This window comes from Carassius gibelio, chromosome A4 (assembly GCF_023724105.1).
Source record: "Carassius gibelio isolate Cgi1373 ecotype wild population from Czech Republic chromosome A4, carGib1.2-hapl.c, whole genome shotgun sequence".
In the NCBI taxonomy this organism is placed as follows: domain Eukaryota; kingdom Metazoa; phylum Chordata; class Actinopteri; order Cypriniformes; family Cyprinidae; genus Carassius; species Carassius gibelio.
Window position 1 is genome coordinate 19506330 of NC_068374.1, and position 136847 is coordinate 19643176.

The 136847-nt window shown below is 39.9% G+C and overlaps 2 protein-coding genes across 3 annotated transcripts in view; both read right to left on the reverse strand.

Moving 5' to 3' along the window:
* The window catches only part of LOC127972598 (ATP-binding cassette sub-family D member 2), a 12728-nt gene extending 12086 nt beyond the window's left edge, over positions 1-642 (reverse strand). The window contains exons 1-2 of one of the 2 annotated variants that reach the window (XM_052576227.1): positions 178-378; positions 1-94 (exon numbers count right to left, since the gene is read on the reverse strand). The exon at positions 1-94 is cut by the window's left edge and continues 469 nt beyond it. In XM_052576227.1, coding sequence (XP_052432187.1) covers positions 1-94; positions 178-229 — 146 coding nt within the window. In that variant the 5' untranslated portion in view covers positions 230-378. The other variant, XM_052576218.1, reaches the window with a different exon arrangement.
* A 5897-nt stretch (positions 643-6539) lies between these two features.
* On the reverse strand, positions 6540-105467 carry LOC127972615 (proton myo-inositol cotransporter-like). The gene is made up of 10 exons (XM_052576254.1): positions 104734-105467; positions 91750-91909; positions 88010-88218; positions 57514-57622; positions 15048-15211; positions 14700-14820; positions 10280-10405; positions 9799-9917; positions 9355-9507; positions 6540-8876 (listed from the first exon to the last, which is right to left on the reverse strand). Exons 1-10 carry the CDS (start codon positions 105266-105268, stop codon positions 8650-8652), a joined length of 1923 nt encoding a protein of 640 aa, XP_052432214.1. The 5' UTR covers positions 105269-105467; the 3' UTR covers positions 6540-8649.
* Positions 105468-136847: the final 31380 nt, after the last annotated feature.

Genomic DNA, 136847 nt, shown 5'->3' on the forward strand with positions numbered 1-136847 from the left:
GCCGGGATGGCGATCAAAAGCCATTTCATCAGTTTGATCATGAAGCTCCGCGGCTGCTTCTCTACGATCGTTTTCACTATCTTACCATCCAAACCTGCCACATAAATAGACAGAAACGTCCGTGAAACTAGGGCTATTGAATGTAAACATAGTAAACCCAGTTCTTTGGTTACAAACCTCGGGAACACGATTTTAACCAGATCAAGAATCTGCTTGAAGAATTCCGCATTGATACCGGGTGATTTACTAAGGCTAGAGGCAGTCTCTGGTGTAGCTTTATGAGGAGATATCAATCCATTCTCATGTCCCGGTTCAGACGTGTTGTTCTTCGGTGGTTTCCGTTGTTTTATTTGTTCGCAGATGATGGGGTAAAGCGTTTTCACCCCGTATGCGGCGGCCGCCAGGAACACCGCTCTTTTCGCCGCAGTGCTCTGATTCCACCTCACTTTTGATGCTGCATGGAGGATGTTGCTCATTTTTATCCTGCTTTTACAAAAATAAGTAGTATGCAATCTTCAGTTTGTTCCAAATCACATCCATAGGGTCACTCAATGCCCTAAACAGAGAATATAAACATTAAATTAATGGTACCGTAAGGTTGAATCTGCACCGCTAGGTAAGACGTTTCCGTCATTTGGGTTTTCCTTGCTGGTTACGCCCCCACACCACGCTGATTGGCTGCTGCACTTGACGTATTTAAATATAACAGAATGGTCTGATCCACAGAGTTTAAAAAGTGTCACTGTCAAAATGAACAATTGTTTATCTTGGTTTTACAAATAAATCATGTTTTTCAAATAAAAACATTTTATTTTATTACCACCATTATTTGATTTTCTTGTTTTTATTATGTGTTTTGTCAATAATATTATTATTTAGATATAAAATATGAAACATACAGGGATACATACTTTCTTCACTTATGGTGATTATAATATATTCAATTTTTGAAGGCAGTTCTAAAAGTATGAAAAAAAGGGGGGAAATGAATCGTTGTGGGTCACTAGGCATGCTCACACAACAGTTATCGCTAATAACCATATCTTATCGGTTGCTGCTCTTAACTTTGACCTAATAGCCTCATAACCTGAACAGTTAAAATTTTTACGCTGACAGTATTTTGTTGACTGTAGAGAAAAGTCGGTGGGTGAATTTAAAACCGCCTAAACTGAGGGCAACATGAACTGGGTCGGAGGATCTAGGTTAGTGCTAAACTGCTAACTTCATTGAAAGTCACTATAACTGACTTTATACTTGACTGTACAATTAACATTTCAAAGCGGAGGTCAAAATTACTTTATATAAAATCCTTACGTATCGCATTATTTTACTAACTACACATTCTTAATAATATATTTGAACAATATTTGTTATTGTAAATACAAAAAAAAAATACATATAAAAATAAATAAATAAATAACTACAGTTTAGTTTGCATTTAGTTGCATGAATTGGTACGGATTGAACTGGGGTTGCAGGTGGTTTAGTTTTTTGTGTGTTATTTTATCTGAAACCTCTGTTTTAATTATTTTTTCCAATGCAAGGCATTTTTTTTTTCAAACACAAAGGATGAAAAGTAAGTCTAATAATATGGACTCATCCAAAGGACACAGCCCTGACAATATGGATCTGCTGACAACCAGACTGCATCAAAGAAAGCGCAAACAGGTACAGTGATGGTGCACTTATAAATAAATACAATGCAAACATTATTTTATGGCCTTGAAATGAAGCTGATTTGTAAAGTCATATGTTATCCTTTGTTTCAAACCAGAAAGAAAAAAAAAAAAAAACATCTTACTGGTGTGAAAAGATTGGTTGAAAGAACCAATGAGTTACCAATAAGCCCTTGCACACCTTCAAACCTGTACCTAGTTACCAGTCAGTCAAAATACAGGTATGTTTCAGTAGATTTGTGGTATTCCTTCTATATTTCAACTTTAATTCAGCTACAGAAATTGAGTGTTTGTTTCAACAGTATTGAAACCACAACCATCCTCAACATCTGCTGGCTCCTCACAATCCAACCCAAACTCACACCACACATACCCTCTTCCCTGCCAACTCTGGGAAATCCTAACAATATGAAAAATACTCCTCAGGTTTATTTATTTAAAATCAACAACTTTTGCAACATACCCAAGTAACCCAAATTGCCACAGTATATGTCTCTTTTCAGTTTGTGTCATTCTCTCAACCTAAAAAGCTGGCTAATCCATGGCCAGATGAAGCTCCCATGCAAGATGTGTCACACAATACACAATAGCTCAGTGGCTATCAGTTTAAGAGCACAGTACCAAAGTGAGCACAATAATATATGTTCAGTATATTCAGGTGCAATATGCCAATAAAAGAGAACAGACATAGGAAAGTGCATTTATCACAATCTGTTGTAGCCCAGAGAAAGGAGACTATTCAGAGACCTCTGTTTTATATCCATTTAACCCTTTAAAAAACTGTGAACAAAAAACTTTTAAATTGGATAATGTATAAAAATAGAAATGAAAAAAAAAAAAAAACATAGAAAAAGTCACAACTTTGTGAACGCTTAAAAATTATTCAAGTGTTAAAAAATGTAAATAAAACATTATTTGTGTAAATGAGGATTTTAAGAAAAACAAACAAACAAAAAATATATATAATACAATATATTAAGAAAAAAAACACTAAATGAGCAATATTTGAATTTGCCAGTTTCTTTAATAAAGCACTTTATTTACTGTATGAGACAAATGCTCTTTCAAACACTTTCTAACATATATTACAGTGCATGTGTCCAGTGTTTGTTCTTTATACTTTTAATTTCTTACAGTGCTCGCATCAATGAATTCTTCTGACAGGTCACAAAACATGGACAGTGATGGCCACCGCTCAACACAGGTATGAAAAACCAAACTTGTGCGCTCTCTGAAGTCTCAAAAATGAAACACCCACACAAAATCATTGAAATTGCTGACAAACTTGCAATTAATTGTAAATAAATACTACCCCCTTGTGGTTCAAAGCAACATGCCAACTTGGCTTGTGTTTTAAACGAATTGTATGCATTGACATTCAACACATGCAAGTGCTCTGGTTGTTATTTGTAAAGTATCAGTTTAACGGTGCTCACTCAGAACCACAAGTTGTATAATGTTTCTGCAGTTTCTGATGGTAGTAGTGTCTTTGTGCATGTTGTTAAATCTCCTAGAGGAGTTCATCTCAGCTCAGATGACGTAAAACAAAAACTGTCCTTTAATTTGAATAATCCTAATCACCATGATAATGAAATTGCTTTCTGTAATCTCTCCTAGTCTACAGTGCGTGAAAAACTGAACACATTTAACATAATGAAAATGCTTGGCTTTGTTTTTAAAAGTATCTCAATGGATTTATAATTTACTTCATTGTGAATTGTCTTAACTGTGGTTTTCAAAGTGAGGTAAAATCAAGAATTTCAGACACTTAGAAACAAGTGAATTATAGACAAAAGCACAAGGAAAATCAGTTTATTTTTTTTCTCACCTGCAGACAGAAACGCAGAGGCGTGATGGGAATCTCCCAATAACTTTGACACAAACAGGAGCTGTTTCTCACCGAAATGTCTCAATTCAGTGCTCACTTATTCATCACAGCAACTCTGTCCCTTTCCCCACTGCTGACCAGAAAACCTGCGTCTTTACCACAAGGTGGCAGTGCTTTAATTTGAATCAGTTGCTCAATCCAACTAGCCATACTTCTCCAAAAAAATAGGTATCAAAGAACAGGAAATATGCCCTCAGGGGCATCAGCGACGAATCAGCTGGTACAGAGACATTCAAAATCACAAATAGGCCTATCCTTCTGCAAACTGTATAGTCAGAAGAGCATGGAAAGAGATCTGACGTCAATTTTGAGACATTCTTTCTGCAAAGCCCCAGGTATAAATAACTAACCCATTGTGAAACCTCACAGAACAAATGTTTCTGATCAAAATGGACCATCTTAAAGGACTAGTTCACCCAAAATGAACACTATCATTATTTTCACACCTTCAAGTGGCTTCCCAAACTTGCTTTTACTGTTCTTTTCAATACAAACACTTAGTCATGTACCATAGGTCTTCTGAAGCTTAACAATGGATTTTAGTAGAAATCACACTTGTGTATATTTCAGCATGGCACATTGTTCAAAATTAGTATTTGTTATCACTGACTATGATGTAGAGCATCTTGATGCTAGCAAATATGTAGTTTGGGTCCAGTAACAGTTTAATATTTTTGAAAGAAATTAATACTTGATTTCATTAAGGACATAATAAAAGGATCAAAATTGACAGTAAATAATGTAACAATAAATGCAGTTTTAATGGTTAAAACAGAAAACAGTTATTTAAAAGGATTGTGTTTACAGGATTTTTGATTGAATAAAAACTTCTTCTGAGCATTAGTTACTTCTTTCAAAAACATGAAAAAAATCTTCATTTTCCCAGAATGTTTCCCCCTGTTAAAGGTGAACTATTCGCACTTCATGTGATGATTCTTAAGTTCGAATATACTGGTTTAAAATCAGAAATAGTATGTTTATGTCCTTTGATTACTCCAGAACAGAAAAAAAAAAACAGCAAGGGTGGGAAAGCAGGGTGAAAATAGAAAAGTGTGAATACCCTCAGCTGGGAAGTGTGACGCGAAACCCTGTCAAGGACATCAGGCGTGCAGGAGATAAAGAAATGAAGAACCTCACAGCAAAGAAAGGTGTGACCTGGGTCTCTACCGAGGGGGGGGGGGGGGATGGTTTCAAGAAATTGCTAAGGTTGAAGCAGAGAAAGGATTAGACCGTTAGCAGAATTACATTAAAAATAAAATTATGGATTGTTAGCTCAGTTCAGATTTGTCGAATGTGGGATTGAAAACCTGAATCTTGAAAACAATACTGTGTTATATATCTTTATTATTACCTCCAAGTACATATTCAAGTTTTCAAAGTTCATATATTTAGTTTTTATAGAATATAAATCTAGCAAAACATATAAAGCAACAGTAATCAGATACTGTACAACACAACATTTGTTTTCCATCAACCGTATAAACACTGCGTTTTGTTCCACATACAATAAATAAATAAAAATGACATCCATACACTTAAAACAGATGTGTTAATTGGTAATAACACAAACAGCTGTGCATGTTGGAGCACCTCCCAAGTACAAACTAAAATTCTAATTCGTCTGGTACACATGAAACCACTCAATAAACCTCTAAATGACATCATACATGTTGACTCAAACTCACTGACTTTTCTCATGGATCTATTCAGACTCTAGTTAAATCAAGGTTTTTTTTTTTTTTTTTTTTTTTTTTTTTTATACAATTGGGGTCTTGAAGGAATAGTAAATCCAAAAATGTATGTGTTGTCCTTTATGGTGATTGGCTTCCCCTAGTTACTGTATGCTATCATTATATGTAAAAGAGAAGCTTGAATATTCTTTAAAACCTCTCCTTTTAGATTCCACAGAGTAAAAAAAATCTTTTAGGTTTGGAATGATTCGATGGTGAGTAAATGATGACTGAGGTTCATTTGTGGGTGAACTATTCCTTTAAAATCAAAATTGATATAATGCCAAACATTGTGCCAATTTAATTTGTGCTTTTCTCAACCAAATTAAGTCTTAGCCAATGGAAAATGGAAAATGTCAAATTACACATAAGCATGTCTATAAATAATACATACAATACAAAAGGCCTGATGTGCACACTTATTTATCACTGAACAGAGTGAAACCTTTAAACAGGAACTTGAGTTGACATTGTAGGAGCCATCAACTTGGTTTTGATAAAGCTACAACCACAACAGAGATTTTCAGGTTGGTTTGGGACATCTTGACGTGTATTTGTCTGTTTGTATACATACAAAGTAGCACAGCAGAATATTGGATATTACGATGTATTTGTCAAAATGGTTATCCTACACTTTTCCATGGACAAGACCAATGCAGTGACATTTGTACACTAGGCAATAAGGAAGACAAATTAAAATTATATATATATATATATATATATATATATATATATATATATATATATATATATATATATATATATATATATATATATATATATAATGTAAACATTTAAATTACATTTAAAAGCAAATGATAAAATGTGTCTTAACAACACAATAATGACAAAAGCTGTCAAAACATAAGTACAAATTATGAAATATTTTTTAAGGCCACACTACACTATCACAGGGAACTGCAGAAAGCTACATAACATTTTGTGTCAATAATCTTTAACTCTACAAACATGAAGATTACAAAATAAACTACTGTACTTCAAAAACTAGACAGTGAAAGGCAGATCACATATTACAAACAGGCAATGTGTTATGCTACACAATTTCAAAGCCTTGAAAATTTTAATGAGGAGGCCAGAGGGACATAAAAAGAATTCACTTTATTCACTTCAGTAGTTTTATACACATATACACACACACATACGGTGTGTATATATATATATATATATATATATATATATATATATATATATATATATATATATATATATATATATTTAGGGAGTTGATATTTAGGGAGATATCACTTAAAGGGATAGTTTACCCAAAGATGTGAAATTTGATGTTTATCTGCTTACCAACAGGGCATCCAAGATGTAGGTGACTTTGTTTCTTCAGTAGAACACAAATGATCATTTTTAGCTTCAGTCGCTGCAGTCTTTCAGTCATACAATGCATGGCAAATGGAAACAGAATCTATGAGAATAAAAAAAAACATGCACAGATAAATCCAAATTAAACCCTGCTGTTCGTGACGATACATTGATGTGTAAAGACACAAAATGATCAGTCTATGCAAGAAACTGAACAGTATTTATATAGTTTTCTTTATTTATTTTTTTTACTTCTGATTCACGCAATGTCAGAACTCTTAGAACTCTTGTGAACGCGCAGGTGTGTGAGGCTTCTGTATGAAGGTAATTTTGAGTCAAAACGACTGAACACCTGTGGCAGTGCGAATTGTAGTTGTAGAGAAAAGCCACACAAGTGTATCAGTAAATTTGAAGTCACAGAGAGAAATGTTTTAAGAGTTGCAAACCTGTAGACTTTTTTTTTTCTCTCCCATAAACACAACACAACAGTTACACCTTCTCAAATTCTTCATTGCAGGTGCACAAATTCTATTCTACAAATAACAAATTAAGAAACTTGTACGCTCACATTTTTGTATGTTGCACATCCGCAAATCAGTACGTGAATTCATCCAATTAGAGCTGCACACATGTAGAATATTTTCTCAGAAATGTCTTGTATGTTTTTCTAACACAAACACAAAGTACATTACTACAGCTGCTTGAATCTGCTGCTTTCAAACTCAAACTCAGTTTTTCGCTTTCAAGTGACAAGTTTCACGCTCTACCCTTTTCCACCGAGATATTTGGTTCAAAAGTGATTTGTGCATCTGTAGAGGTAGTGGGCGAGACTGTTTAGAGATTAGAGAATTTCAGCCAATCAGAAGAGCTACTTTGGGTCGTTGCTGAAGAAAGTTCTAGAAGAAGTTCTACTGAAGAAACAAAGTCGCCTACATCTTGGATGCCCTGGAGTTAAGCATATATACATAAAATTTTCATTTTTTGGGTGAACTATCCCAATAAAGCAATTGGTTTGGAATATTTGTAGACTACTAATGAAAAATTTAGACACACTTGAATGCCGAGAAAGTGCAGATTAATTTACTGTGAAAAATACTATTAAAGCTGCAGTAGGTAACTTTTGTAAAAATATATTTTTTACATATTTGTTAAACCTGTCATTATGTCCTGACAGTAGAATATGAGACAGATAATCTGTGAAAAAAATCAAGCTCCTCTGACTCCTCCCAGTGGTCCTATTGCCATTTGCAGAAATTCATCCTCTCCCGGTAAGAAAACAACCAATCAGAGCTGCGGTCCGTAACTTTGTTTGTGTTCAAAATGTAGAAAAATGTATATAATAAGCGAGTACACCATGAATCCATTTTCCAAACCGTGTTTTTGGCTTGTCCTGAATCACTAGGGTACACCTATAATAAGCGTTTATATTTGGACTATTTTAGATTGCTTCGGGGGTACTGCGGCGGAGTAACCCAGTACCTTTGTGATTCTTCATAAACAGAGAGAAGTAGTTCCGGCTACGATGTTCTTCCGCAAGACACAAGCAGTTCTGTTTATTAACTGCTAGAGTGTCAAAAGTTACCTACCGCAGCTTTAAATGATGAGTAACTTCAAAACTTTTAACTGCTAATGTAGCTTATATTTTTCTTTGTGTGTATAAGTGTTATTTTCAAATATAAAATTTGCGTGGAGTTCACACTCAAAATTATATCCTTCTGCATATGTATTACTGAATTTACAGCTAATTTCTAATTTTACATAAATAAGCAGAGGATACTCATCTGACAGTGAAGGAATGAGCCAGTAGATCTGCATGTACTGTGACTCAAAAACATACTGACAATATTATAAAGGCTGATCTGGCACTGCACTTTTTTTTTTAGCCCTACAACCCTGTTCTTGCCGTCGCGGTGAAGAGAGACTCAACCTGACTGTTACAGTGGGCGGACCTGGCATCAGGGTTGAATGAGGCTCAGTCCATACCTTATTATCCCCGTTTACCAAACCAGTGGTTTCATACAAGTTATTCGATATCTGATGCGTCATTGTCCGACAGGTGGTAGTTCGACCCTTTAACCCGGATGTATTCCACCTGCCGATCCTCATCAGAATCCGAGATCCCGCATGAGCAGAGCCGGTTTTCAAACAAAGACTCAATCTCTTCTAGCCGCCTTCCCTTAGTCTCAGGCAGACAACCATAAATGAAAAATAAACCAGTTAGAGCCAAACTGGAATACAGGAAAAATACACCTTGAAAATGACAAAGAGATATTGGTTAATAAATGTGAATAATTTAAATAATAACAATACTATACAAGACAAAAATATATGATTTTGTTCTACCCGCCTTGTCAGAATTGTAGTAGCTATGCCAACATTTTCATTGGCCTCAACATATATATTTTTTTATTAATAGAGATTTCTAATCTTTATTATTTTCCCTACCTTACATATATAATATAAGTAGCATTTAAAAGATGAAAAAACATACTCTTTTCAGAAAAATGTGCTGCTGAATCATCAACAGCAAATCCAGTAACGTTTGTTAAGAATATTAATTTGCACATGTTGACTTTCAGAGGAAATTAATAATGAGTCATAGACATAATTAGTTCTACAATGCCTTTATGCTTAGTATACTCTTGATGTTTCGAGATCAAATACCGTATTGATGCTGTCAAAAAGGTCATGTTCATGACTGCTGTTGCTCCACTAATTAATGCATTACCATAGTAAGTCAGGTACTGGGCCATGTGGAGGAACGTTAGAGACACCAGGACATTGAAGGTCCAGTTCACCCCAGCCGAACAAGCATTGCCTGTGCTTCTGGCCCAAAGAGGGTAGATTTCAGAATTAACTGTCCATGGCATCGGTCCCATTCCTGTCAAGAGGTCAAAGTGTTTTAAATTACATTAATGCATTGTTACACATATAATTCCTTCAGAGCAACCTGTTGTTTTATGTCTTGCTGAATGGCATAATGGTGATGCATGGCAGGTGCCTTCTGGCACTGCAGTGTTATATATTTTTTAACAATAATATTCAAAAAAATAATAAAAACCCTGTTTTTGTAATTGTAAATATGCTTTATTGCTGCAAAATAAATACTACTACTACTACTACTACTAATAATAATAATGTGAATAACTGCAAACAGTCATGCTCATATTACCTGGGGCAAAACATGCGAGATAGAGCACTAGTCCCAGGAGCACCACCCATGAATAAGATGTTGGGCAAAAATTATAAGCCCATATACCACTATCTGGCAGATGTGTGGAGTTGAAGCACCTGAAACAAACACACAATTAATTTTTTAAGTTATAGGAATAAATATAAAAATGTTTAAATATTTCATTTTTCAAAAATTTAAAATAAAATAAAAAGCATAGCAGGGTTCAAACAAATACAATATTATACAGTAATGACACAATAAACAAATTAAAATGTAAAAAAAAAAAAAAAAAAAAGTCACAAAGAAGGGTAAATATATATTTTGTAAGGGACATGACAACAAATTTTATTTTAGATTTTACATCTGGTGAGAATTGGATAACATTGTTATGTACTTAATGAATAAAAAACACATAATATGCTCAAACATACACAGACGAGCTCAAGTACGTGCACACACAGAGTCTCTGGTGACTCACTTGCCCCATGCTGCTCTCTCAGTGGAGGCCGGATTGACAGGCACACAGGAGGAGTCAAACACAGCAGTGCTGTTTTCCTGATAACAGTACCCACAACTAGGGTCCAACATACAGGGCTCGCATGACCTGAAACACAAAGTAATGTAAGAGCCAGGCAATTTACTTAAAAACTAAAACCCAACCAACTGATCTTGAATTTGTCTCATCTGAAGTCAACATAAATCAAAATGGACCCTATGTAGTGTCTTAATGCCACAGTATATCTTAGTTTGGACTAAGTTTTCCATTTTCCTGAAGGTTGTGTTTGGGCTGTTGCTCTGTATTTGGATTGTTGTAAATTACTGCGTGGATTAATAAAGATTTGGGAGCCCTATCTTAATTATCTAAGTGCATGGTCTAAAGCATAGGGTGCTGGTACACTCAGAGCCTGTCCGAATCCACTGTTGCTAGTTTAATGAAGGAAAAATGGTTGGCGTGCCCAGGTGCATGGTCTATATGGCTTGTCCCTATTATTGATGTCCGACTCGTGAATGAATCGTTCAATTTAACCGGTTCTTCTTAGTGAACCGGTTGAACCAGTTCACCAAATCGAACTGAATCCTTTAAAACGGTTCGCATCTCCAATAAGCATTAATCCACAAATAACTTTAGCTGTTAACTTTTTTAACGTGACTGACACTCCCTCTGAGTCAGAATAAACCAATATCCCGGAGTAATTCATGCACGCAAACAGTACACTGACTGCACTGCTGTGAAGACCGAACTGAAGATGAACACCGAGCCGAGCCAGATGACGAACGAACACGCCCACTGCTGGAGCAGTTCTCGTTCTCGAGTCAAGAACCGGTTGCATCGGTTTTCGGATCTTCAGTACACTGAACTGAAAACCATTTCTTTCGGATGCGTTCGATTCGAGAACCAAGGAGCTGATGATACTGCGCATGCGTAATTCAGCGTGAAGCAGACCGACACAGAGCGTCTGAACCGAACTGATTCTTTTGGTGATTGATTCTGAACTGATTCTGTGCTAATGTTATGAGCGCGGGTAAACCGAGGGCTTGAATGAAGGGCAATCTGGCGAAACGTAAGTTAATTTAATAACAAATACATCGCAATGGATTATGTATAGTAAGTGGATCATGGTTTCTGCGCTGATGACACCTAATTTATTTACTTTATATCTTCAAGACTTAAATCCTTGTATGCACATTATTGCTGTTACTGTATTTAGGTGCATTGTTGCAAAACTTAATTGTAAACGTTTTATGATTATGAGGTTTTTAACTGACTAAAGTTGATTACTGACTTTATATATTTGAATGTTTGATAGCCGTGACGCCATAACGTCATCGCCAATGACGTCATTACGTCGAGCGTAAAAGAACCGTTGAACCGTTTTTTCAACCGGTTTATTGAATCGAACCGTCCGATAGAACCGGTTCACGGAAAATAATCGAACTTCCCATCACTAGTCCCTATTCTCTTAATTGGAAATGATGTTTTTAGGCGTAACATTAGTTTAGAAACATTAGCAGTAAACCAATCAGAGTCTCCTCTCCCTTCCCCTTTAAAAGCCAATTGCGCTCGCACCATGGCAGGTTTGCTATTTATATGGCAGAATTTTTTTTTTAAATGTTTGCGTGCTGCTTCACATCCCTGTGTGTTTAATAAGCAAAGTGTATGGGTGTTGTGCACCCGCCTATATGTGTATATTACTATGGTTCTTTCTAAATAACAAAGAAAAAAATATTACGCCAGACTTTAGACCAGGTTTGAGTTGGTCTATGGCGCAGTCTATTTTTCTATTTAAAAACAAACGATCCAACAATGCGCCTGAACACACATCTTTTTTGACAAGCATGCACATGGGCGCGCAAAAGGATTTGCTATTTAAACAACGTGGCACAGGCCGGGAAAAAGTGAACTGCATCAGGCTAAATCTAGCAAGAACTCTTGCACGCTTAGTGTATATTTACACAACACAGGCTACAAAAGTGTAGCACGTGGAGATCTGTGCATCCCTCCAAAGATATTCCTCCCCAGAGCACCACTGGCCCACTACCAAAACATGTTGCAGGTAGCATAATGTTTCTCACAACATCTGCAGACACTTTCATATCAGTCACATGTGCCCAGTGTGAACCTGCTGTCATTCATAAAGACAATAAGGGCAGACCTACAAATTCATGTGTTCTCGGTTAAATGCCAATCAAGATGCACGGTGCTGGGCTATGAGCATAGGTCACACTGGACGTTAGGTCCTCATGCCATCCTCATGGAGTCTGTTTCTGACAGTTTGGTCAGATGCATGCACAACAGTATCCTGCTGGAGGTCATTCTGTAGGGCTCAGGTAGTGCTCCTCCTGTTCCTCCTTGCACAAAGAATCAGACATTAGTCCTACTGCAGGGTTGTTGCCCTTCTACGATCCTGTCCAGCTTTCCTTGTGTAACGGCCTGTCTCTCGGTATATGCTTTTGAAACTGTACAGATTTACACACCAAACTTCCTATTGATGGCACGTATGGATGTACCATCCTGGAGGAGTTGGACTACCTGAGCCAAATCAGAGCTGCAAAACAATTACCATTTTGGGGGTTGTCTTCTTGTTGCCTCCTTAGTGCACGTGTTGTCACTTTCATTTGAACCAAAGCAGGTAAAACTGATTTAAAATCACTTATGGTTCTTAACTAGTCCTTCAGAAATAATTCTAATATGATCATACACAACTGCTTATTTATGTTAACTTTAAATTGCATGAATGCCTTGCTTAGAGATATGCAAGAAAATTATTCCCATTAATATATATCAACACATATTCAATATTCATCTCTAGAAGGCTTCTCAATGGGTCTTGTGTGGCAGTTACAGTGAGTCCATTAAACACAGTATTCCATTATGTAAGTTATGAGGACAGGGCTTTTGAGAGTCGGTCTGTGAACAAATTGGTTTGCTGCTGTGATGACAGTGCAGCTATTCCGCATCCATTAGCAGGAAAATAAACATGCTTTGTTTTTGGCGGTGTGTATGGTGACCTGGATGACAGTGTAAGAGTAAATTAGGATGGAGAGAAAGGCCATACTCGGTCAGTCTCAGGGGGCAGGGGTGTCATTGTTATGAGGTTACACTTCAGACACTCTATTACTGTGACATTAGGGAACAACAAGCAGCTTGGACCCTCTAACACACGCAGTTATTTCTGCAGCGTACACACCAACAGAGTCTAACATAAAATTGATTTTCATTCAAGTTGGAGAGCGGTAAGTTGTTTGTTGACTGAGGAATGAAGAACCTTTTAGAGTCGGTATAATTGCATGTGTTGATATAGACACTAGTATAACAATAGTCTTCCACTGGACTCAACTTCAACTAGACATAGATTAAACTGAAATGGCATATGCAAACCATTTTACTTCTAGAAAGTGACATATTAATGAGTTAAATAATTAAAATGGTAACAGTATTTTTTTTATTTACATTCCTTTACATATAACTTTACATTTCAACAAAATTGCTTCAATGCTATTAAAATATTTTTTTATACCAAATTAAAGTCATGTAGGGTTACCAGAATTGTACTGTAACCAACGTGCATGAAAACATAAAACAGACCTTCACAACTATATGTCAAAGTCAACAAATGTCAGATTTTACCTTTGCATTACAAGGCTAGGTTAGTTCAGGTTGTACAATATCATGTGTTGAGACTCTCCAAAAATGTATTTCATACATAATTCATAAAATACATTAATATTAAGAATTATATAGGACTACTCACTTCTTGAAACTGTCACTTTTAAAGAGAATTGTAATTATTATTATTTTTTTATTTATTTATTTTTTAACCAGAACAAAGAGCTGTTTATATGTATACATATTGGGGGTCCCTAGATTGGCCTGGAGTATTTGGTGTGTCGGTCTGTGAAACGTTAAAACCTTTGTTTGACAACATTTAGTCTCGGGTGCTTCTATCAGGGAGCCTAGGTCCATGATAGGTTCTTCTCTTTTTTTAAGATGAGTCTCAATATTTTCAGCAAAGATGAAAGATGTCGATGGCATTGCCCCTGAAATCCACCTGGGGACAATGATACTAGCAGGTGGTGCTGATGATTTGGAGACTGATAGTATTCAGTAGTGATTCAGTACCAATTGAATTCCACAGTGTTTACTGTATATAACCTCTTAGCTGTCCATGCTGTGCAAGAGACTCCATCAATTGGCTGACAGATGAAGTCTTGCACATATAGGAACTGATGCATGATCTGTCTTTTCAGTCACATTTGATACGTGCTAAATGACAAGACACCAAATAACAAGACAGCTGTCATTATATTGCGACTGAGTGTACTATATCCTATATAGTGTACTTATGAATTATTTATATTGCCATTGGCAAGAAGCTCTAGAAGGTAAACATACTCACAGATGTGTTGTGCAGCTGGAGTTGGGTGTCGTGGGGTCTGTCAGATGTAGTGTAACAGGAGGAGAATGCTGGGCTGACAGGAGGAATCCAACAGACAGGATACCAAGACTTAAAACAGTACCTGTATAGATAGAATTAATCAAAATTTACATATGTGTAAATACATATATACTTCAGCATTATCTCAAAATGTTCAAAATAGCATTTCAAATAACTAAATCTAGTGGAAACTTGGGCAAGTTGTAATACAGGGAAGTTGTAACAAGGACTATATTTTTGGAACTTGTAGATCTTTCACACACACACATGCGCTGGAATATATTCTGTTTAAGTATATCAGAATCTTACCAGATATGCTTCCCAAAGTAAGTCTGCGCCTGCCCACCCTTTCAACCAACCAAACGCCCAGCAGAGTAAAAAGGAAATTTGTGAACGCTGTTACAGTCACTAGCCAAATGGCCAACTTGTCATCTTGTACCCCCGACATCTGCAGAATGGTGGCGCTGTAGTACCTAAAAACAGAGTGCAAAGGAAATATAAACTTCCTGGTGCTTTTCAAGACATGTCAGATTACTTTTTATAGATAGATTCAGTTCTGTTTAAAAAAAGCAAGTATACAACTGCATTGCATTCTGGGTATTATTCCTTACAAATAGTAATAGTATGTTAGTATGCATTTGTGAACATAGCCAGACATTTTAGTTATTGCTTCACCTCTGACTGAACAAGGCATTATGTGCCACTTCACCCACATATCATCCAATGAGATTGGCTGATGTCATCTCAACTTTTTCAATTAAAACAACCTCCTTTTTGTATCAAGCATACTTACAACTAATTGCAGCTCATTATGATTTACAGTGCTTTGAATACATTAAATATGCTGTTCATCAAAGTGAGCAGGGGGCAAAATGTTTTTTTTTGTTGTTTTTTTTACTCTAGCTATTAAACCTAAATCAACAGGAGTTGTGCATTAATGCGTACCAATCCTTCTTTACAATTAAAAAACATACAATATACAGTCATTCTATAGAGTAATTAAGCATGTACTCAGAAACGCAGACTCACACTCATCTGTGACATCAGCACTTGAACAACCTCATAATGGATGTGGGGTTAAGCGAGAGAGCAACACTCGAGCAAAAGTGTTTTTCTCCACATAAAGGAGGGAAGCAGGAAAACATTCATTAACTCAAAGTAAAATGCCATCTTCCAACTTCCTGCTCTCTCTCTCTCTCTCTCTCAAATTCATAAAGGATTTGCATTATTTTATGATGCCATAGTCTTGCATGCAGGCTTATACAGAATTAACTCATCCAAAAAGTTGTATTCTTTACTTACTCACCTTCATGTCATTCCAAACATTTATGCATTTCTTTCTTCCATTAAAAACTACACTGACTGATCAAGCTCCAGAAAACTAGTCAGTGATTGCAAACTGGATTTGGTCTCAATCAATTATGCCAAATTTCAATATGTACATATTCAAATCAATTTAATGAGATATGACAGCAAAGGTGGAAGGGAAATTTGTAAGTGAATATCAAATTCATATATACAGGTGCGTCTCAATAAATTAGAATGTCGTGGAAAAGTTCATTTCAGTAATTCAACTCAAATTGTGAAACTCGTGTATTAAATAAATTCAATGCACACAGACTAAAGTAGTTTAAGTCTTTGGTTCTTTTAATTGTGATGATTTTGGCTCACATTTAACAAAAACATGTTAACAGAAAGTTGAGTGGAAGGAAAAAGTTTGGAAGAAAAAGATGCACAACCAACCGAGAGAAACGCAGCCTTTATGAGGATTGTCAAGCAAAATCGATTCAAGAATTTGAGTGGACTTCACAAGGAATTGACTGAGGCTGGGGTCAAGGCATCAAGAACCACCACATACAGACATGTCAAGGAATTTGGCTACAGTTGTCGTATTCCTTTTGTTAAGCCACTCCTGAGGCGTCTTACCTGGGCTAAGGAGAAGAAGAACTGAACTGTTGCCCTGTGGTCCAAAGTCCTCTTTTCAGATGAGAGCAAGTTTTGTATTACATTTGGAAACCAATGACCTAGAGTCTGGAGGAAGGGTGGAGAAGCTCATAGCCCAAGTTGCTTGAAGTCCAGTGTTAAGCTTCTACTGTCTGTGACGATTTGAAGTGCAATGTCATCTGCTGGTGTTGGTCCATTGTGTTTTTTTGAACCCCATAGAGAATCTATAGGGTATTGTCAAGAAGAAAATGAAAAACAAGACCAAAAAATGCAGATGGCTGAAGGCCACTGTCAAAAAAACCTGGGCTTCCATACCACCTCAGCAGTGACACAAACTGATAACCTCCATGCCACACCAAATTAAGACAGTAATTAAAGTAAAAGGAGTCCCTACCAAGTATTGAGTACATGTACAATAAATGAACATACTTTCCAGAAAGCCAACAATTCACACACAAAAAAAAATTATAAAAATAATAAAAAACAAAATTATCACAACTAAAAGAACCAAAGACTTAAACTACTTCAGTCTGTGTGCATTGAGTTTATTTGAGTTTCACAATTTTAATTGAATTACTGAAATAAATTAACTTTTTCACGACATTGAAATTTATTGAGATGCACCTGTATATGGGCTACTTTTATTTTGTTCTGCATTGTTCAGCTCAATGTAATCTCAATGGAAAGTCTGAATGTCCAGTGTTATTTCTATTACTAAAGAGAATTTAACAAGATAAAGAGATTTTGTGATAAAAAAGGAAAAGAAACAATGCTTTCAGTCTACCCGCTGAGACACTCTCTCAGTGTGTAGAAAGTACACACTCTGCTCAGAGAGTGCTGATAAGAAAAGCTTCTGTGAAACCACACATTTGGGGTCTCTATTGTTTGGTCTACTGTGTCAGTTTTAAATTAGAAACAATGTTTAATTAGGCAGAGATGCAGGACAGACTGTGTCTGTTTTCAAATTCAATAAAGAGACTTAAAAACCAGCATATTACTGTTGCAATGGTTTCCTGAAGGAATTGTTTACTTATTTTGTGACAGCTGAAATCTGGCATAAGTGTGTATGAGTAACAGTCACAAATAGAGTACATCAAAGTTATTCTGTTACTCATGTAACAGGTTCTTATACATTTTTGTACTGTAAAAAAATTATATAATTTAAATAATTTCCCCCAGATTGTAAGGAAAAATAAGGTTCTCAGCTGTGGGACACTGAACATTTAACAGACATTTAACAGAAAAAGGTCATTTTTGCAGCTAATGCAGATTTAAAGTGAATTAATTTCCAATTTTTGTGAAGACTGGACTACTGTTGAGCTTTTCAATTACTTTCACACAACCATCGTGTGTGCCTGCAGACCCAGGCCTCTTAGATGAGATGTATCATGTTCGCCTAGTTCTCTGTTCACAGTATTCCCTTGTGTGTAGTGCTCTGTCTTGATCTTTAAAAGCATCCTGGCTCCATCCCATTGGATTGATGAAAATTGGATGCCTTTGTTTGCTCTTATCAAAAGTCTTCTTGAATAGAAGAAGAACAAAAACAATTCCTTAATTTTCTCTTCTATTGGTCACAAACATCCTGGATAAAAACCCTGATAAAAGAAGACACGTGGGAACAGTACCGTAGTACAATGATAGACAGATGAGGTATTGTTTGTGGTAAAAATGGTGTCAAAGGTCAGTAAATAAGAAGAATGGAGCCTGAGCCACTGATGAGTGTTCACAACAGGGGCAGAAAATAGATGTGTCTTATTCTCTGCACACCACTGAAAGTGCTTTCTTCCCTTGTTTCATAATACAATGATTCTGGCAGTGGGTGAGCGACCCCTGTGGATTTGTTCAGATAATCTCAGCCACAGATCTACAGGTCTTCAAGTGGTTAATATCACCTTCTGCCCTTCAATAATGTTAGTATTGATAAATGCAAGATAAGGGCACCAAATATCATATGTCTTTGTAACCTGTCTTTATACTACAAACTACATTATATAAATTTACGAAATGTGTTTGATGTGCGAAATTGGTTAAATACTTTAATATGCATACAACTTTAAGTAAGCCATCTGATTCCACCAATCAGAGTTGCACCAGGCAAAGTGTTCCAAAAAATATCTTTAGCTCCACCCATTCACATAAAGCATCAAGTTAGTCTACTTACTATTAAAACATAAATTTTTATCATGAAGCATGACCATCTCAACAAGATCAGTCCATAACGACCAGCTAAATTACCAGCTCTATAGTTCATCAACCAAAATAGAAGCCTATTTCTTGGTTTATGTAAGCTGGATTGTTGATGCCGATAGTTAAAAGATTCTCACTGAAGCTGAAAAATAGAAAAACAAGACAGATTGACCTTCAGAATTATGAAATGCTAATGCAGTCATGGCTTTGAGTTATCTAAGTGCTGTTAACCTCCTTATACATGAATACAAATGAAAGATTCCATTAAACAGAATGCCAAAAGCCGTGGACTCATGCCAAGGTGTGAGATGGGTTCCTGTCTGAAAATAGAAACAGTTTGAAGAGCACTCGGACATAACCCTGCATGGCAAATTCACCACTGATTTCTCGATGTGAGTCAAGGAATCAACATAAATGTAAGATGGCGAGTGAGGGATGGAGGGAGGGCTCTGGTGAAGAGGTATTTGAGTGTTTTGATGAGAAAAAGACTGGTGTGGTCAACGTCTAAACTGGATCTCATTTGAAATGGGCATGTAGGGGATTCACAATTTGTTTGATGCTTTGAAAATTTATTTTTAATTTTTGTTTGCTGACTAGGAAAGCCTACAGTCACTTTTAGAATCAAGACTTGTTTTCTTTGCAAATCTGAAACTTAGCTGCAACATGGACATCTTTTCTGTCAGAAAGATGAATACATTGAACAGATATGGATATGAAACATTGTACTAGTACTAGTACTAGTAAAGTAATCTGAAAGAGTCCTTAATTTGAGTCTGATTCCTGATTAATGACACCTATGAGCCACTTCTTTTCAGATTTAGCATATTTTTTAATTTAGCAGATGCTGGTACCCAAAGTGACTTACAATATTTTAGTTAATGAAAAACTTTTTAAAATCCTTCAATATCATTAATTTCACGCTGTCTGCCTCAGTGAACCAAAAACTGATTATGATGTTTGATTTTGATCTAAAAGCAAATAAGACCTAAATGCCTGTAAGTCTAAAGTGGAATGTTAAGAAACATAAATCATTTAGAAGTTTCGCAAATAAGGAAAATCAATAAATGTCTTGCAATGTGCATCCTTATTAGTGAGATAAAAATTCCAAGTTAGGAGGGAGTGGATGTAATTAATAGACAATCAATAAATAAATAGCTAAAGTGACTATAACCTTTTTATTGTACAAAACTGTGATATATATATATATATATATATATATATATATATATATATATATACATATATATATATATATAACATTTTTTTTTTACTTTTGTTAAAATAAAGTTTCCAATAAAGACCAACACCATTATTCATACACATACTGGAATAATAAAGACGCTCTTAAGACCAATCTGATTGCTTGGACTTAGTTGACTGGCCTGTTTCTAATTGAAGTGGATCATTTCATAAATCGTTCACTTTGAAAACAAGAAGTTGTTAATGGATAGAAAGTATGGACTATACTGCAAATATAGAAGTAAATGTTGTACAAACAGCAATCCTATGAGTAAATGGTGTACAAAGATGTTAGCCAGTCATATCAGAGGTAATTTACATAAATCTTAAATGTACAGTAGCAAAAAAGTCAATTTAACTCAGATTCAGAGAGACTAAATATGACTGTTAGCACAGAACTATGAAATATGGCACAGAACAAAACCTTCAAAGAAAAAATGTATGACTCATTTCAGAAGATTTGTTGATAAGAGAATGTCTTACAATGTACATTCTCGTCATTGAGAAAAAAAAAAATCCATTACACAAAACTGTTAATTATTATAAATGACTCTTTTAAGTCGTTTAAGTTACTAGAATGCATTTTATATGAAGTCATCAGTGTTAAAACCCCCTATTATTCCAGAAATATGAAAGTGTACACAGGTGCCAGAAACCAGACACTCTCAAATACACAATGTCCCGCTGGTCGGCAGACTGCCTCATTCAATATAGCCGAAGGTACACACACCTCACTTTGACATTTAAGTTATGAGGCTTTCTCAAAGGTCTTACTGCTGCCACACTCCACCGAGAGAAAAGTGAGAGTTATTCATATACCATTTGTCTTCCTCATACATGCTAAGCCCTCAAAGGCATGATTTTAATGACTGAAAGCTCAAAAACACCACACTGGGTTGTGATTTCACAGAATGTCAAGATGTCAAGCCTTTGTGTGTGTGTGTGATTAATTACGCAGTGGGTATAATCACACATCACCAGAATGTTGGTGTCAGTCCTGTTTTAGAGCAACAACTATATACACATATACACTACATACTATATAAAACCATAACCTAACTGACTTCATAAATATTCAGGGATGATACCCCTAGTCTTGTGTGAAAGGAACTGCAGCAGACAGCTTGTTCCCTTTGGGTAGGTCACATTCGACATTACGTCAGAAAGAGACTGACGAATGGGGTCTAGCCCAAGAGCCCAATCACTTTCGAGTGGTAACAAAATGACCCAGGTACACAGTGTCCCTTGGTCTGCGGGATTTGCATCGCGAGCTCCACCCTGCTGTGTGGGTATATAAGGAGCAGCGCAAGCAACTCGCATTCAAGCTTTCGCTTCCTGCCTGTGTGTTTCTGGGTGCGTTCGATATATGGCTCGTGTGGCACGTGTCTGGTCTTTCAGCACGCTGAGACTGCGTTCGTGGATGACTCATGTTCTCAATAACAGGCAAAGCAGTCCAAAAACAAGAAACATGAAAAACATAAGGGAACTCGAGAAAGCCAGAAAACAAGGACTCCATCAAACAGATAGAAACAGACGGGTTTATATAGACAGGTGAAAACAATGCAAGTGGAGACAGCTGAGTGCAATTAAGAGGTATGCAATTAACGGTGATGAAAGGGACAAAGGCTTTGTGGGGAATGTAGTGCCTGCAGTGGGGTGACTATGGGGAAGTGAGACCACTAGTGGACACCCAGGGAAACACAGACCAGACACTGTGACAAGGGCTACTTCGGCTGGTGGCCCAGGTGATCTGAGGGTTACCGTGTGGGCTTCCCCGACGAGCCAGCCTCCTCTGGCCACACCACCCTCACAAATGCCATAGCTGGTTGAGTATCTTTATGAGTTCGCTGGACCCTCTCATCAGGATCCTAGCATCTCATAATGGGCTCACAAGGAAAATCGAATGTCAATCACTTCATCACAAGGCAGGCTTGAGTCCTTGGGAAGTGAGGATTCGGTTGCGTTGACTCCCTAGGGAGCACCAGCGTTGCCCAAGTCTGAACACAAACTGACAGGTGTGCTTTAGGTATAAAGCAGGTGTAGCTACAGGTGTAGCTGAGAGCATCAGGCTCGAGTCGAATCCTCCACTTTGTCCCGAGCGCTCGAGGTTGGATGATTGATTCCTGGGGGCTGCACACGCTGATCATCAGTGCCCCCCTTCGGTTCCTTTCTTCCCGGAGGTGCATCAGGAAGTGTCCAGTTCATAGAAGGCACCCTAACCCTAAACCTAACTGCCCGAAACTGTTCTGGTGCTTCCCCCATCTTCACTTCCCTAAATGGCGGAGTGGCCAAAGAGTATGCTGGGATATCCCCAGTGGAGCATTCTGTTGTGGTTAGAGAGCCAGACTAGTTACCAGAAGGTCACCGGTTCTAATCTCGGTGCTGGCAGGAGTTGTAGGTGGGAGGGAGTGAATGAACAGTGCTCTCTTCCACCCTCAATACCCATGGCTGAAGTGCCCTTGAGCAAGACATTGTACCCCCAGTTGCTCCCAGGGCACTGGATATATAGCTGCACACTGCTCCGGGTGTATGTTCATGGTATGTTCACTACTCATTGCTGTGTGTGTGCACTAGGATGGGTTGAATGCAAAGCACCAATTCCAAGTATGGGTTACCATACTTGGCAAATGTCACAACTTTCACTTTCACTGCGCACTCCTTGGGTCAGGTGATGTCCACTTTATTGGTCCAGGAGCACCACCTATGGCTGAACCTGGCAGACATGGCTAGCCTCTTTGGCAACGTGGTGGAGAATTTTGCCCAGCAGTTCTCTGCCGCCCAGAAGCAGTCTGAGGCCATAAAGCATGTTCTGCTCTGGTGGCCCGCTGCTTTGAGACTGCTGCCGGCTCAGTTACCTCAGCCTGCTCATCACAGAGGGCACCCCCCTGTGGTCTCCTCCACTCCTGCTTGGCCACAGCAGCAGCCTCCACTATGGCCGCAGCGAGGGGATGGCCGCAGAAGGGTGGCGCAGCCGGTCTCTGCCCCCAAACCTGCCAAGCTTTAGGCCATGTGGCATTCCTGAGACAGGCGGCCCAGAGTTCGGGGATGTCAGCTCTTCAGAACATGGTAGCAGGACCACTCCTTCTCCCGGAGGAGGACCGGGAGAGAATCATTTGTTTTTGCTTTCTTTTTGTTCTGCCACCTGCTCCACTGTGGGTACGCCTGTAGTTCCTTTGACCCCGCTGGATCGGTTTCTGGGAGCCTGGCTAGAGCTTCCCAGCCCGTCCCAGTGGCTCATCCAAACAATTAGGCTTGGCTATGTGATTCAGTTTGCATGGCTTTCCTCCAGGTTTCGGGGTGTTCACGCGCTGATGGTGGGCAACAATGCTCCTGTCATGCGCGCAGAGGTTGTGTGCATGGTTGTGTGAGCACATGGATCTTGTACTCAAACACCTCACCCTTCTGGGTCTTTGGGTAAACTGGGAAAAGAGCAAACTCGCCCATGTTAGAGGATCTCTTTTATTGGTATGGGAATAGACTCAATTGCCATGTTTGCACAGCTTACGACTGAGCGTGTGCAGTTACTGCCTTAGTCAATTCAAAGGCAAGAGAGTGGTTCCACTTAAACTATTTCAGAGGCTCCTGGGGCATATGGCATCTGCAGTGGCAGTCATACAGTGGCAGTCTCCACCCCCAGTAAGTTCAGCTGATTTGGAAACTCTTCAAAGATGCTCAAGTAGACCTGTTTGCCTCTCCAGAGAATCCCCACTGCCAGTTCTTTTACTGAGGGTACCCTTGGCAAAGACACTCTAGCGCACAGCTGGCTGCTGGGCATGCGCAAGTATGCATTTCCCCCAGTGAGCCTTCTTGCACAGACAATGTGCAAGATCAAGGAGGACTAGGAGCAGGTCCTCATGGTTGCGCCTTATTGGCCTGGCCGGACCTGGTCTCCCGAGAACTCCTCACCACAGCCCTACCCTGGCCAATTCCTCTGAGGAAGGACCTTTCCCACCCTCTGGCACCCACCTCCCGATCTTTGGAACCCACATGTGTGGGCTCTGGACGGGTCACGGAAGGTTTAGGTACCTTGCCACTTCAGGTGATAGCTACCATCACTTCGGCTAGGGCTTTGTCTACCAGACACGCCGATGCTTTGAAGTGGAACCTCTTCGGCACTTGGTGTTCTTCACGTCGTGAAGATCCCTGGAGATGCCAGATTGGGTCAGTTCATTCCTTTCTTCAAGAAGGGTTGAAATGAAATCTGTCGCCTTCCACCCTTCCACTTGTGGCTGCCATTTTGGCTCACCATGACCCTGTTGATGGTAAGTCTCTTGGGAAGCATGATTTGATCAACAGGTTCTTGAGAGGGGCCAGGAGGCTCAATCCGCCACGCCCTCATCAAGTTCCCTCTTGGAACCTTGCAGTGGTTCTATCCGCACTGCAGAGGGCTCCTTTCAAACCCTTGCTTTTTGAAAGTTTTAACTTTTTTTATCATTGAAAACGGCACTCCTGATGGAGTTGGCTTCTTTTAAGAGGGTCGTGGACCTGCAGACATTTTCAGTTGATGAAACACGCCTGGAATTCGGGCCAGTCAACTCTCATATTATCTTGAGACCCCGGCCTGGATACGTTCCCAAAGTTCCCACCACTCCTTTTAGAGATCAGGTGGTAAACTTGCAAGCGCTGCCCCTGTAGGAGGCAGACCCAGGCCTGGCACTGTTCTGTCCAGTATGTGTGCCCTAACGTAGACAGAACTCAGTGCTTCAGAACCTCTGATCAGCTCTTTGTTTGTTACGGAGGCTAACAGAAGAGAAAGGCTGTCTACAAGCAGAGGTTATCCCGCTAGATAGTGGATGCAGTTGTCTTGGCTTATCAGACTCAAGACCTGCCATGCCCCCTAGGGGTAAAGGCCCACTCAACTAGGAGTGTGGCTTCCTCCTGGGCGCTGGTGCATGGCCCGTCGCTAACAGACATCTGTAGAGCTGCTGGCTGGGCGACACCTTACACATCTGCAAGATTTTATTATCTACGTGTAGAGCTGTGTCGTCCCGGGTACTCATGCCTTCGGGCCTGTAACAGGACCTTGCTGCGCCATTCCACTCTACAGATGGGATGCGTGAGCTATTCTCAACAGTTCAACAGTTCCCTGGGTTCCTCCAGCACTGTTGATGTTCAGCACTTGAGTGCATGCCCTGTGGTGAGACCCTTTGTTGGACTAGGTGCCTCCATGTGTTGTATTTCCCCTTTTTTGGGCAATCCCACACGTGTACTTCCACAGTAAGTACAGTATCTTGATAGCATGTGTCTTTCCCTTGGCAAGCCACCTTGCTGTCTCTGTTGTTGAAACATTCCACCCTGCGGGCTAGGTACCTTAGAGATTCATGTGTATCACTGCCACGCGGATGGTACCTGCCCTTGTAAGCCTTCCTACGAGCAGGCAGACTGGCCCTCACTCATGCTGCCTCATGACAGGGTTCTATCATTCACATGGGTCACAGGAAGACAGCCATGTGGTGTTTTGTAAAGGACCCCATGTGTCAGTGTCTTTCTGACATAATGTCGAATGTGACCGACTGAAAAGGAATGTCTAGGTTATGTATGTAACCCTCATTCCCTAAAGGAGGGAAAGAAGATGTTACGTCCTATGCCACATCGCTGTTCTGCTGAACGGCCAGGTCACTTGGCACTGCTCCTCAGCAAATACTTGAATGTGAGTAGCATGTGCTGCTCCTTATATACCCATATACAGCGGAGCGGGGCGAAGCTCGCGTTGCAAATCCCGCAGACAAAGGTACACTGTGTACCATTGGCTAATTTTGTTACCACTCAAAGGTGATTAGGCTCTTGGGTGAGAACCCACTGGTCAGTCTCTTTCTGACGTAACGTCTCCAATCCCTCCTTCAGGGAACGAGTGTTACATATGTGTAACAGATATGCAGATCATCGATTCATGGGTTAAATTCAGGCATAAAAAAATGAAACCCATTTTGCACTAATTGCCTGGCATGGCGCCAGCCTGGCGGGACTTAAATTAATTTACGATGCCCGGGGGAGCCTCAAAGGAGACACTGAACCAACCACATTCCAACATACACAAAAAGAAACCTTTCATAAAGTTCCTTACTTTTGTAAGTCCTTATTAATATGTATTTTAAATATGTTTATGGATTGCATAAAATGGTTAATTCTTGTTATGTGAAGAGTATAAGTTGCTAGCTTATACTTTAGGAAATGTCTCTCCTCACTTCAACTTTCTCAAAGAGAGCCATGTTCCTGCAACCCCCACCCCTGCAGGTCGTAAAACTTTACGACCACACAGGACAGGAAACCTAATCCTTACAAAAGAATGGTAAAATGTACTCAAATGTAGTCTTAATGTGTATGTTATTGATTTTGCGGTGCATTAGAAATTTCCCATATAAATTGGGACTATCTGCAGTGTTATCATGTGTTAATCAAATCTTTAAATATGTGTAATTCTGCATTTGAATGTTTCATGTTTTGATCATTTATATATTATGTTTAGTATTGTTCTATTCGTCATGCTCTGACAGACCCATTTATCTAGAGCAAAGTAATGAAAAATGTATGTAATCTGAATTACAAACTTGCTAGAATAATCCCTGGAATTTGGACAAGCCCTAGATCTCCAGGGGGTTGTCTCCACAGAGACAAAGGAACTTTTCCCTCCGCTTCAGATCGTGTACTTTCATTGGCTGTTGACGCGAAAAAGGGGCATGAACCATTTCAAGCCATAAGAACGACCATACAAGGTCCGCCCTCCTTCTCTTCTTCTCCTTCTCCGTTCTCGGACACGCTGCTCTCCTGTGCGACCAACGTTGCTTCCGCTCAAAGCACAAACCCCCTCAGCACAGGGGCTGAGAGAAAAAGCCATTTTAATGGCTCCTTTGGAAGCTTTCGTTTTTGTTGTTTCTTTTCTCTACTAAGTTTATTAAACTATTCGCCTCTCCACGCAAGGAAGACAAATTCTGGAACATTGTTTGTTGAACCTTTCAAATACCGCGCGAGGACAGAACAAAAGACCACGTGCTCCAGCGTGCGCCGGTCTCCAGCACGCGCACGCCGGTTTCAAAAGATCCAGCGCGCCCCAATGTCCAGCTCATGCACATTGGACACTTTGCAAGTATCACTTTCTCTATGGAGATTTAAATGCCGCTTTAAATTATTGCTGTGATCTGATCGTTGTTGGCTTCCAAAAGTTACTGACTATGATTTCCATACCTGAGCTCCTTATGTGATCTCATTCTATTTTTTTTTCTCTCTCTCTCTCTCTCTCTCTCTCTCTCTCTCTTTTATTTGGATTCAGTTATTTCTTGTAAAGCTTACTGTTTGTATTGTCGTACGCATATTTACTCTGTGTGATTTGTAGTTTGATGTATTACTAGTTTAATTATTAAAAACCCATATACTGACGATTGGCTTGGACTCCACCCCACTCACATTATGAGTCACTGAGATGTCTGATCTATAGCTACAAGCTTTAAATTTAGAAACTAAATTTATCATAAGGATAGGATAATGTTTTCATGGCCAGAGAATATTTTTCCTTGAATTATAAGGCGTGATAACCTTATTGAAAATTGATAGGTCAACAGTGGTTTGCTGGACATACCACTGTTTGATTTGCAGTAATTTACAGTAAGAGATCACAATAATTGATATGAAGAATGTAATATTGACATATTAATGAGTAAGTTACAGTGCCCTGTGATTATTTATTGGTATAGGCAATTGAGCTATTTTTCATAATCAATCAAATTTAATGTAACTGTCATCTGAGATATAAATTAATCATATTCCTGATTAATTATTCTAATTCCCTATATATCATTTGAGTTAATTATTCTGTAAAACTCATTGTTGTTACATTTTATGGTGGAGGAAACGCGGGCATTTCAAACTTCGTTTTGTGAGCAATCAATCTGTGTATATGGTTTTTAATAATTTCTGCACGTGCGCTATGATATTATGTAACGTTACTTGTGAGATAAGTCGCAAGACGCGAACTCACTCAACTGACTGAGGCAAAAAGCTGGTCAGTCAGCGCGCTAGATATTTGTAGAAACTTAACAGTATAGTCACTGTTATTTTTAATGAAAGTAAACTGCAGTATAATGTTAAAAGTATCCTGTTAAGAAAGACCAAAATCTTTTTACAGTGAGAACATTTTAATATGGATAATTAAAAGATAAAGAAATCTTTTATTAGTTGCAATATGTAAATCTGAACATGAGCGATGTTCCTCTGATTCAGTTAAAAAGGCCTTGCTTATTAAATATCGTTGCTGAATTTGTGGTAAACCACATGATATTCAAAAATATAAACGATAAAAACTCCTGCTCTAAAATTGGCTTAGCTACCCGATTTTTAAACCTAAAACATTTAAATCATAAGTGCTATTTTGATAAATGTTTATTGGAGTCAACAGATGGAAAATTCCTGTTTTTGTTCTTAAAATTTGTGTTGTGGAAGTGAACGGGTCCTTCCTTCAACCTATGTTAATATAGCACCTCAGAGATTAAAACCTTTGGTTTGTTACTTGTGATTTTTGATGCAGAATAGTGTCACAGGTCAGGAGGGCCAAGCTGGACTGCGCCCACCCCTAAACCAGGACCACTTCGAGGAGCGTATCAGAGGGAAGAGTCGGAGACAGAGAATAAATTTAACAAGTTTTATTTTGAAGTAAAAGCAAATTGGGAATCCTAACCTAAAATCTTCTTTGTTACCCTCAGGGATTGAAGGTGAACAGTGCAGCGACCGGGGACTCTCCCGCCCTCTTCCTCTGTGCGGGCCCCGCAATAGATGGACAGATGGGTGGTCAAGTAGGTATTTCACAGGTGGGAATACGATCGGCAAGCCAGCAGTCTGGTAAGTCTCCTCTGGTAATTAAATACTTCCAAACTTCCTTCCCTTTTTCACAGATGCAGAATTTGGGACGGATGGATATCGGTCAGGTCCGTACACGGCAGATACACAGCCTTGAGGTGGAGATTTGTTTGGCAAGTGAGGGGTCCGGTAAGTCTCCTCCGGTAAGTATGTAATTCCAGCCTTCCTTCCTTCTTCCACAGGTACGGAATTTGAGGTGAATGATATCAGTCGAGTACGTATACGGCAGGTGTACGGTCTTACAGTAAGGTGGCTTCTCTTGACACCGTCAGAGTGGATATTCCAGACAAAGCGTGCCCATCTCACGTTCGTGACAAAGGACAGTCACCTCTCTCAGCACAGGTGGGCCACAAGGATGCAACAAACTCTAAGTCAACAGGCTGTGCAGGATTTCTACTGAAACAGACAGAATGAATGCTTCAGACAAAGTATACACAGTAAAATTACCAGTGTAAAAAATGCAGTGTTAAATGTTAATAACTCCCAAAAAGTTGAATTAACAATCTACAGTGTTGATGAGTACACCCTGTCTTTGTAGTTGCAGGGTGCAACATTATGTGATTTTATTTTTACACTAAAAGTGCAAAAAGACGCGCCAAATTGTCTTGACTCCACCCTCAACGACTGCCTTGTGGGGCAATTACGCCATTTTGTCTGCACGCAAAGGAGAAGGCAAGTCTGTTTCTGCGCTTTTCTTGTGTTAACATTATTTAAATAAAAAATACACATTATGTCGAATATGTTTAGAAATAACTGTTCTGCTGATGTTACTTTTAGGATTAAGGATGCTCATTAAAGTGAAGTTCAACCATGAACAAAAGTTTGTTAAAGTTTCTGGCGCCGACCTGAAACTCTCTGATTTTCTGGATGAAGGTAACGTTAACTTGTTAATTTACTTGTAAAATGAGTTGTGTTTGTAGCTGCTATTGACTTTAAGAATTTTTCATTTTAAACTGAAACTCGTTTTGGTTTGTTCACAGCCTTTGTGAAATTCGGAATTCCCTCCTCCAAACGCGCAGAGACCAGGCTCTATGATTCGTCTTACACAGAAGTTGATGAGGATGTTTTCGAGGAGGTTATAAAGCAGCCAAATTTAGGCGTTTTTATTCTTCTATTCGAAAACTCGTCACACGGTAATTTATCTTTGTGTGTGTGTGTGTGTGTGTGTGTGTGACTGTAAATGCTATTGAGCTTTAAATAATGTTGTTTGAGCCCTTTCAGTATTAAAACAAATGGCCCTTTACACACGATTTGACCATATTTTTTTCTAAATGTTAAAAATATAAAAGATGCGCATCAAATTTGACACCTATATGAACAGTTTTAAAGTTGGATTTATGAGTTTAAGTCGTTATCTTCAAAGGCTATTTAAGTTAGAAACGTTGTGTGTAATTTTAGAAACGTCCCTAAATTGGCGAATATCAAACGACAAGTTACGTTTAAACCCGTTTTTATTGCTAAACCAATAAGTGTGAAACTCCTTTTGCTAATGAATGTACATTACTGAAAACGCGTTAATGCGACGGTTTACGCATTTATCGAGTCACACCCTGGCCGTTTCTCAATACCAAGAACGCAAAGTTCGGACTTGGCAAGATCTACTCGGGAGTGCAAACTCCTAAGAATGGGAGGACGCAAGGCCTGTAAAAGGAACAGCTGCGTACTTGATAACGTCACTCAGCCCGCCTTAGCTACTCCGGTTATCCTTACTGTATTTACAATAAGATGAAATCAAACACCACTGCTTCTTCGTTTTCATGTAAACAATAATAGCCACAAAAATGTAGTTCAGGTAAGGCAGATATATTTAGATTATCTTCACTCACTGTATGTATACTTATAACAAAATGAAATATAAAACACAACCACATATAAAATATAAAATACACACACAAATACAAAAAACGTTAATATGGGGTTCAGGCAATATTTGCATATATATATATATATATATATATATATATATATATATATATATATATATATATATACACTCTGATTATCTTTACTGTATGTATTAATGTATGACTACGCTGCCTCTTTTGGTTATGTCAGTTTTAATGAAAAAATAATAGCCATTAATTATGTATAAAAGTATAAGTATGAAATATAAGAGGCTTATATAATAGGAAATAAAGACAAAAGCAAACAATTCAGGCAAATGTATGCTACATCAGCGCTGTAATATAAAAGTTAATATAAACTAAAATTTGTGTTCCGCCCAAACGATATGACCAGGAACAAATAATAGATTTATGAAGATTGTCTGTTAGATACACCTAAAACAAATGATATTTCACTGATAAGGCTGCCTGATGCACACCTAAAATTCAAATGCAGATTTTTTAAATTCGATAAGTAAAAAAAAAAAAAAACAGCCCTACATCCTTATATTCATGCCAAGATGTAGGTGTTTTTTTTTTTTATATAGAAAAACAATAAAGAATATTTTTAGCAGATACTGTGGTCCTTGGAGGTTTAGATAATGCAAGTCAATGCTTAGCATTCCTTTGAGAGTCAAAAAAATCATATCGGGTTACACTAAATTAATACCCATGGCTCATGATGATACACTGAGGTCTTATGAAGTTAAAAAATCAGTCTGTGTAAGAAACTGAACATTAACTAGGGCGGCTTGATTATGGCAAAAATCATCACAATTATTTTGGCCAATATTGTAATCTCAATATTATTTAACACGATTATGAGTGGGCCAGTTGACCAAAACTTTATATGACTGATTTATTTAAAGATTTCTCAATTCTTAATACCACAGCAGAATACTAGGGTCACTAATTAACAGACATACTTGCAGACATACTTAAATTTCATTGTTTTATTTTGACAGCACATCTCCACCCAGAAATATTAGGGAAATGTATGCCCAAGGAATCGTTGCCCTGTTTCCATATCTTTGTGATCCCTACACAAAGAATGGATATGTAAGTGCAAATAATTTTTGTTAAAATCTAGTTATGGGGTAGTTGGTCACCTTTGTATTTATTAAGATGTGTTTGTTTTTAAAGGAACATTATTATGACCCTCAAAGTGGACAAGGTTACCTGACTTGGAAAATAAAGAACATTCAGAGGAACAGTGCATCATCAGAGAACTGTAGACGTTCCTCACAGTCTTTCAGTGGTGGCCCAACTTCGGAAAGAGAGGCTGCATCCAGCACAGATGTTATTCTCACTGAAGAACAGTGTAGAGAAGCAGTTTCTCTAATGAAACACACCTCAGAAGTGGACACCATCAAGATCAAAATGAAGGAGACATTTCAGTACCGTCGCAAGATGATTCAAGACCCAAACAGAAGCACTGATGTGTTGACGGAATTTCCACGCTTCTTGGATGTTCAAGGCCTGGTGAGAGAACATGTCTATGTGGTGATAAGAGAATTTCTTTAACCCGGTCATTGGGTTGGGGTAAAACAAATATTATAGGTATAATGCAAGTTCAGCTCAATTGACAACATTTGTGGAATTTAGTTCGTTACCATTTACAAAGAAATATAAAACTACAATGTATGTGCATAGTCACACATTTTTGAGCTTTATGTTAAAACACGTTATTTGAGCTGTGAAGTTGTTTGAAACATTTTTATTGTGTTTGTATTAATGAATGTTTATGATGTTTTTGCAGATTGAACAGGATTTTGTTTTGCTCTTTGGTGAAAAGACGACTTCTAAGCTTTTAGAAAGGTGGCCAACTACATTCATGCACAAAGTTATTCAGCAAAGCAAAAGTCTTAACTCCTCCCAAGCTCTTCAGGACTTGATTGACTGTGCCGAAATGACTGTGAAGGAGAATGAAATGGGGGATGCACGTTAGACTGTCAGAGTTCAGTATAAGATTGTTTAGACTTCTCCATGTATTTTTTTTTTCTGATGTCATTTATTTTATTTTTTCAGGATGGAACAGTGACATTGCTTCTATTCTTCTTTTACTTCATTTGATCCCACCTTCACCACAAGGCAGAAAGAGACCTGGAAAGATGTCCGCATCTCAAGCAGAAAAACACCTCGTCATCTTCAAAAAGGTAAATTTGGTCTGTACTGTCATTTCCTGTAGTCTGCCGAAAATCAGTGTCTGTTGGGCTAATTGTATTGTGAAAAATTAATGTAGAGAGAGTCAATTGGAGATCTGATTTAATTATTATTATCATTTTTTTTATTTTTTTATCTTTAGGCCGGTACTAACATACAAGAGCACCTGGACTCAATTGAAGAAAGCACACAGCCATACCTGCTTGCCATGGGTCCAAAAGAAGAACAGCATTCATGTATACTACATCATTCTCGACAAGAAAGCCATACCGTGCAAATCAGTGAGTGGTCTCAGTGCCTTTGATGAACTTTTCAAAGCGCACTTTGTGTTTGGTGCATCTTACAGCAAAGTCCTGCACAACATGTACACCTTTGTACAAACAACAGTTTTTCAGATTGACATTGGCAAAGTCAAAGAGTGCCCAAGAGTTGCTGAACTCAGAGCTAGATTCCTGCGTTAGATTTGATTGCTGGGAAAAATGATTTGTTTTGTTTGTTTTTGTTGTCTGAAAAACACAAATGTTCTTGTACATGGAGAGGAGAAATCGGCCTCCTTCTGTAAAACTGGATGACGAGAGCAATGATTTGGGCATAAATGCAATACATTGTTGGTGTCTACTTCGAAATGTGCCGCTGATATTTGGTGACATTGTGCCCCAAGATGATAAATACTGGCAATTACTACTACTTTTACTACAAATAGTGAACATTGTATTTTCTCCCATTTTAACTGAAGGACTTACTGTTTATTTGAAACACTTAATTACTGAGCATCACAGGCTGTTCAAGTGCTTATTCCCAGGAAAGAATCTGCTGCCTAAACATCATTTAATGTGTCACTACCCTCGGTGTATACAAAATATTGGGCCTATTGTTCACATGTGGTCAGTAGCCGCATTTCCACTGTCGGGCCAGTGCGAGCCAGGGCTTAAAGTGGGCCGGGTGGGGCTCATAGCCCCGGGCCAGTAGCACGAGGCCAGAATAGCGCAGGGTTTCCACAGTGGAGCTTGAAGCACTGCTGCACGTCACTAAAACACGCCCTTTACACGCCTCTCAGAACAACGTCATGCAACCTCAAAATTTCACCATCAAAGAGAAGTAATCAGAAAACTAAGAAATAAGTCACTGGAACATGCGCGATCACAAAACGAAGATGATAAAAGCGGCCGTTTGTTTGCATGCTTTGTTATATATTCAAATTCAAAAGCATCCATGTTTTAACTATAGAATAAGTGATACATTGATCATATTGTTTTAATTTATTAGGACTCAAAATTATTCACACATAAATACACTTATTTCTATTTTATTTAATTATTTTTAACGCTCATGAAAATAGCCAGCTTATTCAGTCGAGTCTGTTTCTGTTTATTAGCCACAGTAGCCGTCATATTTACAATGAATGATAATATCTCTATTTTTATAAAAGCTCCCGAACAAAAAACATTATTAGGCTATATTCTTTTATGATGGGCAACGTGAGCTAAACTCTCGACACGAGGCTTGTGACAGATAATATTAAGTTACTTAATAAATACACGACTGTGATAGAGAATAAGGAGCTGATGTCTGATTTCTTCAAGCGGTCATATTTTACCATGTTTACTATGGTAACAAGTTTAGCGTGCATATATTTTTCATCGCTTATAAATAGTTCTGCCTTGTTTAGTGATTATAATCCACATCAGATCAAGTTATTTCAAACACTCGCTGCTGACTGAAAGAGAGTTTTGAGCTCGACTTATTTAAAAAAATAAAATTGTTTAATGCTGGTGTTAAAGCTGTTATCTTTCTGAAATGATCCTCAGCGCAGACTCTCTATTTTTACAAAAGCTCCCAAACAAAAATAATTATTATATTTTGATGATATGCAACGTGGAGCTAAACTCAAGAAATGAGACGACAGATAAAATGTTACTTAATAAATACACAATTATAATAGAGAATAAGAAGCTGACGTCTGATTTATCCAAGCGGTCATATTTAGGATGTTTACTATAGTAACGTTAATGTTTAGCGTGCATAGTCTTTTACATCACTTATAAATATTTCTGCCTTGTTTAATGATTATAATCCACATCGGATCAAGTTATTTCAAACACTTGCTGCTAACTAAGAGTGAGTTTTGAGCTCAACTTATTTTAAAACGTCTTTAATGCTGCTGTTAAAGCTGTTATCTTTCTGAAATGATCCGCGCTGACGCTCTCCAGACACGGAGAAACTCCGCCTTTGTTCGTAACCCCTCCTCTAGCCCCAACTGGCCCGCTGGCCCAAGGATTTAGTCGGGCCGAAAAAACCTGGCCGTTGGCCCCGAGGAAGCCCCAGCGAGGCACGATCAAGCCCCGGAAGTGACAGTGGAAACGCGACTGGCCCTGGCACGCACTAGCATGCCCGGTCCTAGCTCGATAGTGGAAACACGGCTAATGCGATACGAGTCCAAACACAATTTCTTCAAGACTCAACCAAAATGTTTCAAGAACATAACTAAGATGCTTGCCAAAAAACATCAGAATTTCATGGCATATAACTGGGAAGCCTTTAACCATGACAGAATTGTACTTGGACCAGGAAAGAATGTCTGTGTCAGTGACTTGAATGAAAGTGTTCAGATTGTATCTAAGTTGAACATTCCTACAGAAACAAATGTTCTCTCAGTGAAATGGGTGAAGTATAATGGAACTGAATATCGTTCTACCTTAGTTATTTGTGGTCAGGTAGACCTTGATTTGCCAGTGTTTTAATAAAATCAGGGATATTATTGTCAGAAATGAATGCGTGTTACTGGTTACATCGCAGCTCAAACTGTTTGTTTTGATGAACATCTTTTTGCCTACAGAATTGATCACAGACCCAGCGCATCTCTGAAAGTGTTTACTGTCAGTGAACTCACTTATTACAAACCTTTTGATGTGCAGATGTCCTATGGGTCTGATAATTTCTTTTGTTTTGTTGTACCCTACTGTAATCTTATTCAAATTTGTTTGTTTTATCCATTTTGTATTTCTGTGCAACCCCTCATGAATTTGACTGAACTGTTGAATGTTGTTTTAAAGTAGCCACTTTGCCCAGTTTTTAAATAAAAATTAGTTGTTATATCTGTCTGAAGACTCTTGATTTTAGATTTGATAATGTACATTGACACCATAGAACAAAGTAAAAATACATTTTGCACTCAAAGGAATACTTTCTTGATAACACTTTGACTAATCCATAGGAATAACAACAACATCAAAAGGTGTTAAATGCCCCGTAGTGTAAAATTTTAAGGTGTTAAATGACCCCAGTGTAAAATTGTAAGGTGTTAAATGACCCCAGTGTAAAACTTTAATAACAATAGTAAGTGTAACAATCTACACTCTCAGTGTTATTTTTCAGCACTATAAGGTGCCATTTTAACACTGTAAATTCAACACTACAAACAGTGTACATTTAACTCTGGACAGATTGGGACCATATATGATCTTTAGTAGTGTTAAAATTAACAATTTAAGTGTTAAATTGACACTGCTGATTTTACTGTGTACAGTTCACATGCGTTGGAAGGAACGGACACTTCTCACAATACAGATGAATAGCAGGGATACAGCAGACTCTAAGTCAACAGGCTGAATGGGGCTTCTTCTGAGACAGACAGAATGGATGTTTCAGGCAAGTATACAGTTCACAGGCATTGGAAGGAACGAACACTTCTCACCATACAGTTGAATGGCAGGGATACAGCAGACTCGAAGTCAACAGGCTGAATGGGGCTTCTTCTGAGACAGACAGAATGGATGTTTCAGGCAAGTATACAGTTCACATGCGTTGGAAGGAGCAAACACTTCTCACCATACAGTTGAATGGCAGGGACACAGAAGACTCGAAGTCAACAGGCTGAATGGGGCTTCTTCTGAGACAGACAGAATGGATGTTTCAGGCAAGTATACAGTTTACATGCATTGGAAGGAGCGAACACTTCTCACAATACAGTTGAATGGCAGGGATACAGCAGACTCGAAGTCAACAGGCTGAATGGGGCTTCTTCTGAGACAGATAGTAAATATTTCAACAGGGCATCTCTTCTCATTCGGGTTTCTGTCCGAGGGGAAGGACCAGGGGGGGGGGGGGGGGGGGCGCAATCCTCGCTGCCACTGAGGATGTTCTGAGATGTTTTTCTTCACAGTCACAGGCAGAGTTCACATCACCATTTATAGAGGAGGGAGAGGTAAGAGATCGGTAATCAATCAGTACAATCCACTCAGTGATATTTATGATCGTGATCCAAACACTCCAAACCACATCCAATTCAGTGTCAAACGTGTGCAATTACAAGACTCAGTTCTCAGTTACTCAGCTCCTCTCCAATGCAAACAGGGTAATTCACTCTCCTTCTGTTGTCCTCGAATCCCTCATCAAGCAACACTGTCCTCTTCATTCACCCATCCTCCAGTAACTATTACCACCCAATAAAACCACCTCTCTCTCTTGCTTTTTATCCTCTCCACTGTTGATGAGGCCTCACACAAAACTCTGAGTAAATCCCCCACACCTGTTGCCAATCCGTCATTTGGGGTTGTCACAGCAACAAACGCACACACAGGCCTGGGAACAGGGTTACACTCAAAGCGTTCCCCCGGGAACACTGCTTCAGCGGGAATAAGTTCCACATGCCATTTGTCACACTGTGACATACCCCCCCGCCAAACCGTTCTAGTCCCGAGAACGGCCTCCAGACACCCAGTCTCCAAACCTAGCTGGAGGCTGACCTCGATTCTCTCGCTGGGACCGTCGAGGTGGGGAAATGGGTGCTTCAGGTCGTAGCCCTAGGCCCAGGCCTCCTGGAATCACCGCCCATCCTACCAGCGGGGGCATCCCGGACGTTTCAACCGGTGGATTCTCTACAACACGTTTTGGGTAGTTTGGGCAAGGGCGGATCAAATTTCGATGTAACACCCGTTCGGGGCCCGCCTTTCCTTCTGGCCGCAATGCATATACGGGTTGGTCTGGGTGTGGCTGTCGCAGAACGACAAACGGCTGAGCCTCCCACTGGTCACTCAATTTTCCCTTCCCTTGTCGGCGCTTATCCCGCACCAGCACCCTCTCCCCTGGTAGTAACGGTGCCTCTCGAGCCGTCCGGTCATACAACCTCTTGTTCTTCAACGCTGCTCGGTTAATCCGGCCCGAGACTCGTTCGTATGCTGACTGGAGGCGTTGATGATGTCCCGTCACCCAATCTGTCAAACTACCTCCCTCTTCCCCTGCAGTGGTCCCCAGAAGCATATCCATCGGAAGTCTCACATGTCTGCCGAACATCAGGTAGGTGGGGGCGTAACCAGTGGTACTGTGCACACTGTTGTTATAGGCCTGTACCATCGCCGGGAGCCTGTCGACCCAATGGCCTTGCTGTTCCTCCTCTAAGGTTCCTAATAAACTCAGCAAGGTCTGATTAAACCTCTCACACACCCCGTTCCCTTGGGGGTGATAGGGAGTCGTATGGGTCTTCTTGCATCCGTACAGTTGGCACAGCTCATGGATCACCCTGGACTCAAAGTTGGTTCCTTGGTCTGAGTGGAAAATTTCAGGGCATCCAAATGGTTGGATCACATACCTCCAAAGGGCGTTGGCAGTCGTAATGGCGGTTTGGTCCACAGTTGGAATGGCCCAAGCATACTTAGTAAACAGATCGGTTACCACAAGGATGTTCTGGATCCGATCCACTGGCCGTCCCAAAGTCAGATAATCCATGGCCACCATATGCAGCGGTGCCTTGGCCTGCATCGGAACCAGCGGTGCCCGTACGTCCTTCTTGGTCTTAAACAACGTGCAGCGTGGGCACCTCTGAAGGTAAGTCCTCGTGGTACCCTCCATTCCGGGCCAGTAGAAGTGTCGCCTCACCAGTGCCAATGTCCTCTCCTGCCCCTGATGTCCCATCTTGGCGTGATATGCCTCCAATAAAGACTGACAACGCCCTTCAGGGACCACGATTTGACAGACCTCATCGCCCCGACCTGGGTCCTGGAGGGCCCTACAGAGCACACCTTCCTTCAAATAAAGTCTCCCCCTCTGTCCCAGCAGGCCCCGCACAATCCGAGTCTGAGTCCGGCGTCCCACACCCTCAGGCCAGGCCTTCTGTTCTAGCCACGTTCGAACCAACGCTACATCTCCGTCTTCGCCCTGCCACCGCCTCCATCGCTGTGGGTCCCACCCCCAACAAGGGGGGGGGGTTCCTCCGATACTTGCCCTGGTGCCTCTACAACTCCCACCATCAGTCCCTCATCGGACCCCGCTTCTGGTGCTGGTACCTGACCTGCCGATCCTTCGCCGGGTAACCTTGATAGTACATCGGCATTAGTGTGTTCTCTTCCTGGCCGGTACTGGAGCTGATAGTCAAAATTGGCCAGTTGTGCCACCCAGCGTTGTTCCACCGCCCCCAGTTTAGCAGTCTGCAAATGAACCAACGGGTTATTGTCCGTGACGACCCGTACCTTGGCTCCCCACAAGTAATCCTTGAACTTTTCACACAACGCCCACTTCACTGCCAGCAACTCAAGCTTAAAAGAACTGTAATTGGCGTCGTTCTTCTCCGTTAGATGTAAACTTCGGCTTGCATAGGCAATTACCTTTTCCTCTCCCTGTTGCTTCTGTGCCAAGACAGCCCCCAAGCCCAGGTGGCTAGCATCGGTATACAGGATGAAGGGTTGTGTGAAGTCAGCGTAGGCTAGGATCGGGGCCGGTAGTAGTTCCTGCTTGAGTTTCTGGAAGGCAGCTTCACAGGCCGGATCCCATTGGATCGAAGGGGACCCTCGGCCACGAATTCGTCCCATACCTCCCAGCAACTGGTTGATCGGCCTAGCGATTTTAGAGAAATCTTTAATGAATCGCCTATAGTAACCCACGAAGCCCAGGAATGAACGAACCTGGCGCACCGTCTTGGGCGCAGCCCACTCCTGCACTGCCACCACCTTCTCGGGATTAACTGAAATCCCCGCTGCACTCACCACATGCCCCAAGAATTTAACCTCTTTGCGGAAGAGCTGGCACTTGTCTGGCTGGAGCTTCAACCCATATCGCTCTAGGGAACGGAAGACTTGCTCTAGGTGCTCGAGATGGGACTTGAAATCTGGGGAGTAGACAATGACGTCGTCTAGATAGACGAGGGTGGAATCCATCAGTTGGTTGCCTAGACAACGCTGCATCAGCCGTTGGAACGTGGCTGGGGCATTGCAAAGGCCAAACGGCATCCGGTCCCATTCATATAGGCCAAAGGGGGTAGTGAATGCAGTCTTCTCCCGGTCATGCTCGTCCATCTGCACCTGCCAGTAACCGCTGGCCAAGTCAAGGGTGGAATACCAGGTGGCTTGTGTGAGGCTCGTGAGAGAGTCTTCAACTCGAGGCAACGGGAAAGCATCCCTTTTGGTGACTTGATTCAGCCTTCGGTAATCCACACAAAACCTCCAGGAACCAGTTTTCTTTCGAACCAGTACTATCGGGGCAGCCCAAGGGCTGCTGCTCTCTCGAATGATCCCCTTGTCAAGCATCCCTCGCAAAAGGGTGCGGACCTCTGAATACAAGGTCGGGGGCACGGGTTGATAGCGCTCTCTAGGTGCAGCGTCCCCAGTTGGGATTTGATGTCGTACCACATCCGTGCGGCCGTAATCCTCATCGTGAGTGGAAAACAAGTGCTGCCATTCCATCAAGAACTCTTGGAGTTGTCCCAATTGCTCTTCTCCTAGTCCTTCACCCCGTATAGACTCCCCCATCAGGTGGGTAGGCAATCCTTCTCCTATCTCTCTCGCCCCCGAACCCGCTCGTGTCAGGGCCACCTCTACCACTGTCGGGCCCACCCGATTGAAGTTGACTTCACCCTGTTCACGAACCTGCTGGGGCCTCACTGAGGTCACCCGGGCCAAACGCTGGTGACGATACAAGTGAACAGGGAAGGGATTCATGTTCCTGACTCGCACTGAGACCCGGCCCCCCTGAACAGTCGCTAATCCTCGAGCAACTTCCACCTTGGGACCATCTTCATGGGGTTCCACCATGACCCAATCTTCCGGACTATAAAGTCGAGGAGGCAACCTGACTCTGACCAAAGCCTCACTCTGAGCTGGAATGGACAAGGCGTAACGGCAGGCTACTCTTCCCGTGCTTTCCCGATCCCCCTGTTGTTCGGCCAGACATACTCGACGGCAGTCGGCCCTGATGTGGTCCCACTCCTGCCCGGCTGATGTTGCAGCTGTTCAAGCCGGTCTACTTCGGAACAGCTCCTCCCAACAGTCCGAAATGACGTTCATCCCAATCAGGGCACGATGAGACCCCAGGCATGTGTCTCGTACGACCACCACTCCTTTCTGTGGCACCACTACTCCCTGAATCTTTAGATCAGTCACAAGGTATCCCACATATGGAATGTTGAGACCATTCGCCCCACGTAGCGTCAACCAGGGGGCTTCCGCAGGTGGACGACCTTCGGTGCCAAACAACTCATGGGCCAAGCTTTCAGTGAATAGGGTCACTTGGGAGCCTGTATCCAAGAGGCACTGTACTTTCTGGTCATTGACCTGAACCACCACCACTGGGCAACAGCCCACCAGGCGGCTCCTAGAAGTTGTAGGCAGAGAGGGGTCTGATAAGGGGGTCCCGACCACTTGACCCACAGTGGCCGGAAACTCTAAAAACCCCCTTGCGATGCACGTCGAGCAGGACACTGACGGAAGTAATGTCCCGGCTCTCCACAGCCGTTGCAGAAGCACATCTCTCTTCAACTCTTCCCGGAGGGCCTGCTTCCAGTCAGATGTCGTAGTAGTCGAAGGGGTGCTAACAACATTTGTGGCTAGGCAGCTGGGAGGATCTACATTCTCCATGTGATCACACTCAAGGGCCAGTGCTTCATGTCGAAGCTCTTCAAAGGTCAGGTTCGGGGTTCGTCGAAATTGCACCCGCAGACTCTGACGCACAGGGCCTTCCCGCAACCCCACTAAAAACTGATCTCGTAGTAAAACCTCTTCGCCCCCCAGGCCATGATCCTGTCTCCCTGTAAGTCTAGAAAACTGCTCCCGTAATTGTAGGGTAAATGCCCGAACAGATTGCCGAGGGCCTTGCCGAGAATTGAAAAACTGCGTCCTCAGAACAGCTACTGGGGTGGTGTCTCCATATTGTCCCATGAGGAAGTCAAAAATGGCCTGGACAGTCGCCCGAGTTGCTGCCGGTGCTGCCTGAACTTCTCTCCTCGCTTCCCCTTCCAAGGAGTTTAAAACAAACTGAACCTGCTGCGGGGCACTCAGACCTTGGAGCCCTGCCAGGTACTCCACCTGTACCTTCCACATCGACAAGCTCATTTCGGATCCCGGGCCTCCATACTTCAGAGCCCACGGAGCCCCCATAAAGATTGGCACGACGGGTTGCCGTGCCCCAAGCACTTCCTCTTCTGCCATCTCGACCTCTGGTCGCTCAACTCGAGGTAGTACCCTGCCGACTACGCCAATCTGTCACAGGTCAGGAGGGCCAAGCTGGACTGCGCCCACCCCTAAACCAGGACCACCTCGAGGAGCGTATCAGAGGGAAGAGTCGGAGACAGAGAATAAATTTAACAAGTTTTATTTTGAAGTAAAAGCAAATTGGGAATCCTAACCTAAAATCTTCTTTGTTACCCTCAGGGATTGAAGGTGAACAGTGCAGCGACCGGGGACTCTCCCGCCCTCTTCCTCTGTGCGGGCCCCACAATAGATGGACAGATGGGTGGTCAAGTAGGTATTTCACAGGTGGGAATACGATCGGCAAGCCAGCAGTCTGGTAAGTCTCCTCTGGTAATTAAATACTTCCAAACTTCCTTCCCTTTTTCACAGATGCAGAATTTGGGACGGATGGATATCGGTCAGGTCCGTACACGGAAGATACACAGCCTTGAGGTGGAGATTTGTTTGGCAAGTGAGGGGTCCGGTAATTCCAGCCTTCCTTCCTTCTTCCACAGGTACGGAATTTGAGGTGAATGATATCAGTCGAGTACGTATACGGCAGGTGCACGGTCTTACAGTAAGGTGGCTTCTCTTGACACCGTCAGAGTGGATATTCCAGACAAAGCGTGCCCATCTCACGTTCGTGACAAAGGACAGTCACCTCTCTCAGCACAGGTGGGCCACAAGGATGCAACAAACTCTAAGTCAACAGGCTGTGCAGGATTTCTACTGAAACAGACAGAATGAATGCTTCAGACAGTAGTCGAAGGGGTGCAGACTCGAAGTCAACAGGCTCAATGGGGCTTCTTCTGAGACAGACAGAATGGATGTTTCAGGCAAGTATACAGTTTACATGCATTGGAAGGAGCGAACACTTCTCACCATACAGTTGAATGGCAGGGATACAGCAGACTCGAAATCAACAGGCTGAATGGGGCTTCTTTTGAGACAGACAGAATGGATGTTTCAGGCAAGTATACAATTCACATGCATTGGAAGGAGCGAACACTTCTCACCATACAGTTGAATGGCAGGGACACAGCAGACTCGAAGTCAACAGGCTGAATGGGGCTTCTTCTGAGACAGACAGAATGGATGTTTCAGGCAAGTATACAATTCACATGCATTGGAAGGAGCGAACACTTCTCACCATACAGTTGAATGGCCGGGATACAGCAGACTCGAAGTCAACAGGCTGAATGGGGCTTCTTCTGAGACGGACAGAATGGATGTTTCAGGCAGGTATACAGCTCACATGCATTGGACGGGACGAACACTTCTCACAATACAGTTGAATGGCAGGGATACAGCAGACTTGAAGTCAACAGGTTGCACAGAGCTTTTCTGAGGCAGATAGTAAATATTTCAACAGGGCATCTCTTCTCATTCGGGTTTCTGTCCGAGGGGAAGGACCAGGGGGGGCGCAATCCTCGCTGCCACTGAGGATGTTCTGAGATGTTTTTCTTCACAGTCACAGGCAGAGTTCACATCACCATTTATAGAGGAGGGAGAGGTAAGAGATCGGTAATCAATCAGTACAATCCACTCAGTGATATTTATGATCGTGATCCAAACACTCCAAACCACATCCAATTCAGTGTCAAACGTGTGCAATTACAAGACTCAGTTCTCAGTTACTCAGCTCCTCTCCAATGCAAACAGGGTAATTCACTCTCCTTCTGTTGTCCTCGAATCCCTCATCAAGCAACACTGTCCTCTTCATTCACCCGTCCTCCAGTAACTATTACCACCCAATAAAACGACTTTTCACAAGGGAGAAAAACCACCCCAACCACCTCTCTCTCTTGCTTTTTATCCTCTCCACTGTTGATGAGGCCTCACGCAAAACTCTGAGTAAATCCCCCACACCTGTTGCGAATCCGTCATTTGGGGTTGTCACAGCAACAAACGCACACACAGGCCTGGGAACAGGGTTACACTCAAAGCGTTCCCCCGGGAACACTGCTTCAGCGGGAATAAGTTCCACATGCCATTTGTCACACTGTGACAATAGTATTACAGGGAAACAAAAGAATGTTCCCTGCCTTTGACTGTTTACATTTACTTTGAGTTTGGTTCAAACATGTTTGAATTAAAATGTAATTGTTAATAGTGGAAATCTAGATGTGTCAGGTCAACTACGGTTTGACCCACTTAGAAGGTAAGCCATCTAGTGGCAGTCTCCTGTTAAATCGACTAACAGACCTCTGTCTTTTCCATTCTGTTTGAATTGCATGTCCACTTTTACCCTTTGTGATTAATCTCACCCTATTTGATTAATTTCCTAATTATTAATGATAACTTACAAGCTATCATGGGTTATTATAGGATATTATTCAGATTTTCCTTTTAATTCTTACATGCTTATTTTAAATTTTGATTTAAACCAGTTTTGAATTTTTAATTTGAATTAAGTTTTCTGCTCAGCAGGTTAAAGACAGAGAAGCAGTACTTCCCCCCCTTGTGGTGAAAACCAGCTACTCCTTCTCCCTTGTTTCATTCCTGTCTTTTAATTTGATGTTTATTATTTTTCTTCTCTCTTTTGACTTAGGTTATTTTGATAATTACCATAATTATCATAATTCCTTTGTTTTGTTTTATTATTATTAGGTAAAGCTGTTACCTTTCCTCTCTACATATATAGTTACTCAACTGATGTTAAACAAACCAAACCTTAATTAACTTTAAGTTTCCTTTGTTCATCCTTTGTGTATTTGATTGTAGAACTCCCTTGGTGATTGGACAGTCATCTCAGGTTTCCAGTGAGCAAGGCTGCCCGACCGGTGTCACCGATACTGGCTGCGAGTGAAACTCGGTTCCTCTTGTCTCAAGAGACATCAGCAATTTTGACACTCCAAAGGTTGTGCTAAAAGTCACAATCCGTTCGAGACGGCACCACACCAGAGTAACGGAGGACCGGGGACACTGCGGTTGAGTGTTTGGGGAGCACCGGAGAGGTTGACCAAGCCACTGGTTTCCACCTGAATGACTTCAATTCACCCAGGTGAACCAAATGTGATACAACCCATCCACTTATTATAAGCCACAGAATATAATTATAAGCCCCGGATATATTTTAAGTGTTTAACCCTTTTGCTTCTATAAGCCACACCATATTTCTAGGTTTCCTACCCAGATAGCCCACTCACCTGTTGGCCCTATCTTAAAACCTAGCAGTAGGCTTAGGCCTCCTCATTCTCACTAACACATTGTGTTTCTATTGTTTTCATCTCATTTCAAGTGTTGTGTTTCACTTTGATCTTTTTCTACCCTCTGTTCTGTTGTGATTTGTTTCTTTCATTTCACATAGAGACAGTAACCTGGGAGCCACCAACGAAGTTAAATAGTAGAGCGACCACCAGCAGCCGGTGTCATCACACGACCCGCTAGGCTACTGCCTGTCAAATCTCCATTTCAGGTCCTTCGTTGACCCAAGTTAATTGGCTACTTAACTGTCTGACTGTTTGCATCAGTTAGCCCCAAAATTCTCATAAACGGCGCAGCCCGTATGAATATAGCTCGTTAAACGTAGAACGAACTTGCATTGGTCTTTTTGTGTGTGTGTGCTGTGCTTCTCTCACCGACAGAGAATCAGGATGTTCCAGGCATCCAGTCCAGCAGTCCACGGGGGCAACCTCTCGACATGGTTGAAAGCAGTGACGACCCCCTTCCTGCCCAAGGACGCCAGTAACCTGCAGCACCCAGAGCAACTAGACACCGAGCTAGATGAACTGATGGCACGCGATCCAAACCAAAGCGACTACTACGGAGAACTCGCCAGGATCTTCGGAAGCCTAGTTCACATTCTCGTCGCCCAGGCACGGCTCAGTAAACGGAGCAACATCGCGGAGGAGGCCTGGAAGGACCAGGCCCCAACCCAGAGTCATCTGGATCAGCTCCTCCTCGAGACCCAGAACCAGCGCGAGAAAGAGGACGACACAGATCCAGAGCTACAGAAAGGAGTTGAAAGACTTCACAAGGCCCTGCAAGATCTTCGCCTCGACACAGATCAAAGAGAACAGCTGGAGAGAGAAGCCCGAAAAGACCTCAACAAAAAACTCCAGCAAGGTGGCGCTCTCCTAAAAAGAGCAGAGACTGAACTGAAAGAAAGAGACTATACAACCTGGGCCTGCAAAACACACTTGCAAGCGGCCCGAGCTAAATTCAACAAGCTTACTCTGCAGAAAGATGAGCTCCAAGATGAACTTGACACTGTTCACACAGAACTGAGACAATCTCACAGATTACAGAGTGGCTGGATCGGAGAAACGCACACCACAAAGCTTCTCCTGGCCCGCCACTCCAACCCTTTCAGCCAAGAACCCAGAGCTGAAAAAGGGGGTGTAAGCTCACGGCTCAAGACATCACCAGCCAGCTTACAAGAACACCTGTCAACAACGGAGGGAAGAGAACCCTTCCAGAGAACGCATGTCACTAAACCCTGCACTGCTCACAGAGAACTTCACAAGCTAGCCAGAAGCATCTCTACATTCAATCCAGATCCTGCAGGAGGACATGACGTTCATGCTTCTTTATAAGCCATTGACTTTCATTTGCAAACTGTCGCCATCGTGACAGATGTGAACACATTGTACCTGTTAAAAATCACGTCCAGCCGTGATGTGCATTGCTTTCTGGATCGTCAACCAGAGACTGTCAAAGCGTACTACCAGCAACTGCTACAGACTTTGATTCTTGAATTCTCTGATCCAAACTCAGACCATGGGCTCCTTATTGCTATGGACCTCAAACAGGGCCGATTTGAAAACCCACAGACTTTCTGTAGTCAGCTACGAAACACCTACTTCGGAGCATGCAACGAACCAGGTATGGAACAGGATTTCAACTTAAAAACTCTGTTCCTCCTAAACCTACATGCCAGTTGGAGTTTTCATCTCAGAGTCCCAGCGTGTCCATGTAACAGGACTACACAAGAGTTACGGAACCTAGCCCACAAAGCTTGCACCAAGCAAAAGACTATTGGTGAAGAGACTGTAAAAAACCCCAAAGTCTCTGTCTCTGAGCACTGCTTGGAGTTAACCCTAGATGGCGCCCTACAACGCCACAGTCACAGACATTTTTACAGAGAGTCAATACCGTTCCAAGCCAGCAGAGGGCAACACAATCGTAATGGTGCTCATCCAACGCACCGGAGCGAGCGATTCCTACCATCCAGGACACAAAGCCCCAACATCCGGCAGTGGAACCACTCTCGACTCGACACTGGTAAGCTCAGTCCTGAGCCCACGTCAGAAAAACACAGTGCAGCCACGTCTGAGACAGCAGAGATCCTGAGGGTGCTGAAAGATCTTCTTCACATGAAAACTCGCAAGGAAGATGAGCCAAGCACCCAGAACACTGCCCGTCATCTATAGACCACAGAGCTAACTGTCACAGCACAAGGTGACAACAACACCCAAGCTCCACAGTCAACAGCTGCACACCCTGAATGAGACCGCACGGGTCCTCACACCAGGTACCACAAACACAAGGTACCAGAAAATGCTGTTTTGACTACCTGCCTTCGCAGCGAGCTACACAAGACCGGTCCTCACCACCCACCAATCGTCACACCTGCCCTGATGCCAACATTCCTGGGCAGCCTTGTCAAAAAGGGGGTGGGCCGAAAAGGAGTCAACAGGGAAGACCTGATCGACACAGGATTAAACCTGACGGTGATCTCATCTCACCTTTTCAAAAGACTCCAATTTGAAGCTAAGAGACAAGATCGAACTCTTACACCTCAAACTTATGAACTGAATGTACAGGTGTACAGACAGGATGACATCCAGTTTGAACAGGTTGTTTCCATTCACCTGACAATCGGTCCGATGAGTCTAATACATCCCATGTATGTCCCACCAATGAACACTCATACATTGCTCATCGACAAAGACCTGCTAGAACACTTTGACCCTTTTCTGAACTTCAAACAGCTAAAAGACTTTGCTCAAGTGCAAGAACCTTTTTCTCTCCAGCCACACAGGTTGCTAGAGCCAGACTGTCAGGTCGCAGAGGTCACGGGAACCCCAGCAGCCAGCCATGAGTACAACGCCCTAACGACAGGCTCAAGTTCATGCCTCTGTACCTTAGTCAACAAACAGGGTACGGTGGTACCAGCTTACACCAAAGGGGTCGCTGTTCGGCTCAACCTGCAATGTGATCAAACCTTCCAAATCTTCCAATCCTCACCTGAATGTGTGGAACTCGGACTCACACTTGCAAACAAGCATGTCAAACACCAACACCTGTTCCAGCAATGTGATAACATCACAAAAACACACAATGCGATCGTGTACTGGAAGAAGGTAAAAGGACACTCGAAGTTACCAAGTCTAGACAAGGACTTTAAAGATCCCACTGACACCCTTGCCAAAACTGTCACACTAAACAACATTCTGTGGTCACTCCCAACCCACCCACCCACATTCAAGGTTGAAGTGATTACACACGGCATAAGAACTTTACTAGCTAAACTGTCTACCTCAGAATCACTTACGCTGGCTCCGTTGTCTACACAGACCAACATAGCGGACATGCGTGCTTCTGAAAACTCGATAATGACTTTGCTTTACCCCCTCTCAGACCCCTCCATCCACCCTGGCAACCAGTCTACTGTCACTGGCAACCAAAGCCCCAGACCACTACATGATACACAAACCATGCTGCGTGCACAGAACAATATTGTGGGTTGTGCACCGTCTGACATCACAATGCCAGGGCTTGTAATGCCACGGAGCAAAAGGGGGATAATGCCAATATATTTCCATGACGCAGCATGTGCTGCACCACGCAGCACCAGAGCCACTGACAAAACACTGAAGCAAGCGTCATGCCAGCAGCAAGATGTGGCAAAACATGGACGAGGGCGAGCTAAACCGTAAGACGTAAAGGGGGAGGTGTAACAGATATGCAGATCATCGATTCATGGGTTAAATTCAGGCATAAAAAAATGAAACCCATTTTGCACTAATTGCCTGGCCTGGCGCCAGCCTGGCGGGACTTAAATTAATTTACGATGCCCGGGGGAGCCTCAAAGGAGACACTAAACCAACCACATTCCAACATACACAAAAAGAAACCTTTCGTAAAGTTCCTTACTTTTGTAAGTCCTTATTAATATGTATTTTAAATATGTTTATGGATTGCATAAAATGGTTAATTCTTGTTATGTGAAGAGTATAAGTTGCTAGCTTATACTTTAGGAAATGTCTCTCCTCACTTCAACTTTCTCAAAGAGAGCCATGTTCCTGCAACCCCCACCCCTGCAGGTCGTAAAACTTTACGACCACACAGGACAGGAAACCTAATCCTTACAAAAGAATGGTAAAATGTACTCAAATGTAGTCTTAATGTGTATGTTATTGATTTTGCGGTGCATTAGAAATTTCCCATATAAATTGGGACTATCTGCAGTGTTATCATGTGTTAATCAAATCTTTAAATATGTGTAATTCTGCATTTGAATGTAACTTCATGTTTTGATCATTTATATATTATGTTTAGTATTGTTCTAATCGTCATGCTCTGACAGACCCATTTATCTAGAGCAAAGTAATGAAAAATGTATGTAATCTGAATTACAAACTTGCTAGAATAATCCCTGGAATTTGGACAAGCCCTAGATCTCCAGGGGATTGTCTCCACAGAGACAAAGGAACTTTTCCCTCCGCTTCAGATCGTGGACTTTCATTGGCTGTTGACGCGAAAAAGGGGCGTGAACCATTTCAAGCCATAAGAACGACCGAACAAGGTCCGACCTCCTTCTCTTCTTCTCCTTCTCCGTTCTCGGACACGCTGCTCTCCTGTGCGACCAACGTTGCTTCCGCGCGGCCTTAGGCCGTGCTCATAGCGCAAACCCCCTCAGCACAGGGGCTGAGAGAAAAAGCCATTTTAATGGCTCCTTTGGAAGCTTTCGTTTTTGTTGTTTCTTTTCTTTTCTCTACTAAGTTTATTCAACTATTCGCCTCTCCACGCAAGGAAGACGAATTCTGGAACATTGTTTGTTGAACCTTTCAAATACCGCGCGAGGACAGAACAAAAGACCACGTGCTCCAGCGTGCGCCGGTCTCCAGCACGCGCACGCCGGTTTCAAAAGATCCAGCGCGCCCCGATGTCCAGCTCATGCACATTGGACACTTTGCAAGTATCACTTTCTCTATGGAGATTTAAATGCTGCTTTAAATTATTGCTGTGATCTGATCGTTGTTGGCTTCCAAAAGTTACTGACTATAATTTCCATACCTGAGCTCCTTATGTGATCTCATTCTATTCTCTCTCTCTCTCTCTCTCTCTCTCTCTTTTATTTGGATTCAGTTATGTCTTGTAAAGCTTACTGTTTGTATTGTCGTACGCATATTTACTCTGTGTGATTTGTAGTTTGATGTATTACTAGTTTAATTATTAAAAACCCATATACTGACGATTGGCTTGGACTCCACCCCACTCACATTATGAGTCACTGAGATGTCTGATCTATAGCTACAAGCTTTAAATTTAGAAACTAAATTTATCATAAGGATAGGATAATGTTTTCATGGCCAGAGAATATTTTTCCTTGAATTATAAGGCGTGATAACCTTATTGAAAATTGATAGGTCAACAGTGGTTTGCTGGACATACCACTGTTTGATTTGCAGTAATTTACAGTAAGAGATCACAATAATTGATATGAAGAATGTAATATTGACATATTAATGAATAAGTTACAGTGCCCTGTGATTATTTATTGGTATAGGCAATTGAGCTATTTTTCATAATCAATCAAATTTAATTTAACTGTCATCTGAGATATAAATTAATCATATTCCTGATTAATTATTCTAATTCCCTATATATCATTTGAGTTAATTATTCTGTAAAACTCATTGTTGTTACATATGTAACCTATATGTTATCTGTCAAAGATCTTGGCTCCACTCACTGACTTTTTGCTCCCATTAATTTTGCTGTCTGGGTGTTTCCTACATGCTGTGCTCTAAACCAGTTTCATCAACAAGACCGGCTCTTTCAAGTTTGAGTCCAGGCCATGATCTGAGTAGGAGTCAGAGTTAAGACCATGACCAGCAGAGGGTAGAGTCTGAGTCAAGACAGAGACCTGAAGGGGGTCAAGTTTGAGCCAAAGTGAGTCAATAAAAATATGGATTTGAACTCAAGCTCAAGAAAGAATCCAGTGAGTATGGTTTTGAGTTCTACAACACTGCTATACACTCAATCAAAACAAACGTTTGCATCTGAAGCTTCTTTCGGTAATAAGAGTTTGCTAAACAATGTTTTGTGATAAAACTGGCTGGCATTTTGCATGTAACTTCCTTTGACGTTGTATTTGACTTTCGGCATTATTTAGAAAAGAAAGGAACTATAGTCGTTAATCATAAATCTTTGACTAATAATGTTGCCATTTCCTGGGGGACTCATCTTAATATGGATTTACTAGCATACAAAATAAAATAAGACAATAAATGATTTTATTTTTTATTTATTTAATTTAATTTTTTGCAGTTAGTGATGGACTGTATAGAAACCAGATTTTAAGAGGTTTCTATACATTCTGATTATTTTTCTTTATCCCAAATGGCAGAAAAATTGGCAGATATATTTTTAAACCTTAAGAACCATTTTCAATTTAAATTGATATTCTATTTTTTATTAAAAAATGACTAAAAGTTTCAGGCTTTCATAAGATCTTATGTCTTCCTGAAATAGCGACCCTGAATATAAATTAGCATTTTAAAAGGAGTTTGCATACGGACTGACTGTTCGATAGAGCAACAGATTGCTTGTGCTGTGTTTGGTTGAATCTCAGACACAATCCATCTTCATGATAAACATGATTTAACAGGACTGAAGGGACGTAATGGAGAGCAGGCTGAGAGCGTTGAGGGTACTGTGGATTTGCTCTCAGCACTGAAGCCAGTGAAAAATTAGTCTGTGAGAGAGAAAAACAGACACGATAAGAGAGAGACGGACAAAGAGGTAGAGAGAGAAACACTCACATGGGGACTAACCTATTTCACTAATGAAAGGAATGAACATTGTTTTGTACTCAGATGGTATATGGTTTTATATAGACACTGATCTGCACCCAGCAGCACGCACAAAAGACAGACATAACCAAAAATGAAAGACATTCATCTGACCAAAGTATTATGGATGTTGACATAGACAGCAGCTAAATTGTCACATAATGGGAATAAAAATGGCTCGCAGTTCCTAAAAATTATATTATATATCGGTAAAGTCTGGTCCACATTGCATCTAATGCTGACTTTAAATCATGTTGAACTAATTTTATGAATTTTAAATAGACAAGATAAGTGCACATGAATGCCACAATGAGGGTTTGCGAATATTTAAAGGGGGGGTGAAATGCTCGTTTTCCCTCAATATCCTGTTAATCTTGAGTACCTATAGAGTAGTACTGCATCCTTCATAACTCCAAAAAGTCTTTAGTTGTATTATATTTATAAGAGAAAGATAGTCTGTACTGATTTTTCCCGGAAAAACAAGAGCGCCTGGAGGCGTGATGTGTGGGCGGAGCTAAAGAATCACGAGCGTGAGTAAGCTTTTGCGTTGAGAGTGTTTGGAAGCTGTGACATTACCGTGAGGAAAAAAACATCATCCAAAACAAACCATGGCTAACAGTCAGATTCAGCGTATATTTATGATCCAGAATCAGATCCCGAAGCTGAAATTTTACAAGAGCAGCATCAGCAAAGACATCTCTATGTGGTATGTATTGAAACTGTATATATTTGCTTAGCGGTTTTGGAAAATGACTAAGTTCCAGTTTATGTCGTTTTATTTTTTTTAAAGCTGTACATGTGGAAAGTGCAGTTTGATGACAACATCGCATGTTGTTTACTTGATGTGCTTACGCGCTGATAGCTAAGTTAACAACACAGATATTTGAAGCAGTTTTACTTACCGCCTGTGGTTCCAACACACGATCGTGAACCTTTTTCGTTGGGATTGCATCATCCTTAAGAAATAAACGATGTGCAAATCCGGCGTCAAACTGTGCCTTGTTTGTAAAACAAGCATCTTCGAGATGCAGGGAACAAACAAAAACACTTGCACAACTCCGTTGATGCTCTGTAAAAATAAACTCCATCCACTGGTCCCTTAATGCTGTTTTTTTTTTTTTGGTAATCTGTGCAGGGTTGTCTTGCCCTGGCAACCAAAAAACACTTCTTTTGTGACATTTCGGTCTCTCGCTCTGATCAGTGAATGTCTGTGCTCTGCTCTACGGGAGCGCGCGCTCTTCCGGGAGAAGTGCCCTTAGGACCCATATAAGGAAATTCCGCTCCAACTAACAGACCCATACTCGAAAAAAAACTTTCCAAAACTTGTGACAAGCCGGAAGAGGTATTTTTGGAACAAAAATACTCCTTCAAATGTAAAACTTAATTTTTGAAACTTTGTCCATGTTTAGCATGGGAATCCAACTCTTTAACAGTGTAAAAAAAACTCAGTATGCATGAAAAAGCATTTCACCCCCCCCCCCCCCCCCCCTTTAATGGAACTATTCAGGAACTGCAGACTTGTTGAATTATGTTGGTAATTATAGAATTTGCAACAAACAATGCTTTTGGGATACGCACACCAGGTCAGAAATGATCATTTTTCAGAAAGTTCTTGACAATTTTGTTTGCATATGCATCAGACAGTCAGTGAACAGACAGTAGTAGGTCCATGGGCTTGTAAGCATTAATCATGAACATACTCCATACGGATCGAAAATCACAGAATGCCAAAGACCGTTTGGCCAGAACTGTCACAAAGCCAATGAACAAGTTATAGTGTGCCAGAAAGAACAATAACAGGCCAAAAATGTATCACTCGAAGCAATCAGTATTGCTGATGACCGCTAATGCCTCTAATTAGCATCAATCTTTATTAAAAAACAGAGATTCCGGTTGTTTTTGCCAGTTTTGGCAACAGGGATTAATCTAATCATTTTATCCATGCACAGATGAGGCTCAGTTGCTATGCACGCATACAAATTCAGGATGTCATCTCAGAAACCCATAACCACCCAACATCAGCTATTCTGATCACTCCACAACCCTTGAGACTTGTTTAAATGCTAGCATTTTTCCTAGCATGTAAAGACAATGTTTTATACTAAATAATACATTAATTAGCAATTAAGGCATGTGAATGGCTTTGGAGTGGAGTGAAAGCTGTTTGCAGGAAAGCAGGCAGCATTAGCACAAGCTAATTACATCAGTGCTTCAGCCTACACAGGGGTCTCGTCCATCAGGAGGGGCTGCTGATCACTGATAAAACAAATCTATTGTCCTTGTGTCCAGATATAATAAGCCGGTGAAGACACCGACTTCAGAAATTAGCAATTCATTTATGGTGTTATATAAAATGCTGTGCCATATAAATAAATAAATAAATAAATATACACAGTGCTTAACACATTAATAAAACCACAAATGTATTTATTTTATTTATCTAGTTACAGTCAATAAATACAGTATTGTTCAAAATAATAGCAGTACAATGTGACTAACCAGAATAATCAAGGTTTTTCGTATATTTTTTTATTGCTACGCGGCAAACAAGTTACCAGTAGGTTCAGTAGATTCTCAGAAAACAAATGAGACCCAGCATTCATGATATGCACGCTCTTAAGGCTGTGCAATTGGGCAATTAGTTGAATTAGTTGAAAGGGGTGTGTTCAAAAAAATAGCAGTGTGGCATTCAATCACTGAGGTCATCAATTTTGTGAAGAAACAGGTGTGAATCAGGTGGCCCCTATTTAAGGATGAAGCCAACACTTGTTGAACATGCATTTGAAAGCTGAGGAAAATGGGTCGTTCAAGACATTGTTCAGAAGAACAGCGTACTTTGATTAAAAAGTTGATTAGAGAGGGGAAAACCTATAAAGAGGTGCAAAAAATGATAGGCTGTTCAGCTAAAATGATCTCCAATGCCTTAAAATGGAGAGCAAAACCAGAGAGACGTGGAAGAAAACGGAAGACAACCATCAAAATGGATAGAAGAATAACCAGAATGGCAAAGGCTCAGCCAATGATCACCTCCAGGATGATCAAAGACAGTCTGGAGTTACCTGTAAGTACTGTGACAGTTAGAAGACGTCTGTGTGAAGCTAATCTATTTTCAAGAATCCCCCGCAAAGTCCCTCTGGTAAAAAAAAGGCATGTGCAGAAGAGGTTACAATTTGCCAAAGAACACATCAACTGGCCTAAAGAGAAATGGAGGAACATTTTGTGGACTGATGAGAGTAAAATTGTTCTTTTTGGGTCCAAGGGCCACAGGCAGTTTGTGAGACGACCCCCAAACTCTGAATTCAAGCCACAGTACACAGTGAAGACAGTGAAGCATGGAGGTGCAAGCATCATGATATGGACATGTTTCTCCTACTATGGTGTTGGGCCTATTTATTGCATAACAGGGATCATGGATCAGTTTGCATATGTTAAAATACTTGAAGAGGTCATGTTGCCCTATGCTGAAGAGGACATGCCCTTGAAATGGTTGTTTCAACAAGACAATGACCCAAAACACACTAGTAAACGGGCAAAGTCTTGCTTCCAAACCAACAAAATTACTGTTATGGAGTGGCCAGCCCAATCTCCAGACCTTAATCCAATTGAGAACTTGTGGGGTGATATCAAAAATGCTGTTTCTGAAGCAAAACCAAGAAATGTGAATGAATTGTGGAATGTTGTTAAAGAATCATGGAGTGGAATAACAGCTGAGAAGTGCCACAAGTTGGTTGACTCCATGCCACACAGATGTCAAGCAGTTTTAAAAAACTGTGGTCATACAACTAAATATTAGTTTAGTGATTCACAGGATTGCTAAATCCCAGAAAAAAAAAATGTTTGTACAAAATAGTTTTGAGTTTGTACAGTCAAAGGTAGACACTGCTATTTTTTTGAACACACCCCTTTCAACTAATTGCCCAATTACACAGCCTTAAGAGCGTGCATATCATGAATGCTGGGTCTCATTTGTTTTCTGAGAATCTACTGAACCTACTGGTAACTTGTTTGCCACGTAGCAATAAAAAATATACTAAAAACCTTGATTATTCTGGTTAGTCACATTGTACTGCTATTATTTTGAACAATACTGTACATTGTAATAAATCTGTTAAGAATGCTTAACCAATTTATTAAATATGCTGTCATAATAAATTATTGTAATTATTGTCCCCCCCAGATATTTGCTCCACAAGAAGTAATGACAAATGCTTCTTGCCGAGGTTAAGCTTGACAGTCAACACATCCCACAACAAGACTTCCTGTGTACAAAGCCTGACATCTGACAGTGCAGAAACGATTGAAGAGTAGAGATTTGGGGTAAATACATAATAGCACATCAGGTTAAACCTCACATATACTTCTTATATGAGTATGAGTGTTCCTGTCAATTTTAACTACTCAACTGTCTGTCTAAACCTGCTCTGAACAGATTGATTGACAATGACAGAAGGATAAGAATGGTGTTTGATTGATCGAGAATGCCATTTTAGGACCCATCTGTCATGACCTGTCATCTTCCAAAATGACAGCTGAGAAAAAGTTAACACACAGTCACACACACAATGTTCTCCTCTCCCTGCCATAAACACTTTCATTTTGCCATGAGGGGTTGCCTAGCAACAGCACACAGTCCTAGATCGTTTACGATGCTTGAAAAATAGCTCAGTCTATAAGGATCGAAAAAGAGCTGGGTATTCACTAAAGTTACAATAAGATTACATTTGTTACAGTATTTATTAATCTTTGTTAACATTAGTTCCAAATCGCTAGAGGTTCTATTTAATTAAGGATATGAAATGTTGTTTACTAAGTAGACAGCAAGGAAGCTAAGTAGGCTTTGAAACAGAGTTAAATAAGTTTTTTTTTTTTTTTTTGCAAGAGAAAATGACTGGCATTAGAAGTGCTTTTAAAAGCACTTAGGGGTTGATGGGTACAATATTGCCTAAGAAAATAACAGATTTGAAAATAGTATTTCAACTGGCACCTACTGATTTAGGTTGAGATTCAATGAGCACCTGACAATCAAGCTACAAATTGAATAAATGAGACTTACATGACCGTGTTGATGCCAGAAAGCTGCTGGAACATCTGGAGTGCACAACCCACAATGAGAGCCCGGCGTGCCGGAGGGTAGGTCAACATGCGCCAGATCACCGGGCCCTCTGAAAGCACAAATATAAATACATAATTACATCAATAGAACCAGAATGACTCACATACTATAATAAGAAATAACACGGATAAAGCCTCATTTACACTGACAGTGATTAAATTGATTAAATGAGCCTTGTAGGAGTCATGGGCACAGATTTGGGAATGGATGATATTCAGTTCACGGTCGTTAAAGCCCTTTTTATGCTTCAAAACAACCAAAAATATTAAGTGGCCCAGCAAGAAGCAACACTAAGAAATGGTAGTTTGCCAAACTTTACATACTGACACACAAACACACACATATATGTATGCATTTAACAGCTAATAGATAGATTTGTTTGTTTGTTTCTCCCAGTGTGATAAGGAGGGTAATCCATGGCATTAAAATAAATAACATACATTTTTTTAATACAAATATATTTAAACATTTCTTGAAGGCAACAAAGAGACTACCACAGAAAAATCTAAAGTATTGAGAAATAAAGAGAAAAATAATGGCATGAAGAGGAGAAAATGATACAGAAATTAAATTTTTGGGTGTATTATGCTATTCATTCTTTGCTCTCACACACAAAACCCTATTGGCAGAAAAACTGTCCTGTGTTAGCATGATATTGTCAGAGGAAGCTTGCAGGTTCTCATGCCGAGTGATGACTGGATATTCTCCAGAGATAGTGAATAGAGACGCTCATTTGATTATGGCTCCAAACTCAAATTCATGAAACACTCGGATCAGGCCTATACAGAGGAACAGCGCTTTTAATGAGATGCTAACTTAATTCAGTCAGACATGCAATCTTTACTTTCAAACAATACTGGCAAGACATCTGTGTTCTCTTTTAATCTGATTGCAGTGCGAACTTGGTAACCAAGTGATCATCTAAAGTCATCACTGAATACAGTACAACACATCTGTTTACTGTCTAAGATGAAGTAAAGGATAATTTTTTTCCCATTATTTTTATCTTTTAAAATACACACTACATATATATTTATTTGTATTTTCTGGTTTTATTTTTGAGACAAAACAGGTAGTTTTGTTACTTTGTAGTATATACTGCAGTACACTAGTATTTGAAACCAGATTTAGAACATATTTGAAAAAGTACTGCGATCAAGACATACTTTACACCCTTAAATTTGCTGTCATCATGACACATATTTCCTCTCCATCTCCATGGAAACCACTCAGCCAGATAGCTTCCCTCAAAGGTAGAGACATTAATGAAAGCAGTGATGTTTTTATTTTAAGTTTTATTTTTTTAATGAGAAGGTAATTATTTTCCTTTTGATCCTTGCTGTCATGGAATCCCCAATTATGTTAAAGTGCAATGACACTAACCAGAAAAAACCCTTTTTATTTTAAAGCTTCTGTTATTAGCATATGCACTCTTGACTTGTGTGGCAAGAACTTCTTTTAAGTGGAAGTCATTTTACACATAATTTACTGTTATATGATCTCTTTACAATAACTCTTTACAGCACTGAGTTTGGTGTCACTGGGTTACGCTGCAGTACAATGCACTAAAGAAAGAAAACATAAGAAAAAGATTGAGAAAGCAAAAGTGAAACCTGGCTTCCATCTCCTGGGCATGTCTGGAAACCTAGCAACCAGTTGCCTGGGGCACTCTCAGATATCTACCCAGCTGCCAAGGTGCATCTGTGTAGCAGGGCTGCTCAAACTTATCCAAGGCCAGAGATAGAGAGGCTGACATGGTGACTTAAAATGGGAATGCATGGCAACCATTCCACATAAAACCATTCCGTAAAAGATGTATCAGGCTAAGTAGCACTTTCATCTTACTATTTTTTTTTCTGCTGTCGTTGCCATGGTTTTTATCAAAGAAAAGAGTCTGCATTCGTTGTTTACTTGCCCTCAATTGAACTCCCTCATAATGACACACAAGTGGTTAGTCACGCTGACAGCGACGTGTAGTGCAATTTGCATGAAGGCATTCTTGATTAGAGATTAACAAATGCATTTGACTGCCTTTTTGTGGTTCCAAAGTATATGACACATCGATCAGACTGGTTTCAATACAGCTTGAATCAATACAGATATTGCTGACGTGGATTTTTGTTTTCAGTGAAAGTCACTTGATCTCAGGCAACCCTATCGATTATAGTTTTCTTTATGGATCGTTTGGTCAGCTGACGTTTTTCTGGTGGCAATGACAAAGACAGTAAATGTTAAACAATTCTTGGATGACAGATGTTGGATATAAAAAAAAAATAATAATTATATTTTTATTTTTTTATGTCGGGTAATAATTGATTACATGTGATCTGGATTATGTAATCAGATTCCAAAAATTAAGTACTTGTAATTAAAGTATACATTTGTATGGATTACATTATTAAATGTACACGATTGCAGTAAATAATTTGTAATCAATGTTCAAGTGTTTTGAGACGCCTTTCTCAGGTGAGCCCTGAACACCAGAACACTGCCAGTACTGAATTGGGCTCTTTCACATCTTTTTGTTTGTTCAAACTGCGATTGTTTAATGTTTAAATCAACAAGCGGTAAGGTTTAAAAACACGTGAAAAAGTAACCTTGATTAAGCTACTAACTTCTGTTTTCACCATGTTGTAATATTGGGGAGGTGAGACAACACACTAATGGATCAAAAGTGGTCCAAACATGCAGGGTCAAAACATGCAGGGTCCAACAACAGCAAATAATCCAGGGCAGACAAAAGAGTAATCCAATAAACAGGCAATAGTCAGGGCAGGCAGCAAATGAACAGAAACAAGGTAAACAGTCCAAGGAAAAAACACAAAGGCAAGGCAAAAAACACAGAAACTAGGGAAAGGTGACAGGCTAACAATAATCAGCAAAGTGAGTGTGTGTGAGTGCATCCTATATATAGTCCGGGTTACAATTTGTAAATCTACCAGCTCTACCCAGCTCTCATAATAAATGCATAAATATTATGATGTTAGCACTGCTCCTGCTAATGTTTTCCTGAACCTTATACCTAAAAGATTTTGCAATGCAATTTTCTCTGTAAACATCTGAAAGTGTGACGTTAAATGAGTAAAATAAAGAAAAAAAAATGTTCTGACTCACAGTTCTGACTTTTCCCCTCACCATTATAAGTTTACTTCTCGCAATTTGTACTTTTCTCGCAATTGCAAACTATAAACGCACAATTACGAGTTACAAAGTCAGTGGGGGAAATGGGCTTCCATAAGATACAGATAAAAACTCTATTAGCACATTTAACTTGTTTAAAGTGTTGCATAATGCTTACAAAGCTTAATTAAGGTAGCTAAGTGTGTGATCACATTTTGAACAATTAGATGCCATAAACATTACATTTAAAACTCTCAGTCTAATTTTAATTTAAAATTAAGTCGTATAAAAATAAAAATAAAAAAAAATAGAAAAACAAAAACACTCTCTGATGGTTCTGGATACTTCCCCTGCTCTTCACTATCACCTAATAATCACAAGATAACCTGTTTGTGAGTGCCAAGTACACTACAATTGTAAATCTGTAAATCTTACAGTTTGGCACTTTAATTCTTTTTTTTATTATTGTGCAATGCAATGGAAATTAGATAACTCTTCTTTAACTCTTCTCTCTCTCTCTCTCTCTCTCTATTTATATATTGTGACAGGAGGAGCACACGACAGACACAGTGGGCGTGGCATCAGGCCTCGGAGAGGCTTTTATTAGAAGAAAATCAAATAAAACAGGGGATAAAGGTGGCCAAAGTGGGAGAGTGTCCAAAACCACAGGGAATCTGGTGTCCTCGTTGTGCTGCGGGGTTTATGTGGGTCGGGCAGTGTTCAGAGACGAAGGGTCCAGGTAAGGGGCGTAAAACTTGAGGAAAATCTCACCAGTCCCACTCCGGAACAAGATCCCAACTGCCAGAGCCCACCGCAGATGGAGAGCCAGAGCCACCAAATGGAGCGAGCCTCATTTCACGTCTGAACAAGTGCATGAGCCGGCAAAGAAATCCACCACAGAGAATTACACAGCACTGCCCACTCTTCCTATGATGAGGATGAGCAGAGATTGAGTTCAGTGGATTTATTAGATTTGTACTCTGCCTTGGCCCGTCAACCCAGCAGCTCCACCATGGCTTCTAGCTCACCATTCTCCACCATGGCCCATCTGTCCACCAGAAGACCAACACATCTGTGCGGTCAAAACAGAAGCCCACCAGGGTGGCGCAGAAGGCCACCACAACTGTGCGGTCGAGACAGAAGCCCACCAGGGCGGCGCAGAAGACCACCACATCCATGCAGTCGAGACAGAAGCCCACCAGGGCAGCGGAGAAGACCACCACAGCTGTGCAGTCGAGACAGAAGCCAACCAGGGCGGCGCAGAAGACCACCACAGTGGAATCGATGATACATGAGAGCAAGTCTGGATAGGCAAGTCTGAAACAGAGAATATGAACAAGTTAAGGGTGGCCTCCGTGGCCACGACAGGATCAGTCGAGCACTCAGAGAGTTCGGCCGAAACGTGGAGAGGCTCTGGTAGTTCAGCGGAGACGTGGAGAGGCTTTGGTAGTTCCGCAGAGTTTAGACTGGATTCAGGAAGATCAATGGTGACTTGACTCTGCTCATGAGGCTCATTGGTGAACTGACTCTGCTCATGAAGATCATTGGTGACTTGCATTTGCTCATGAAGATCAATGGTGACATGACTCTACTCATGAGGCTCATTGGTGACCTGACTCTGCTCATGAAGATCAATGGTGACTTGCATTTGCTCATGAAGATCAATGGTGACTTGCCTTTGCCCATGAAGATAGTCGGTGAATTGACCTTGCCTATGAAGAACACTGGTGACTTGACTTTGCCCATGAAGATCATTGGTGACTTGACTTTGTCCATGAAAATCACTGGTGACTTGCCTTTGCACATGAAGATCAATGGTGACTTGAATTTACCCATGAAGAACACCGGTGACTTGACTCTGTCCTTGACGATCACCAATGACTTGACTCCTGAGGTCTAACTGTGGTAGTGCCTAACTCTGGAGTGTCAACGGTGACTTGACCTGACTCTGGAGTGTCAACGGTGACTTGACCTGACTCTGGAGTGTCAACGGTGACTTGACCTGACTTTGGAGTGTCAATGGTGACTTGACATGACTCTGGAGTGTCAACGGTGACTTGACCTGACTCTGGAGTGTCAACGGTGACTTGACCTGACTCTGGTGGGTCAACGGTGACTTGACTCGACTCTGGAGGGTCAACGGTGACTTGACTCGACACTGGAGGGCAGTGGCGGCCCGCAAAATTATCTCCCTGTCTGTGTACCGCAACAATTTAAAGATGAAAACAATCTGAGGACAGCCTGGTGTACACGCGATGCGGTCGTTCCACGTAAATCTCTTTGCCTGCCAGAGACGGAAGCCACACCGGTAGCGATCTCTTCAAAAAGCCCATAGGGTTGTCTTTTTCAGACCCTTCAGGCAATCCAAACCAGACACAGATTGCAGCACCTATTGTGATCCTGTAAATCCACGACCTGTTGCTCGAGCGCTGCTACTCGCCTTTCGTGATCTGCAACAACTTTTTTCTCCCCTGTAAGAAGATCCATTTTAGAGCATAGCGATTGAACAACTGACATGTGAGTAGCAAACTCGTTCTGCAACGCGTCAACTCAGATCTTAGAATGTCCTCAAAGTGCGCAACAGTATTCGCCATCTTATCCACCATATCATCCGTGGTCGATGGTTTGGATTTCTTCTTAATCAGAGAAGCCGACGGAGACATCTCCTGCTTTTTCCGACTGCCAGACATTAGGAATAGTGTTGTTAATGAAAATAAGCTTAAAATAAAACGAAAAAAATCAGCAAAAAGGGGCCAAACGTATGGAACTCTATTCAAGTGCGACTAGGTTCATGAGCACGTCACGTGACTCTCCTCAGACATACCACTTATTACACAACATTTCACCACATAAATAATTATGGTGATAAAAGATAATTGATTTATAGGTCTGTTTTAAATCTTACCAGTTTGTTAGTTATATCTTATAATCCATTACAGTGTATAAAACAATCATGGCAAAATGGCAGCAGCTGCATTTGTATGAAACGAGAGAGCGAGTCCACATAATTTAATAATTGGACACATAATATTGAATTGTGTTTCAATATTTGTAGCGTACCCAAACCAGACAAATTAAAGATTCGATCAGGGTCATGGTGAAACATGAGGAGCCAAATTCCTCAGAAAGGCAACAGGATGTTGTAAATCAATTACTAGCGCCACAAGTCAGAAGCAAGTCCACTAACCAACCAACTCTTTCACATAACAGCTTTCAACATTAACACCATTAGAACAATTATTGACAATTTCAATTCGGAGAAGAGATTGTCAAATTTGGGGCAAGTAATCAAGATTGATGGTCAAAGAGATGCACAGCCTGACCATCACATGTAAACCCATGAGAGTAAGGATTGTTGGATTGACTTCCCCCGCCTAAGAATCAGACTGAAATTCCTAAGGGGACCTTTTAACCTCTGGTCTCCACAGAACACCCTTATGTAAAAGAAAAGCAGAAAAACTGTCTTTTACAGATGTATATGCACCAAAATGAACTCAAAAATAATTCTAAAGGAATACCAGTCCATTGCTTAACTCCATATCATTTATGAAACCCACACATTTCACTATCAGGTTTCTAATCACTTATTGTGTATGTCTTTTTAATTACTATTGAATAGCTTAAGGATGCATATTCATGTTTAGTGTTTCAATCTGGTTGCTTGAAATGTTTCTGACCATCAATTATTTGTCAAATGTATCATATTCTTGTTATAGGAATCATGTCCAAAATTATACCCTGCAAGAGTGGGAAAATTCGGATAATGTGCTTGATAAGATAACATATGATTTATGATACCCCAAGCAAAAACAATATCTAATTGGTCAAGACAACATTTGAGGTGTGGACAAATGGCCAGTTTAAATACTCAGGACACCATCAAAATTTGCTTTTAGCTTTTGCTACTTAGCTTTTGCTATTAGTCATGCCTGCTTTTAGCTTTTGCCCCTAGCTTTAGCTTTTAGTCATGCTTTTAGTCATCACTTTTAGCGTTCTTTGAGCATGGTTCCAGCGTGCTTCGGCCTGCACGTCTGCTGCTACTTAACCACAACGAGAAGAAACACCACCTAGTCTCATCAAATTTTACTTCTGTTATTTTACTTTAGTTTATTTTATTTTATGTTGGGAGTTTCGTGTTCTGAGTCTTCCATTGAGAGTTTCATGTTCTGAGTTTTTCAACGCTGTGTCTCCGAGTCTGACCTCGAGTGCCCGTTCAACTTCAACCAGCCCACAACTCTGCGTCTTCAGATGGCGCCCAACCACGGGCTTCCAAAAACGTCACTTCAACAACTACTGAACTTCCAGCCAATCAGCAACCTCTGGAAACCCCCTTTTCAACGACAACAAAGGGAACCCCCTTTACGCAGTCAATGCAAGTAACCTCCAGACTTTGTACTTGTGTATCTAATATAATTTTAACCTCACTGAGGAACTTAATTTGAGGGTTAATTAAGTGATTGATGGCTGTTCATGTTTATGCAATTTCACGTATTGCTGTAAACTTGGGATTACACATTTTCATATTCTTAAACTCATACTTCCCTAACTTTATATCTTCCTGCAACTTGTGTGAATGTGTGTGCGCTTATGTGTTCGATTAGCTTATATGTCTTAGATTTATCTAATAAAGCCTTATTCATATTGAAAAGAGAAGTATCATAATGTTTTCTGCTTACAAGTTAATGTCTTAAACTGTCGATTCTTGTTATGTTTTCACTATAGTTTGGATATTAATATCCAGTGCAGATTTGATGTTAAATGGCTCATTCAATGAATCACTGGCCATCTCAGTGATCAGCCGTGAAACAGTGATTCTGTTCAAATTCCCTTAAAATCTTAAATGATTCCCTTTGAGCTAAATTGACCTGTTTCCCTTGCACTGTTCCTAGTAAAAGTACAGCACTGACTTCAGTTTCCAGGATGAGTCTGTGTCAAGTCAAGTCAAGTCACTTTAATTTATACAGCGCTTTAAACAAAATACATTGCGTCAAAGCAATTGAACAACATTCATTAGGAAAACAGTGTGTCAATAATGCAAAATGACAGTTAAAGGCAGTTCATCATTCAGGGATGTCATCTCTGTTCAGTTTAAATAGTGTCTGTGCATTCATTTGCAATCAAGTCAACGATATCGATGTAGATGAAGTGACCAAACTAAGCAAGCCAGAGGCGACAGTGGCAAGGAACTGAAACTCCATCGGTGACAGAATGGAGAAAAAAACCTTGGGAGAAACCAGGCTCAGTTGGGGGGCCAGTTCTCCTCTGACCAGATGAAACCAGCAGTTTAATTCCAGGCTTCAGCAAAGTCAGATTGTGCAGAAGAATCATCTGTTTCCTGTGGTCTTGTCCAGGTGGTCCTATGAGACAAGGTCTTTACAGGGGATCTGTATCTGGGGCTCTAGCTGTCCTGGTCTCCGCTGTCTTTCAGGGATGTAGAGGTCCTTTTTAGGTGATGATCCACCATCTGGTCTGGATACGTACTGAATCTGGGTGACTGCAGTGACCCTCTGATCTGGATACAGACTGGATCTGGTGGCTAGGGTGACCTCGGAATAAGAGAGAAACAGACTAATATTAGCGTAGATGCCATTCTTCTAATGATGTAGCAAGTACATCGGGTGTTATGGGAAGTGTTCACGGTCCTGGTTTACCTTATTAATGCAGCCTAAAAATCCTTTAACGGATTTGGAAATTAAAAGAATATTAGTATGCTATGTGTAATCCAGGTTAACCCTCTGGAGTCGATTAACGCGTATACGTGTTATGAGTCATTTTCTCCTGATAACCCTGAAAAGAACTTAAATGACACTTTCAGTTTTAATCATACAGATAAGATCAATACATAAATCGAATCTGTAAAGGGTCTACTTTTTTTGGATACAGACATATTATCAACAAAACTTTGTGAACTTATAAAATAAAGATAACAAACAAGGTGTGCTGTCTGCAGCCTTTGTCTGCGCTGATCTTCATTTACAAACACGTCATTAAAATGAACTGTAACTCCGTGAATACTCAACGAAGAAACATGAGAGAGATATCTATAACCCATGAGAGTAAGGTAAAATTAGATTATCATTAAAGTAATCCATATGAAAACACAGCGGTCTCTGTTTTTCACATCTCCCTTCATTATATCTAATGTGACCATGCCCCCGTGCTGAACGCGCTTTTCAGATTCAAACTGATGCGCGCGGCTTGAATACGCCCACACAGAAGAAAACGCAGCGAGACTGTTCTTCAAGTTCTTTTTATTTTACTGTTTGCTTCGCGATGAGAGGAATAAGACATAATTCACCCCAAAAAGATGTGATGTGGTTGAGGATTTGAGAAATGGATTTCCTCAGAAAAAAAGAATGAAGCACTTTATTCAGCAGAGATCAAAAACATGAGTAAGTCTGTTTTTATTTATTTATATACTTGTACTAGTTTTCACATAGCCTGTAAACATTTTACTAGTTAGACTTTTTCCAAAGACTTTTTTTCCAAACTATAATTCCTGACTAAATGTATAATCAAGTGAAATATTATGAAGTTTCAATAACAATATACAATACTATACCATTCGAAAGCTTGATGTAAATAATATAAATGTAACAAATAAAGATTACTAACAAATGTAAAAACAATGCTGTTCTTTCAATTTATTCCCCCTAAAAAAACTGAAAATTATTCTCAGCTATTTTCAACATTAGTAATAAATAATAATAATAATTATTATATATATATATATATATATATATATATATATATATATATATATATATATATATATATATATATATATATATATATATATATAATTTTTTTGTAGAAAATAATATTGTTAAAAGGATTTCTGAAGGATTGTGTGACTGGAGTAATTATGCCACAAAATTAGTTTGAAAGTCAGCTTTGATTGTTCCTAATAAACTGTTTAACTGCTCCCCCAAGTGGATATTAAATTATTTTGTGGGATAATTAAATATATTCTAAATAAACTACATACATAAAATGATATAGATTTATTTTGTCCTCACATTCCTTCTTGTAACTCCTCCCTCTCAGTGACAAAGATGACTGAAAGGCTCATTATGCAGCTCATTATGCAGCTCATTATGCGGGCCTTTGTCTTCTCAGGTGTAAATCACAATGATATTCATGATAGTTGACGCCTACTCACATATGACTTTTACCAACAAAAAGCGTCTTAGAAAATTTAAATCATATTGTTTTCTGTAAGTGTGAGTAAACAAGATGATTTACACATAATTTAGAAAGAAAAATTCTAGGCTACAAGCTCCAGTTCTCAAAAATCCCGGGAACCATTGTTCTTTATGTGTTTTATGGCCTTGTTCAAGTGTTTTAACATTTTTAGTTTTTCACTAACCATCTTTCTAAGGAAAGACTGCGATCAAATAGCACACCTAGGTTCCTAACTGATGACGAAGAATTGACAGATTAGCCACTGAGTCTTAGACAATGTTCTAGGTTATTACATGCAGAGTTTTTAGGTCCTATAATTAACACCTCTGTTTTTTTTCAGAATTTAGAAGTAAGAAATTACTCGTCATCCAGTTCTTTATTTCGACTATGTATTCTATTAGTTTTTCAAATTGGTGTGTTTCACCGGGCCGCGAAGAAATATAGAGCTGAGTATCATCAGCATAACTGTGAAAGCTGACACCATGTTTCCTTATGATATCTCCCAAGGGTAACAAAGCGTGAAGAGTAGCGGCACTAGTACTAAGCCTTGAGTTACTCCATACTGCACTTGTGATCGATATGTTACATCTTCATTCACTGCTACGAACTGATGGCGGTCATATAAGTACGATTTAAACCATGCTAATGCACTTCCATTAATGCCAACAAAGTGTTCAAATCTATGCAAAAGAATGTTGTGGTGAATTGTGTCAAACGCAGCACTAAGATCCAATAAAACTAATAGAGAGATAAACCCACGATCAGATGATAAGAGCAGATAATTTGCAACTCTAAGGAGTGCAGTCTCAGTACTATGATATGCTCTAAATCCTGACTGGAAATCCTCACATATACCATTTTTCTCTAAGAAGGAATATAATTGTGAGGATACCACCTTTTCTAGTATCTTGGACAGAAAAGGGAGATTCGAGATTGGTCTATAATTAAGTAGTTCTTTGGGGTCAAGTTTTGGTTTTTTGAAGAGAGGCTTAATAACAGCCAGTTTGAAGATTTTGGGGACATATCCTAATGACAATGAGGAATTAATAATAGTCAGAAGAGGAACTATGACTTCTGGAAGCACCTCTTTTAGGAGCATACATGTTATAGAGTCTAAAATACATGTTGTTGGTTTAGATGATTTAACAAGTTTATACAATTCTTCCTCTCCTATGGTAGAGAATATTCCTGAGGGGGTCTATAGTGCACTGTCTGATGCGATACTGTAGCTGATGGCTGAATGGTTACAATTTTATTTCTAATAGTATCAATTTTAGAAGTAGTTCATAAAGTCATTACTGCTGTGATGTTGGGAAATGTCAACACTTGTTGAGGCTTTATTTTTTGCTAATTTAGCCACTCTATTGAATAAATACCAGGGGTTATGTTTGTTTTCTCCTAAAAGAGAAGAAAAGTAATCGGATCTAGCAGTTTGTAATGTTTTTTGTAGGATAGGTTACTTTCCCGCCAAGCAATACGAAATACCTCTAGTTTTGTTTTCCTCCAGCTGTGCTCCATTTTTCAGGCTGCTCTCTTTAGGGTGCAAGTATGCTCATTATACCATGGTGTCATACTGGTTTCCTTAACCTTCCTTAAGCGAAAGGGGCAGTTGTATTTAAAATGCTAGAAAACTGAGAGCCCATAGTTTCTGTTACATCATCAAGTTGTTCTGAGGTTTTGGATATGCTAAGGAATTCGGATACATCAGGAAGATAACTTAAAAAGCAGTCTTTTGTGGTAGAAGTGAGGGTTATTCCATACTTGTAACAAGAAGCAGAATTTACAATTTTGGCTATATGAAGTTTGCACAAAACTAAATAATGATCTGAGATATCATCACTTGGCTGCATAATTTCAACACTATCAACATCATTTCCATGTGACAGTATTAATTCTAGAGTATGCTTTCGACAATGAGTAGGTAACAGAAATGACTCAAACCAGACAAATTTAAGAGTCTATCAGGGTTGTGTTTGAAACACTGAGCCGAATTCCTCAGGAAGTCATAAAACATTCTGTGCCACAAGTCCCAAGCAAGATGAGCAACCAACTTGTTAACACAACAGCTTTCAACATTAACACCACTAGGACAATTATTTACAATTTCAATTCGAAGAAGCGGAATTTGGTGTCAAATGTGTTGTTCGTAATGGAAATGCAATGTAAACATTGACATCACATGTAAACCCATGAGATCGAGTTAAACACTTCCATTTACTTCCCCCCACCTAGCAGAACCAGACTGAAATTCCTAAGGGGGGGGGGGGGGACTTGTAACCTCTGGTCTCCGCAGAACATCCCTATGTCAGAGAATGACAAAGAAACTGTTTTTGTACCCCCGAGCCAAGACAATATCTGATTGGTCAAGACAACATTTGAGGTATGGCCAACAGGCCAGTTTAAATACTTAGGAAACCATAAAATCTTGGCTTTTAGTTGTTAGCATTGCTTCTGCTACTAGTCATGCCTGCTTTTAGTTGATAGCTTTGCTTCTGCTACTAGTCATGCCTGCTCTTAGTTTTAGCTTTTAGATTTGCTTCTTAGCTTTAGCTTTTAGCCATGCTGTTTGCCATCACTGTCCTTTGAGCGCGGTTGCAGCGTGCTTCAGCCTGCACGCCTGCTGCTACTTAGCCATGATGAGAAGGAACACAACCTAGTCTCGTCAAAATTTACTTCTTTTCTTTTCCGTTTGAGAGTTTCGTGTTCTGAGTTAAGTTTGTAACGTTGAGTTCAACCTCAAACCAGCCACACAAATCCATCTTCAACCAACGTCCAACCACAGGCTCCCCAAGACGTCACTTCAGCGACTACTGAACTTCCAGACAATCAGCGACAACAAAGGGACACCTTCAGGCAATGTACCTTCAGACATTTGTGCTGGTGTATCTAATATAATTTTAACCTCATTGTGGAACTCAATGCGAGGGTTAATTAAGTGATTGAATGGCTGTTCATGTCCATGCAATTTAACGTATTGCTGTAAACTTGGGATTCCATATTTCCATTCTCTTAAACTCATCTTTCCCTAACTTTCGATCTTCCTGCAACTTTTGTGTATGTGTGAGTGAGTGCATTTATGTTTTAGATTAGTTTATATGTCTTAGATTTATCTAATAAAGCCTTATTCATATTGAAAAGAGAAGTATCTTGTGTTTTGTGCTTACAAGTTAATGTCTACACTGCCGATCTTGTTACTGTGCTAATTGATAGTGTTTTCACTATAGTTTGGATAATAATATCCAGCGCAGATTTGATGTTAAACGGCTCGTTCAGTGAATCGCAGGGCGTCTCAGTGACCAGCCATGAAACAGTGATTCTGTTCAAATTCCCTTTAAAATCTTAAATGATTCTCTTTGAGCTAAATTGACCTGTTTCCGTTACAGCATCTTTTTCATTATCAACATGGATAATAAAATCACCAACTATTAAAACTTTATCTGCAGCCAGAACTAACTCTGATGTAAAATCACCAAACTATTTAATGAAGTCTGTATGGTGCCCTGGTGGCCTGTATACAGTAGCTAGTACAAACATAACAGGATTTATTATTAACATTTGTTTTTCTGGATAATGTTATATGGAGCACCATTACTTCAAACGAGTTATACTTGTAGCCTGCCCTCTAAAAAAATCCTGATAACGTTGTTATAAATTGAAGCAACACCTCCCCCTTTGCCTTTTAGATGTGGCTCATGGTTATAACAGTAATCTTGGGGGGTGGACTCATTTAAAATAATGTAATCATCAGGTTTCTGTCAAACAGAGCACATCTAGATTATGATCAGTGATCATATTATTTACATAAAGTGTTACATAAAGGGATATTCCTGATAATCAATAAGCCAAGCTTTATCATTTGTTTATCCGTATTGCAACTGTTTTTTATTTGTTGAACCTCAATTAAATTGTTAATCTTAACTTGGTTTGGACGTTTTTGTATTTTCTAGTTCGAGGAACAGACACAGTCTCAATAGTGTGATATTTACCAGGAGAGTCCCATTGAGATTAAAAACCTATTTTTCAAGGGAGTCCTGGCCAAGAGGCAACAATATTTACACAATTATAAACATACAAAGAAACATTAAAATAACACAGGTTATGAAAAACAATTGCACATTATTGATGCAGTCTCCATTGCTATTAGCTTAGTTTTAAAGGTGTTTAAGGACAAGAGCTCAGTCAGTTTCCAGTCCTTCTGCAGCATATTCCAAGCAAAAGGAGCCGAGTGGACAAAGGCTTTCTGCCCCAACTTAGTGCAGGCAAAAGGAACAGAGAGCAATGCGGTGCGCCATGGCTCTACAGATAGTAATGAACCTCAAAGAAGCTAAAACCGTGTCCACCATTTGAAGACATGAAGAAGAAGCATTCATATAAATGCTCATATAAATTCATATAAAAAAGATCACCATAATCTAGCACAGATAAAAAAGTTGCAGTGACAAGGCGCTTTTTTTACTTCAAAAGAAAAACACAATTTATTAAGGAAAAACCCCAGTTTAAGTTTTAATTTCTTCACAAGTTGTTCTACGTGTGGTTTAAAAGTGAGGGAGTTATCAATCAAGACACCAAGATATTTATATTCATGAACCACCTCTATGATATTCCCTTCAAGAGTAGACAGTACTGGAACAGTCTGAGGCACCATTGTAAAATTTGTAAACAACATTAGCTTAGTTTTGTCAGCATTAAGGACTAATTTTAACTGAAGAAGTGAATGCTGGACAGCAACAAAAGCTTTCTGCAGGGTTTCAAATGCCTGAGCAAGGGATGATCCATAGCAGTAAATGACTGTATCATCAGCATAAAAATGCATATTAGCATTAGAAACATTTTGACCCAAAACATTGATATACAAGATAAATTAGAGGGGCCCCAAAACTGAGCCCTGTGGCACCCCTTTATGGATAACAATAAAGTCAGAACAGAGTCCCTCATATTTAATGCATTGAGTCCTGTTACTCAAATAATTTGAGAACCATGCAACTGCATGTTCTGACAATCCTGAGCAAATTATTCTGTTCTTTAAAACAGCATGGTCGACAGTGTCAAAAGCTGTTTCTTATCAAGTGCCACAATAACATCATTTATCGCCTTCACAGTAGCAGTGATAGTACTGTGTTTTTTTCTGAAGCCTGATTGAAATTTACAGAGGATTTCATTTGAATACAGGAACGCTTTCTGCTGATCACAAACAAGAGATTCCAGAATTTTCGATAAAACACATAAATTTGATATTGGCCTATAATTAGACATAACTGCTGGATCACCTTTTTTAATAAAGGTAAAACAAAAGCTGATTTCCAAACTGATGGAATTTCTTTGGTTTTGATTGAAAGATTAAAAAGAATTGAAAGTGGCTCTGCCATAAAATTTGCTGCCAACTTCAAAAAGTAAGGCTCCATCATGTCTGGTCCAGGGGGTTTTCTGTGATCCAATGTTTTTAGAGCCTTTTGCACTCCAAGGACAGTAAAAGGTGCCAATTTAAAAGGGTCTCCAGAAAACATTTGGGATTCTGTGCAAGGATTCATCAAGGAAGTTCCTGCAGTATCAAACAAGGAAGCAGATGATATAAAGAGTTCATTAAAACAATTCAAGACTTCACTTCTATCATAAACTGGGACTGAATTCTTTAAAAACAAATGTAGGAAGAACCTGAGATATTTTATTCACAGAAAAAGACTTAATTACTTTCCAGAATTTATGTGGATCATTGAGGTTTTCTTTGGTAACAGACAAAAAGTATTCAGATTTGGCCTTTTTGATAAGAGAAGTGCATTTATTTCTAAGCTGTTTGAAAACAGACAAATCAATGGAAGAATCTGTTTTTCTTGCCTTCACCCTCTGTTACGCTCATGTATGGTATCTCCCAGTTCTTGTGAAAACCAGGGATTTTCTCGCCCCTTCACTCTGCATTTCCTTAAAGGTGCATGTTTGTTTACAATTTGTATAAAACATTTCTTAAAAAATGTCAAAGCTACTACATCTGGTAGTAACCGTATGTTTTCCCATTTCATCATTGACAAATCATGATGAAAAGCTTGTTCATTAAAATGTTTAAGATTTCTCTTACAAACAACACATTGTTTACATTTTGGAATTTTAGAATTTCAACAGGCAGCAACTACACAGTGATCACTTAAATCATTACAGAAGACACCCAGAGAAGAGAACTTATGAGGCACATTTGTTAAAATCAAATCAATCACAGTAGACTTTTCTGGATTCTTAAGATTAGGTCTGGTGGGTAGATGGACTAACTGGATAAGATTAATAGAGTCACAAAACCTTTTAAATTCATCAGAACTTGAATTTAGCCAGTCCCAGTTCAAATCACCTGCCATAAGTAGTTCGGTGTAACTCGATTTAGCCAAAAGATCCTTTATTGAATATAGTGCCGCTTTTGAAGCTGAAGGAGGCCTGTAACACCCAACAACAGCAATAGAAAGGGACTTTGCTATTTCTACATTCAAGGCCAAAAATTCAATTTGTTTGCTAATTGATTGGGACAAAACAATAAAGGTATTAAATCTTGATTTAATGTAAATAGCTACCCTTTTTTTGGTCTATCAGTACGATAAACATTGTACCCAAATATGTTAATGTCTTCATTATTAATAGATTTGCTTAACCAAGTTTCAGAAATTATAACAACATCCATACCTGTTGATTTAACCCAAATTCTAACCAATTCCATCTTTTGTAGTAAACTGATCACATTTAAGATCAAGAAATCCATTACCAAGTTAAAGTACCCTGCAAACGATGGACTACAAGTTGATGTGTTCATGGCAGGCAGAGACATTAATGCTGAACTAATATCATCACTGTTCGTACTCTGTTGGGAGAAGGCAGTCATTCTGCAAGACTTCTGTGATGCAGTGATATTCTCCCTGTGCAAGAACAAAAGGGAGAAATCCTAACAGTTCTATATACAGAGGCATCACTCTCCTCTCCATTGCAACTAAGATCCTTGATTCACCCCTCTTACACACTGCAAGCGTGAGCGGCGCGCGAGCAGCGCATATTTTTTTCGCCACCCATGTTAATCAATGAGTGCATTCACACCGGGACCAGGAGCAGCGCATGAGCGTCAAGCAGGAACGTCGCATGAACAGCAGTGCAGCGGGGGGTTTTCAGCGTCCGGTCTATATTTGCTGTGCTGCTCAAGCTCAATTAAAGTGCAAGCACACTTTTGATGGACAAAATAAATGTGATTTAACACAAAACGTGCTCAAAATGCACAGTGTAATAGACGTGACCAGTAAAGTAAGAAGAACTCGGAGGCAGCAGGCTACAACAAAATGCTTAGGAGTTTATTTTCCACTACAGGATCTGTTCTATCACAGAACACCACTCCTTGATACAAACACAATTAGCAAACTTATACATTGGTGGCCAGCACCAATTAACACAAAAAGGGGGATACACAGACACATAATGGCCATTATACATAAACAAATACGAAAACATCAAATATACACACGAGCACTTCAAATAATGCAATCGAATTGTTTTGCTTTATAAATGTCTTTTCCTGAACATAAATAAAGGCACAAATCAATACAATAGTCCTTGAAGGCCCCCCAGGGTAGAAACCGGAATGGTTGCGCCGGAACTCTTTTGACGGCACACCAGCCACAGCTCACGGGTCTCAGCCACAACAAACACGCAAACAAAGATTGTTAAGAATAAACTCAGCAAACTAAACGTTAAAGAGTATGTGCACTTAACTCCAAACGAAAGTTTAAATAAAGTTTATTTAATCCAAATTAATGTTGTTATTGTGTGTTCTTTACTGCCAAATCAATTCTATTAAATAAAAAGATAAACTAACCTGACCCATATTCACCAATATCCACCACACACAGAATAAGCATGTCAAGAGTTTTAACAACAATGCCAATGTCTAGTGTTTTAACAATTGTGCCAGAAAAGAAAATTAAGTATAACAAATATGTATTTACCCATCTAAACTTTTTTATTAAACGTTTTGGGTGAAAGTATGGTGTATTGTTATAAAAACAAATGTTGAAAGAATTATACCCATTGTTTGAAATGGTTATACTGTCTGCCGAACACGCTTTGCAGCCGCTGCTGTGAAGCTGTACTTATATGCTTCCAATGTGAATACTCGCGAGAGTCTGCTGCTGCAGTTACGATGTAGTTGTGCGGCTCACGTTTGCAGTGTGAAAGAGGGGTAAGGCTTGTAGTTTCAACTGCTGAAGTACAGGCTGACCATCAGCCTGAAAAGTCATGTAAAAGTCCAGAAACCTCTACATGGTCCCTATAGCCCAACAAAAGGTCAACATCAAAGGCCATCCTTTGAACACAACAATTCATCTACAGTATCATTTCAAATGGTGCAACAATACAAGAACATGGACCACCAACTTGCCAAAGCCTGCAGCTCTTATGGTCGACTCCAGACATGTGTCTAGAACAAGTCCAAGTCTACAAGGCTGTTGTCCTTAGTACCCTGCTGAATGGATTTGAGTCATGGGTCCTGTATCAAAAGCACATTCAGCTGCTTGAGCACTTCCACCAGTGGAGCCTCCATTACATCATAGGAATCTAGTGGCAGAACCAAAAACTGGCAGCAGACAGATCCAGCTAGATAACCATTGCAAAAAAAGATGCAAACTGCCCAGTAGAAGCATAAACAGTGAAAAGGGTTGGCTGCCCAAGTATCCAACAGCTCAACCAGATCTTTCCCTGCTTTATCTGCTCTTAAAACATGCAAGTTGAAGATCAGCATTTGCAGCCAGGTGAGAGCTTGACACCCAAGACAAAACTCTTCTGATAGACCTTTAGATATGAAGAATTCGCCCAAAATAAAGTTTGGTTAACTTTAAGTTAAACCTTGAATCGACACTTACCAGACATAACATTTCTAAATTGCAGGATTACGCAATTTAAATGCTGCCAGATGCCATCTGTTTTTGATAAAACAGGTAGTTTTTCAAATGAGCCTGGGTTGGAAATTTATCATGGCCTTGCTGTGCAAAATTGTTTAATATTAATCACAACATCCTTATAGCTCAATATGGTTTTATTAAAAAAGGCTAAATAAACCATTAAAAGGGTCTGATATTTCTCATTCCTCTTACTGATTCACTTATATTGCTTTCTGTCTGTCTTTTTGTGTGATGTTTCAGTTTAGTTGTATCCGTCAGTGTGATCACAGATGTCACCTCATTTTCACAGACGATTTCTCATTACATTTCCTTTGATCCTCTCCACATCTATCATTTCCTTTTCTATTAGTGCTGAGATACTTCACATCAAAACAAACAAGACAAACTAAAACAGAAAAACAAGCAATCTGCACAGTAGGACATGTACAGTATCATGATTGCAAAGCAAATATAATTGTATTTTCTTCAAAATCTTCTAAATTACCACTGATATTATGTAGTGCATGTGAACTATTATCAATGTTACTGCTTTTATTGTCCACAGGCAAGAAGTAAGTGGAACTGGGCAAGTGTTTGTTAAATTTATTTTCTATGGAAGTTGAGCAGCATGTTTATGCAGAGGACTGTGGGATTGACAGTGGAGCAGGGCAAGCTAGGGATGTCAAAAAGTGGAGTCATTTTGTTGGGTTATGTTGAGTTATAAGTTATGTTGCAAATGATTAAGATTATGAATGAACTGTCCAAATGAATTAAACTGAAGTACAAACAATGTCATGCCTTTCTGAAAACTCCTTTGAGCAATTAGATCAATAGTGGTTAATTTCCATATCTTGCATTCACTGAAAAAAATGCTATGTTGACTTTACTTAATTTTATTATGTCAAGGGGTTGCACAAAATAAATTTAGCTAAATCCAGATATATATATTGTTAAGTTGAGTGTACTTATATTTTATAAGTTGAGTTTATTCATCTCTTTCAATTAATTTCAAATTAATTTTAGCTAATCTATTATGAGTAGAATTTACTAAAACGAATTATGTGCAACTAGATTTTATCTAGTTTTTTGGATAAAATTTTATCTACAGTTGCAATCAAAATTACTCAACCCCCCAGAGACTGCAGTACTTTACAAATACAAGCTTTTCTGAAGATCCAGGATAAAATAAAAATTGCATCTATAACAGTTCACTGGAATATTAAAAGTGATATTGTCAATATAGATTTTTTAATAATACTGCTATGTTATAATTATTCAACCCCTATTCAGCATTGCTGTTTTTATATCACTTATTTGCATGGTGGGGAATAAAACAGTCTCAAAACACAATTAAGCCTTTAGAAACTCTATTAAAAACAGAATTAGCTTGAGCCGTTACACATACAGTTAGCCCATGCATGTGTTGAAGTTGAGTAGCAAAAATGTCAACAGAGATCTCACAAAAGCTAAAGAGAATAAATATCGTAGTACTTTAGAAAGGCTAAGGTTATATGAAGATTCCAAGACATTGAACGTTCCTAGACACAGTTCTCAGCCTAATTCCTTAGCTTAACGTGTGTTTAACCAGAAAAACCTTTGAGAGGTTGTGGAAGAAAAAGCACAATATCATAAAATGTTTAATCAGAGCAACTGAGAAAAATCTGCAATGTACAGCCAAAGACTTGCAAGATGACCCAATGAAAGGAGGAAAGCCATTTCAAAGCATTGTGTAAGAATATCACTAGACAAGTATTGCCTTTATGTTGAGACATCTTGCAGCATACCACTCTTGATCAAGAAAAACAAAAGAACAACTTGAACTTGATAAAATTCATTTCTGTAGACTTGTGGAGCTCTGGAGGAATGTTTTAAGGAGTGATGTGACCAAACTGGAACTTTTTTGACCCATGGATCAGCGGTATGTCTGCTGCAAAGCTTATAAGCAGAAGAACACCATCTCCATCCTCAAACTTGGAGGTGGATCAGTCCTGTAATGGGGTTTCTTTACTGTAGAAGGAAGTGGAAATCATGACTGTATGAAGAACATCATGGATTATTTGAAGTATCAGGCCATTTTGACAAGAATTGTGATGCCTTTGGTGAAAAAACTGAAGCTGATGATCAATGGACTTTCCTGCAGGCCAGTCATCCCAAAGTACACATTCAAATCTACTTCTGCTTGGTTCAGGGATCAGTCACAGAATGTACTTGAGTGACCTGTTCAGTCTCCAGGCTTAATTCTTATTTCAAATATCTGGTTGAATTTGAAGAAAGCAGTGGCAATGTGAAAACCAAAGATTATCAGTGATCTGAAAGCTTTTTCAGGTGTGGAATGGGCCAAGACTGTAGTAGAGTGGTGACAGAAGCTTCTAAACACTTACAGACAGCGTTTATTGGTGATTTTAAAGAATTAAAGATTCTGCACAAAGGGGGTGGAATAATTTTGAACATGAATGTTTGGAACCAATTCAGATTTTATCATGATTCATCAATGTTCCATTCTCAGAATCACTCAAAAATGTATTAACAAACTTTCTCTAATACTTTACTGATGCCTTTTTTAAATTGATTTCATAAAATGTTGTTCTCCACAGCAAATTGTCTTGCAGGTCAAGGGGGTTGAATAATTTTGAAAAAAACTGTAGTTTATCAATTTAATTCATTCTTGAATTTATTTTCTACTTACTAAAATTTATTTTAATCCAATAGTTTTTTAATCTCTTATTGTATCTTTCATTAATATTCAGACAAATAAAGCAAAACCAATATTTTCAACTCTTAACTTTTTTTTCTGATCGAAGATGGAATTACATTTGGTTCAATAAAAATGAACGTATTTTCAGAAACTATAAAAAATATGCCATTCCAAAAGAAGAAAAACAAAATGAAAATGAAAAAATGAACTCAGTCACACAAATTTAACAGGCTCTTCAAATATGCTTCTTTGTTAATGTTTTTCAAAGTTTCGTTTTCGCTAATTGTGGATTATGAATGCATATGCTTCGCAGTTTTCATTTGTTGTTTTGACAAAATCTTCTTGTGGGGGCAGGCTTAACAGTGATCTACTCTGATTGGGTAGTGAGCTTTGGTGATTTGTATTACTAAATATGTAAATAATATTTGACCTTCGATCGGCTCAGTCTGTAAAGATGAGCTCTTGTCCTTCAAGGCAGCTTGAAGTAAGCTTGTGTTACTGAATGACAATAATAACCCGCAACAAACTGTTGCACAATGTAACATGAAAAACTTGTATCGATGTTATTGGTTACTTCAGTAACACAAGCTTACTTCAAGCTGCCTGAAGGACAAGCGGAGGAGGACGATGATGCGGCTCCGTGTCTACTGAGAGCTCATCTTTACAGACTGAGACGATCAAAGGTCATATATTATTTAAATATTTAGTAATACAAAGCGCTGCGAGAGCTTTTTTTTTCTTTTTCTTTTCCTTTTTTTATTACTGCAGAGATCAAAAACATACAAAAGTATAAACATACATCACATAATATCAACCACAAAAAAAACAAAAAAAACAAAACAATAAAGAATAAAATAGAATTAAAGAAAATAGGGCAAAAATCTAAACAAAATTACACAAGGCGATCAAAGGCAGAGCAAATTCTAACAGTCCTATAGCTTTCTTATTAGTAGATACTGAGATTACATTCAAATAGTTTTCCATTTCTTTTAGGAAATCAGAGAAGACAGGTTTACAGTTCTGCATTTGTGAATGTGAAATTTGTTTAGGAACAAATGTAAATTAATATCAAAACTGATATTTTCCGTTGCGGGGTCAGAGTCATAATACCCAAATATAATGTTTTTCATATGTACTGAGAAGCTTGGCAAAATCTTACACTTGATATACACACTAAGATCATCCCAAAGTTTCTGAGTGTAGTGACATGACCAAAATAAGTGTCCCATAGTTTCTTCAGAACTCAAACAAAAAGAGCTTGTAAGATCAATGTCATATTTAAATCTTTGTATAAACTTCTTTACAGGGTAGAACCTGTGTATGAGCTTAAAATAAATTTCTTTAACTTTGTCTATGAAAATGAATTTTTGCGGTAGAGACCAGATTTAATGACCGCGAGAGCTTTCCAATATGCGTGCCACTCAGTGACGTCTGTACTTCCTGGTCAGAGAGTACCTCTCCATTAAAAGCTCACTATCAAATCAGAGTAGATCACTGTTAAGCCCACCCCTACGAGAGTTTTGTGTCAAAACACTGAAAGAAAAACTGCGAGGCATTAACAAAATCTGTGGAAATGCATTCAGAATCCACAATTATCGAAAACAAATCTTAGAAAAACATTAACAAAGAATGAACTATATTTGAAGAGCCTGTTAAATTTTTGCGAATGATTTTGGAATGGCATATTTTTGATAGTTTCTAAAAAAGTTACTTTCAGTTTTATAAAGTTACATTCATTTTTATTGAACCAAATGTAATTACATAATCCAAGAGATAGATTTTTGCTCTTCCAAACAAGAGTGCCAGTTATATAACGCAGTGGTCACCATTTCTCAGAGACCTCAATACATAGTACACCATACACAATGACGGTAACAATCAGTGAATAGTGTTTGAGTATGAATGGGTAATTCTGAGTAGAAAATGAACTCCAGGTGTCACAAAAAAGTATGTTACTAAACCTAATATCAAAAGCGACCATAAAACTGTGTAAATACAACTCGGAAACAGTGAAAAATTTAACATTTTTAATTATTCATGCCCCAGTGCATGATGGGAAATACACTTTAAAAAATGATTAATTGAATTTACTCAAAATAATTATGCAATCAATTTATTATATATATATATAATATATTTAAATAATCTCATTTGGTTCATTAACTTTCAGCAAAATTTGTTTATTTAAATGTAGCTAAAATAAATCGATTGCAACCACTTTTATAGTGTATGGGATCATAACTTTGATATTTACTTAAAAAAACCTTGTAAACATAACAAACTGTTCCAAGTAAAACATACTTATGAGTTCCAACTTTAATTTCTACAATTAAATTGAGTACTAACATAGAATTTACTTAAAGGTCCTGTTCTTCGTGATCCCATGTTTTAAACGTAAGTTACTGTGTAATGTTGTTGTTAGAGTATAAATAATATCTGTAAAATTAAAAAAGCTCAAAGTTCAATGCCAAGGGTGATATTTTATTTAACATAATTCGCCTATATCGAATGACCAGTTTGGACTTCATTCCTTTAGTTCTTGCAGTAATGACGTCACTACAACAGTTTTTTGACTAACCTCCGCCCACATGAATGTGAAGGGTACTCCTGCACAACCGGAGGCTGCAGTTACAGGACCGCAATTCTGTGACCGCAGCTTTAGGACCCTAGTATTTTTGTGACAGCGCCACCTACTGTACTGAATCAACACTAATTAAAGATGGACGACGTGGTCAGCAACCAGAAGGTGAGTATCGATATTTAATTAAGTTTTATTTTATAACGTTTAAACGGTGCAAAGTTTACATAGTGAGAACTGCTACCTATGAATTAATAATTAATTCCCACCAAATTAAGAATTTGTGAGCTAGTTTTATTAATTACTACGACGTTACTACTACGTTAATTCGTGGCAATGATTTCATAAATCTTAATTGTATTTTAATGACGAAGTATTATAAGTGAATCTAGTCTGCACATTAATTAAACTTATCAGATGACAAGAGCATGGTTGATGTAAGGTTTGTAAGATTTACCTGCAGCTTAATGTATTAGTGTGAATATTGGCTTAATAGTTGTTGTTTTACCATATTTATGTATAAAATATATTTTATAATTAAACTGCACTGACTGCCTAGTTGCAGTATGTGTTAGCCTGTTGTTTTGGCATTGTGTTGCAATGATAAATGAGGCATTTGGCAATTGTAATAGTTTGTTACAATTTGGCCTACTCTGCAGGTCTACTCCACATACAGTTATACATTGCTATCATGTGTAAGTTTCTGTCATGTTCTGCATGACCAATATGAAGTGATTTTATGGATTCGATTAGGCTCATTGTAGGACAGATGATTAAAAAAGACACTAGGGATATTTTCATCTCAAAATATTCTAACAAGTACACTCTCACTTTTCCAAGATACATATAACAATCAAAAAGGGAGATCCCTGCCCGAATTGAATAGATGCACCACATGCTGCAAGGATATATATATATATATATATATATATATATATATATATATATATATATATATATATATATATATATATATATTCCAGTTGAATATATTCCAGTTGTTTCTTATTTATCTGTCTCTCGCTCTCTCTTTCTCTAGAGTTGAAGCCTACAGCCATTCTATCCATGCAGCAACTGATGGAAAAAAGGGGTTCACTTTGGTGCTGTTGTGATGTTGTCACAAAAATGACATGTATATACTGTACAGACCAAAAGTTTGGACACACCTTCTCATTCAAAGAGTGTTCTTTATTTTCATGACTATGAAAATTGTAGATTCACACTGAAGGCATCAAAACTATGAATTAACACATGTGGTATTATATATGGAATTATATACATAACAAAAAAGTGTGAAACAACTGAAAATATGTCATATTGTAGGTTCTTCAGTAGCCACCTTTTGCTTTGATTACTGCTTTGCACACTCTTGGCATTCTCTTGATGAGCTTCAAGAGGTCGTCACCTGAAATGGTCTTCCAACAGTCTTGAAGGAGTTCCCCGAGAGATGCTTAGCACTTGTTGGCCCTTTTGCCTTCTGTCTGCGGTCCGGCTCACCCCTAAACCATCTCGATTGGGTTCAGGTCCGGTGACTGGGGAGGCCAGATCATCTGGAGCAGCACCCCATCACTCTCCTTCTTGGTCAAATAGCCCTTGATGCCTTCAGTGTGACTCTACAATTTTCATAGTCATGAAAATAAAGAAAACTCTTTAAATGAGAAAGTGCGTCCAAACTTTTGGTCTGAACTATAATATATATATACATATATATATATATATATATATATATATATATATATATATATATATATATATATATATATATATATATATATATGTATGTATGTATGTATGTATGTATGTATGTATGTATATATGTATATAAATAAACATTCTTGAATCATTCTTGTGTGGACTTTTAAAATATTGGCAGTAATTTAGTGACTCCATACGCTGATTCCAACTTTAACTTACCTGGTAATGAGCTAATTCACCTTAAGGAAGTAAATCAATATACTGTATAATTCAAGAGACTTTTCAAGAGACAATTCAAGACTTTTAAGGTTCTTCATTTTTTACAATTGTTTTAACATTGATATACATAAATTTTACAAAATTGATATTTCATTTATATTTTGTGTAAATTCATGTTTAAATTTAAAATTGTGACTCAAAGCACACTTAGTAATTTAACTCTGCTGCATTTTGAATCAAAAATCACATTTAAAAACATGCTACTTAGATTAATATATTGATGCCATATACAAAGTAACGTGACTGCAAACTAAACCAACAGGATACTAGAACTGCGTTCCTGAAACTGGAGCCATTGCTATATTGGCCAGTACGGTAGGTGGCGCTGTCAGGAAAAACTAGGGTCCTAGAACTGCAGCCCAGATCTGCGGTCCTGAATCTGCAGCCTCCGGTTGTGCAGGAACATACTATTGACATGAATACACAAAAAAGGGGGCGTGGTCTTATTGCGCTCCAACGGAGAAGAGGAAGAGTTGCGTTAGTGTTTGTCGCCATGTCATCGAAATGCTGTTATTTTCATCTCGGAGTCCAGTCACCTTTGTTTGGTCTTCCCAGGGATGCTGTACGTAGAGATCAATGGTTACAATTTATGTTTAACTCTGTTGAATGTTTAACTCCTAAAAATTATAATCCACATATAAAACTATGTACAGCACATTTTGCTGAGGACAGCTTCCTCAATCTCAATCAGTTTAATGCCGGATTCGCACAAAGATTATTCTTGAAAGATGGAGCAGTCCCCTATTTGTCTGGAGAAGGTGTTGTTTATGGACCACAACCGGTAAGTGTATTTTATTATTTAAGTTGGTGCATTTAACAGTTTTTGTAACTTATTACACAAAGGGCAATGCTGTTTAGCTTTGTTAACTAGATGTTAGGGCTGTGCAAAAAAATGTAATGCGATTTTCATGCGCATCTCGTCAGTAAAAACGCTCCTGTGAATTGAGCATCGCGTTAGTTCAGTCAGGCCACATTAGTCACGCTTGCATCAGCCGACAGTCAGCTGTTCCTGACGTGTACCAATTCAGTCTTGACGCCTATCACATGTGGTCTATTTAAATTCCCATTCTTCAGCATCTCTTCCATCACATCGCTGCTTGCAGTTAACTCCCTCCTCCAACCCCAACTCCACCAACTGAACCTGTAATCCGATCTAACTTTGTTCTTTCTTTACAGTTTCTTCAATGGAAGCAGTCTCTATCACATTTTGTTTACAACTCATGTAATTGTGAATTGTTATCATGTATGCTTATAATGGTTCTGTTCTGTACCCCTGGGGGGGTTTGTCTTGCTGCTCTCCCCGCTCTGCCTGGCTGCATGGAGTGTTGCCCAGAACATAACCATACCGCCAACACTAACTGTATGCAAAACATAACTGTCATGAAATATACTTGACGTGACCTGATTGAATTATAAGTACATCTCCAGCACGTGCGTTCAGATCAGTATTGCCAGGTTTTCGAAACAAATCCTGCCCACTTGCTTCTCAAAACTAGCCCAATCGCGTTTCCAGGAGGGCAGCGTGCTCTAAGCTGATGTCGAATCACAACACAGGAACCGCTGGCACAATCGGAACTCGTTACGTATTTCTGAAGGAGGGACTTCATAGAACAAGGAAGTCATCAGCCTGTTTTTATGACAATGAAAACAGCAATATGCAGATAGATGAATTGTGTGAAAAATACAGTTTTTTTTACACGTGAAACATGAACACATGTCAATGTGAACAATGTGTCAATGTGTCAACATCAAAGCTTCAAAAAGCACGAAAAACAGGATAATATTCTTTTAATTCTTGCCTTAACTAAATTATTTAATTTAGAAATTACTTGTTTTTATGTAGTATTTACTTCACCACAAATTCATCTAACTTACCTTACCCAGCGCCCCAAAACTGCTCTAGAACAAATAATTAAGGAGATTAAAGATTACCCGTCCAAAAAAATTTAGAGCTCACATTTAACCACATTATAAGGCAGATTCCCGAAGGAATGGTTTTGCTAAAGCTAACGTTATACGGGAACAGCTGATGTGGCCTGGAGCTAACATTAATATCTCCGACAGCACTTAAGACATTTATTTTTAAATAAGTGCTATCTTTATAAATAAACGGCGTATTTAAATTTTATAAAACTACATTTTCATCCAAAAATATTTGCAAAATACAGTTCAACACAAGTAATATTTGCGTTGTTTGAGTGTGCCCATGCGCGAAGTATGTGACCCAAGACTCGTTCTGAACTAGAGCATATTACAGTATATTCTTTATAGAGCAAAAAAAAAAAAAAAAACTATTCACTGTAATAAATTGTGCTCTTTTACATGAAATATTACTTATTGTGCACATTGAATGATGAAATTTCCGGGACTGGAATGAAAAGGTCTTCAGTTCCCACCGTGAAACTTACTGGAAACTCCTTTTGATGCCTGTGTAAATGCATTTGCGTAAATTCGCATAGGCACAGAATCAATTTAATATTTTCAAACTGAATTTAATTAATTCACATGGCTTGGATTTAAAACACATGTAATTCATATAAAACCAATTTATATTTATTAATTAAAATCAAAAACTAAATTTAAATGGATTAAACTAGCAAAATTTTATTACGCTTAATTTAATTGGGGCCATAATATTTTTTTTTTCAGTGTTGCTACTTCTTAACACCTGGTTAAAAGTATCTGGGGACACTTGCTCATGGTTCCAACAAGTATCTTACTCCATTTTGCATGTCAGATTTAACTGCTGATTTGAAATATGTAACCTAATTGTGAATTTGGCAAACTTTTTGTTCTGTGAGATTTCTGAACCTCTCCTTCAAATAAGAAAAATATGGTTTTGCATGCCCAAAAGGTTATCTGGAGGAACTGCAAATATGGCCACAAAGTCAATTGTTTTTTCTTGGAAATAACCTTGGTCACTGTCAGTAGGTTGCTTGAAATTGATGAATCTCATTGAAAATGAATGACTTTTGGTTGCTGCAAACGGCTGTCTGTCTGAACACCCTTAGGAACAATCACTGCAATCACTTCTCTTCAGCTCCTGTTACTACTGCCTGCTGTCTCAGTAATTAACATTTGCCAAATTAAAGCCCATGGACAGTGACCTTACACATTTGAGTGGTGAGAGCATGACATTGTCACTAACATCAGCTGCAGGACCAAAAATGTTTTTGTCAAAGGTGTAATCACCATGATGCCTCTAGGGCCTTCGATTTATGGCTTTGTTTCACAATGACTTGGCTGGGGCCAGAAACCATTAGTCTGGATAAAGGATCTCCTTTCTGATGAACATTTTATAGAAAAGTGTCAATGTTCAGGTGAATTACTAAGGGGGCTAAAAGGACTGAGAGATTATGACTGGCATGTGATTGGTTAGTAAATGAGGTTGTATCCTTATACAATCCTTATTCTGGTTAGGGGGTGGGTTACTTTCCATGGTATGTAATTTCCTCTACCTAAGGATGAATTAGATTTGCTTGGATGAAACATGCTGTTCAATTATACATGCTATTCAGTAGCATGCCGTTGCATGCAGTTTTGCCCTGCTGTGCCACTGAATTGCTGGTAATGTTGCCATTTCACTTGACTATTATAGGTTGACTGAAATGAGTTTCATCCACGAACACCTGTGGCCTCTTCAGGTTTTTTATTGCTGGTGTGCCATGCATGTACTGTTTGGAATTAAGAAAACATTTGTTCCCCTTTATTTCCATTCATCTCCACCCAGTTACCTCCTGCACTGTGATGGATAAAAATGTGCAACTTGGTATATTCATATGTACCACAATAAGACTGTTGTTCAACTCCAGCTTTGTAGAGGCAAGTAAGATGTAAAGACCTCTTCAGTCTGTAGTTAGGGCCCTCTTATGGTGTTCTCTTGTGTTCTTGAGCACTTTCCATAGTTTAATGAAATCAGTGAACCATGACTGTAATTGTGTTTCTTTGAGATATTTGTATGTGTGAGTGCGTACAAGACTATTTTCTCACCTCCTCCACACTCCTTTTCCTCCTCTTCAATGCTGCTTTTGATAGTATCATACTCCTCATCAATGTTCTGGTTGCCACGTATTTGGCTGAGTATGCGCCTGGCCTTCTGGGTAAGACCTTTCTGTATCAGCCAGCGAGGGCTCTCAGGTAGGAAAAGGAACCCTAGGAACTGCAGGAATGCAGGGACCACTGACAGACTCAGCATATATCTAAACAGATGAAAAGAAACAATATTGGAAGAAGAAATCCAAGAAATTGAAGGGGAACTAAACAAAAAAAAAATCATTGTTCTTAAATAGGAATACATATATACATATTTATGTATCCTCTTTTGGTGAAAAAGTACATAGTGCCTACGCTTAGTTGCTAGTTAATTTTTGAGACTACAACTTATTTAAACAAAACATGATGCTAATGGTGTAATGGTATAGACTGTAAAATGGTATGAATTAGATTAGGATTTTTTTAATTATATATTATCTTTATAACATTTTCGTTCCCAGAGCAATAAGCTGCACATAGTGAAGGTGGTATTTTGCAGCTGGTTTAAATTTTTTTTTTATTGTTCTGAAGGTTTATTTTGACAGACTTTAGAAACTGATGTGATTCAAAGAATCCGCCCAACTAGAGGATGATACTTTCCACTAGGGTTGACATTCTGTCACGACTGGGATACAAGGAGACACGGTGAGAGATCCAAATGCGAGTACGTCTTTTATTAAGGGCAATCCAAAGAATAAACAGACAAGGACACAAGGTGAGAGCAAGACTAGAGACGGATGTGAATTAAAAAAGGACTCCGTGACACATACTAAGACAGACCGGGTATAAATACACAGGGAGAGACAAACGCTAATGGGGAATTGACTGAGTGCAATGATTAATGACCAGTGACAGCTGAGTGCAATGATTAGACAGAGAATGTGAGGAATGTGGTTCATGAAGTGACAGACACCATGGGGAAGGAGGACATCTAGTGGATACCCAGGAAACACAAACCAGACACTGTGACAATACCCCCCCTCTACGGAGCGGCTCCCAGATCCTCCAAGACAAGACTACAAAACCAGAGACCAGGATGGAGGCGGACAGGTGGAGGCTCAGGGGGAGGGACGGAGGGACAGAAAAAATGGGGAAACCAGAGACCAGAGGAACATGTAAATGGGGAACAGACACCAGAAGTGCAAACACAAAACAGGGAGGGAGGTGGACCGGAGGAGTTTCAGGGGGAGGGACGGAGGGCCAGGCTAACAGAGGGGAACAGGGACAGGAAGTGACCAAAAAAAAAACAAAAAAAAAACAACAACATCAAAACAGGAGATCAGAGTGGATCGGGGCGTTCAGGAACCCAGGATGACGCAGACCGGGCAGGACCTCAGGGCAGAGCAGAAGACACCACACCCCTGTGGTCACGAAGGAAGCCCCCCTGGGTGGAGCAGAAGACCACCACCGTGTGGTTGGGATGGATGCCCCCCAGGGCGGAGCAGAACACCACCACGCCCCTGTGGTCGAAACCGAAGCCCACCAGGGCAGCGCCGAAGATCAGTGGGATCGGACTGGCAGGAGAGCCAGTCTGGTTGGGCAAGTCTGACTGAAACAAAGAACGTGAACAAGTTAAGGGTAGCCTCCGTGGCCACGACAGGATCAGTCGGGCGCTCAGAGAGTTCGACTGAGACATCACTAGGCTCTGGAAGTTCCGCAGAGGCGAGAAAAGACTCTGGTAATCCACCTGAGATGAGTAGAGGATCCAGTAGACTCGACTCTGGAGGGTCAAAGGTGACTTGCACTGACTCTGGAGGATCAACAGGAACCTGACTCGGCAAGTAGCCATCTTGGGCCATGACTCTGGACGGGCGGCCATCTTATGCTGTGGTGCTGGGCTGGCGACCAACTTGTGCTGTGGCTATGGGCTGGCGGCCATCTTGGGCTGTGGCGCTGGCTCAGCAGCCATGATGTGAACACTCCTGGGAATCTCTAGGATCTTGTTCAACATGGATAAGTAATCCAAAAATGTCTCAGCGGCCATCTTGGGCAGTGGTGCTGGACTGGCGGCCGTCTTGCCTCGTGGCGTGGGGCTGGCGACCACTTTGTGCTGTGGCGCTGGGCTGGCGTCCATCTTGCCTCGTGGCGCTGACTTTGCGGCCATCATGGGCAGTGGCGCAACCACTTTCCCCTCTCTGTCCACCATGGTGAGACGGTGGCTCTGATCCATCCCACACAAGCCCCGGGTCGAAGGGGGGCCATGGTTGAGAGCGATGCTGAGCCTCCTCTCGACCACTCCCTCCTCGACGACCTCCCCTGGTCCCCCGGAAAACCACCAGGCGAGTTCCCTCAAAACTACTCCTATACTGCTCTGTGGCTGGGGAGGAAACATGAGCAGACATACTGCTGGATCTCAGAGTGACGGAGTCCTTCTGTCACGACCGGGATACAAGGAGACACGGTGAGAGATCCAAATGCGAGTACGTCTTTTATTAAGGGCAATCCAAAGAATAAACAGTCCAGGCAGGGGTCAATACCAAGCTTCAATCCAACATAAACAGACAAGGACACAAGGTGAGAGCAAGACTAGAGACGGACGTGAATTAAACAAGTATAAATACACAGGGAGTATAAATACACAGGGAGAGACAAACGCTAATGGGGAATTGACTGAGCGCAATGATTAATGACCAGTGACAGCCGAGTGCAATGATTAGACAGAGAACGTGAGGAATGTGGTTCATGAAGTGACAGACACCGTGGGGAAGGAGGACATCTAGTGGATACCCAGGGAACACAAACCAGACACTGTGACACATTCACATCATGTGGAGGCAGACAATTTATTCTCTTATAACATTTGGTTCAGATTGCAAACTTGCCTCATTTACTGCTTTTGCCATAGAATAAATCATAAACATCATGATAATCATTCAGTTTCACTAATTCTCAAAAATAATAATTAGAGCCCGACCGATATGTTTTTTGGGGTGGCCGATACCGATATTAGGGAGTAAAAAGGCAGATATCGATATATCGGCTGGTATTATTGTTGTATATTATAGTACAGTACCAGTCAAAAGACTGGACACTTTCCCATTTGTGTGTCCAAACATTTCACTGGAACGATATAACAGAACATTCATTCATTTGAGCTACTGTTTTCACACACAGACAAAATTTACCATTATATACCACTGTAAATAAATACAATTTAAATTCACGTCTAGTGCACTTTTATGTCCTTTGAATGTAACGTGTGTGTTCCCTTGGAACTGGAATCATGGCAGAATTTCATGTGAAGTCCAGTTCACAGGGCACTTATGGCCGAATAAGACAATGCTTGAATGTTGCCTGAACAAGAGACCTCCTTACTAAAGTGAAAGTGTTGACTGGTGTCACTATCTTGTGAACGCGCCAGTGGATCTCCACCAAATTTGGAGGATCCCTTCAGCTCGAGAAGCCCTCTCCGAACACTACCCTCCACTCATTGGTAACCCCCCAATGTCACAAGATTGGTCGGTGGAATTTAAGCACAAGATTGGTCGGTGGAATTTAAGCACCCATAACTCCTGAACCCTGTTCTGTTCTGTAAGGCTCATATCGGTAAAACAATATATAGATCGGGCTCTAATAATAAAGTTACTGTATTGATCCGCATTTGACACCGCAGTAAAAAAACAAGAAAAAATCTGTAAATTCTGCAACTGGATCACTCATAAAATACTGCCAACACACTAAAGACTTGATGGTCATACCTCCAGCCTTCATGCTGCATGTAGCTGAAGGCCCCGTCAATAAGGCTTGCTATGAGTTGGCCCGCTGTGATGAACAGAGTGTTGATGGTTACCAGGCGTCCTCTCAGGTGGGGCGGTGAGGTTTCAGCAATGTACACAGGAACAGTCATGGATGCAATACCTGAATGGGTATATAAATAATAATCAAATACTGGCCATTTTCCATTTGGTTTCATGTCATTACGTAATGCTGCTGGACAGTTTTTATATTGTTTTTTTTTACCTCTGATTGTTACCGCAATGTCTGAACTGTCTGTCCTGAGTGTTCTTCTCAACAGCAGGAGCATGACGCGTTTTCTTCTTCTCCTTGCTTTAACGCCACCTATCTCTTAAATGGACCATTGGCACTCCTAATTGAGATAGATTGTAGATTGTAGATAGTGTCAATGGTCCATTTGAGAGAGAGGTGGCACTAATGCACTTGTAAGTCTGCCATCGGCCATAAAGCAAGAAGAAGAAGACATGGCAGGCGTCTGCTGTTGAGAGAGACACATTAAGGACAGACTGTTTGGACAATGCGGTGAAAATCAGAGGTAAAATACAATATAAAAACTGTTCAGTTTCTTGCACAGAAAGATTGTCTTGTGTCTTTATACATCAATGTATTGTCACAAGCAGCAGTGCTTAATATGGTTTTGTTTGTGTTCTTCTGAAGAAACAAAGTCAGCTACATCTTGGATGGCGTGGGGGTAAGCACATTTGAATTTTTGGGTGAACTATCTCTTTAACACTAGAAAATGTTCTTATATAAAAAAATATGTGCATTACACATAAAATTAAGTATTACAGTATACAGTAAGGAATGGCTGAAGGAAGTAATAAACACAAAGCACAAAGCAAAATCCATCATCTACAGTCTTTTGTCCTTCTTTTCAAAGGCTTGTTTATGAAAACTATACTGTGGTTAGAAAGTGTAATGCCAAAAGTCACAAAAGTATAAGTCACAAAAAATTTATTCTACCTTTTACTCAACCACTTGTGCCAAACACATGACAATCTTTCTTCAATGGAAAACAAAATGGGAAATACATAAGAATTTACTATCTGCTCCTCTCCATAATATTCCACATCTTCCAGAGTTATTTTTGGTACTTTGTGTTTTTTGTAATTTTGGATGTTGACAGCCCAAGCTCAGTTCACTTTCCTTATATTCAGAATATTCTTGAACAATTCTAATTTTGTGTTCCACACAGTACTATTACTATTACTATTAGTATCAATACTACTACCACCAATAATATATATTTGGAAAAACATATAGTCATTAACTTATGACAAAAGTTTTTTTTATTTTTTTTATTTAAAAGGGTTTTATTTTATTTAAATGATTAAAATGTACATGTAAATGAGTATGCATGCTTGAGTCTGAATCTAGTACTGTATTCATACCCCACATATTAAAATTTCCTGAACACTGAAAGCTTTATTACACTGAGATTGTCTCTTAGATCTACAAAAGTACTCATTTTGTGGGCTTTGTCAGAGGGTTACAAACAAGAATGTAACATGCATAGTGAATATGCTTTGTATGCCAGTGTTCTCTCTGCCAATCACATTGCTCTCAAGAGAACTATGATGATCCAGCCAGGCCACATCCTTCCCATTTCCACCAATTACATCACAGATGTGTCACATTATGCAAATATTCAACAAGCAAGTGATTTCTGGAATCACAAGGAAACCATAAAATGCAATTTTGTTTCCGACTGATTGAGATGGAGAGGAAATGGTGATGTGGTGTGACAGGACCAATGTTTATATGATATTTACACAGGAGAACAAACAAAAAGTCTGTGCCCACATTTATCTGACAAGGTCTACGATATAACCACTCGCTATAAAGTCTATTAATAGCCCTGGTTCACTGTCGCTCCCTTTGCCCAGCAGACAACGTACCTGTTGTCATGGGAACATCTCACTGCTTGCCTCTCAAGGAGATAAATCAATACTGTGAGACGACAACTGTTATTGGCATTTCATTTACATTTTGAAAGACACTGACTTCACATGAGCAAAGAATGTATTCTACTCTCACATTGGAGTGATGCAATTTATCCAACAATGACAAAGATGCCTGTGTGGAGAATTATATCTCTCTGTATCCAATGAAATCATATCTAGAGGGTCTAATACAAAACCTAGTGAGCTCCTATCTGAATACTCACTATAGATGTTTTCTTACCTGCCCAGGTTCATTGGGAAAAAAAATCCTCTATCTACAATTTGTCACAATCATGGACTTCTATTCTCCTGTTTCGTTTGAGTTTTCCTTATTTGGTCATGTTCCTTTTCTTGTTTAGTTAATTGATTACTCCCCATCTGTTTCTGTTCTTATAACTTCTTTTGTGTTTATAAACCCAGTCTGTTTAGTTGTAGTTTGTTGGTCCTTAAAGTATCATAGCGTGAAGCCAAGTTAAGTTATGTATGTGTTAGTTCTTCACCCTTGTGATCATTAAAACCTAATTCTTTGGAATTCATCTGAAGACATGATTTGTTACAAAAGGACCAACTGAAACCAAAAATGCGGGCTAAGGAAGAAATTAGGTGTTTGAGGCAGAGTGGTCGGAGGTTGGAGAGATATGTAGAGGATGTCCTTGAGCTTGCAAATCAGGTCAGTTCTCATGACTCATTCCTGGGCGCTTATTTGTTTGCTGGGGCTGGATGTGGACCCAATCCGTTGCACTCTTCCTGGTGGTGATTTCCCCTTGATTGAGCTAATCAATCTTGTTCTCTGGATGAACAATTCGGACTTTGAAGTGGAAGAAGTTCATGATCAGCCAAAACTCCCTCGTCCAGTCCCCTCAGGAATGAGCCATGTTGCGCCAGCTCACCCCGAGCCAGGAACCTCTGAATACCGCTCCAACAGCTCCTCCCGCCTGCCCAAACCCAACCACCTCAGTAGCGTCCCGAACTCCGCTATATATATATATATATATATATATATATATATATATATATATATATATATATATATATATATATATATATATATATATATATATTAAACTGTCCTCTCCCCCAGATCACCCTCCATCACCAGCCCCCAGCTTTAGTATCATGGATATGGCATTACCACCAGATTTTTCCGCACCCATCCTCTCCCCAGATTTCCTGCTAAAGCACTTCCCTGACCCTCCTTCACCTCCTGAATCTCCTGTGTCTCCACTGGTTCCTCCCAGCCTTGAATCTCCTACGTCCTCATTGTTTCCGTTCATCCCTTCCTCATCTCCTGAGCACCCCGATCCTCAGGTAAGCCCAGGATGGGCTCCCGATCTCCAATTATGACCGGAAGACTGTCGGCTCCAGCCCCAAAGCTCGTTCCAGCCCCGTAAGTTTTCCCAGGTATTTTTTTTGGGGGGTGGGGGGCAGTAGAGATCCAGCCGTAGAGGCCGAGGCGGGGGTTGGAGCGGCGGCCTTGGAGGCGCCCGAGTCTCCAGATCCACCATGGTCGCACGAGTCTCATCTGCCCTGGAGGTCCTCCTCAACTCCACCTCATTCATGTCCCGCTCCAACCTCCAGGCCGCCCACCCCACCTCCCAGGTGTTACGGCTCAGGACGAGCCTTCCAGGAGGGGGGAATAATGTCACAATCATGGACTTCTATTCTCCTGTTTCTTTTGAGTTTTCCTTATTAGGTCATGTTCCTTTTCTTGTTTAGTTAATTGATTACTTCCCACCTGTTTCTATTCTTATTACTTCCTTTGTGTTTATAACCCTGTCTGTTTAGTTCTAGTTTGTCGGTCCTTAAAGGGGGGATGAAATGCTCGTTTTCACTCAATATCCTGTTAATCTTGAGTACCTATTCGGTTGTTAAGTGATGACGTAAGAAGCGCTGCTTCCGGGTCCAAGTCTCAACTCGCTTCACTTGAGAATACTACCTCAGTCGTTTATGAGCACTGTTTATTCATATTAATCATTTAAGCTAAACGCTTTCAAACTTACGGTATACAATACAGTCTCCGTGCTCACAGCGTCCCAAACACAAATAATTTTTATATATTTTTTTATATTTATATTTTCATTGTCTGGCTATCTGGGACTGACTATCTGGGAGAAAGATAGTCTGTACCGATTTTTCCCGGAAAAACATGACCATCTGGAGGCGTGTCGTGTGGGCGGAGCTAAAGAATCACGAGCGCCAGTAGGCTTTTGCGTTGAGAGCGTTTGGAAGCTGTGACATTACCGTGAGGACCAAAACCAACCAAAACAAACCATGGCTAACAGTCAGATTCAGCGTATATTTATGATCCAGAATCAGATCCAGAGGCTGAAATTTAATAAGAGCAGCATCAGCAACGATGTCTCTGTGGTATCTACTGAAACTGTATATATTTGCTTAGCGGTTTTGGAAAATGACTAAGTTCCACTTTGTCGCCTTTTTTTTTTTTTTTTTAAGCTGTACATGTGGAAAGTGCAGTTTGATGACAACATCGCATGTGGTTTACTTGATGTGCTTACGCGCCGATAGCTAAGTTAACAACACAGAGATATTTGAAGCAGTTTTACTCACCGCCTGCGGTTCCAACACACGATCCTGACCCTTTTCGTTGGGACTGCATTATCCTTAAGAAATAAACGATGTGCAAATCCGGGCGTCAAACTGGGCCTTGTTTGTAAAACAAGCATCTTCGAAATGCAGGGAACAAACACAAACACTTGCACAACCCAGTTGATGCTCTGTAAAAATAAACTCCATCCACTGGTCCCTTAATGCTGTTTCTCTTTTGGTAATCTGTGCAGGGTTGTCTTGCCCTGGCAACCAAAAACACACTTATTTTGTGACTTTTCGCGACGCTCTCGCTCTGATCAGTGAATGTCTTTGCTCAGACTCTCATTGCTCTGCTATAAGGGAGTGTGCGCTCTTCCGGCAGAAGTGCCCTTAGGACCAATATAAGGAAATTCCACTCCATCTAACGTCACACAGAGCCATACTCAAAAAAAAACTTTCCGAAACTTGTGACAAACCGGAATGAGTATTTTTGGAACAGAAATACTCCTTCAAACATACAACTTAATTTTTGAAACTTTGTCCATGTTTAGCATGGGAATCCAACTCTTTAACATTGTAAAAAACTCAGTATGCATGAAATAGCATTTCACCCCCCCCCCCCCACCCCTTTAAAGTAACATAGCGTAAAGCAAAGTTATGTATGTGTTAGTTCTTGTGATCATTAAAACCTACTCCTTTTGGATTTTCATCTTTCATCCTTCATTTGACAACACACACTTGTTACACAATTTTGTAGATAAAGATGTACCAATACATCTAACTTACTGCATTCTCCAGCTAAAATGAACACTGGTGGTAATAAAACACCAACAGTTTATCCCAATTCAAACCAATTAGGATAACATGGGCAGATTATCTTTATTTTTTGCTCCAAATAATAAGCCATATAATTTGCCCAAATCCAGGACCTGTTTTTCGGACATAAATACTGCAACAAACACATAAGTAGATAACCCTTTTAGTCTAATTCAAGATGTGTCACAAGTATAGTTTTGAATGGGGGAAAAATGCAAAGCTCAGTATGGCCGCTCTATCAAAGGAAGCCCCACCTTCTGAGTAAAAGAGCCAGTTGCTAATCTGTAGTCACTGCAACTGGCGTTAGAAGTCCTGGTTGCTTTATAAACAGTCAGTATTATGGAGATATGTGCTTAGGACTGCACATGCACATTGGCTGATCTAGCCTAAAAGTTGGAATAACTTATACTTGGAAGATAAGAAAGAATCACAGAATGCATTGTGACAAGCTCGAAAAAGTATCTTATGAAGGTCCATTCACACTGCAGCAACACATTTCGACAAACAGCAACAGATACATTCATCTGGTTTTGTCTGATCAGTGTGTTACTCCTATCAGCATTAGTTGCCTTTGGTCAGCATTTGTTTTCACCAATTGAATAAGCTGAATTGGCATTTGTCTGTCTCAGAATGTCTGAATAGTGATTCTATAGTGGTGTATTATACTCAGTTGGTTGTTGCCGTTGGTCTGTGTCTGTTGGTGCAGTGTGAATTGGCCTTAAAATGGCTTACAGATTCTAAACAAATTAGTTCAGTACTAAAAATAATCTCCATCTCATTAAGATAAACCAATTTCCTATATTAATATATTTCCTCTATAATCAACTATAAGTTTGAGAGTTATTACTGTGCTGCTGGTAACATGGTTTCTATGCTGAAGTAGAACAATCAATAATGAGGTTTTGTCTTGGTTAGGCAGCTGCTTCAGAAGGTAGCTATGCATGGACAGCAATGCAGCTCACTAGGCTTTGAAATGTCAATACACAAAACACAACTACACAAACACAAACAAATGAATCACAGTTTACAAGGTTGTTGATGTTGAGTGTTATATTTCAACATTAATGGCCGTCAGTAAATTTGTTAAAAAGCATCATGGAATATTTAGCAGGTATTAATTCAGTGATATCATTATACGAAATAAGCTTTCCTAGAGTAGATACATCACAATATCAATACTGCAGCTCAGCCCTAATGATGTAACAGTTAGAAGGAGGAAGTGACAGTCATCTATGTTGTTTTGTGTATGTCTGCTGAATAAACTGTAGTTGCTTTTGCTTTGGTATACAACAAAACTAGAGAGCTGACTAATTAGTGTGAGACTCCAGACCAAAGCTGCAGCTGTCCCCTATTATTAGAGAAAGTGTCTTAAAAGAAAAACACTTGCACTTTATTCCACTGACTACCCCAGACACTCAACGTGAGAGGCCATCACTCAACAAGGATGGTGGAGTCATGGAGACAGCAGATGATTGCCAAAAGAGCTTAGCTTCTCCTCTGGTTACACCAGACCAACTGAACTGCTACTTTGCACCATCTGTGATTAGCACAATGCTCTGCGCCCAGTTTGAAGGACCGATTTTGAACCCCTTGGGATCTTGGTTTTGCCCTCTTCTGGGTTTGTGTTTTTGCAAAGGTCAGTGTGGAAGTAATTGGGCACAGTTGCTTAAAACCAGAAGTCAGTGGTCAGTTATCAGATCAGTGACCTTTCGAGAAAGATGCAAGACTAAAAATTATTGGAAAATAGACTTAAAATGGAAATATATATATATATATATATATATATATTTTTTTTTTTTTTTTTTTAAGGGTTGCTTATTGGAAAAAGAGGCCTCCAAATCTCTATATTTTTTCTCTCTGTAATCATCAGAATTTGAAATTCAAAAAAAGTATTACCTTAAAAAGTAATAGTGCAAAATATCTTTGAAATTATGATTATGGATTATGTCCCAGAGTGTAATGGGTCAAATGGTGAAAGAAAGCATTAGTCAGCCAGACAATAAGGACTGTGAAAATACCAATCTTCCCTAATGACAGTGTGTAATCCTAGACAATAAGCTTCAGGCCAAATTACTCTTTCAAAATGCTCATGGGATATTCAGCTGATTCTTGGAAACCCCATGTGGTACATACATTAATGAGAAATACTTGAGCTACTGAAGCTCTGTCAGTCTTACCACCCTGTCAAATCATGTGAATCCTTATTATACTAATTGCCTGTGTTAAAAATAGGTCTGAATTTTCAATGAAAAACTGCATGAAATGTTATCAAAGCCTGTGATCTTACACACACTATGACTTTTAAGCAAAGCAATTAAAAAAACTGTCTACAGTCCTTTAGAAAACCAGCATATTGAGCACATTGAACATTGAATAACTGTGAAACATTATTGAAACATTATTCAAAAAGGAAAAAGTTTAAAACAGTACATAGTAAATAAATAAATAAATTGAATTAAAATGAACTTTGTTCCCCTGAGTTCGCAACAATACAATGCAATACAATATTTATTTATAAAGCACATTTAAAAAGAACCAAGGCTGACCAAAATGCTGTACATAGCAGAGAATAAAATGCAAAGCAGTACAGGACAAAAGAAACAACTGAAAAAATAAAACAAAAAGAAAAAATAACCAGTAATCGTATCAGAATCAATGAGCATCAAAAGCAAGAGAAAACAAAAAAGTCTTTATAGAAGATTTGAAGATGGAAACTGAAGGAGCCAGTCTGATATAGAGAGGCAGACTTTTCCAAAGTTTTGGGCCTGCAGTAGCAAAAGCACGGTCACCTCGTTTTTTAAGCCTGGATCTAGGCACGATGAGAAGGCAGTAACTTCAATCAAACACAGCTAAACCTAATCAAGGGTTCCGTCGCTTGTCAATAACAAGCTCAATAAACTTATTTGAGTGTGGCAGATATAAAGGGAGATATAAAAAATGTGTAGAGCTGGGGTCCCCAGTAACAGAATTAAGAACCACTGGACTAACCAAATGACTAATTAAAACATACTAAGTAAAACCTAGGTATCACACAAAAATGTCAAAGGCCACAAGACAACACAAATATGAAAATCAGACAGAAATAACTCAAAAAGAGTAGCAAGGAAGATCACAGTAATGCAGCGAGTCTATGATACCTTTGAGAATAGAACAAGAGAGGATGGCATCTATCTCTAGTGTTTGTGCATGTGCTTATTGGTAAATGGAGAACTGCAAACGAGATTCAGTGATCCGAGGAATTGGAGTACTGTAGGAGAAGCCATTGAGGGTGTGACAAATCATAAACTAATCATAAACTAAACACAGAATGTTGTATAAAATATTCAAAAATGTATTATTGTTCTGCAGTTTAGTCATTTTTTTACCATAAAGAATATTTTTCTTATGATAAAGTTGTAATTATTTACTAAGCAGACAAAAGTCTGGGTAAATAATATGCTTAATATGAAATATAAGACGTGATGTTTTTAAAGTCATGTTGAGCATACCTTTTTTTTATTATTAAATAATCCAAATCAATTAACCAAATGAAATACCAAAATAAATATACAAAAAATGACAGCTATGATGACAGTATATAAACGGTTAAAGACTGTTGGTAGACATGCATTATACTATATAAACCAGTGAGAAAGGTGTTTATTTTTGGCTGAAATTAACCAAGTTTGAAAAGATACAGTCTGAAATGAGTTTGGAAAGAGACACAAAACACAAGGCTATATTCAAATAATGTTACAAAATAAAAAAGCACAGCAGCATCTGCATTTATAGATACAGTTTATATATATATTAAAAAAATAAGAATAATAGTAAAAACTCTGCTGCCGCAATTTATTTATTTATTTTAGGTAACTTTATAAAGTGCTTCATTTGGTTATATTCAAGTCTAAAATGTTATTTTTGCACTAAATCAACCTGACTACATTGGTTTACATACATGGAATGTACTTGTTTAAAAGCATAAGAGAATTAGCTCTTGAACAATTGCAGAATTATTTTTACCCACTGATAACCTGAAAAATGGTCAGCTGAAAATGTGCTTCCTATGGTAACATCTAATTTAATTTATTTTATTCAAATCATGTTAAAAAAAATTTATTTAACCTTAGTGAATAAACCTATATAAACTGATAGTAAACTGATATTTTACCATAACATTGTTAATAAATATACTTTATATATATATATATATATATATATATATACAGTAAAAAACGTTGGGTGTTTTTTTTTTTTACCTAATCATTGGGTTACACATATTGGGTCAATGTGTTGGGTTATCTTAAAATTTTTTGGGTCATTTTTTTTTTCTTCATTGGGTTATTTTTTGTTATAACCCAACTGTTGGGTTAAATATGTTTCCCACTTCACTCCGTTCAAATTGTAATGGTCCAGTCAGCGACTCAGCTCGGACATCAGTGGCAGCCTAACTGATTATGAAGGGTAAGTAACTGTTAATATAATCATATGATGTATATAACTGTTATAACAATAAGTAATGTGTCTGATACGTTAATCATTATTTTTTTATACGTTAAAAAAAGTTTTGGTCCCACTTTATATTAGGTGGCCTTAACTACTATGTACTTACATAAAAAAAATAAGTACAATGTGCTGATTGTGTTCATATTGTATTGTAAAAAACTTTTTTTCTGCTATTGAGGTGGGATAGGGGTAAGGTTAGGGAGAGGGTTGGAGGTATGGGTAAGTTTAAGGGTGGGTTAAGGTGTAAAGTATGGGTCAACAGTGTAATTATAAATGTAATTACAGAAATTAAATACAGATGTAATTACATGTAGTTTTTTTTTTTTTTGTAAAAACATGTATGTACACAATAAGTACATTGTACAAAATTATTAATTAAAATGTAAGTACATAGTAGTTAAGGCCACTTAATATAAAGTGGGTCCAAAGTTTTAATTCCCTTGAGTCCGTTTGTTTCCCCCAGAGAATCAGATCGATTGTAAATAAATACTATTCCTGTTTGTTCGCCAGCATTAATACATTAAAAGATTAGCCGCAACACTTTTTAGGCAAGTATTACTTAAAGTTAATAAAAATGTCTGGTGAAATGTGAAAGTTTGACAAAATCATTAGAATTAAGCTAGAAAAGCCGCACGAACCATTTATCGGATCAGATCAGTGAATGAAGCTGCCCGAGCGAGCTGAGCTCACACATCAGTCATACGACAGACAACAGACTCCACGAGAATCGTTTGAATGAACCTGCAATTTTCTGTTATAAAAGTTTAAAACCCAGATGACAGAAAAGCGCGCAATCGTGAGGCAACCCGCTCTTTCAACGAAAATTTATACCAGTGCCCTAAATTTACATAACGTTACTCCTACTACCAACCTTTAAGAAGGGAGCGTAAAATTGAAGCCATATTCATCTTAGTGCACCAGCACTAATTAATTGTACATTAAAAGTGTTTTAATGGTTTATTCATATTGAATATTGTTATGCATCTACCAGAATACCCTATAATTACAGCAATTTTTCTTATGAAGCTAGATTGATTGACATGTTTTTTAAATGTGTTGTACTAAATGTGTTTATACTTATGTATTAGACAATGGACTTTTTCGTGAAGGAAAAATTGCAACAATTGAATTTCTGCCTGTTAATTGAAACATTTATAGGTAAGTATCCTATTTAAATTAATGATACACACATTTTCAATTTTACTTAGACCTTTGTCTTCCAAAAATTATGAAAAAAGACAAATGAGGTGAAATAAGTGTATTGTTGCATTCTGTCCAACAAAGCTTCCATTCATTTACAGTGTACTTTTGTTCCTCCCTACAAGTCCAAATCAGTTAAAAGGTAAAGGGTGGTACAATTTACTCACATTAACTGCAAATATTGCCACAAATTTTCTGGAGGGAGTGAAAACTGCTTTAGTCTGTCTCTTAGTGCAAATGATAGTAGATCCCCACAAAGACAGTAAAAATTTAAACTGTAAGCTTAGTTTTTTTTACTTGTTCTTTTTCTGTACTTTTGTCATTTAAAGGCCTTCGTGCAGTAATTGTCTTTAAAACCTTTCCTGCCATCTGCACCATACCACACAAATGGAAAAATGGTGTGTACATCATACACAGAAATAAAGCGGTCCTTCAGTGACATTAAACCTGTAAGTAAAAGAAAAACGTAAAATTACAGTGTCCTGTGTAGTCAGGTCACCTTAATTATTTTTTTATATGACACACATGGTACAATAAAAATCATTCCAAGAAGATATTTGAAAAAAAAAATGACAGAATTTTCATTTTTGGGTGAATTATCACTTTAACCAATTTATATTCGCTATAGTTTTTATCTCATTTAAATTCACTCATTTGTAAAGTGAGTGTATCAATGAAATATCATCACAATGCATGTTAACTGAACTTTTTTTAAAATTCTTAAAGGTGCCTAAAAGGTTGGCACTAGTTAGTACTGTACTTGAATCATGAGACAAGCCAGAATCCACATGTCCTGGTGCTTGGTGAAAAGGAAAACTCCTCCCAAGTTGTTATTATTTTAAACTGGGAGCCGATGGAACAGGAGATGATACTACAAGCAGTCGATCTGTGTTTCAAACTTTTTTTATATATATGACATCTACTACCTAAAGCACTCATTTTAGAGTTTTTGGAACACGCAGTGTTTAATAGTTTCTTCTGCACACTGTCTCCTCTTTAAAAACTTTGTATTTAGTAATCAGTCAAAAACTTTTTTATTTTATTGATCATCAGTAGGTCCAGCAGCTAGTATATTTTTTTATTAGTATTACTTGATTTTATGATTATTTTTTTGTTTTATTATTATATGTTATGTTCATTTTATTTCGAAATCATAACATTTGCCAAGTGTAATCCATACTCTGAATTTGTGGTCTGCATTTAACCCAAGTGCACACACACAGCAATGAGAAGTGAACACACCGTGAACACACACCCAGAGCAGTGGGCAGCTGAAGATCCAGCGTCCGGAGAGCAACTGGGGGTTCAGTGCCTTGCTCTCACTCCCTCCACCTACAACTCCTGCCAGCACAGAGACTCAAACCTGCGCCCTTCGGGTTACAGGTCAATCTCTAGAACCATTAGGCCACAGCTGTGAACTTATTTGCACATTTGTCTGTTTTGATATGAATATGAATTGACACATTTGTAAATCTTGAAAATGTCAGTTGTATTTTTACACATTCTTGTACATTTAAATAAAATATTTTAAAATATGTTTGTAGATGTGTTATTTGCATATTAAAATAAAATCTGTAATTTACAACAATGTAGTTTCAAAATATGGTTGTATTAAGTAATTGTTTTTATAAAAAAAAATACTGATATTAATTCATATAAATAATTCACTCAACTGTTGGGTAACTTTTAACCCAACAGGATTTTAACCCAATGGGTTGGGAGGTGCTATACCATACTAGTGTATATTGGTTTAAACAATATATATATATATATATATATATATATATATATATATATATATATATATATATATATATATATATATATATATATATATATATATATATTGTTTAAACCAATTAAAGCTCAAAGACAATACAATAGAGCAAGGCCCCAAACAACCTTAAGTTTACTATAATAACTTTTATTAGCATCGGTCAGGTGTGTCTCACTTACCCAGCCCAAGTCCAACTATGAGCCGTCCAACCAACAGTGCCTCCTTATTTGGAGCAGATCCCAACACTATCCCCCCAATGGCGAAAGTGAAGCTGGCCGTGAGGATGCACACCCGCCTCCCGAACAGTCCGTTGAGATACCCGCCGAGCAGCGCGGATACCGCCGCCGCGGCAACAGTCCCGGACACCAGCAGCTCCTGCCAAAGGGCAGTTATATTCATGTCCCTCTTGAGCAAAAGCATCGCTCCGGACACTACCCCGGTGTCATAGCCGAACAGAAAGCCGCCGATAGCGGAGAACACGGCCAGGACGTAGACGAAACCCGGCGTGACATCTTGTTGGAACTGTTTGCGCGCCGCGCGTTCAAGGTCCTCGGGCGCGGGAGACGCTGCTGAGGGACCAGCACTGCTGAGGCTGGCGCTGGACGGAGCCTTGATTAGACTTCGCTCACCATCATCCGACGCTCGCTTCCTCCTCTCACCCATCAGATTGCTCATACTACGCAGATTATAGTCATCGCTGGATTTGCGGGACATAAGTAAAAAAACCGCAAGAAAAAATGTGGCCAGTGATTCAAAGCTGGAGAAGTGGGCTGATGTGAGTCCAGCTTGAGGTGCTGCTGTGTTGTTGATGTGGTTTTATGAATGGTCTGTCCAGTCTGACTCCTCACAAGTTGTGTCACTGCTCTGTGCTTTAAGGTCTGATGGATCAGACAGTGATAAGACTGAAAGTCAAAGGCAGAACTTAGCGTCATCGTGACGTGGGCATGGCGTCAAAGAAGTACACACCAACACACACGTGCAGAGGAATACATCTACTCTGACCAAACAGCTTCCTCTTGTAAACAATAATCTCACAGCACTGTAAAAACATTTTAAACAGTATATGTATGAAATGTATTGCACATATCTATTTTTTACAGTGAATGTTAAAAAACAACTATTTGTATTTATTTATTTACAGGTATAAATAGCACAAATGTTTTCTTGCTCTCACAAAAACATTAACATAAATTAATTAACCTAATTAAATTATAATGGCTAAATTAAGCGTATTCAATTATTTAAAAAATGAATTAAAATTCAAAATAATATTTAAAAAATTATAATTTGTTATTTAAATTTAAATAATAATAATTATTATTATTATATTAGACATTTTAAAGCATTTAAACTGCCAAATATGACTATTTTTTCTACACCCCGATATCCATTCCATTTATACAAGATTTACTATGATTGACTGTTTTCCACATAGTGTCACGGTGATCTGTGTTTCCCTGGGTGTCCACTAGTGGTCTCACTTCCCCATAGGCACCTCACCGCAGGCACTTCATTTCCCACAAAGCCTTGTCCCTTCATCACAGTAATTGCACACCTGTTAATTGCACTCAGGTGCCTTCACTTTCATCGTCATTATCTTGTCTATTTAAACCAGTTCGTTTTCTGTCTGTGTCATGGAGTCCTTATTTTCCATCAGTTTCCTCGTGTCCCTTTTGGTTCTTGTTTCCTTGTTTGTTTCATGTTCTGACTGCTTACCTGGATTTTGACCTTTGCTTTCTGGTAGTGATGGCAAAATGAGGCTTCCTGAACCACTGAGACCTCGCAGCCCATTGCTTCACTAGAAGGTTCATTACTCGAAGCTTCATTCATTATTGCTCACTAGTGACACCTAGCAAATGTGCAAAGAAATAGCAGACCAAAATAGTAATACTGAATCAGTGACCTGAGCAGACATTTGTCCATTGCCTGGGTATCAAATAAAATGTTTCTCTCTCTGTCTGAATTTACTTGTACAGAGACAACTGTCACACACAGTTAATTCATTAATTCATTATTCATTATTCATTCACAGGAGTCTTTTGCGTCCTGCCGAAAGACTCTACAACGCATAGTGAGAGCAGCTGAGAAGATCATTGGTGTCTCTCTACCCTCCCTCCAGGACATTTATGGAACACGTCTCACCCGCAAAGCCCTCTGCATCACAGGTGATCCCACTCACCCATCACACAGCTTCTTCAGCATGCTACCATAAGGGAGGAGACTACGGAGTCTCCAGGCCAGGACCAGCAGACTGAAGGACAGCTTCATCCACCAGGCTGTCAGGAAGCTGAACTCCCTCCCGAACCTGCCCCCCCTCCCCTCTTCTTCCCCAGGCACCACTGAACTATGAATCCCCCCCCCCACACACACTAATTATATGATGACATGCACGAGTCACTTGTGCAGCATTGGTCTGCTTACTCACCGCTCACTACCTCATTCGGCATGGAACTACCTCATCATGCAGTTAAATAACTGCACTTGGTCACTTGTCACTTGTCACTTTAATCTGACTTAAGATATTTTTAATAAGTGATTTTTTTGCACTAAAAAATCTTCTAACTGCACTGTTGTTCACTTCATTGATTTGCACTATATCTGTCATTTACCTTGCGCTGCTTTATTTAACTTTATTTGTAACTTTTATTTTTATTATATGTCTTTTTTTATAATTCCCTTATTGTATAATTGTATCTACATTTTATATTTGATCTAATTATTTTTTTAGGCTTTAATGTTAATGTTATCTGTATGCACCGGGGTCTGAGAGTAACGCAATTTCGATTCTCTGTATGTATGTACTGTACATGTGGAAATTGACAATAAAGCAGACTTGAACTTGAACTTGAACAATTGTTTGGTTAGTGACAGTAGGAACAACAAAAGTGAGACTGTGTTGAGTGTAGTTCTTATGGTGGAGGGACTGTAATAACACAAATTGCAACAGAAAAGTGTGGGGTGGGAAAGGTTAAGAATTGTTTCTGGTGTGTTTTGTGCATTGAATTGTTATGTTGGTGTAACTGTGATACACACTAAACGTAAGCTCACACTGTGCTAGGTTCGAAAGGAGCTAAGTGATATAAACTGTACCCATAAAAGCAAATACCAGAAGAGGTAAGTAGTAACCAGTAACTTTTACTCACATTTAGTTGCAAATTGCATAACATGTATATGAAAAAAAAGGCTTTTTAGAATAAATGAGTCTCTGATTGTGTCCTTTTGTAGTCGTTAAAGTCTGTTTTGTGATCACTTTCTGTGTTAGTCAACCCTTACGAAAGGAAAATATATTTACTAATATATTTCTTAAAATATATTCTGATATATTGTAATATATTTTTTTCCCTTTTTATTTTCTAATATTTTATATATTTGAATACATTTAATAATATATTGATGATACATATATTATATAATATATTGCAAAATATACAAATGATTGCCGCTTTCAATATATTGCAATATATATATAAAAAAAAAAATATAGCGCTTTAAACAAAATACATTGCGTCAAAGCAACTGAACAACATTCATTAGGAAAACAGTGTTTCAATAATGCAAAATGATAGTTAAAGGCAGTTCATCATTTAATTCAGTGATGTCATCTCAGTTAAATAGTGTCAGTGCATTTATTTGCAATCAAGTCAACGATATTGCTGTAGTTGAAGTGACCCCAACTAAGCAAGCCAGAGGTGACAGCAGCAAGGAACCAAAACTCCATCGGTGACAGAATGCAGAAAAAAACCTTGGGAGAAACCAGGCTCAGTTGGGGGGCCAGTTCTCCTCTGACCAGCCGAAACCAGTAGTTACCTTTCAGACTGCAGCAAAGTCAGAGTGTGCAGAAGAATCATCTGTTTCCTGTGGTCTTGTCCTGGTGGTCCTGAGACAAGGTCTTTACAGGGGATCTGTATCTGGGGCTCTAGTTGTCCTGGTCTCGGCTGTCTTTCAGGGCAGTAGAGGTCTTTTCTAGGTGCTGATCCACCATCTGGTCTGGATACGTACTGGTTCCTGGCGACTGAAGTGACCCTCTGATCTGAATACAGACTGGATCTGGTGGCTACGGTGACCTCGGAATAAGAGAAAAACAGACAAATATTAGCGTAGATGCCATTCTTCTAATGATGTAGCAAGTACATAGGGTGTTATGGGAAGTGTTTCCAGTTCCGGTTTACCTAATTACCTATTTGAATTTTAAAAGCATATTAGTATGTTATGTGTAAGCCAGGTTAAAGAGATGGTTCTTTAATTTAGATTTAAACTGCAAGAGTGTGTCTGCCTCCCGAACAATGTTAGGTAGGTTATTCCAGAGTTTAGGCGCCAAATAGGAAAAGGATCTGCCGCCCGCAGTTGATTTTGATATTCTAGGTATTATCAAATTGCCTGAGTTTTGAGAACGTAGCGTACGTAGAGGATTATAATGTAAAAGGAGCTCATTCAAATACTGAGGTGCAAAACCATTCAGGGCTTTATAAATAATAAGCAATATTTTAAAATCTATTCGATGTTTGATAGGGAGCCAGTGCAGTGTTGACAGGACCGGGCTAATATGTTCATACTTCCTGGTTCTAGTAAGAACTCTTGCTGCTGCATTTTGGACTAGCTGTAGTTTGTTTACTAAGCATGCAGAACAACCACCCAATAAAGCATTACAATAATCTAATCTTGAGGTCATAAATGCATGGATTAATATTTCTGCATTTGACATTGAGTGCATAGGCCGTAATTTAGATATATTTTTGAGATGGAAAAATGCAGTTTTACAAATGCTAGAAACATGGCTTTCTAAGGAAAGATTGCGATCAAATAGCACACCTAGGTTCCTAACTGATGACGAAGAATTGACAGAGCAACCATCAAGTCCAAAACCGTGTTCTAGGTTATTACAAGTACAGTTTTTAGGTCCTATAATTAACACCTCTGTTTTTTCAGAATTTAGCAGTAAGAAATTACTCGTCATCCAGTTTTTTATATCGACTATACATTCCATTAGTTTTTCAAATTGATGTGTTTCACCGGGCCGCGAAGAAATATAGAGCTGAGTATCATCAGCATAACAGTGAAAGCTAACACCATGTTTCTTTCACATGTTTCACATGTTTCTTTGAATTCACTCTCTCTCTCTCGTCTAGCGTGCTGTTGTGTGTGTGTCTGTGGGCGTGGTCAATGATCAGCGATGATCAGCAGTGCCAGCTGGTTTCAACTGTTTGTTCCTATATAAGTTCAGTAACTTGTGTTTCATGTTGTCAGATTGTTGTTTCTCCCCGGTGTGCTCCCGTACCTGTCCCTGTGTCCTTAGTTCCTGCCTGAGTTTTCCTGTTATCGTCATTTGTTCCTGGATCTTCACTCAGCACTGGATTACCGAGAACCGTCACGAGGATTACACACACACACATTCAAGGGATCATCACTGGATACGGTCAGTTCCTCTTACGATCCGGAGCCCATGCAGGTGGGTAGAGCTCGGCTTTCCTGGGAGGAGAGAGAACGGCGGAGATCCCAAGGACTGTGCCTATACTGCGGGAGGGCGGGCCACTTCATCCACTCATGCCCATTTAAAGGATCTAGCCCGATAGTAACTAGGAGGCTACTATCGGGTGGGATCTCCGCAGAGAAGACCTCATCATCACTATCATCATCTACTCTCCTTCCGGTAAAACTAAGGTGGGCAACCAACACACATGACACCAAGGCCTTACTGGATTCAGGGGCAGAGGGTAATTTTATGGATTTTGAACTGGCTCACTGTCTTCACATTCCTATCACCCCTAGGATTCTCCCACGTACAAGATTTCTGTCAATGCTCTTAATGGACAACAGCTTCCCAACATTACTCATGCTACTGAACCCATCACTCTCATCAAGTCTGGCAACCACACTGAGACAATAACATTCCTCCTCATGAACTCACCTCTGGCACCCATTGTACTTGGTCATCCTTGGTTCACACAACATAATCCTAGAGTCGATTGGGGGCACAATTCAATATCTATGTGGAGTAAGTTGTGTCATGAGTCATGTCTAGTATCTGCGTGTTCATCTGTACCTGTGTCTGTTTTCCAGGAGGAGGCAGTGAATTTATCTAATATGCCCGAAGAGTACCAGGACCTGAGAGAAGTGTTCAGTAAGTCTCGTGCTGCTTCTCTTCCTCCACATTGTCCCTATGACTGTGCCATAGAATAAGTACCAAGTGAGTCTCCGCCTAAGGGCAAGTTACAATCACTTTCAGTTCCAGAGAGGGAGGCTATGGAGGAATATATTTCTGATTCTCTAGCATCCAAATTCATTATACCTTCCTCATCTCCAGCGGGGGCAGGGTTCTTTTTTGTGGGGAAGAAGGATGGGTCTCTGCGACCGTGCATTGATTATTGAGGGTTGAACAACATCACGGTAAAGAATACTTATCCTTTGCCGTTGATGTCTTCAGCTTTCGAACAGTTGCAGGGAGCATCCATCTTCACAAAATTGGATTTACATAACGCTTATCATTTGGTTCGCATAAGGAAGGGAGATGAATGGAAGACCGCATTTAATACCCCCAGAGGGCATTTTGAAAACTTGGTTATGCCCTTCGGGCTATCCAACTCGCCCGCGGTCTTCCAAGCACTCGTCAATGACGTGCTGAGAGATATGGTTGATCAATTCATATATGTTTACCTGGATGACATATTGATCTTTTCCTCTTCTCTCCAGGAACATGTTCAGCACATCAGACGAGTGCTTCAGAGGTTGCTAGAGAATGGGCTTTTTGTCAAGGCGGAGAAATGCATTTTTCATGCACAGTCCGTCCCCTTTTTAGGGTACATCGTCTCGTCTGAGGGAGTGCGTATGGATCCTGACAAGGTTAACGCTGTGATAGATTGGCCAAGTCCAGATTCCCGTAAGGCCCTACAGAGGTTTCTGGGATTCGCCAATTTTTATCGACGTTTTATTCGTAACTTCAGCCAACTAGTCGCTCCTCTGACCGCCTCGACCTCCCCGAGAACGACGTTCAGGTGGTCCGATACAGCGGAGGCTGGATTTGCCAAACTTAAGAGCCGCTTCGTTTCGGCTCCCATCCTCGTTGCCCCTGATCTATCACGTCAGTTCGTGGTGGAGGTTGACGCGTCAGAGATGGGGGTAGGAGCAGTTCTTTCCCAACGTTCTGCCACAGACGAGAAGATTCACTCTTGCGCGTTTTTTTTTTCATCGTTTATCACCTGCCCTACGTAATTATGACATTGGTAACAGAGAGTTGTTGGCAGTCAAATTAGCACTGGAGGAATGGCGGCACTGGTTAGAAGGGTCAGGGGTACCTTTTATTGTTTGGACCGATCACAAGAACCTAGAATACATTAGAACTGCTAAAAGACTCAACTCTAGGCAGGCTTGGTCGTTTTGACAGTCGTGGACCGGTTCTCGAAGGAGGCTCATTTTATCGCCTTGCCCAAATTACCTTCAGCCAAGGAGACAGCAGTTGCTGTCATAGATCACGTCTTTCGTTTACATGGCCTCCTGATGGACGTGGTCTCCGACAGGGGTCACCAATTTGTGTCCAAATTTTGGCAAGAGTTTTGTAGATTACTGGGGGCAACGGTTAGTCTCTCTTCGGGGTTTCATCCCCAAAGCAATGGTCAATCAGAGAGGGCCAACCAAGATCTGGAGAGAGTATTGCGATGTTTGGTTTCCAAGAATCCTTCCTCTTGGAGCCAACAACTTTCTATGATGGAGTACGCACACAACTCGTTACTAGTGTCAGCTACGGGCCATACTCCGTTTGAGTGTAGTTTAGGTTACCAGCCACCAGTTTTTGCCAGTACGGAATCCGAAGTCGCAGTCCCCTCCGCTCACGCCTTCGTCCAGAGGTGTCACCACACTTGGACTAGAGCCCGTGAGACTCTTCTCCAAGTGGGGGCGCACACCAAGGCCAAGGCCGATCGCCACCGGTCAAAGCCTCCCGTATACGTTGTTGGTCAAAAAGTGTGGCTTTCTACTAAGAACATTCCTCTCCGCTCCGTCTCTAATAAGCTTGCTCCCAAATGTATTGGCCCGTTTCTGTCACAAAGATCATTATTCCGGTGGCAGTCCGCCTCAAACTTCCTCCTACGTACAGGAGAATTCACCCCGCCTTCCATGTATAAAAGATCAAACCCGTGTTTTGGGCACCTATTAATCCACCTGTCCCGGTTCCTCCCCCGCCGAGTCTCGTAGATGGGGAACCTAATTATTTGGTTAGTCATATTCTGGACTTGAGAAGGAGGGGACACGGATTTCAGTACCTGGTGGACTGGGAGGGTTACGGTCCGGAGGAGAGAAGTCGGGTTCCTGCTAGAGACATTCTGGATCACTCTCTGATCTATGATTACAATCGTCAGGTAAGTCCACCAGGGAACGCCAGGAGGCGTTCTTAGGGGAGGGGGTACTGTCACGGTTCTTGAATTCACTCTCTCTCGTCTAGCGTTCTGTTGTGTGTGTGTTTGTGGGCGTGGTCACTGATCAGCGATGATCAGCAGCACCAGCTGGTTTCAATTGTTTGTTCCTATATAAGTTCAGTAACTTGTGTTTCATGTTGTCAGATCGTTGTTTCTCCCCAGTGTGCTCCCATACCTGTTTCTGTGTCCTTAGTTCCTGCCTGAGTCTTCCTGTTATCGTCGTTTGTTCCTGGATCTTCACTCAGCACTGGATTACCGAGCACCGTCACAAGGATTACACACACACCGGGATTCAAGGGATCATCACTGGACCGAGCACCACCATCGGTTGTCCACCGAAGTCCCTGCGTCACCATTCCATCAGCCTTGTGTCCGCCCGCCTATGTTTCCTGTGATTCTTCATATATATCTGACTCTTGTTCTGTTTGTCAATAAATACGCCTTGCGATTACATCCTGTCTCTGTCATACGTAACAGTTTCCTGATGATATTTCCCAAGGGTACCACAAAATGTGGTAGATCTGAGAGTGTTGTCATCACAGTACTCTTCATAAAGAGTGTCCAGAGTGTTCGTCCCAATGAGTACTGGTATACTGCTGTTTGAGCGAGTCTCTGGTACTATCAAAGCTAGAGTTTGTACTTCTGGTTCTGAAGCGATAAACTCTTTAGGAAACTTCAGACTTATCGCCACATATCCAGCATAAGGGACCGGTTCGCCATTAGCTCCTTCAACCTCTAATATGTCACTCACAGGTTTGATTATGCACTCTAACAGATGGTCATTGTAGAATGACTGGGATATGGTGGTAACCTGCGAACCTGTATCAAGTAAGCAGTTGCACCCGACTCCACCAACTTCAACATTAGCTGTGCTCTTTCGTCCAACAAGTCCTTTTGGGACACTCCTGGCTTGTTTTACTTTCTGTTCTTTCAATATTGCTTTGGTCTTAAGCTTTTCTTGAGGACTTTTCTGTTTTTCGGTTACTGATTGCCCTTCCACAGGAACCACTTCTAGTTTAAAGTGGAGGGGTTGCTTGATGCAGTCTTCTCATCCCAAGCCTGTTGCTTTTCTTTTAGCTCTTTTCTTTTAGCGTCAACCAGCACAGGATTAGCAGGGTTACTGCAGCTGCTAATTATGTGACTATATTCCCCACATTTAAAACAGTACCAAGACCGTGGTCTCCTAGTGTTCACAAACTGAGCTGAGGACTGCTTCTGAGACACAGGCTGGCTCTCTTTTAGCTTAGCCCTCTGAGCATTAGGCACTTTATTTCTCACTGCTTTCTCTTCATTGGAAACTGTGAAAGCAGCAATCTGAGCTTGGAGGTCAGCTATCTGTTTTTGAATCTGTTTCATGGTCGAAGGTATACTGTTATCTTGGATTTTCATGTCATAATCAGGGATTCCATCGACACACACAGCTTGTGCATAAGCCTGGGCTTTTGTTTTTGTGAATCCGAGGTGCTGCTTCATTCGACTTGCCTTGGCGGCTCGCTTATCCTCTTCAGTCCGCAACAACAACAAAAACTCTTAGAAGGTGGGTGGTTTATTTTGTCTCTGCTCCAGCTGGAGAGTTGCGATCACTGTATTGTCCCAACACCCTCTACAGAACTGTTTGAGAAGCTGTCTTTCTTCATCACTGGCACTTACAGCCCTCCTTTTCACAACGACAGATATTTTGCAAATAACCATCCTCTACAGTTGCACATGCAGAGTCTAGCAACCTTAGATAATCTTGTGGAGTAGCATGACGATCTAAAGGCTTCACTACATTAGCAGCAGGGGGTAAAAGGCTATCAACAATTCTTCTCACCATCTGTGAATGAGAAAACAGTGGGATCAGTCAAGTAGAAGTCAACACTAGTTCGCCAGGTTTCATAATCCACCTCAGAGTTCGGGCAAGGGACTTTTCTTGAGAAAATCCTCAATTTGGCCAGTGAGTGCAATTGAGATGAAATTTCTGCACTTTTCACAATGTGTTTCACCACTACCCGCTGAACTTCAGGTGTGCTGAGGTGATCAGGAGATAAGAAAAAGTTGGGATCCCTCAAAACAGATGGAGTGAATGTAGCTGTTGGTTCAATGTAAGACTGACTTTCTTCAACAGTTTGACTTAATTCACCAGTGGAGTGAGGGTTAAGTGGAGTTTCAGTGGAGTTATGATGTTGTCCCAGTTGAGCTGGTGTGGGTCTGGGCTGAGCTTGAGTCGTAGGTAAGATGGGCTCTATCCTTTCACTCACTGGTGGAGTTGGCTCGTGAACTGTCTCTACTTCTTCCACTGGGGCCTGTGTTCCAATAGTTTCTGTAATCCTTGTCAACTCCCCTCGCAACATGTCCTCAAATGACACACCACTTAATCTGGCTATGTAAGTCCAGACAGAAAAGTGTGAGTGACTTCAGTGCCTAGTTTGCTGCTGTGAACATTAGCTAGTGTTTTTACGTGGTGTATGACATTGGAGTCCTCAGAACTGGGTCTATCTAGCGGCAGTATAGTTTCAAGTGACTGCAGTGTTGCACCTGATTTAAACTCAATGCTGGCTTGTTTGTGATATTCAGACTCAGGATTCTCATTCTTAAAGATCCTACTGAATGACCCCCGTTGCTTTAAGTAATCGAAAATCTCCTCATCTACAGGGGTAAAGGATAACCCACTTACTATGACTGAATTTGGTACTTTGATATTTTCGTTCTCAACCATCTCCATTTTACAGGTATAACACTCAACCCTGAAATTTTCAAACTTTTAACAAAAAAAAAAAATGCAATTCAAAGTGTTATCTGCAGGTGGCGCTCTAACTGGCGGCTTTCCTGTATGGCAACAGTCTACTCACAAAGCTCCTTGGCTGGCTCGCCAAGTTTATGTGGTATAAACTGTACCAATAAAAGGAAATATCAGACCAGGTAAGTAGTAACCAGTAACTTTTACTCACATTAAGTTGCAAATAACAGTTGAAACACAATTGCATAAAAAAAATAAAATAAAAAAATGGGCCCTTTAAAATAAATGAGTCTCTAATTGTGTCCTTTTGTAGTCGTTAAAATCTGTTTTGTGATCACTTTCTGTGTTAGTCAATCCTGTCAATAGTTCAGTGTCAGTAGTGTGTGTCACCAGTGCTGTGACAGTTCCTCCTTTTAAAAGGAAGTTTGCACTTGGATGAAAGTGGGTACCAGCTCAGGCGAATGATACTTTCATACCACCAGGGGAAACGTTCGATGAGTTGGTCTGCATCTCTTCACGATCACACTGGGAGGCTCGCCATCGATAGAGAAGGATCTTCCAAGTAGTTTATACTCAGTTCATAAGACCTGACCTGTTTATTTCAAACAGGAAATTTAAAATAATGTTCTATATATATTTTGTACAACAGTCATACTAAAGTCAAAGTCAAAGTCACCTTTACTTATATAGCGCTTTAAACAAAATACATTGCATCAAAGCAACTGAACAACATTAATTAGGAAAACAGTGTGTCAATAATGCAAAATGATAGTTAAAGGCGGTTCATCACTGAATTCAGTGATGGCATCTCTGTTCAAATAAATAACTAGTGTCTGTGCATTTATTTGCAATCAGGTCAACGATATCGCTGTAGATGAAGTGACCCCAACTAAGCAAGCCAGAGGCGACAGCGGCAAGGAACCGAAACTCCATCTGTGACAGAATGGAGAAAAAAACCTTGGGAGAAACTAGGCTCAGTTGAGGGGCCAGTTCTCCTCTGACCGGACGAAACCAGTAGTTCAATTCCAGGCTGCAGCAAAGTCAGATTGTGCAGAAGAATCATCTGTTTCCTGTGGTCTTGTCCTGGTGCTCCTCTGAGACAAGGTCTTTACAGGGGATCTGTATCTGGGGCTTTAGTTGTCCTGGTCTCCGCTATCTTTCAGGGCTGTAGAGGTCCTTTCTAGGTGCTGATCCACCATCTGGTCTGGACACGTACTGGATCTGGGTGACCCTCTGATCTGGATACAGATTGGAACTGGTGGCTACGGTGACCTCGGAATAAGAGAGAAACAGACAAATATTAGCGTAGATGCCATTCTTCTAATGATGTAGCAAGTACATAGGGTGTTATGGGAAGTGTTTCCGGTTCCGGTTTACCTAATTAATGCAGCCTAAAAATCCTTTAACGGATTTGGATATTAAAAGCATTAGTTAAATAGATGGGTCTTTAATCTAGATTTAAACTGCAAGAGTGTGTTTGCCTCCCGAACAATGTTAGGTAGGTTATTCCAGAGTTTAGGCGCCAAATAGGAAAAGGATCTGCCACCCGCAGTTGATTTTAATATTCTAGGCATTATCAAATTGCCTGAGTTTTGAGAACGTAGCGGACGTAGAGGATTATAATGTAAAAGGAGCTCATTCAAATACTGAGGTGCAAAACCATTCAGGGCTTTATAAGTAATAAGCAATATTTTAAAATCTATACAATGTTAGAAAGGGAGCCAGTGCAGTGTTGACAGGACCGGGCTAATATGGTCATACTTCCTGGTTGTAGTAAGAACTCTTGCTGCTGTATTTTGGACTAGCTGTAGTTTGTTTATTAAGCGTGCAGGACAACCCCCCAATAAAGCATTACAATAATCTAACCTTGAGGTCATAAATGCATGGATTAACATTTCTGCATTTGACATTGAGAGCATAGGCCGTAATTTAGATTTATTTTTGAGATGGAAAAATGCAGTTTTACAAATGTTAGAAACGTGGCTTTCTAAGGAAAGATTGCGATCAAATAGCACACCTAGGTTCCTAACTGATGACGAAGAATTGACAGAGAAACCATTAAGTCTTAGACAGTGTTCTAGGTTATTACGAGCTGAGTTTTTAGGTCCTATAATTAACACCTCTGTTTATTCAGAATTTAGCAGTAAGAAATTACTCGTCATCCAGTTTTTTATATCGACTATGCATTCCATTAGTTTTTCAAATTGGTGTGTTTTCCCTGGGCCGTGAAGAAATATAGAGCAGAGTATCATCAGCATAACAGTGAAAGCTAAGACCATGTATCCTGATGATATCTCCTAAGGGTAACATATAAAGCGTGAAGAGTAGCGGCCCTAGTACTGAGCCTTGAGGTACTCCACACTGCCCTTGTGATCGATATGATACATCTTCATTCACTGCTACGAACTGATGGCGGTCATATAAGTACGATTTAAACCATGCTAATGCACTTCCACTGATGCCAACAAAGTGTTCAAGTCTATGCAAAAGATTGTTGTGGTCAATTGTGTCAAACGCAGCACTAAGATCCAATAAAACTAATAGAGAGATACACCCACGATCAGATGATAAGAGCATATCATTTGTAACTCTAAGGAGAGCAGTCTCAGTACTATGATACAGTCTAAATCCTGACTAGAAATCCTCACATATACCATTTTCTCTAAGAAGGAATATAATTGTGAGGATACCACCTTTTCGGCTAAATGGTTGCAATTTTATCTCTAATAGTATCGATTTTAGAAGTAAAGTAGTTCATAAAGTCATTACTGCTGTGGTGTTGGGAAATGTCAACACTTGTTGAGGCGTTATTTTTCATTAATTTAGCCACTGTATTGAACAAATACCTGGGGTTATGTTTGTTTTCTTCTAAAAGAGAAGAAAAGTAATCGGATCTAGCAGTTTTTAATGCTTTTCTGTAGGATGAGAGACTAAAGCATAACAACCATGTAACATTAAGAATCACATGCTGCATAATACTAAATGATCACATGTTCAGGCCTATTTATCACACTTTAGTTCAACTTCAAATATCAACTCAATTTCTAGAATATAACATACACAACCTTATACCTAATTAATAACAGCTGATAATAAATCAACAAAAATGGTATACTCTTATATCCCTGGATTAGAGAAAAACTGTAAACAATACAGGCTCAACATAAATTAAGTTGCAACACATAGCTGTAGTTGCAGTATTAATACTCTAATTTGAGTCCCCTTTTTAAAACAAAATGTTTTATCTACTCAAAGCAGAATTTAAACATTAACGTTTAACAGTTCCACTCAAAAAATTAAAATAAAATCATCATAGAAACAATATAGTATTTGTATAACATTCCCTTCAATAGAAATGCTGTGTAATTCACTCAGCTATTCCTTAAAACAAATATCTAAAGCCTCGTGTCCTGTCAATCATGTTCAGCTAGGGGAGGAACTATCACTCCTGATTGGCTGATTCCTTTCTAAGGGATATTACACTATTTTGGCTGTTTTTTTCCTTAAAGGGATATTAAGCTATTTTGTCAGATTTTTTTCTAAAGAGATATTACACTATTTTAATACAATTTTAAAGTAATTTTAACCCTGTATTGACACTGGGTTACTGTGATGTATCTCTTCAAGAAGACACAAGAGACGGAATGTCTGTCTTTAGACCACAGCTTTTTACTCTGTCTATTTTTTAGACTGCCCAGAGCGCGCCCTCGAACATTACCCAACATTCCCAGCACACAGCTACGGAATCTCTATAGTCTCAAAATGTTAACTTGGAATACATCACATTACCCCCCTTTTAAAACAACGAACATTCAGATTCACCTGAACCCTTGCATGGCACAAAACATTATCGGCATTAACAACAACATAACAGTTACTTTCTTCTTTCCAAAAACAACATCAGAACATCAGAAAAAACATCATCCCGTAGTGCTATTGCAAAGGGTGTATGTCTCATGAATTACAGATCCAAACATTTTGGTTTCTCTCAGTTTATCAGGTATTATCACCCTTGAGCACGAATATTTTCTGACAAGGCGGCCGTGCCCACATCAGTCGTGTCAGGCAGGGGGACACGTGAAATGCCATCTGCATTACCGTGTTTCTCTGAGGGACAGTATTCTATGTGGTAGTCATAAGCTGGTACAGAATTTTTTCAAGTATGTTGGGGCTTAGACGATTCCTCCTATTGGACAGAACCTCTCCAGCCTTGGAAAAGATCCTTTCACATGGAACAGAGGATGCGGGGGAACATAAAAATGTCAGTGCCAGCTGGTATAAATCAGTCCCTCCAGAAAAAAAGCTGATTTTTTTTGTGATTGTTGCGGACAAAAATCCTTGATTTTGGGGCACGTTTTCTTAAAAAATGCGATGGAATATGCAGGATATTTTTGCAATTTTATGCGATGAAATTTCGTGAACTCGCAAAAACTGCGGTTTGATGAAAAATAGAAAAAAAGGTGATTCCCCCAACACCTTTTCCTCACTAGGCTACAACCTTAATGTAAAGAGTAATTTCTTATTACTTCCTATGATAAGCGAGCATACTAAATCACAGAATATTTAAGTTGCAATCTCTTACTGCAACGTAAATTATTTTACATACTACTAATATAATAACAACTGTAAGTTGTTGGTACTGTTCTGTAACAAAAATGTGCAATCTTACAACTGTAAAGTTGCATCAACTTCTGAATGAAACTACAACAGTGTTAGTAGCCTAGTGAGATGGGGGTTGTTGGGGGAATCACCTTTTTTTCTCTATTTCATCAAACCGCAGTTTGTTCTCGCAATATAATTTGGCTCCACTGTCATGTAACAAATCGGGAAACTTCTTTGTGTGTTCTTTTGTGCTTATTTTTGTTGGCAAATAAGAATGATTTGCACGCTTCAAGTTTCACCCTGGTTTCACCGCGGGGTTTGCAGATGATGTTCACGTCACGTAATTACGTCACTTCATAAGGTTCCCCATGGCAATAGGGGGAAAATGGCGCTTTACTTGTGTGAAGTATACACAACATTTTTCAACTTTCTGCTAATATATAGTTGAGTTTTTTCCAATGAAAATACAGGGATTATGAAATCATGTTAGCCCCGCATATTTTGCTTTCTGAAATCGGCAATTTATGCAGCAAAAGAGCGGCGTATTTGGAAAAATGCAACCCCGCATAAATATGCGGCCTTTGGCTGATAATGCATTAAATCAGGCGATCGCATAATCACATTTTTCTGGAGGGACTGATAAATGAGGATATAGATGTTTTATGTTGAGCCCAATATACTAGTGGATCCTCAGATCTTATGAGATTCACTTCGGATAAATATCGGTCCACTTCTACAGTAGCATCTGCTGTTGCACTTGAACTCATTCTACTGTGGTCCACCGTGCTGTCCAGCAGATGACAAAGGTCACATAATAATAGAGGTACAAAAGAACAAAAACTTGATTTAAATGGTTTACAGTAATAATCACTAATGTGAATATTCACACAACAAAGACATATACTACTTACTGTTTGAAGATTGACCTGCTTCTGAAGAGGCTGGCAGCTGAGCTGAGGGTGTGATGGTGGAAGCAGAATGGAGACCAGAACTGCTGATCAAAGGTACGCATTCCGATTTTAATCTTGATATAGCTTCTTGCAGTTTCCCTTGACTCAAGAAGCCGAGTTCTTTTAATCTGGGATCCAATAACGTGGTTATGGTCATCACACTTATTGATTCCAAATGAACTGTGTGTTCCCTGACTCTCCGTCCAAGGCTGTTATTTGCAGTGTCTTCTGCAGAAAAGCTGCCTTGTTAAAGAAATGAAATGTTAAGGTGAAATGCTCATTTTCACTCAATCTCCTGTTAATCTTGAGTACCTATAGAGTAGTACTGCATCCTTCAAATAAGTCTTTCATATAAGCAAGAACATCTAAAGCATCCTGGACTGCCTCATACTCTAGGGCTGTTGGAGGGATGATGTCGGTTTTTAGAGAGGCCAGGGCTGACCCCACTGTCTCTCTCAGCTGATACAGATGTTCCAGCATGTTGTAAGCGCTGTTCCAGTGAGTGTCCACTTCAATGATCATTTTCAGAACTGGTCTCCCCATCTGCTCTTGTACTTGGGCCAGTCTCTTTTGCTGTAGTGCTGGTTCGAAAATAGGTCACAAGTTTCCTACATTTGGATCTAATGTCATTGAAGCTACTGATGTCATCAGAAGATTTCCTCACAATAAGGTTTAGAGCATGTGCAATGCAAATTGCATGTCTAACATTCAATGATCGTACACATGCTATCATATTTGGTGCAGCATCAGTTACCAGGCACTTCACTTTATCCTTTATGCCCCACTCCTCCATGATCTTGATATGTCCAGTAGCAAAGTTCTCAGCAGTATGGCTCTTAGGGAAATGCTCTACACCTAATAAAATAGTGCAGAGCTTGTCATTGTAATCTATAAAATGGCAAGTTTATCGTGTACATTTTAGGACATCCTCAGACCTCAGTCATCAAATGAAAAGGCATCATGCCTCAGACTAAAAGGCTTCAGTCATCGGACAAAACGGCATCGCGCCTCTGACTGGAAAGCTTCAGGTCTCAGGAAAAATGATGTCAGGTGTCAGGTCTCATACAATTAACGTTAGGTATCATACGAAAAAGACTCAGACAAAAACTCATCAGAAAAAACAGACTCGGACAAAAAGTCATCAGACGAAAAGGACTCATACACTATGTCATCAGATGAAAAGGACTTAGACAAAAAGTCATCAGACGGAATGGACTCAGACAAAAAGTCATCAGATGAAAAGGACTCAGACAAAAAGTCATCAAACGAAAAGGACTCAGGTGGAGTATCGCGTTGCCCCGCCCCATGTGACGTCACACGCACGCCATTCACAGGAAGTGGTAATGGTTGATTGATGGCAAAAGGAGGTAAGCTGCGTCTAATATTTTATATTTTAACAGTTTTATTCAAATGTTACACTAATTAAGTTATATAGGGAAGAGAACATGCTTTTCGAGAGTATGTATGTTATCCACAGATTAACCATAGTTTAACCATGGTGTTTGTAGTAAAACTGTGGTTATACAAATGGTACGTTAATCATTACACTAAAAAAAAAACATTTTACTACACTTTTACTATAGTAAAACCACAAAGCATTATATATAGAAAAACATTTTTGTTTCATCTTATAAATAATCATAACAATTATACGTATAAAACTTATTTGTGGATGTAACTTTTATGAGTATGATTATGTATAACACGCAATAAACATCATGTTAATCCACATGATTTATAATGGTTTATAAGTCTTTTATCTTGACATTAAAATATATACAGTGTCTTACTATCTTATTGATATTACAATAAATATTGTTAAAATCAAAAGTGCCATATTGCACATTCATCTGATCAGATATTTGATACGATGGTTGTTTAAGGAAAAATTATATTTTATTTTCATTATTATTGTTGTAGTTATTTATAGTGGTATTTGCCTGCTTTGAGTAAAGTGATAAAACAACGTCAAGATATGAGACTTATATTATATTTAAGGGAATCATTCTATTGTAAGTTAAGTGGATGCATTATATTCATGTGTACTAAAATCATAATCTTAAATTCTATAACCACAAATAAGTAAACATTATAACACATTAAAACTGTTGTTATGATTACTCATGAGATGATATGATATGACATATTACAAAGTTTTTTTTTCTAATACATTATGCATTCATTATAATGCCATAAGAATTATCTTATAATTTGTTTTAAATAAGGGCTTCATAGGAAGTGTTACCGTTAAGTTTAATCGTCTCTAGGTTACGTATGTAACCCTAGTTTCTCGAAGGAACGAGACGCTGTGTCGAAACGATTTGGGGAACGCGTTTAGCGTGAGCGACTCTGAATATGATATCTAATCTGTCTTATAGAAGAGTGTGACGTCACGGGTGAGGTGACGTAAGCGACCAGGAAGCTATAAAGGCACGAGCCGCACAGCTGGCTTCAGCTTCGAGTACCAGCAAGCGCCGGCAGGGGTGCCGGGGGTATGGCCTCAAGACGCAGCGTCACGTTCCCTCGAGGAACTAGGGTTACATACATAACCTAGAGACGTTCCTCTTCAGGAACTCGAGCTGCGTCGAAACGCTTTGGGGAACGAGTACCAACGCTGCCAGACTACCAAACCCCTGCCTAGTGTGTATCCGAAGAGCACAGCTTAGGACGAGGGGAATGAAGTGCCTGGAGTGACTGGAATGTCTAAGCCATAGAATCTTTCAAAAGTAGAAAGCGTGGAAACCCCGTAGCATTGCAGATGTCCAGCATGGAGACACCTGCTAGAAAAGCCTTGGAGGCCGCCATACCCCATGTAGAGTGAACCTTGGCTCCCGACAGCGGAGGATGACCAGAGGGCTCAGAGTGGCGTTGATAGTCTCAACTATCCAACGACTAGTAGTCTGCTTAGAAGCAGGGAAACCCCTCTTTGGGGGACCGCAGCATGCAAGCAATTGGTCCATTTTTCTCCACAGGGCAGCTCTGTGGGCGTATGCATCCAGCGCTCGAGCTGGACACACAAAATTTAGCTTCTCTTGGTCGGGCTCCCGAAAGAGAGGAGGACAGAAGGCCTGCAGCACTACAGGTTGTGGTGTGATAGAGGGCACCTTAGGAACATATCCCGCTTGAGGGTATATGAACACTTTGGTCATCACCAGGTGCAAAATCAAGATAGGTAGGGGCCACTGAGAGGGCCTGTAAATCTCCTACTCTCCTCAGAGAGGTAATGGCCAACAGAAAGGCAGTTTTAAGAGTCAGATGTCTATCTGAGATATCTTGAATTGGTTGAATGGAGATTTGTAAAGAGCCTCTAACACCACACCCAAGTCCCACGGGGGAATACGGGACCGTACTGGAGGTTTCAGCCTCAGCGCACCGCGGAGGAAACGTGTAACTAGGGGGTGTCTTCCTAAAGACTGGCCATCGAGGGTGTGGTAGGCCGCAATAGCCGCCACGTAGACCTTCAACGTTGAGTGGGTCAACCCTGCAGAGAGCCTAGCCTGTAGAAACTCCAGAACTCTACCAACCGGGCAGTTTGCTGGGTCTTACTGGCGGTTTCTGCACCATGAGGTGAAGAGTTTCCAACTCAGGGCATACAGTTTCCTCGTTGAGGGAGCTCTGGATTGGAGAAGGGTCTCAACAACCTCGATTGAGAGACCGGCTGCTAACAGTTGCGCCCCCTCAGGGGCCACACCCACAGCTTCCACAACTCCGGGCGAGGGTAAATTATCGTACCCTGCGCCTGCGAGAGTAGGTCTGTCCTGATCGGTGTCTCCCACGGAGAGCCGTCGAGGAGCGAGACTAGATCTGAGAACCATACTCGGCCCGGCCAGAACGGGGCTACTAACAACAGACGGACCCCGTCCCGGCGTACTCTCGCCAGAACTCCCGGGAGCAGAGCGATAGGGGGAAATGCGTACAGACGAAGCCTCGGCCAGGTCTGTACCATGGTGTCCAGTCCCAGAGGAGCTGGATGAACTAGAGAGAACCAAAGGGGGCAATGTTCTACTTGAGCCCTGCCAAATACTCTCCATATCTGCTTCCATACTTCTGGGTAAAGTCTCCATTCCCCGGGCCTCAGCCCCTGCCTCGACAGTATGTCTGCTCCCATATTTTGTTGCTCTTAATGAGAGGAGTTTGCTTCTGGGACCACACCAGGATCTGGTGCGCCAGCTTGTACAAAGGGCGCGAGCACAGACCTCCCTGGTGGTTGATATAAGAGACCACCAATGTGTTGTCGGTGCGCACCAACACATGGTGACCCCTTAGGTCTGGGAGGAAGTGCTTAAGTGCACGATAAACTGCTAGCATTTCTAGACAATTGATTTGCCATGTTAGATGGCGATCGCTCCACAGACCAAGGGCAGGGTGGCCACTCATGACTGCACCCCAGCCGGTGAGGGATGCGTCCGTCGCTAGTGTTACACGGCGACAAGGAGCTCCCAGCACCGGGCCCTGTTTCAAGAACCAAGGTTTCTTTCACATGTCTAAGGGACGGAGGCAGCGCAGCGTGACCTTGATAGTGCGAAGTAGATTGCCCATCGGGAAAAATCCCTTAGTATTGAGCTACCACTGTAGGGGTCTCATGTACAGCAGGCCAAGAGGTATCACGTTGGACGCAGCTGCCATCAGACCCAACAATCTCTGAGACTGTTTGACAGTGAGTGACTGGCCTTCTTTGACTCTCTCGACTGAGATGCGGATCGACTCGTTACGAGCAGGGGTCGTATCGAATCCCATACTACGCCTAGATAGGTGGTTCTCTGAACCGGAGAAAGCACACTCTTCTTGGCGTTCAGTCTCAAACCCAGCTCCCCCATATGTGCGAGAACGACACCTCGATGCCGAGCCGCAACCTGCTCTTGACTGAGCTTAAATCAACCAGTCGTAGATGTGGTTGAGAATGTGGATGCCCTGCATGTTCAGGGGGACCAGAGCCGCGTCTACACATCTTGTGAACATGCGGGGTGAGAGTGCAAGGCCGAAGGGAAGTACTCGATATTGGTAGGCTTTGCCCCCGAAAGCGAACCTCAGAAACTTCCCGTGTTGTGGAAGGATGGAAATGTGGAAGTATGCATCTTTGAGATATATTGTGACAGACCAGTCCTCGGACCTGATCTGATCTACAACATGCTTGATCGTGAGCATTTTGAACTTCAATCTCAAAACTGAATGATTTAAGACCCTCAAGTCTATAATCAGATGCAACCCCCCATCCTTCTTTGGAACTGTGAAATACCAGCTGTAGAACCTGGACTCCCTGTCTTGAGAAGGGACCACCTCGATGGCCTCCTTCTCTAATAGGGTTTCACTTCCTGTTCCATAACCAGACCCTGCCAGGGGCCGACCATCGTCAGAATGACCCCGTTAAATATCGGCGGTACAGAGCCGAACTGAATACGGTAGCTTTTTCTACTGTGTGCAGGACCCATTGAGATACATTTGGCAGTAGTTTTCACGCTCGCTGCTTAATAATCTACTAAGGGAATCAGTCTCTCGAGACTGACCTCTGGTGTAATAGGCCCCCACAGGGGCAGCGAGCGTCTCAGCCCCGCTATGCGCACGGGCGGAAAATACTGAGAATGATGCTCGCTGGGGACCGCTGCGCCCTGGAACACTGGCAGGGTTGGCAGACCGGCCCCTTCTCATAGTCAGATAGATAATGAATTTAATTCCTCAGAATTAATGCAGTTAACCAATCAGTCGAGTAAAGACGGTCTGGATTTGGTAAGATTTACATAAAAACTGAAAATGACGTAGTACACGCGCTGCCTCAGCAACACGGGAGCCGCTTAGTCAACACAAACAATATAAATCTCCTCGGAGATAAGTAGCTGCAGCTGTGAGTTCACAGAGGGGGAAGGAACCGCTTCGCGTCCTTCCAAACCTCGATGAACCCTAAATCTAGGGAATACGGGTGGAGATAGGCAGAGCCGTCTTCGATCCGTCCTAGATATGCGAGAAGCACAGTCAGCCCCCTTATTTTTATTTCGAGAGCTGGCTGCGTGAGCTGCGCTCCTCATTAATGCTGCTCGTTATACAGTTAGGCATAATATGCCCGTGACGTCACACTCTTCTATAAGACAGATTAGATATCATATTCAGAGTCGCTCACGCTAAACGCGTTCCCCAAAGCGTTTCGACGCAGCTCAAGTTCCTGAAGAGGAACGATAATGTACTTCTTCACTGATGTTATACAATATACTTATACAAATGGAACAAGAATTTTTACAGCATCTAATGCTTTTATCTTGCAGTGAAACACATCTAAGAAGATGAATAAAATCAAGTGAGCCACAGAGATGGCATTGTCCAAGAGCACAGGCATGTATTTTTCTTTTCTGCATTGGTAAGAAAACTATTAACTCAAAGAAAGTATATGTAAACAATTAAAATTCATATACTAATAACGAACAAGAGTGCAGATTAAGTAACAAATGTATAAAGAAAACCACCCAAGATCAGTAAACGATCTTTAACTATTACTTTATTCATTTTATATTAAGGGAGTTCCTCCAGAGGCAGTGAGTGAACTTTGTGTCCTGAAACCAGAATCAGTTGGGAAGAATGGAACCAAGTCTACCCAATTAAAAGGCTTACAGAGGTAATGCACAACTCTGTTTGTGTGTGTGTGTGTGTGTGTGTGTGTGTGTGCGCACAGCTATAGCTTAATGTCTTCACGACTCATCATTTGTGTTCATTTCTTTAGGTCCCCTTCCAGATGCTGATGTCTTGGCTTCTGGTGCAAAACTAAGTCAGATTAATCCCAAGCATTTGCTGCCACACATACTTGAGGGCATGTCAAAAGTAGAGTTGTACTCGTGGCAGTCCACTTTCATACCAGTGTCCCCGTATAGCTGCAGGTGTTCCTGATGTTAATTGTCCCCCACTACCTGTGCTTGGTTTTCAGTTTGGCTGTAATTTTAACATAGTCCAGACGGACGAGTGCATGATCCATCTGAAACATTTGTTTGGACTAGTGGAGGTAAAAAGCACCTCTGCTGAAAACATGGCTCACGTTCCATTTATGAAAATTCAAAGAGGACTAGCCAAACTTAAAGAGACCCATAAGTACTACTGGCAGGTACAAGGTCAGACTGCAGTCACTGGTCTACACTGGTGTGACTTTGTGACTGACACAAAATCAGATTTCATAATACAGATGATCTGGCGAGATGATGCCTTCATAACATCAATGAAAGTACTATTATAACGTTTACCTGGATGTATATCTTTCAGTGGTACAGATTCTGTTCATATTATAGTTTGAACCTAAGATTTATTTTTACATTCATAGTAAATATATACTTTATGTAGTTGAGTAGTATGTAGAATATTTTGTAGTTGATCTTTGGTAACATATTAGATACATCACAAATTATAACAATAAATATATTGTACTTGCTATTAATTAGATAAATGTACATACCAAGGTGAATACTTTTTGTATTAAATCTTCTGTAATGTATATGATATGCATATTCTTTTACTAGTTGCGTATATTTACATTTGATACACTGTATGATATAACAAAGAAGATTTTTTCATGAGTTCTTATAAAAATACTTTTCATTGTCAACTATTTCATTGTGTCTGTCAAATTATTTTCAGGGACATTTTATTTAAATTATTTCATTATACAAAATATAAAATTTTACAATACAATAAAAAAAAAAGTAAAAATACATTTAATGATGGTAGGTATGCATTGCAACTAACTGAAAAGGTAAAAAAAATGTAATAAATAAAAAACTACTCTCAAATGTTAACACTGTAACACTACTATTGTAATAATATACATTCACTGCTCAAGAAACATTGTTCCCTGATAATAAACCATAAAACAGCAATTATGCCAGATCTGATTAATTCTTCCTGACAAGGTGAGTGGCACAACAGAATCCCAGATGTGTTTTTCCTTGACCCTTCTAATCACTCTTTCCACCAGAAGTCTGAGGCGTGCAGTCCTGTTTGCTGAAATTGCTTGACACATTTGAAAGGTGGAATGATCCGTCTAGCACCAACACTGGAGAGCATATCTTCAATAGTGAACCCCTTGTCTGCCATAACCACATCTCCACTGCACCACACAGAGCTACCCCAACCAGACCTTTGAATGTGGTAGTGCACTTATAACTTCAGAGTGGAGTTTCAGTGATGTAGGGCTTTCACAGCAGATTTCTGTATAGTCCAGGATGACATGCATGTTTTGATTGAACAAACAGTAATTATCTGGCATGGAGGAGCTTATTTGTTGCCTGGACATCTAAATGGGTAGTGAACCCAGGTAATCGTCCTGCTCAGCATAGCCACGCTTACCTCGAAAAGCATGTTCTCTTCCCTATATAACTTAATTAGTGTAACATTTGAATAAAACTGTTAAAATATAAAATATCAGACGCAATATCCAACACATGCAGGAGCTCCCTAAATCCATCATCTTCCACAATGGAAAAGGGTTGGGAGTCCTTGATGACCATGTTCACCAGGGCCTCATTTACCATTTCTTTTTTGGAATCTATAATAAAAATAAAATGCAGGTGTATTGTAGGAGCCAATATATTATTTAGATAATGTTTATTATTATTATTATTATTATTATTATTATTATTATTATTATTAATTACTTTGACTACTGTGTGGATTGTTAGTAATCTGTGCATGCTCGTGCAGTGCTCGATAATGCCTGAGCATGGAGGAGGTGTTATTGCTGTATGTCAGCTCCTTTAGGCACAGCAAGCATTTCACCTAGAAACATAAATGAATAGACATGAAATATAATACAACCTTATATTGAGTATTGTTATTCGATCAAGACAGTAAAACAATAATAATATACATACCTTATTGTGACAAACCATTTAAAAAAACTCCCAGACAGGGGAGGATTTCCTCTTTCTTGCTGGCTACATTGCAAGGGAAAAGGAAGAGGTCACAAAAAGCAAACAACTCCAAAAGGGCAATCCAAATCTAAAAGCAGTCCAGTCCAAATTCAAAAAACCAAAGCAATCCAAAAAATGTTATCTAATTAATATAACAATACTATAATATAACTATTTTTAATTAATAATAACAATATACTATAACTAATATAACCTTATATAATCTAATAATATACAGCCCTAACACATATATGACACAATAACGACGACGACAAAACTATATAACTCTTACTTTCTGACTCTACTACAACAACTGATTCAACTACTCCTGACAACACTCACAAGGTGGTTTGAACTCCCTTTATCGAACTCCCTTTATCAGTAAACGACACTCAGACCGAACCGATGACGTGTCCACACAAATCGAGGCCTCGTTTGTCCGCTGTCACGTGATTTCCATGTTAACAACACAAGCCTCGAATCGCGGCTTCACTGGCACGCCCCTTTTTTCTGACACAAGCTCCGACACCTCGGTTCAAATGTCACATATCTACTTACTGGATTTAGATTTTTGGACTACCCAATAAACATACCCTGCTCTTGGATCTCTCGTCTCCTGTGTCCCGATCGTAACAGAAGGACTCCATCCGATCAGATTCAGTGGTGTGTGATTTTGTCTCCGTTCCCCAGCCAGCAAATTAACCTCCGTCATGGGCAAAGTCAAGTCACCAGTGTTCTACATGGGCAAAGGCAAGTCCACATGTATCTTCATGAGCAAATGCAAGTCACCATTGATCTTCCTGAATCCAGTCAAAACACCACGGAACTAATAGAGCCTCTCCTCGTCTCTGCTGAACTACCAGAGCCTCTCCACCTCTCTGCTGAACTACCAAAGCCTCTCCTCGTCTCTGCGGAACTTCCAGAGCCTCGTCAGGTCTCAGCCAAACTTTCTGAGCGCTCGACTTATGCTGTTGTGGCCACAAGGCCACCCTTAACCTGTTCATGTTCTCCATTTCAGACTTGCCTAACCAGACTTGCTCTCCTGTGTCATCAATTCCCACTTTGGTGGTCTTCAGCGCCGCCCTGGTGGGTTCCTGTATGACATCTTAGAACTCTCACATTACTTTAATGTCATACAGTTTGTGTAGCGCTGCTTCAAGTCGAAAACGCCTATCAACTTCGTGTGATTGCTTCGGAAATTGGCAGGTCGTAAAATCGTGTCGTATATCACCTAGAGTCCCAGATACAGATCCCCTGTAAAGACCTTGTCTCAGAGGACCACCAGGACAAGACCACAGGAAACAGATGATTCTTCTGCACAGTCTGACTTTGCTGCAGCCTGGAATTTAACTACTGGTTTCGTCCGGTCAGAGGAGAACTGGCCCCCCAACTGAGCCTGGTTTCTCCCAAGGTTTTTTTCTCCATTCTGTCACCAATGGAGTTTCGGTTGCTTGCCATTGTTGCCTCTGGCTTGCTTAGTTGGGGTCACTTCATCTATCGAATGTGAGCATTTGCCCACTCAAGTCGGTTAAGATGATTAACTGCAGTCAGGTCGATACCCCAATGAGGATGACGAGCATGCAGATGAGCTTCCCCTGAGAAGGTTTCTGACAGTTTGTGCAGAAATTCTTTGGTTATACAAACTTGTTGCAGCAGCTGCCCGGGTGGCAGGTCTTAGACGATATTGGAGGTGAAGATGCTGGATGTGTAGGTCCTGGGCTAGTGTGGTCTGTGGTTGTGAGGCTGGTTGGATGTACTGCCAAATTCTTTGAAATGCCTTTGGAGATGGCTTATGGTAGAGAAATGAATATTCAATTCATGTCCAACAGCTCTGGTGGACATTCCTGCAGTCAGCATGCCAATTGCACGCTCCCTCAAAACTTGCAACATCTGTAACATTGTGATAAAACTGCCCATTTTCAAGTGGCCTTATATTGTGGCCAGCCTAAGGAACACCTGTGCAATTATCATGCTGTATAATCAGCATATTGATATGTGACAGCTGTGTGGATTATCTCAGCAAAGGAGAAGTGCTCACTAACACAGATTTGGATTTGTGAACAATATTCGAAAGAAATAGGCCTTGTGTGTACATAGAAAAAGTATTAGATCTTTGAGTCCAGCTCATGAAAAAGGGGGGTAAAAACAAAAGTGCTGTGTTTATAATTTTGTTCTGTTAAATATATATATATATATATATATATATATATACACGTGTGTGTGTGTGTGTGTGTGTGTGTGTGTGTGTGTGTAGGACCCCAGGACCACTGGGTAACTTTTTGGATGAATTAGATGCTCTCAACCTTTTCTGAAGATGGTACTCCCCTAGTTATGCTTGGAGATTTCAACATCCATCTAGATATACCTCTGTTTGCTGATTTCCACACTCTGCTTGCCTTGTTTGATCTCAACCGAGTGTCAACTACTGCTACTCACAAATCAGGCAACCAACTGGACCTTATTTATACATGACACTGCTCTACTGATCATGTTCTGGTTACTCCACTGCACACGTCGGATCACTTCCTCCTCACTCTTAACCTCAACATGGTCCCTGGCGAACATGGTCCCCATGGCGAACACCGTTCTAAGCTTAGAGCTGCTGAAAGGGTGTGGCGCAAGTCCAAAAATACTACTGACCTTAATGTGTGTCAGTCACTGATATCTTTTTTCTCTGCTAATGTCTCCACTGCTAAAATTACATACTACCATAACAAAATTAACAATTCGTCTAACTCTTGCATGCTTTTTAAAACATTTTCCTCACTTCTTTGTCCTTCTCCTCCCCCTCCCCCTCCTGCTTCATCTCTAATAGCTGATGACTTTGCAACATTAATAAAATTAAATACGTTAGTGCACAATTTTCCACACCACAATCAGTCAAGCTCATATCACCAGCAAACTTACACTCATTTACATCCTTCTCTTGACTTTCTGAGGCAGAAGTCTCAAAACTCATCCTTTCTAATCAGCCTACTACTTGCCCGCTTGACCCTATTCCACCTCATCCCCTTCAAAACATTTCTCCTGCAGTTGTACCTGCACTCACTCACATCATCAACACATCTCTCCACACTGGTGTTTTCCCCTCATCATTTAGACAGGCACGTATAACTCCACTACTTAAGAAACCCAACCTCAACCCATCTTTTAGATAACTACAGACCAGTTTCCCTTCTTCCTTTCATTGCAAAAACACTTGAACGAGCTTGTGTTCATCCAAGTCTCTACATTTATCACACACAACAACCTCCTTGACAGCAACCGATCTGGCTTCAGAAGTGGACATTCAACTGAGACGGCCTTGCTCTCAGTTGTTGAAGCTCTAAGACTGGCAAGAGCAGAATCCAAATCTTCAGTACTTATCCTGCTTGATCTGTCTGCTGCTTTTGACATTGTTAACCACCAGATCCTCCTATCAACCCTACTGGCAAAAGGCATCTCAGGAACCACACATCAATGGTTTGAGTCTTACCTATCTGATAGGTCCTTCAAAGTATCTTGGAGAGGTGAGGTGTCCAAGTCACAACATCTAACTACTGGGGTGCCTCAGGGCTCAGTTCTTGGACCACTTCTCTTCTCTGTCTACATGGCATCATTAGGTTCTGTCATTCAGAAACATGGCTTTTCATATCACTGCTATGCTGATGACACTCAACTCCACCTTTCATTCCATCCTGATGATCTGACAGTAGCTATTCGCATCTCAGTTTGTTTAACAGACATTTCTTCCTGGATGATGGACCATCACCTTCAACTCAACCTTGCCAAGACAGAACTGCTTGTGATTCCAGCAAACCCATCGTTCAATCAGGTCTACTTCCGTCAAGTATATTTATGACAATTATAATTGCATACAGTTAGTGTTGGCGGTAAGGTTATGTTCTGGTCAACATTCCACATGCCTGTCCATGCAGCCATGCTTGGACAGAGCAGGAAGAGCAGCAAGACAAACCCCCCTGGGGTACAGAGCAGAACAATTATAAACATATATAATTACAATTCACAATTACATGAGTTGTAAATAAAATGTGATAGAGACTGCTTCCAATGAAGACACTGTAAAGAAAGAACAAGTTAGATCGGATTACAGGTTCAGTTGGTGGAGTTGGGGTTGGAGGAGGGAGTTAATTGTAAGCAGCAATGCGATGGAAGAGACACCAAATAATGGGAATTTAAATAGACCGCAGGTGATAAGTGTCAAGACTGGATTGGAACACGTCAGGAACAGCTGACTGTCAGCTGATGCAAGCATAACTAGCATGGCCTGACTGAACACGATGCTCGATTTTCATCACAATTTCATCATCAATTTAGGCAAATCAACCATAACTCCTTCAAAAACAGCTAGAAGCCTTGGAGCTATGATTGATGATCAGCTGACTTTCTCAGACCACATTGCTAAAACTGTGCGATCCTGCAGATTTGCTTTATTCAACATCAAGAAGATCAAGCCCTTTCTCTCGGAACATGCTGCACAACTCCTTGTTCAAGCTCTTGTTCTGTCCAGGCTGGACTATTGCAATGCCCTCTTGGCAGGTCTTCCAGCCAATTCTATCAAACCTTTACAATTAATTAAGAATGCGGCAGCAAGATTGATTTTTAATGAGCCAAAAAAGATTACGCGTCACACCTCTGTTTATCAATTTGCACTGGCTTCCAATAGCTGCTCGCATAAAATTCAAGGCATTGATGTTTGCCTACAAAACTACTGCTGGCTCTGTACCCATTTATCTAAATTTGTTACTTCAGACTTATGTGCCCTCTAGAAGCTTGCGTTCTGCAAGTGAACGTCGCTTGATTGTGCCATCCCAAAGAAGCACAAAGTCACTTTTAAGGACTTTTAAATTAAATGTTCCCTCCTGGTGGAATGACCTCGCCAACTCAATCCGGGCAGCTGAGTCCTTAGCCATTCAATTCAAGTTTATTTGTATAGCGCTTTTTACAAAACAAATCGTTACAAAGCAACTTTACAGAAAATTATGTTTCTACAATATTTAGTAGTAGCTAGTAGTTTGTGCACATTTGACAGGATTTTAGAAAAAATAAAAATAATAATAATAATAATACAAGACGTAGTCAGCTAGACGTTGAACTATCAATATTATTAATTAAGTTATTATATGATTCAGTCACACATTTAGCAATAATTGTTAGTTCTGTTTGTTGATTCAGGGTCAGCATCATCTGAGGTCCTCTGAGGGTCAGCATCATCTCTTCTCAGGTGTTCTGGATCCAGACTGGAGCTTGTGTAAATCCTACCCGTGGCGAAATATAGAAACAAAATACAGACATCATTAGCATAGCTGCTGATCCAACAAAGTAAAATTAGTTTAGCCCAAGCTAATGAATAAAAAAGCACCTTTGATCAGATGCAACTACACTCACAATTTAAAAGATACATTATTTGAATGCTTGGCGAAAGAGATGTGTTTTTAATCTAGATTTAAACAGAGAGAGTGTGTCTGAACCCCGAACATTATCAGGAAGGCTATTCCAGAGTTTGGGAGCCAAATGTGAGAAAGCTCTACCTCCTTTAGAAGACTTCGCTATCCTAGGAACGACCAAAAGTCCAGCGTTTTGTGACCTTAGGGTGCGTGATGGGTTGTAGCGTGGTAGAAGGCTAGTTAGGTACGCTGGAGCTAAACCATTTAGGGCCTTATAGGTAAGTAATGATAATTTGTAACTGATACGGAACTTAATAGGTAGCCAGTGCAGAGACTGTAAAATTGGGGTAATATGATCATATTTTCTTGACGTGGTAAGGACTCTAGCTGCTGCATTTTGGACTACCTGTAGCTTGTTTATTGACGAAGCAGGACAACCACCTAGAAGAGCATTACAATAGTCCAGTCTAGAGGTCATGAATGCATGAACTAGCATTTCTGCATCAGAAACAGATAACATGTTTCGTAGCTTGGCAATGTTTCTAAGATGGAAGAATGCAGTTTTTGTAATACTCCATATTTTACTGATGATAAATGAGATGACTCCCCATTTAAGTAAACAAAATGGTAGCGATCGGACAGGTAGGATCTAAACCATCTTAGAGCCTGCCCTTGAATACCTGTATAGTTTTGTAATCGATCTATGAGTATGTCATGATCTATGGTGTCGAATGCAGCACTAAGATCAAGTAAGACTAGAGATGCAGCCTTGGTCTGACGCAAGGAGCAGGTCATTTGTAATTTTAACAAGTGCAGTTTCTGTGCTATGGTGGGGCCTAAAACCTGACTGAAATTCTTCATACAGATCATTTTTATGTAGGAAGGTGCTCAATTGAGCAGACACAACTTTTTCTAAAATTTTAGACATAAATGGAAGATTTGAAATAGGCCTATAATTTGCCAGTACACTAGGATCTAGTTTTGGTTTCTTAATAAGAGGCTTGATAACCGCCAGCTTGAATGGTTTTGGGACGTGTCCTAAAGATAACGACGAGTTAATGATATTGAGAAGCGGTTCTTCGGCTACAGGTAACAGCTCTTTCAGTAATTTAGTGGGTACAGGATCTAATAAACATGTTGTTGGTTTAGATACAGTGATAAGTTTATTTAGCTCTTCCTGTCCTATGGTTGTAAAGCACTGCAGTTTATCTTTGGGTGCGATGGATGAAACTGAAGTGTTAGACGCTGTAGAATCTACATTCGCTATTGTATTTCTAATGTTATATATTTTATCAGTGAAGAAATTCATAAAGTCATTACTATTTAACGTTGGTGGAATATTTGAATCAGG

What these genes read in the sequence shown, in the direction of transcription:
- LOC127972615 (XM_052576254.1), bottom strand. Translation starts at nt 105,268, where the DNA reads ATGTCCCGCAAATCCAGCGATGACTATAATCTGCGTAGTATGAGCAAT. An exon ending in ATGCAGCATGAAGGCTGGAG is followed by an intron (nt 88,219 to 91,749) that starts GTATGACCATCA and finishes TCATCTGTTTAG; the next exon opens with ATATATGCTGAGTCTGTCAG. An exon ending in TCCAGCTGCACAACACATCT is followed by an intron (nt 10,406 to 14,699) that starts GTGAGTATGTTT and finishes TTTGTGTTTCAG; the next exon opens with GTCATGCGAGCCCTGTATGT.